General features: G+C 46.1%; 3 protein-coding genes and 1 long non-coding RNA gene across 6 annotated transcripts; 2 read left to right on the top strand and 2 right to left on the bottom strand.

The window, feature by feature from the left end:
- The first annotated feature begins 33,817 nt into the window (after nt 1–33,817).
- On the top strand, nt 33,818–59,389 carry LOC311594830. The gene is made up of 2 exons (XR_014778228.1): nt 33,818–33,960; nt 55,969–59,389. It is a non-coding gene; the product is annotated as an uncharacterized lncRNA (long non-coding RNA).
- Nucleotides 59,122–67,244, bottom strand: TMEM230 (transmembrane protein 230). 3 transcript variants are annotated; one of them, XM_084776890.1, is made up of 5 exons: nt 67,017–67,244; nt 65,917–66,015; nt 65,265–65,383; nt 63,719–63,841; nt 59,122–59,743 (listed from the first exon to the last, which is right to left on the bottom strand). In XM_084776890.1, the coding sequence occupies exons 3-5, from the start codon at nt 65,361–65,363 to the stop codon at nt 59,600–59,602; spliced, it is 366 nt and encodes a 121-aa protein (XP_084633016.1). In that variant the 5' UTR covers nt 65,364–65,383; nt 65,917–66,015; nt 67,017–67,244; the 3' UTR covers nt 59,122–59,599. The 3 variants fall into 3 exon arrangements, with proteins under 3 accessions (XP_084633016.1, XP_084633018.1, XP_084633017.1); XM_084776892.1 differs by having other exon boundaries at nt 59,122–59,740; nt 67,017–67,242; XM_084776891.1 differs by lacking the exon at nt 65,917–66,015.
- Nucleotides 67,245–69,258: 2,014 nt separating this feature from the next.
- Nucleotides 69,259–74,382, bottom strand: PCNA (proliferating cell nuclear antigen). Its single transcript, XM_084776885.1, has 6 exons — nt 73,974–74,382; nt 72,627–72,724; nt 72,407–72,474; nt 72,010–72,204; nt 69,618–69,741; nt 69,259–69,539 (listed from the first exon to the last, which is right to left on the bottom strand). Exons 1-6 carry the CDS (start codon nt 74,192–74,194, stop codon nt 69,460–69,462), a joined length of 786 nt encoding a protein of 261 aa, XP_084633011.1. The 5' UTR covers nt 74,195–74,382; the 3' UTR covers nt 69,259–69,459.
- Nucleotides 74,383–77,027: 2,645 nt separating this feature from the next.
- Nucleotides 77,028–122,707, top strand: CDS2 (CDP-diacylglycerol synthase 2). The gene is made up of 13 exons (XM_084776874.1): nt 77,028–77,322; nt 107,017–107,153; nt 108,175–108,271; nt 109,353–109,450; nt 111,096–111,235; nt 111,512–111,570; nt 112,150–112,232; nt 114,752–114,839; nt 115,886–115,954; nt 116,450–116,602; nt 119,627–119,746; nt 120,127–120,230; nt 120,434–122,707. Exons 1-13 carry the CDS (start codon nt 77,269–77,271, stop codon nt 120,564–120,566), a joined length of 1,335 nt encoding a protein of 444 aa, XP_084633000.1. The 5' UTR covers nt 77,028–77,268; the 3' UTR covers nt 120,567–122,707.
- The last annotated feature ends 19,797 nt before the right edge of the window (nt 122,708–142,504 follow it).

Here is a 142,504-nt window from a genome sequence, read left to right as displayed (position 1 = left end):
AGTAGTAGTAGGAGGAGGAGGAGGAGGAGGAGGAGGAGGAGGCAATTTTGTTAAAAAGAAAGCGGCTGCATGATGTGGAATTACTGCTGGGTCCTCTATTCTATTCCATTGATCTACATGCCTGTTTTTGTGGCGTCACCATGTTTCTGTTTGTGATTTCACCATGTGAAATCAGGTCTGGTAATACTTCCAGCATTGCTCTTTTTACTCAGGAATAATTTGGCTTCCTGAGTTTTTTGTTGTTGTTGTTTTGTTTGTTTGTTTTTGAGACAGGGATTCACTGTGTAGCCTTGGCTGTCCTGGACTCACTTTGTAGACCAGACTGGCTTTGAACTCACAGAGATCCATCTGCCTCTGCCTCTGAGTGCTGGGATTACAGATGTGTGCCACCGCACCTGACTAGATTAGTTATTTACTTTTTTTCCCTCAGCGTGTCTGTTTTTGGCATACAGAAAGACTACTGACCTTTATGAGTTAATTGTGAACTTTGCTTAGAGTGTTCATCAGCGCTGGGAGTTTTCTTGGGGCCTTTTATGTATAGACTCATATTGAGAGGCCCCAGATATATAGACATGGCAGACTCCAGGACATGCTTCAGTCTCTTGCTTGGTCTGACACCTTCCTCAGGAGTGAAAAGAACCTCAGAAAAGGAGGTAGCAAACCCGGCCTGGGGGCACATGCCTTTAATCCCAGCATTTGGGAGGCAGAGGCAGAGCTGTGAGTTCGAGGCCATCCTGGTCTACAAAGGGAGTCCAGGACAGCTAAGGCTACACAGAGAAACCCTGTCTTGGTGGCTGGGAGTGGCTTGGGGAAGAGAAGGTGGCTCAACAGCCAGCCCCTCATCCTGACTCACCCTAACCTATCCCAACTGAGGTAACTTAGCCGCCACAGACTCTACCAGTCCTGACCAGAGTCACATAGCCTCCATGGGCACAAGCCACAGTGGAAACTCCCCTTTCTGGCTTTAAGTGGCCTACAAGCTCCCCTCCAGGTGTTTATCATGAAAGATGCTGGATTTTGCCAACGTGCGCTTTTCTGCATCTATTGTTATTGAGACAATCATGTGATTTCTGTTCATCAAACCACCACAGAGGGGTGGAGCTATGTGGAGAACCCCAAGGACGCTGAGGACTGAACTCTCAGATTCTGGTGGGTTTCTTTTGCCTGAGGAAATTTGCGTTGTATGTTTTCCCGACCCTTCCCTTCAGTGTGGTCCCTCTCTGCCCTTGCCTGAGGGAAGGAATCCTGCATGGGCTGGCACTGGCAGTGGCTTTACTTCCCTGAAGAAGAGACCAAGCTAAACAATGCTGGTGTCCCTCAGTGTCTAATCATTTGCCTACAGACCCATAACCAGACTCAAGGCTAAGCAGGCCCTACAGTCAATTTAGAAATTGTGATCTACGAGGAGGCACACTACAGCTCACTCTCCATGTAAATTGCTTTCTTCTTTCAAGATTTGTTTTACTTTTTTGTTTTGTTTTGCATTTTGAGATAGGGTTTCACTGTGTAGCCCTGGCTGGCCTGGAACTCACTCTGTAGACCAAACTGGCCTTGAATTTATGGAATCCCGACTGCTTCTGCCTCCTGAGTGCTGGGATTAAAGGCTCGCATGCACCACCACTGCCACCACCCATCTTATTTTACTTTTTTATTGTTTGTTTGTTTGTTTGTTTGTTTTTCAAGACAGGATTTCTCTGTGTAGCCTTGGCTGGCCTGGACTCGCTTTGTAGGCCAGGCTGGCCTTGAACTCACAGCGATCCACTTGCCTCTGACTCCCAGGGCTCACATGAGCAACAGTGTGTGTTTGTGGGTTGGAGGATCTTTTACAGGAGTCAGTTCTCTCCTCCTACAATTTGAGTCTTTGAGATCAAACTCAGGTCACCAGGCTTGGACAGAGCCACCTTTATACACTAAGCCATCTTTTTTTCTTCTTTGTTTTGTTGTTTGGTTTTTGTTGTTGTTGTTTGTTTGTTTGTTTGTTTGAGACAGAGTTTCTCTGTGTGGCCTTGGCTGTCCTGGACTCACTTTATAGACCAGGCTGGCCTCAAACTCACAGCGATCCGCCTACCTCTGCCTCCCTAAGTGCTGAGATTGCAAGCATGTGCCACAGCACGGGGCTCTGGACTCCTTTGTCAACTAGGCTGTCCTGGAACTCACAGCACTACCCCTGCCTCTGTCTCCCGAGTGCTGAGATTGCAAGCATGTGCCACAGCGCAGGGCTCTGGACTCCTTTGTCGACTAGGCTGTCCTGGAACTCACAGCACTACCCCTGCCTCTGTCTCCTGAGTGCTGGGATTAAAGACATGCACTACCATGCCCAGCTGGTTGTTTGTTTGTTTGTTTGTTTGAGGTAGGGTTTCTCTGTGTAGAGTATTTTTGCCTATGTAGTTAGTCTGTGCAGTATGTGCATGCTAGATGCCTCCAAGGACCAGAAAAGGACATTAGATTCCCTGGAGCTGGAGTTACAGATTTTGTTAGCCACCGTGTAGGTGCTGGGAATCAAACTGAAGTCTTCAAGAGCAGCAAGTACTACCGTTCCACCTCTCTAGTCCCCTTAATTTATTTTCTTTACCAATTATTGCATGATAAACTATGTCATTCTTAGGCCTTTGAAACGATTTTGCAAATAGAAGAGTGGGGTGGTTTGAATAGGTATGGCCCCCATAGACTCATGTGTCTGAATGTTTGGTTCATAGGGAGCGGCAATATTAGAGAGTGTGGCCTTGTTGGAGTAGGTGTGGCTTTGTTGAGGGAAGTGTGTCATTTTGAGGGTGGGCTCAAGCTACACCCAGTGTGGTACACAGTCTCCTTCTGCTGCCTTTGAGTCAAGATATAGAACTCTGAGCTCCTTCATCACCATGTCTGCCTGCACGCTGCCATGCTTCCCACCATAATGATAAGGAACTAAACCTCTAAAACCATAAGCCAGCTCCGATTAAATGTTTCCCTTTATAAAAGTTGCTGTGGTCGTGGTGTCTCTTCACAGCAATAAAAATGCAAACTAAGGGCTGGAGAGATGGCTCAGAGGTTAAGAGCACTGACTGCCATCCCAGAGGTCCTGAGTTCAATTCCCAGCAACCACATGGTGGCTCACAAACGGCTATAATGTGATGAGACATCCTCTTCTGGCCTGCAAGTGTACATAAGGGCAGAGCACTCTATACATAATAAATAAATAAATAAATATTTTAAAACGCAAACTAAGACAGCAAGTTTGGTGGTTGGGGCTAGAAAATTCAAAGCATGGAAGCAGAGCTTAATGGGTCAATGGAGGCTCAGCTTCAGAGACTTCAGTCGGAAGCCGGGACTCTTATTAGGAACTAGGCTCAGGCCTTTTATGTGCTTCGTTGGCCAAGAATATGGCTTCGTTCTCCACATGTCCTAAGAACTTGAGTGACACTCAAAGATAATGGGTTCATTTGGCAGGGGAAATTTCAGGACAAGCAGCTGCGATTGTTTTGTTGTTGTTGTTGTTGTTGTTGTTGTTGTTGTTGTTGTTGTTTTCAAGACAGGGTCTCTCTGTGTATCCTTGGCTGTCCTGGAGTTGCTTTGTAGACCAAGCTGGCCTCAAACTCACAGCGATCGAGACCAGTGTCACCAAAGAACGCTCTGTGTTGCACTGGGACAACAGCTTGGGGGATGCTGAGGGCAATCCATATCCACCAAGGGCTATTGCCCTTGTAAAGATCCAAATTCATTTAAAGGAAGGGCACCTACTTTAAAGTTCTGATTCCTTTGCCTTTTATCTCATTCAAAACATAGCATCAGCAGCACCAGCCGTTTCATTCACCATTCAAAGGGAAGGAAGAAGAAAGATGTTACCAAGACGGAGGGATGGCACCTATGTGAGGAGGCAAAAGTCACCCTAAGGCAGCAGTTTTTATCTCACTGGGCAGATCCATCTTTGGTTACACATAAGATAGGACAACATCCCGTTTAATGCAGTCTCCAATAAGACTACATTACCGTCATCAAGGGAAAGGCTTCAGTGCATCTGTGTATCTCTGGTCTCTGTGGTCCTCTGTTCTTCCACCTCTAATGTTTTTGTTGCTGCCTTCAAAGCAAACTTTTAAGTGTCTCTCTCCAAAATGGATTCAAATCTATTGTTTTGAGAAGTCCTAAGTCCTAGGACTTCAAAGAGCAATCAGGAAGGAAGAGGCCTAGTACAATATGATTGCTGAACTCACGTCAAGGATGCACACAGTGGAGATGGAATGAAGGACACAGAGAGAACAAGACGTCATCTATGTGCCAAAGAGAGCAACGTTGGGAAAAAAGGAACCTTGTAAAGGCCTTGTGCTCAGACTCCTAAGCCCCAGCAGGGTCGGGGAGTAAGGGGCTGTCAGTTTAGACACTCTGTCTCTGTGCTTGCTATGGCAGCCCTAGCGAGCTAGTACACTCATCACCAATTCAGAAAATAAACCACATTTCATTGCCAAACCTACACAAGAGATTTAACAGATTTGGTGTCCATTGCTTGGAGACTCATTCCAGGAAAAAGGAAGGTTACAGAATTTCCATTGCTACAGGGAAACTGGATCAACAGAGTTAGTTTTGCAAGATAAATTGGAAGGAAACTTGGCCATCAATAAATATTAACCTTAATGATTGTCACGTAAGTTAAAATCTCATCTCAGAAGGTCTACCCAGTTCTGCCTCCCTCCCTCCCTCCCTTTCTTATTGAGCTGCATCTCATGGAAACAATTCCTAAGCTCTTTATAGACTTAGGCAAGACTGCACAAATCACCCAGGTCATTAGGCCTGGGTATAGATGTTAAAGCTAATGGCTGAACTATAGCAACACAGGCAATTACCTGCTGTTTATTGCTGGAGGATCATAAATCTCTAAGTTATCTCCCTGTTTCCATCAAGATGTCAAAGCTGTGAAGAGAAGTTGGGAAAGCCAGTTGGCTTCTGTCCGTGGAAGGCAGCTGGTATTCCATCAAGAACAGTTCTTGGAGCTGGCAACAAAGAGAGGGCAAGCAAACTCAGATGAGCTAAGATGGAAGTGGGGAGAGAAAAAAAAAAGAGAAGATCTTACTGAAAAGGCTCCATTGACATGAAGGGACACTGATCTGGTACCTGCTAAGTTTGCTGTGCCTGCCACAACGATGCCACAGGCTAGACAGCTTCATGAACAATCGTGAGCTTTCCTCAGCATTCTGGAAACTGGAAGTTCGAAGGTTTCCGTGTCAGCAGGATTGGATTCTTGCGAGGTGGCTCACTTTCAGTTTGCAGATGGCCATGGTCTTGCTATGTCCTCACATGATCTTTCTCTGTGTGTCTGCATCACTGATGCCTCTGCGTGCCTGCAATCATGATGTCTGTGTTTCCTGATTACCTTTTCTTATAAGGGCCCCATTCAGACTAGCGTAAGGGAGGCATCTTAAGGAATTCATTTTAATGTACTTTCCTCGAAGTCCCCATACAATCATATTAGGTGTTAGGGCTCCCAGGGAAAATTTTGAAGGATAAGAGCTCAAGCCATAGGGCTGTCTAGTGCATTCCTCCCTCCGCTGCCAGAAAGATGGACTGCTGGTGACTCTGCTCTCTTCGTTGTTCTTGGCCAGCCAGAGCTATCTTGCTTGGGAAGTCATCCACCCTCCAGTAGCTCTGAAACAGTGATGCCAGGTACAGTGATCTTGTCTCTATGTGAACCAGACACTCTGATGTTCTCCAAGCTCCTGAGCTCACTGTGGGACTGGGCACCTAGATAGAAGGCACATCTTTGCTTAGCTTCTTCCTCTGCCTCATCTGGCTTCCCTCTCTTTGCTTCTCCTCTCCTTTATTGAGGCACTAGCTCAATAAATCAATACCTGTGCACCCACCCACATCTTATCTCAGGCTCTGTGTCTTTGCCTCGCCTGGTGCTGTGTAGCCCTGTAATCCCAGTACTGGGAAGCCTAAAACAGAAGGACCACGAGTTAAAGGCTGGCCTGGAATGCAAGGAGATTTCATACCAGACCAGGCAACTTTCTTAGAATGAAAGACTTATTTAAAAAAATTTTTTTAAATTAAGTTATTTATGTGTAAAAGTGGCTTTCTTGCATGTATATCTGTGTATCCTGTATGTCCCTGGTGTCCCTGGAAGCACTGAGGCCTCTGGAATTGGAATTATGGACAGCTGTCTACCAGTGTGGGGGCTGGGAATCAAACCTGGGTCTTCTGCAAGAACAGCAAGCACTCTAACCACTGAACCATCCCTCCAGCTCCAGGAATTTTTTTAAAAATTAAGAAATGGGTGGTAGTGGTGCACGCCTTTAATCCCAGCTACACAGAGAAACCCTGTCTTGAAAACCAAAAATAAAAAAATCCAAACAAACAAACAAGCAAAACATTAGCCTTTCTGTACAGAAACAACAAACACACTGAGAAAGTGATTATGGACACAGACCCATTTATAATAACACCAAAGAAAATAAGATAGTTTGGAATAAACCTAAAAAAGATATCTACAACGAAAAATTCAAATTTCTGAAGAAAGAAATTGAGAAAGACACTAGGAGATGCAAAGGCATACCATGTCCATGGATTGGTAGAATTAATATTATAAAAATGGGTGTCGCCAGGTGGTGGTGATGCATGTCATTAATCCCAGCACTCGGGAGGCAGAGACAGGAGGGTTCCTGTGAGTTCAAGGCCAGCCTGGTCTACAAAGTGAGTCCAGGACAGCCAAGACTACACAGAGAAACCTGTCTGGTGGGGGGGGAGGTGTCATGCCAAAAGCAATCTACATACTCAGTGTAATATCAATCAAAATAGTCACAGTATTCTGTCAGGCTTGGTGGTGCAGGCCTTTAATCCCAGCACGGGAGAGGCAAAGGCAGGCAGATCTCTGTGAATTGGAGGCCAGCCTGGTCTATGAAGAGAGTTCAGAACAGCCAGGGCTCTGTGTAACAGAGAAACCCTGTCTTGAAACAAACAAAAGCCTAATACTTCCATTCCCTAGTGACTAAGCATTCAAACATATGAGCCTAGGGGAAGCATTCTCTTTCAAATCACCACAGAAGTTATGCCACATGGCCTGACCATGCTCTCCACAAAAAACCACAGACAAAAAAGCATAGTGCCGGGCATAAGCAACCTCTTTTTGAGTCATTAGTCATGTGAGGCCAGGTAACTCCCAAGACAATATACAGACCCCGGCTGTTGCTCTTGGCTGCCTCTCAGAGGCTGAAGGGAAGCATCTATTGCGGAATACACTGGACACTTTGGGCACAAGATTCTGATTATAGGACCTGGAGCTACCCTGAAAGACTCATTGCAGGGTCTGGCTTCCAGCTGTGTTCCTACTCTTTTGGGCTTTTGTGGGGGTTTTTTGTTTTTGTTTTGCTTTTTTGTTTTGTTTTGTTTAATATATTTTATTAATTTATTCATATTACATCTAAATTGTTATCCCATCGCTTGTATCCTCCCATTCCTCCCTCCCTCCCATTTTCCCCTTACTCCCTTCCCCTATGACTGTGACTGAGAGGGACCTCCTCCCCCTGTATATGCTCATAGGGTATCAAGTCTCTTCTTGGTAGCCTGCTATCCTTCCTCTGAGTGCCACCAGGCCTCCCCATCCAGGGGACGTGGTCAAATATGGGGCACCAGAATTCATGTGAAAGTCAGACCCCACTCTCCACTCAACTGTGAAGAATGTCCTGTCCATTGGGTAGATCTGGGTAGGGGTTTGAAGTTTATTGCATGTATTGTCCTTGGCTGGTGTCATAGTTTGAGCAGGATTTTTTGTTTTGTTTTGTTTTGTTTTTTTGAGACAACGTTTCTCTGTGTAGCCTTGGCTGTCCTGGACTCACTTTATAGACCAGGATGGCCTCCGACTCACAGCGATCCACCTGCCTCTGTCTCCCAAGTGCTGGGATTAAAGGCGTGCACCACCATGCCCGGCATTTTATTTTTTTTAAAGATCTGTGAAATATGACACTGGAATGTTGATGCTTGTTTCCTTTAATCTGTATTTTAACATAGCCATTTCCAAATGTTGAATTCCGCAAATTTAGAAACATGGGTAGTGTTTCCATTTCTGGTACCTTCTATAACTTCCCTTTCAGTATCTTCAAGTTGTCACTGTTGAGGTGGTGCTACTCAGGGTTTTCCACTGTCACACAACTGGAATGTATTGTAATGACTTATGCTACAGTGCAGTCTGGTGCTTTGTATTTGATTGTTAATTATTTTGCTCCCCGAGGTCTGCTTGCTGTCTTTTATGAGCAGACTATCATGTATCCCCAAGTACTGCTGTTGCATTTCCCTGCCTCAAAATTATCCCTGATTGGCTAAATGAAAGGCCTACACCTGGGCAGGGCAAAGTGCAGTGGGCGTGGCCAACGTTTTCAAGCTTGGCGGAAAGAAGGATCCCAGGAGCGGAAGAGACAGGTGCTAAAGGAGCGGACTGGACCACCAGAGTTAGTGGAGAGAAACCGTGCCGGGAGGAATTTACTCTGAGGATCCACAGTGTTGGAGAGAAGCAGCCTAGATGAAAAGAATAAGCAAGTATTTATGGACTTATGGTTGGAAAGTAGCCCTGATAGAAATGATTAAAGCAAATGGCATGGGATGTGGGGCTGGGAGGTAACAAGGTAGCTTAGGGGCTTTATATATATTATATATGATATATATACATATATATACACATACATATATATAGGTACAGTAGTGGGCTAACAACAACTGTCACAATAATTATAGACTATTAACAGTAAGCATTAATAGCCTTTCATTTTCTTCAACAGACATATAGACTGCAGTCCAGCTAAGCCAACAATGGCTGGCTGTAAACAGAAAGTCCAAGAATCTAGTAGTCGCTCAGACCCACAAGGCTGGGTGTCTCAGCTGGTCTTCTATGTATTCTTAAATCCTGAAGAAGTAGGCTCCAATGCCAGTAAAGGAATAGATGTGTTAACAAGGCGAGGGCAAGAAGCTTCCTTCTTCCATGTCCTTTTTGTTTTGTGTTGTGTTGTGTTGTTTGTTTGTTTGTTTTTGTTTTTTTGAGGCAGGCTTTCTCTGTGTAGCCTTGGCTGTCCTGGACTCAATTTGTAGACCAGGCTGGCCTCAAACTCACAGCGATCCACCTGCCTCTGTCTCCCAAGTGCTGGGATTAAAGGTGTGCACCACCATGCCCAGCAGAATTTATAATTGCCCCTCACTACCCAAGAGACAGGGTTTCTCTGTGTAACAGCTCTGGCTGTCCTGGAACTCACTCTGTAGACCAGGCTGTCCTCGAACTCATGGAGATCCACCTGCCTCTGGCTCCCAAGTGCTGGCATTAAAGGCATGCGCCACCACATCCTTATATAGGCTTCCAACAGAAGATGTGGCCCAGATTAAAGGTGTATCTTCACTCCTCAAGATTTGAATTAAAGGTGTGTGTCTTTCTGCTTCAAGATCCAAATCAGTATCGGGCAGTGATGGCACCCACCTTTAATCCCAGCACTCGGGAGGCAGAGGCAAGTGGATCTCTGTGAGTTCAAGGCCAGCCTGGACTACAAAACGAGTCCAGGACAGCCAAGGCTACCCAGAGAAACCTTGTCTAAAAAAAACAAACAACAAAAAACAAAAAGCCTGCCTTAGAAACGGAACCCAAGCCTTTAATCCCAGCACTCAGGAGACAGAGGCAGGTGGATCACTGTGAGTTCGAGGCCAGCCTGGTCTACAAAGTGAGTCCAGGACAGCCAAGGCTACACAGAGAAATCTTGCCTCAAAAAAACAAAACAAAACAATAAACAAACAAAAAGAAAGAAACGGAACCTAAATCCAGACTGTGGCCCTGACCGGTCAGTTTTTTGTTCAGTGTTCAATAAACTTTCATTAATCTGAGTCTGGTGTTTGAGTGGTCAGTGTGTGGCTAGCCCTGAACCCATATCTGATCAAAGGCATGTCTTTCTACCTCAAAGATCTGGACCAGAAGTGGATTCACCCACTTCGAACCAAGCAGAGACTCTGTCACAAGTGCGCCTCCATTCTGGATTGTAGCTCATTTCAGTTATAGTCACGTTGACAGCCGAGAACAGCCAGCCCGGAGGCCTATCTCTCTTTCAGTTTGGTTTATTCCTAGGTACTTCCCTGGGAACTATTATGAACGAGATCATTCCATTTTAAACCCTACAATCTGGAGATGGAAAGTGACAAGGTACACTATGATCACATCTTTCTCACTATGGTCTGTATGCTCCAGAGAATGGCTATGGTAGCCGTACTTTTGCTTTTGAATGAGTGAGCTTATTACATATATAGCAAGCCAAAGTTGGGTAATAAATAGCAAGTTATGGATGATAAGTCTACAGATAAGTAACCAAACATCACCAAATTGATTGCGCAAACATCCAGCAGGAGTAGCCTGGGCAAGCCCTGTTTAGGCCACCAGCTAAAGTTCCTCATCAAGAGAGTCCTGGTAAGCCGGGCGTGGTGGCGCACGCCTTTAATCCCAGCACTCGGGAGGCAGAGGCAGACGGATCGCTGTGAGTTCGAGGCCAGCCTGGTCTACAAAGTGAGTCCAGGACAGTCAAGGCTACACAGAGAGACCTTGTCTTGAAAAAAAAAAAGAGTCCTGGTAGAACAGTGTCCCAGAAGGATTGTGTCCCCTCAGCTGAGGCTTCCAAGTTAAGGTATAAGTAGCAAGAGATAGAGATGACATCATCAAATTGGGTACCATCTAGTGAAAACCTACTGGGAAAGTTGAGGCAGTCAGCTCCCTGTCAAACTTCCTCTTCAAAGCTGAGATTCTCATTCACACTGCGGGCTCTTTCCTATCAGAGGATACAGTAGTGATGTCTGCTGGAAACAGGTCAGCTTCCAGCTATTCTCAAGGACAGGATGGTTTTAATCTTAGGCTGTTTTGCTGTTCTCTTCCCTTTGTCACAGTCGGTGGGGCCATCCTACCTGGAGCTGAGACCATTAGGGGCACACAAAACAATAAACAAGCTTGCTTGGGTCTGAAATGAGAGAGAGGACAGTCTTGCTTCCAGACCAGTCTTCTCAGTGGACTCAAGTAGCATGTGGCAGTTTATTAAGGTAGTGCACATTACACTGTTTGAAATGGTCCTTGAATTTGTTCCTTCTTATCTGTTCCTCAGGGCATCAACAACTTTCTCCTAGGCAAAAGTTCATCACAGAACTTTTTTTTTTTGCCTCAGTTTCTCTCTCTCTCTCTCTCTCTCTCTCTCTCTCTCTCTCTCTCTCTCTTGTTTTCTGTTTTTTTGAGACAGGGTTTTTCTGTGTAGCCTTGGCTATTCTGGACTCACTTTGTAGACCAGGCTCAAACTCACAATGATCTGCTTGCTTCTTCCTCCCAAGTACTGGGATTAAAGGCATGCGCCACCACGCCCGGCAAGATTGCCTTTCTGTAATGCTGTCAAGTATATATATATATATATATAGTTTTTGTTTTTGTTTTTTTGAGACAGGGTCTCTCTATGTAGCCTTGGCTGTCCTGGACTCACTTTGTAAACCAGGCTGGCCTCAAACTCACAGTGATCCGCCTGCCTCTGCCTCCCAAGTGCTGGGATTAAAGGCGTGCGCCACCACGCCAGGTCAAGAATATAATTTGATCTGGCTTAAAACATTTACTGTATTGATCTATTTCTGGTTTCTATAACAAAAGGCTTATGTGATGTTTAACACTGACTGTTAACCTGACAGGACCTAGACCAGTGGTTTTCAACCTTCCTAATGCTGCGGCCCTTTAATACAGTCCCTCATGTTGTGGTGACCGCCCCCAACCATAAAATTATTTTTGTTGCTACTTCTTAATTGTAATTTTGCTATATGATATTATGAGTTGTAATGTAATCATAATGTATCTGATGTGCAGGATGGTCTTGGGCAACCCCTATGAAAGGGTTGTTCATCCCCCAAGGAGGTTGCATCACCACAAGTTGAGAACCATTAACCTGGGAGACAAGCCTTTGAGCATGTTGATGAGGGATTTGTCTAGATTACGTTATTTGAGGTGGGAAGACGCACCCTAAATATGGGTGAGATCATTCTATGGGCTCGGATCCTAGACTAAATAAAAAGGAAAAAGTGAGCTGATCATCTGAATTGGTCACTCCGCCTCTTGCCTGTGGGTGTGATATAGCCCACTGCCTCAAGTAACGGCTGCTATGAGCCCTCTGTCCTGATGGACTGTGTTCTCGAAAGATGAACCAAAATAAGCCATCCTTTCTTTGGTTACTTTTGTCAGGGTGTTTAATCGGAACAACAGAAAAGTAACTAAGACAGTTTGGGACCTTCATAAAGAAAAGAGTATTACTGAGTTTCCAGTTCTAAAGGTTGAAAGTTCAAGATTGGTCCTCCCTAGCAGTGAGGGCCTTCTGGTAGCGCGGGCATTACAGGAGAGCAAGAGAGATCACATGACAGTATAAGAAGCCGAAGAGATTTAGGGGTCAGGCTCGTGTGTGTGTGTGTGTGTGTGTGTGTGTGTGTGTGTGTGTGTGTGTGTGTGTTGTCTTTGTTGTTACTGTTGTTTGAGACACAGTCTGGCCTCAGACTCACTATGTAGCAGAGACTGGACTTGACTCCTGATTCTTCAGCCTCTCCACTCAAGAGCTGGGATAACACTTGTGACCAACCTGATGCTTCCTTACTTAAGTGAACATCAGTCTTGGCCCCAGAAGATGACGCTGACCCCTTCTGAAGGCAATGTCCCTTTTTTTTTTTTTTTTGCTTGTTTGTTTTGGTTTTGATTTTCAAGACAGGATTTCTCTGTGTAGTTTTGGCTGCCCCGGACTCACTTTGTAGACCAGGCTGGCCTTGAACTCCCAGCGATCCTCCTGCCTCTGCCTCTCAAGTGCTGGGATTAAAGGCATGTGTGCGCCACCACCGCCCGGCTCTGAAGGCAGTGTTCTCATGATCTCATTTCCCACCAGCAGGCCCCACCTCTTTTTTGCTGTCAGTGTCATTCAGGCCTCACTTTGCAGAGATTCTGCCATCTTCCAATAGCACCATACCGTGGGCAGAGCTGCCAGCATGTGAACCAGAGGACACCTATCCAGACTATAATACTCACCGATCTTGTTCCCAGTGCCACCCCGGTCACTTTGCTACTCAGCCTACAGGAGACAGTCCAAATGCCTAAAGATGGCCTCCAAAGGCCTGCCCAAGATGGCTCACCCCGTCTTCCCAGTCTCCATCCTGATCAGACTGAGAACTGCCTGTGCTTGCTCTCTAGAATGAATACCCTTTTCTTACCTGCGTTGCCACTGTACCAGAATATCTATGTTCCCGAATCCCAGCACCACTGCGCCCACCCTATCCTCCTCATCTGCCTCCTCGGCCCTGCAGCTGTCACAACACAGCAAGCGTGTCTGCCTCCTGGCCCTGTTCTGCCTTCTTTGCGGAAGCGTGGACTGTTGGATCGTGTCCTCCCTCACGACTCGACAGTCCACGTGGCTCTGACACACAGTAGTTCTCACTAATATCCAGATAAATTGACCTGTGTGTGCTAAGAAACAAAAAGAACCTGTTCTTCTCCTTCATGTGGTAAAGCCCTGAGATTTTTACATCATTTAGGGAACGTTTCTTGGGCACACAAAGGGTTGAGAGCATTTCTTTTATGTGCAGCTAAGCAAGGCGTGTTCCAACCTATCTTCCCATTTACTTCAATAAATCTTATCAAAGGTTCGGTTTTAGCTCTGCTGACTAATGCCACGGGCTCAAGGGCTTGCGTGTTAGCTGCTCTTGTCACAGAAGAAGTTGCTTAGAACGATCATAAACATTTGTCATCCCTCAGAGCTTCTATGGCCTACCAACCCGGGAGTAGTTTGCTTAAGAGTTTATGGGTCAGGCTTTTGTTTAATGTCATCATTAGACGTCACCCAGGGCTCCAATTATCCAGCTTTCTAGAGGTTAACTGCCAGGTCGCTTCCTCCCCCATCTGGACTTTTCATCTCCAGAGACTGCTTGGGTGGCTGCATAGCACAGAAGCTGGCTTTGCCCACAGTGGGGACATCAAGAAGACCAGAGCGGAGCATTGATGTCTTTATCACCCAGCTTTGAAAGATAAAACATTGCCTCTGCCATATTCTCCTGATCACAGATCACACAGAGCAAGCAGGCTTGCTTCACACAGAGGCTGGCTACACGGAGAGTGAATACCATGACATGGCAACAATGGGCTATCACGTCATCTATCTATTGAGATGGGAGTCACCCTATGCTTCGCAAGCTGGTGTTGAACTCCTAGCAATCCTCTTGGTCTCTGCCCCTAAGTAGCTGTTACAACACGTGTGCACTTGCATATAATGTATAGCTTTTTATATAAGCATACCATGAAGAGAAAAGGAGCCAGGCTTGGGGGGGGTGGGGGGATGCATGCCTGTAAGCATAACATTTAAGAGTGAGGCACAAACCTTTAATCCCAGCCCTCAGGAAGGCAGAGGCAGATGGATCAATGGGAGTTTGAGGCCAGTCTTGTCTACAAAGTGAGTCCATGACAGCCAAGGCTACACAGAGAAACTCTGTCTCAAAACAAAACAAAACAAAAAAAGCCTGAGGCAAAAGATTATTTGAATCCAAGACTTTGAGACCAGCTTGGACAATACAGAGAGACTCCTGTTTCTATAAACTTTTTATTTATTTATTTATTTTGGTTTTTAGAGACAGGGTTTCTCCGTGTTATCTTAGCTGTCCTAGACTCGCTTTGTAGACCAGGCTGGCCTTGACCTCACAGCGATCTGCCTGCCTCTGCCTCCCAAGTGCTGGGATTAAAGGTGTGCGCCACCATGCCGGGCCTCTGTTTCTATAAACTTAAAGGAAAGAAGAAAGAAGAAGAAGAAGAAGAAGAAGAAGAAGAAGAAGAAGAAGAAGAAGAAGAGGTAGCCCATGCCTTTAATCCCAGCACTCAGGAGGCAAAGGCAGGTGGATCTTTGAAAATTCAGGCTAGCCTGGTTTACAGAGTGAGTTCCAGGACATCCAGGGCTAAACAGACAAACCCAATCTCAAAACCCCTTTCCCCAAAAGTATTTTAAAGGAAAAGAAACACAAAAACATGAATATTATGGCTTAAATATGAATTGCCCCCGCCAACATTCTTGTTGAGGTTAGTTCTTCAATGAGGAGGCACCAGGACAGAGCCATCGTGGGTGGACTAAGACCAGCCTCAGCTTAGTTCTCTCCCACCAAAGATTAGTTACCCACACTTTGACTGTTTTTAAAGTATGGCTGCTTCTTTGGTTTTGCCTCTTTGCTTGTGTCTTCTTTTCTGTCTTCTACCATGAAGTTGTCACTAGACACCAACCAGGTATGAATACAGATCTAGGGCTTTCCAGCTTCCAGAACAATGAGCCAGGAGATATCTATTTTCTTTATTTTTCTTTATTTTTTATTTATTTATTTATTTTGGTTTTTCCGAGACAGGGTTTTCTGTATAGAGTGCTGGGATTAAAGGTGTGTGCCACCACGCCCAGCCAATTTATTTGTTTATTACATATACATTGTTCTACCTGCATGGATAGCCGCACACCAGAACTCATTATAGATGGTTATGAACCACCACGTGGTTGCTGGGAATTGAACTCAGGATATCTGGAAAAGCAAACAGTGTTCTTAACCGCTGAGCAGACTCTCCCGCCCCCTATTCATGAAAATTAAAAAATATTCACTGGCATGTTTCTTTTTAGAGACAAGACAGAGCAGATTGCTGGGTGTGGTAGCACATGCCTGAAATCCCAGCACTCCGGAGGCAGAGGCAGGTGGAACTCTGTGAGTTCAAGGTCAGCCTAGTGTACAGCCAAGGCTACATGGAGAAACCTTGTCCTGAAAAAAAAAAAACCCAAGGGCTGGAGAGATGGCTCAACAGTTAAGAGCACTGTCTGTTCTTCCAGAGGTCCTGAGTTCAATTCCCAGCAACCACATGGTGGCTCATGACCATCTGTAATGGGATTTGATGCCTTTGTCTGTTATACATGCAAATAGAACACTCATATAAATTAAAACAAGCAAACAAAATAAAACAAAACAGAAAGCTGGGATTAAAGGCATGTGCACGCCTGGCCCAGGAGATATCTCTTTATCAATTTTAATTATCCAATCTGAAGTATTCTTTTATAGTAACAGGAAGTGGCCAAATTAATACTCAGATTAGTAGATCTTATGCTATGTGTGTATGTGCATATGTATGTATATGTGTTTGTGTGTATGTGTGTGTGTGTGTGTGTGTGTGTGTGTGTGTGTGTGTGTGTGTGTGTTTGAGACAGGGTTTCTATATATAGCCTTAGCCATCCTGGATTCATTTTGTAGTCCAAGCTGGCCTTGAACTCACAGAGATACACCTGCCTCTGCCTCCTGAGTGCTGGCATTAAAGGCTTTCAACACCATGCCCAACCATGTGTGTGTGTGTGTGTGTGTGTGTGTGTACATACACACACTATGGATGGACTCTAGGGGCATTGTGCATCCCAGATACATGCTCTAGTACTGAGCTACATCCTCAGCTCTGTGATAGTTTTTTTTCATCTTGCTTATTTTTATTTTTTGTTTTTTAGACAAGGTTTCTTTGTTACACAGAGTCTTAGCTGTCCCGGACTGTCTTTGTAGACCAAGCTGGCCTCAAAGTCAAACCTGCTGGGATTAAAAGCATTAGCCACCACGCCCACTGTGATACTTATTTTGAGCCAGGATTTCACAGTTTTGTCAAACTCCTACCTCAGCTTCCCCAGTGCTAGGATTGTGCGCATATGCTCAGTGATGCTTTTGAACAATTTCCTCTAAAACCCTAAAATTTGGAAATTATTAATTCTTACCAAAAAGGATGAGAAGAAATTTCAGACTCAGGAGCAGCAGTGATTATTCTGGAATATAAAATGGTGCTGTGAACGGGTACCATGGCAGGCCCATGCCAGGACATGCTCCGGAGGAACGATGTCACGCAACAGATATGGTATATGGAGGTTTATTGGGGGAAGAGGGTGGAGGGCTGGAGAAGGGGTAGAGGCAACAAGTGAGCCATGAAGGAGGGAGAGAGAGAGGGAGGGAGGGAGAGGGGGAGGGAGAGGGAGAGAGGGAGGGAGGGGAGAGAGAGAGAGAGAGAGAGAGAGAGAGAGAGAGAGAGAGAGAGAGAGAGAGGGAGGGAGGGAGGGAGAGAGAAATAGTGAGAACACAGAGAGAGGTGGCGTCCTTTTATCTGCAGCCCGCCCAGCACACCTGTCAGTAGCAGATAATGATGTAAGCAGTTGCTAGGTCCATGAGGTCTGCTGAGTACAGAACTGCCTGCACACCAACAGTGATATAGCTCAACCAATAATAGGACTTATTCAAAACCATTTCACAGTTGGGAGAATAGTTCAACAGTAGAACATCTGTCTAGTATACACAGTACCCTGGCTCCAATCTCCGGCACTACAGTACCATAAAGTAAAATAGACTACCCAAGACAATTCAATGGATTCCCAGGCTAAAAGCCCCACAGCCTTACACAGTATCTCCTGGGTCCATGCCAAATCCCAACATCCTTGTGCTATTAATAATAAATATGTCTGGCTTTGAAGACACATCCATAATTAATTAAGACAGTGTGTATATATGTGTGTGTTGTTAATGTACCCTTATTAATTATATTTATCTTTCTGAGACATGGTCTCACTGCAATTCTGGCTGTCCTACTAATTGCTTTGTAGTACAGGCTAGACTTGAACTCACAATAATCCTCCTGCCTCAGCTGGGATCACAGGCATATACTACTGAGCCTAGCTTAAATACTCTTTAAAAAGTGTCCCATGAGAGCCTGTCTTTCCTTCTGTCTTATTCAATATATCTATTAGTGATTAAGAAATAGAAAGAAAATTTATCAAACTATAAAAGACTCAAAGTGTAGAGGAATAATTAATATGTTAGATTATCTCACCATGGTTTAGGGATTTCTGGGATGGAATAAATCAAATCAAACATGGAGTAGCTTACTGTGGTGTCCAGTACTTGGGCCTGGAAACCTGGCTGGGGAGACTTGCGAATGGAGACGCTACAATACAGCCTGGAAACGCAGCAGTCACTATGTTCATCACAAGGAGGTGAGCTAGCTAGCCCTCAGCAGGAGGACTCTGTAGGGACCGTCTCAGGCTGTCAACATCGGGGAGGAAGAGGCTGAGGTCCACGTTTTGTGCGCACACACACACAGTTAACATCTACATGGTCCAACAGTTGACATCCAAACAGACCAGAAGGCTTTGCCATTCTCGTGGGTCTGGGGCATGGGGTTCCTGGCATGGCTGTGCTCATGTCGACAACACAATCTACCCAGGACTCCCTCTGTTCCTCACAGCTTATACTCAGATCCATTTGATGAATTATTTGTCGTCTGAGTCCAACCCACTTATCCCTTGTACTAGAAGGCTGACCTGGCTGCTCTCTTCTGTGCTGCTAATGACACATTCTGAGGTTTCTTCCAGATCTCCCATTGTACCCCGGGGCAAGACGAGGATGGTCTTTAGGAACTGGGAAAGGAAGAGGAGTGAGGGAATATAAGTTCCTTCTGAGTAAAAAAGAAAGAAAGAAAGAGGGGAGAAGAAAAGGAAAGGACAGGACATGACTGCTCCTCCATTTGGTGGAGGAGAAAGTTCTGAGTAGATAACAGGGAGAACATAGGCAGAGACATCGGGGAGAGTCCAGGGTGGACATGACCAGACCAAGCTGGGCCATGTGAGGGGAGTGGCTGGGATGATGGGGTGAGGGTGGGGGTTGGGGGGGGTGAGGAAACCAGGTGCAGCAGCCAAGAGGGCAAAGGTACAAAAGGGGTGGGTAACCCAAAGGGCTGGATTTTATAGGGCAGAGCCTCTGGGGGATGGGTAGCCCAATCTCTGGGCCGGAGAGTTCAGGTGTATGGCAGCGTATGACAGCCAAACCATGTAACAGGTAGGGACTGAGGGATGCTGGGAAAACCTGGTGGCCAGGTCCACTTTGATATGTTAAAAAGGCCCCTCAGCCATTTGTCCCAGGGTTTGAGACTTAACACCTTCTTGTCCAAGAAAGCTTCTTGGGTATCTTGGTCCCTCTCCTAATGGTCTCTCCACACACACAGAGAGTCAGATTACATGTAAGGGTGCACATGTGTGGACGTGTGCAAGGCAAAGACAATGTAATAAACAACCACAAGTTTGGACTTCCTTTTAAGCTTTAGAAAAATCAGCTTTTATATTTTCATTTTTTAAAACTTTATTTTTGTATTGATTGATTTTCTGATTTATTTATTTTACATAAATGAATGTTTTGCCTGCCTTATGTGTATGTGCACAACTTGTATACCTAGTGTCTAAGGAAGGCTGAAGAAAGTATTAGGTCAGGGCCAGAGAGATGGCTCAGTGGTTAAGAGCACTGGCTACTCTTCCTAAGGTTTTGAGTTCAATTCCCAGTAACCACATGGTGGCTCACAACCATCTGTAATGTGATCTGATGCCCTCTTCTGGTATGCAGGTATCCTTGTATACAATTAAAAAAAAAAAAAAAAGCATGTCAGGAGTGATGGCCCATTTCTTTAATCCCAGCATTCTGAAGGAAGAGACAGGCAGATCTTTGTGAACTCTTTGTGAGTTCAAGGCCAACCTGGTCTACAAAGAGAGTCCAGAACAGCCAAGGCTGTTACACAGAGAAATCCTGTCTTGAAAAACCAACCAAACAAAAAAGCATTGGGTCCCCTGGACCTGGAGTTACAGAGGTGGTAGTTGTGAGCTACCGCTTCCATGTGGGTGTTGGCAATCCATCCTGGGTCTCTAGCGATAACAATGAGTGATCTTAAGCACTAAGTCAACTTTCCATGCCTGCTTTAATCTTTTTTAAAAATTATATTTAGTTACTCTGGGAGACGTGGAGGTTAGAAGCAAACCTGCAGGAGCTGGTTCTCTCCACTATGTGGTGCCTGGGGATTCAATTCAGGTCCGGATTGACGACAAGTGCCTTTGCCCACAGAGGCCTGGGACACATGTGCCCAAGTTTATCTCCTGTGTGTTCCCAGAAGCAAAGTTACTTGGCTGTAGAGTGGAAATGTCTTAGATATTAATGTCATTACCAGACAGTTCTCTGACGTCATTGCACCAGCTTATTTTCCTACCAGCAGCGTGAAGTGTCCCGACGCCCCGGAGCTGTGTCAGCACTGGGCTTGTCTCAGCACATCATTCTTTTCACTGATGAGAAGAGTGAAGCATCTTCCTCTTCTCTCGTCTTCTTTTTGATGGTGGAGGTCGGACCCAGGCCTTGTCATGTGCTAAGCACACACTGTGCTACTGGCCTGCATCCCCAGACACTCCAATCTTGCCTTGTGTTTGACACTGACCTCTCTGTATCATCTGTACTGGGCCAGCCAGATCTTGCTATGTAGCCCGAACTGGCCTCTAACTCATAAGCTTCCTGCCTCAGGCTCCCTAGCACGAGACAATAAACCTTGCCCCTCCCCTTACGGTAAGTTGTTTCTTGCAGGGTTTTTGATGAAGAGGATGCTACAGTAACTGATACAGAAAACTGGCACTAATGGTGGCGCTCAGGAGGCAGAGGCAGGTGTGGGCTGTTGCTGTGAGAAGGCTAGACTAGCTGGCTTTTAAGTCTTTGGAATTTTTTCAGGAGGAATGTGGAAGAGTTTGCAGATATGAACAACACACACACACACACACACACACACACACACCAAGGATGCTGTAACTACACATCACATGGGCAATTCAGTGGGATCTTAAAAATTCAGGATGTCAGGACTGGAGAGATGGATCGGTGGTTAAGAGCACTTGCTGCTCCCCTAGGGGACTGAGGTTCAATTCCCAGCACCCACAAGGCAGCTCACAACTGTCTCTTAACTCCAGCTCCAAGCGATCCAGATATACATGCAGGCAAAATATCAATACACATAAAATAATAAGAAAAATTCAGGATGTCATGCCAAGCATGCTGGCTCATGCCTTTAGTCCCAGCACTCGGGAGGCAGAGGCAGGTGGCTTAATGTGAGTTCGAGGCCAGCCTGGTCTACAAAGTGAGTCCAGGAGAGCCAAGGCTACACGGAGAAACCCTGTCTGGAAAAAAAAAATTCAGGATGTCAATAGAAATGTTCCAAAAGTTCTTTGACTTTCATATGTATACTACAAAGTATGCTATGTGTGCACATACAGACACAAACTCTAATTAAATTAAATTAAAGAAAACAAAGATGTGAAGGGCTGGAGAGATGGCTCAGCTCTAAGAGTAGTTTCTCCGGAGGACCTGGGTCAGTTTCCAGTACTCACAGCGCGTATCCCACAACTGCTTGTGACTCTACTTCCAGGGCATCTCAGACTCTCTTCTGGCTCTCACAGGCATCTACACCCTTTGGGCCACATAAATTCATGCAGGCAGATACACATACACAAAAATTAAAAATAAATATTTTTTAAAAGATTTATTTATTTATTATTCATACATAATGCCTGCAGGCCAGAAGAGAGCACCAGATCTCATTATAGATGGTTGTGAGCCACCATGTGGTTGCTGGAAACCATATTCAGGACCTTAGGAAGAATAGACGGTGCTGTTAACCTCCGAACCATCTCTCCATCCCCTGAAATAAAATATTTTCTTAAGAAAAGCAAAAAAAATAAGAGCCTGAGGCCAGAGAGAAGGCTTGGTGGATTAAGGCACTTGCCATGTTGCAAGTCTAAAGACCGAGGGTTAATCCCCAGAACCTATAAAAAGGTAGTTGGAGAGAATTGGCTCTACCAAATTATCCTCTGAGTTCCGCATGTTTGCTCTGTAGCACCATCAGGCACACACATGGCAGCAGCAGCATCGGCATCATCATCATAATATGTAGGAGAGATAACCATGTTTTTGTGTTGATCCCAAGTGTGGGACTGGAAACAGACTAGTGAGAGAGCAGGATGTTTATCCCCTTAGAAGTTGAACCACTTCGTGGTGGAGCTTGGATGTTGCCAGCTGAAAACATCCTAGTAGAGACTCTAAGAGGGTACATATATATATATATGAGCCCAAAACAAGAAGCTTGAGAGAGAAGACTTGAGATTGTTTTGACCATTCATCAACATTTCAAAAGATGCTCCCAGAGAGCCGGCTGTGGTGGCGCACGCCTTTAATCCCAGCACTCAGGAGGCAGAGGCAGGCGGATCATTGTGAGTTCTAGGCCAGCCTGGTCTACAAAGGGAGTCCAGGACAGCCAAGGCTACACAAAGAAACCCTGTCTCAAAAATCCAAAAAAAAAAAAAAAAGAACTGGTCCAGAGAAGGCTTCAAGGCTTTGGACTCCGGCTGAGGCTTCAGGTTCTGGTTGTTCCAGGTTCCAGCAGCAACCTTGGTGGGATTGCTGGTTTGATGAGGTCCTGCTGACTACGCCAGGAGAATTGTTCCTTGGAACTAATATCCTTAAGGTTTCATTATTGTGTTCAATTTCCTTTACCTATTGTTTAGGTTAGTCGGGTTTTAAGAGAGGTAGGCTCGTTTAATAAGTTCATAATAAAATATAGTTGTTAAGAAAATTGAGCTAATAATAATAACAACAACAAATAAAATTATTATTATTATTATTATTATTATTATTATTATTATTATTATTATTATTATTATTATACTACATAGACAAGAAGACCAAATTCACCAAGTTTCAGATGGGGAAAAGGACCACTAGGACTTGAACTAGAGACCACTGCTGTTATATTCTGGAAAAGAATTTGTCTCTGTCCTGAACATTTTGAAATGAAGCTTCATTAAGAAAGAATGTACTAAGCCAGGCACAGTGGCATATGCCTGTAGTCCCAGCATTCTTGGAAGCAGAGGCAGGTAGATCTTCGTGAGTTTGAGGGCAGCCTGGTCTATAAAGTGAGTCCAGGATAGCCAAGGCAACACAGAGAAACCCTGTCTTTAAAACAAAACAAAATAAAAGAGAAAAACCAAAAAGAAAGAAAGTACTAATTACTTTGACAGAGTAAATTTTAAGACACCATAGGTTTCAGACTGTTGAATGGTTTTTATTGGCTGGTTTTAGCCAGAATTACAGTGAGGCCAGGTATGGTGGCCCAGGCCTTTAATCCCAGCACTCTGGAGGCAGAGGTAGGCGGATCTTTGTGAGTTTGAGGCCAGCCTGGTCTACAAAGTGAGTCCAGGACAGCCAAGGCTACACAGAGAAACCCTGTCTTGAAAAACAAAACAAAACAAAACAGAACTACAGTGAGAATTTGGAGCAGAAAGTAGAACAAAAATATTTGAAAAATGTTCAGTTTGGGCCTTGGAAGGTGAGCGGAAGGTCATAGACAAATCAGTGCAGATGCCACTGCTATGGTGCTGAGGCAGTGCTGCTAAAATCCTGTAAACTTTGCCCCGAGGCAAGACCACACCTACTGGTGGCTGCAGGGTGTGTAAAATTAAACAGGCACTTAGGAGCCATTCCTTTAAAATAAGTCTCCATTTAAAAAACATTCCTTTAAAATGCTGGTGGAACTGGCCATCTGCGGAGTATTTTCCTGGGTTCAGCTATATACCCCAGAAGCCTCTCTGGCTGTAGTTCAAAGCGACCCAGCTAATACTATCAGCAAAACTTTGTGTTTACCACTTCTGTTGGTTTTAAGGGAGTACAGTTCACAGAGATAAAAGGTTTATGAAGAACTCAACCCAGACTTATAAGGACATGGTAGAAACACCAGGGAAATGCAAATTAAAACTGCTTTGAAGCCTGGCATGGCAGCACACATATTTTATCTGAGCCCTGAGGAGGCAGATAGAGGCTGGCAGATCTCTTGAGTTTTAGGCCAGCCTGGTCTACACTGTGAGTTCCAAGACAGCTAGGAATATATGGAGGGACTTTGTCTCAAACAAAACAAAACAACCCCCTCCAAACAGTCTTACTTTGGGATTTCATATTCCCACAGTCAGTCAGAATGACCAGGATGACAAAACCAAGGACAACTCAAGCTGGTAAGGATAGGGGTGGGGGAGGGGAGTGCTCTGGGCTTGCTAAGCCAGTGCCAACACATGTCTCAGTTGCCAGACTGGCACTCTAGGGTTTAATGCCTGCTTTGCCAGGTTTGTGTCAGCCATCTCTCTAGTCCTTAACTTGAAACTTTTTCATATGCATTGTATGTATGCATGTATGCAGTGGAGGTTGGTTTATGTATATATGTCGTGGTGCTTGAGTATAGGTCAAAGGACAGTTTGGGAGAGTCTGTTCTCTCCTTCCACCATGTGGGTCCCTTGGACCAAACTCGGGTCATCAGGCATGGTAGAATGTCCTTTACGCACTGAACCATCTCATTATTCCTCAACTGAGGACTTTTGAGTAATGTTGGGACTGGTAAAACTTCAGAAAGGTTTAAATTAGATTAAACGCATATGCATCGTTGTGGGAAGAAGCCATGCCAAATTCTGCCATGTCAGAAATCCTGTGCTTAGGCTGTATGCTGTGACCTTCAAGTGGCTGACCTTTACCTCACCACGAGGTCTTGCGTTCTAGGCTATCCTTGGATTACTTACCTCTGAAAGAAGTAGGGAAGTCCCAACTTGGAACCACCCAGAGGATCTAGGAAGTTCTTACAAGGAACTACTCAGAGAACTAGGAAGTTCTACAGGGAGCGATTTAGGCTATTGCATTCTTGCCCAGGGGTGAGGGTGAATGGAATTAGAAGAGATCCTATTGACCTTTCCCTATAAATGTTCCTGCTAGTCGGCAATAAAGTGAATCTTGATCAGAAATCTCCTGATTTGATTCGTTATTTCTCGCGTCTCTGTATCTTACTTTCAACCCCCACTCCCTCTTTCTGGTGAACCCTGATTCAATTTTTCCCACGGGCTGGGACCTGACACATCATGAAGTGGCCATAACTCTTTGGGAGCCAGGGCACAATATTAGGCTTTGAACTTGAAATGTCCCTTACAAATTCATCTTGGAATATTTATTATCCAGCTTGTGGCCCTATGTTGGGAGACTGTAGACCATTTAGGGGGTGGGTCTGAGCTGCCAGAAGTAGGTCACTAGGACAAAAATAACATGACCAAGTAAACAGAAGAATTATTATTGAGAAAGAGAAACCTAAACACAGCGGTGGTCCTCAGGAGTCTTGTGAGGTGGGTTTTTGTTTTCCAGCAAAGCCACCGTTTCCCATGTCTGCCTCCAATGGGCATCTGGTCCCAGGTTAATCCAAACAGCCAGCATCAGCTCAAAGGTCCCCACCTTGCTGACTATCGTACAGAATCCGCTTGCTTTCCCACCAAGCTGATATCCTCCATTCTCAGAGGCAGCCCAGAAGTCTGTTCTTCCAATAAACTTTTCTCTCTACCCATGGAGTAGTCTAATTTGTTGGTTTAACTGCCCTCACTTATGCAGGGTAGAGAAGGCAGGCAGAGGTCATTTCTATGGTGGCAGTGTCACATCACAGCGGACCAGAAAGAAGAGAACAGAGAGCAAGGGTAAATCTAGAGGTGCTCCCAGCCTTAAGAGGCCCATCCCGAGTGTCCCACTGCTGCCAGTCATGTCCTCCCTCCTTAAGATTCCATAGATTCCCAAGATCCCACAGTTCCACCAGCAGGATGCAGACATTCTGAGCATGAGGCTAAGAATGATATTCCAGATTCAAACCATAACAAAGAACATTGATTTCCATGACTGTATAACAGTTTATGCTATGAATAACCCACCGTAGAATATGGCATATTTAAGAAAGAGACACTACTAAAGGCAAAGATAAAGACAGTAGCTGTTCACAGCCCAACTCATCACAGACAGCACTAATTAATGGTGGCACTCCTTCCTGCAGTGAAAAGAGGTAGCCTCTGCCCCTTGTCAACACGGTGCTCTCCTACCTTGCTATCTGAGAAGTTCCAAGGCGCGTTGTAACGGCGGGAGCACCGGAGAAGTGCTGCTGTGGCATCCCCACCCAAGCCACTCTGTGGGATGAGATGCATGCCCTCCCTCTGTCAGTGGTGCACTGTGGGAAGAAGGTAACCTTGCCTTAGACTGGGCCCAAGGTGAAAGCAGTCTAGGGTGGCTTGACCTCACTAAGCCCCCACTGAGATAAAGATCTTAGAAAGACTCAGAGAGAGAGAGAGGGAGAGGGAGAGGGAGAGGGAGAGGGAGAGAGGGAGAGGGAGAGGAGAGAGAGAGAGAGAGAGAGAGAGAGAGAGAGAGAGAGAGAGAGAGAGGAAGTTTCAGCCCAAGACAAAAGACAGACTCTGTCCAGGGTATTGGACTGCAGAAAGGCCTGTGGATTAGGAGGAGAAAGGCACTGAGGAACTGGAGGGGGTTCTGGCCTGACAGTGTGGGGTTGGAAGCTTCACCAGTGAGCTGTGAGCTCGGTACAGCGCTCCAGGTTCCGTCCACGGGTGGTGCGGCTTCTTCTGTCGGATAGGGGTCTGCTACACTCCTGAGAATTACGCCAGAGGATTTGCCCCACGGAACTGATACCCAGAAGGTTTCATACTTGTTCTCCTTAATCTCCTTTCCCTCCTATTTAGGGTAGTCGGGTTGTAAGGGAGCTACATCCCTTTAATAAATTCATAATAAGGTAGACTTGTTAAGGAATCAGAGCCAACAGTACAGTACAAAGGACCTCCCTGGCCCTGCTTTTCTTTCTTTTTTCTTTTTCAAGCACTTGTCTATGCATCACATGAGGACACAGGCTGATTTGATTTGCAGACAAAAATAAATACCAGAGGCGCTCTTTGTTTGTTTGTTTTTCGAAACATGGTCTCTCTGTGTAGCCCTGGCTGTCCTGAACTCACTTTGTAGACCAGGCTGGCCTCGAACTCACGGTGATCCATCTGCCTCTGCCTCCTGAGTGCTGGGATTAAAGGCGTGCGCTACCACACCCAGCTAGAGGCACTCTTGATGGTGCTGTACTACACAACTAGGATGCAAACACACTGAGAGGTTGAGAGGAGAGAGAGACTATCAACTGCATGAAATAAAATCTGATTGAGACAAACAAAGTCCTTTTGCAAATAGGGTCCTGGGCAGCATGGCAGAGGGTATGTTCTGGGACACGTACTAGTGTTCTACAAGATACTATTCCAGACTTGTTTGAGAAACTCTCCATGCTTTTTCTCCTCCTCTTCTTCTTTTTTGGTTTTTCGAGACAAGGTTTCTCTGTGTAATAGTCGTGGCTGTCCTGGAACTGGCTTGGTAGTCCAGGCTGGCCTCGAACTCATGGAGTTCCACCTGCCTCTGCCTCCCAAGTGCTGTCATTAAAGGCATGTGCCACCACTGCCTGGTACTTTTTCTTTTCCTAGTAACTGAGTTTACACACAAGAAACTGTAGTTCCCTAAGTATTCACTAAAGAAACAAGTTTCTTGCCATGTGGTTGTGGTCCCCACATTTAATGCCAGCACTCAGGAGACAGAGGCAGGCAGATCTGAGTTCAAGGCCAGCCTGGTCTACAGAATGAGTTTCAGGACGGCCAGGGCTACAATGGAGAAACCTTGTCTCAAGAAAAGAAGGAAAAAGAGAAAGAAAGAAAGAAAGAAAAAAAAGAAAGAAAGAAAAAAGAAAAGAAAGGGAAGGAAGGGAGGAAGAAACCATTTTCTCTTTGTTTATGCTCCCAGTTCAAACAAAATACTGTCTGCTTATTACCTATTAATACCTAAAGAGCTGGTGTTCTATGAAACACAGCATGCTGGCCTGGGACTTTTACTTATGGTTTGAGTATGAAAAGGGCGACTTGGAAGCACAGTGTCCAGGGCCTGGGGGAAGGTCCACCACCCCTACCATGTTGGCTTCATAAACACGGCTAAGGGGTGTGGAGACTCAGGCTTTCCCTGGGATGTTGAATGCTCACAGAAGCTGGCCCGGTGTGAAAGCTCACTTGGACTAGGCTCTTCCCTGCCTGTCTCAATGTATGAAGCTTATAAGCGGAGGTGAGAGGGAGGTAAGCAGAGGAGGGGGGGAGGTAAACGGAGGTGGGGGGAGGTAAGAGGCGGTGTGGGGGAGGTAAGCAGAGGTGGGGAGAGGTAAGCAGAGGTGAGGGGGAGGTAAGCAGAGGTGGGGAGAGGTAAGCAGAAGTGGGGAGACATAAGCAGAGGTGGGGAGAGGTAAGAAGAGAGGTGAGGAGGAGGTAAACAAACAGAGGTGGGGGGAGGCGGTAAGCGGAGGTGAGGGGCAGAGGTGAGTGGCGGTGAAGGGAGGCAGGACATATGAATAAAGAAGAAGCTCCCAGAGGTCGAAAAGCTCTCTAAGTGAGGACTGTTCATGCTACTTCTACAGGGGTCCCTGGGAAATGGCTGAGAAGCATTTAATGGGACATCGTGGAATAAGGACCTAAAATGTCTTGGGCTGTGGTAAGACCACAGAACAGACTTGAGATGGGCAGATTAAAACTACAGAGGAATTAGAACATTTTCTGAGCATGCACAAAGCCCTGGGGGCAGGGGCTTGGTCCCCAGAACCACAAATATATATGTGTGTGTGTGTGTGTGTGTGTGTGTGTGTGTGTGTGTGTGTGTGCGTGTGTGTGTGTATTCTTTTTCCAGACAGGATTTCTCTGTGTAGCCTTGGCTGCCCTGGACTTGCTTTATAGACTAGGCTGCCTCTAACTCATAGAGATCCACCTGCCTCTGCCTCCCGAGTGCTGGGATTAAAGGTGTGTACCACCATGCCAGGCTTACATTGCGATTTTATTAGAAGGTATACCTTACACCTCGGTCCTTTCCTAAAATATTATATAAGCTTTTAGATTAGCAAATGTTTTTGTATATTTGCTTGTTTTTGGGTTTTGGTTTTTGATTTTTGGTTTTTCGAGACAGGGTTTCTCTGTCTAGGCTTGGCTGTCCTGGATTTGCTCTGTAGACCAGGCTGGCCTCGAACTCACACAGATATCTGCTTGCTTTTGCTTCCTGAGTGCTGGAATTAAAGGTGTGCACTACCACTGCCCAGCATTTTTGGCAATTAAAAAAAATTAAAATATAATTACATTTCCCTCTCCTTGCCCTCCCTCCAACCTCTCCCCTCCCTCCCCTCCCTCCCTTCACATTCATTGTGTATATATATATATATACACACACACACACACACACACACACACACACACACACACACACACACATCCTGCTGAGCCCCTTTAGTGCTGCTTGTGTGTACATGACTTCAGCGCTGAGCACTTGGTATTGGATAAACAATTAGAGGCTCCTCCCAGGGGAGACAGATGCTTCTTCTCAGCACTTTCAGGGAAATTGCACAAAGTATGAACTATTCTGGAGAGCTTTGTGTCAGAAACCTGGGCCATATACTCAAAGTGGCATTCAGGAGAATGCACATCCGCAGGGACACTGAGCACTGTGGCCCTTTGGTGAGTGCAGGGCTCAGTCCACGGAACTAGGAAGTGAATAGCAAGAAAACAAACAAACAACAAAAAAGTACAACCAGGCGCCACTGAAATAGCAGATGTCGCTAGGTTGAAATCTCCAGAATAAATGTTATCAATCAAGCCAAGTACTAACTTACTTAAGGAAATACAGAGTAAATACTTGTGAACGTGTGAGGCAGGGACTAGCGATGCTGCTCAGTTGCAGCAATGCTCACCTAGCATGCACAATGCCCTGGGTTCCATCTCCAGCACTCCACGAAGCTGGACATCATGGCACGTGTCTATAATGCTGGCACTTAAGGGTTAAAGATAAGATGCTCAAGGTCATCCTTAGCTACATAGTGAATTTTAGATCGGCCTGGGATATATGATACACTATCACAAGAAAAAGAAAGAAGAAAAGAGAGAAAGATTGAGAGGAGAAAGAGAAAGCAAGCAACTGTGGATGACACAGCAAAATCAGCCTTGACTGCCCAGGAAACTCCCTTCCGGCTGATCAGCTTATGTCACGCCAGCAGGTGCTGTGCGTGCTGCCTGAGGAGAAAAGAGAGCAGTGATCTCATCCAGCACTTGTCCTTGCACACTTCCAATACCAACGTATCTGACTAGATGTGCCCACTGGTACAATCGCGGCATTACAATTATGGGGTAGCGAACTGTTTTCTCATCAGATAAGAGGCCTCCTTTACAGGAGGGATTTTCATGTAAGGTACTTAAATGTGAGCAAAAGTCTCAAGACTGAGGAGATTATAGGCCTTGGGGGTCAGGGAAGTGGGGACCTTACTGTTGTTCTGTTAAAGAGACAAGCTGTCAAATTGCCCTCTAACTATCCATAGATTGATCTCCACTTTGGTCAGAGAAACTTGTTTTTTCACTAGGTAGCAGTTAATGCAGAAATGTATAACTTGCCAAAGAGTTGGGTATAAGCACCTGGGCATGTTCAACTGTAGCAGCAGCATCTGTATTAACATCTCCACATCTAAAGCTTGGCTCTAGCCTGGGGCACATCAAGGAGAGGAAGTAACCAGTCCACACACAGACTCTTGACTCACTGGCTGTTTAGGGTACTGACCACACCCTGCCATATTAGAGACCACAGTGTGGGACAGACCAGGGCTTCTCTGGAGACCACCAATGTCATAATGGAGTGAGGGGCTGAGGAAATCAGAGAAGCAGGGGCTGATAGGCCCGAGGCTGCCTCAGAAGCTGCCATCTAAGGGGAGTTGCCCAAAGCTCTAGGTTCTGGAGTTTTTTGCTCATGCATTACCACTATATGGTCCCCATTTCCACATTGGCACACACTGGGAAATCTCACAGCCTTGCTTAGTCATGCTCAGGTCAGCCAAGTCCAATAAACCAAGTAGGCGACACAGCATTGCCACACTGTCTTGCTTCCTGGATGGGGCTGGGACTGCCCAGCCAAGTCCCAGGCTCTGGCCTCAGACCACTCAGCCAGCCAAGCAAGGTGAGTCATTCCTTGGAAAATACTCACTGTCTTCTCCTGATGGAAGTGAAGTACTTCTTTCTCCTCCTAGAGTTCTTGAGCATTCTGGAGGAGAAGATGTGCAGGAGCAAAGAGCTTTTCTTTTCCTTTCTTTTTTTTTGGGGGGTGGGGTGGAGGTGGGGTGGGGGTGTTTAAGACAGGGTTTCTCTGTATAGCCTTGGCTGCCCTAGACTCGCTTTGTACACTAGGCTGGCCTTGAGCTCACAGCAATCTGCCTGCCTCTACTTTCCAAGTGCTGGTGTGTGCCACCACTCCCTGGCCAAAGTGCACTTCCTTAAAATGAGAAGTATTGTTAGGTATGGTGGCGAGTTTGAAGGCTAGCCTGGACTACATAGTTAGTTCAGGGCCAACCTAGGCTGTATAGTGAAAGCCTGTCTTTAAAAAAAAAAAAATCAAAGCAAGGCCAGGCGTGGTTGGCGCACGCCTTTAATTGCAGAGGCAGGGAGATCACTGTGAGTTCGAGGCTAGCCTAGTCTACAAAGCAAGTCCAGGACAGCCAAGGCTACACAGAGAAACCCTGTCTGGAAAAAGAAAAGAAAAGAAAAAAAAAGTGTGCGCCACCATACCCGTCTGTATCCTAGGAGGGTAAAAAGGCAAAAGCATTAACAGCATATTCACATTCTCGCCCCCCGACCCCCTCACACCTCTTTCTCCCCCCCCTCTCTCCCAACCATGACCACCCTGACCAAAACCCATGGAGGAGCCCCGCTTACTGCTTTGCTCCCTAGCTTCGGCACAGCGAGGTTTCTTATACAATCTGGTACCCACCACCTAGAGATGATACTGCCCACCATGGGCTGGCCTCCTATATCAATTAGCAATCAAGAAAACGGCCCCTCAGACATGCCCACAGTCCAGTCTGATCAAGGCAATCCCTCAGTTAAGATGGCTTAGTGGTCGGTTGGTGATGAGAACTTGCTGCTGTTGCAGAGGACCCAGGTTCGATTCTTAACAACCACAAGCATCCTTAATTCCAGATCTAGGGTATCTGGTGTCCTTTTCTGACCTTTTTGGACACCAGTCACTCATATGTGCCACCACACCTGGGCCCCTTCTGCTACTTTTTTTTTTTCAAGACAGGGTCTCTCTGTGTAGCCTTGGCTGTCCTAGACTCACTTTGTAGAGCAGGCTGGCCTCGAACTCACAGCAATCCACCTGCCTCTGCCTCCCAGGTGCTGGGATTAAAGGTGGGCACCACCACCGCCTGGCCCTGCTGCATCTTATAACCATTCATTTTGTGTGTTCAAATACTCATGCCCAGGACATTAGCACATTCATCCTTAACACTCATCCCAAACTGAAGGCACCCTATCAGCCCTCTTCCTTTTAGAAGCCTTGAGCTGAGTCATTTTCTGGGACTTCCTCCTTTGCTGCATGTATGCAATGTGGCCACTGTTCTGGTCTGCATTCTCCTGAGGTGTGTGACCCTGACACTCTTAAGAGATACCGTCTCTCAAACTCAGGAATCCCATCCAGAAAGCTTCCTCCTGTCACTAATCGCTGGAATCCACAAGGAATCATGGTCCTCAGGAAGCTTGGCCTTAGACATTACCTCCCAAGGGCCTGTATGAGTCAGGAGTTTGAGACCTGCTTCTCCAGGGCTGGCTTCTCAACTGTCATTCGATGAATGACAAGAATAAGTTCTCCCTGAAGAGGGTCACTACTCCAGTCACTTCTCTGTCTATGTGTCAATGCGGCAAACCACCTAAAGCGGTCTTCTAATTCTTTCCTTGCCTTGGGCGTGGCCTTTGTGAGTGGTAGGGGCCTTGGGGGAGCTCAGGACTCAGTACTAAGAAGCCACGGAGCTCTTATCTGCCTTTCTTCATACATTTGCTTTTGAGCCTCCAACCAGTTTTGCCTGAGGAATCTCAAGCAACCTTGGAAGGCCATGCTGGGCCTTTCCGTTGATTGCTCCAGCTGAGTTCTTAGGAATTAGCATCAACTACCAGCCATATTAACGAGCCACCCTTAATTTGGAGCCAGTCAGGTCTTCAGATAACTACTACCCTACCTAACCCACGTCCAAACCCAACCCTGTAGCAATCCAAGTGAGAACTCAGCTGAACCCCATCGGCTCCTCCAAAGGTAAAACACAAACCAGCGGGGGTTGGAGAGATGGCTCAGTGGTTAAGAGCACTGACTGCTCTTCCAGAGGTCCTGAGTTCAATTCCCAGCAACCACATGGTGGTTCACAACCATCTATAAAGTGATCTAATGTGCAATGTATACATAATAAATAAATGCTTTGGGCCGGGCATGGTGGCGCACGCCTTTAATCCCAGCACTCGAGAGGCAGAGGCAGGCGGATCGCTGTGAGTTCGAGGCCAGCCTGGACTACAAAGCGAGTCTAGGACAGCCAAGACTACACAGAGAAACCTTGTCTCGAAAAACCAAAATAAATAAATAAATAAATAAATAAATAAATGCTTTAAAACACACACACACACACATACACACACACACACACACACACACACACACGGGGCTGGAGAGATGGCTCAGTGGTTAAGAGCATTGACTCCTCGCACTGACACCTCGCTCTGACTCCTCGCTCTTCCAGAGGTCATGAGTTCAATTCCCAACAACCACATGGTGGCTCACAACCATCTATAATGTGATCTGATACCCGTGTACATGCAGGTAAACACACACACACACACACACACACACACACACACACACACACACACAACCAGCAACTGTTAGTGCTTGCACTATAGGAGTAGACAAGCAGAAGAGCGACTAAGCTCTTAATCACCTGGGAATGCCAGCCGCGCCCCGCCCCCCTCTCCCCCCATTAGCCCCCCTCCTGCTCCAGGTGCACCAACGGCTGGCAGACAGCCGCTGGGGGTTCCACTCATGCAGATGTAAGCGAAAAGCAGGGTTTAATTATGGAGTGGGTGAAGACTCAAGAGATATTTGCATAAAAAGAATTTTGTTCGTTCCCTGTGAATAGCCACACATGTTCCGCTCCCACCTCACTCCTGCCCCGTGCCTCTCTGTTGTGTTTTGTTTCTGTTTGTGCCGTTGCTTTGGAGCGAACGCGGCAGAAGAACACCGCCTTTTCAGAAGGTGCCTGGGCGGTCCTGTTGACTGTTTTTGTCTTCCAGGAGCTGTTGAGGCCCCATTTCTAGGTGGAAAGCAGGGGAATGACTGTGAGGAGGTGCCAAAACACAGATGACCGACCTTCTAGACGCCTCAGAGATAACGGTGAGACTTGACAGTGGGAATACATTTTTCCTCGTCGTGAGTGAATGTCTTACCTCAGGAATTGTGCACCACTGAGCTGTACACCGTCTAATGAAAGGCAGGGACAGTCCACGGCACAAAACACACGGAACAGATACAGCAAGGGATGTGGTTCTACGGACCTGGAGAAAGATGGGATTTGAGTATGGATTTATAAGTACAGTGATAGGGGGCTGGAGAGATGGCTCAGAGGTTAAGAGCACTGTTTGCCCTTCCAAAGGTCCTGAGTTCAATTCCCAGCAACCACATGGTGGCTCATGACCATCTGTAATGAGATCTGGCGGGCAGGCACACATGCGGGCAGAATATTGTATAAATAATAAGTGCATTGTAATAATACTTAATAAATAAATATTATAAAAATAAGTACAGTGACAGATACATAGCAGAATGAATGTAGACAACAATATTTGCATTTAGAGAAATATGTAGACATATAGATGTCTTGGGTAACTTATCTATGCTTGATAAATATAAGTATTTAGATAGGGAGAAAGTTATGAGAGGCCTAGTAATTTCAAAATATTTTAAAAGTTTATTCGTTCAATTTAATAATAATAATAATAACAATATACTACTACTAATAATTATTATTTATTTTGGTTTCTTGAGACAGGGTTTCTCTGTGTAGCCTTTGCTATCCTGGACTCACTTTGTAGACCAGGCTGACCTTGAATTCACAGAGACCCACCTGCCTCTGTCTCCTGAGTGCTGGGATCACAGGTGTGAGCCACCATGCCCGGCTTCTTTCAAAATAATTTATGACTATAGAAACTTCCAAACAGCCTAAAAACACTCTTCTTTCCTTCCTTCCTTCCTTCCTTCATTCCTTTCTTTTTTAAAAAATTTGTTTGTTTTTTTGGGACAGGGCTTCTCTGTGTATCCCTAGCTGTTCTGGAACCCACTCTATAGACCAGGCTGGTCTCAAACTCAGAGATTTGCCTGCCTCTGCCTCTGCTTCTGCCTCCCAAGTGATGGGACTAAAGGCATGTGCCACCACTGTCCGGCTTAGAAATACTTTTTAAATTTTTCATGGAAATACTTAAAAATGTTTTTTGTATGAAGGCCAGGCCTGGTGGCGCATGCCTGTAATCCCAGCACTCGGGAGGCAGAGGCAGGTGGATCATTGTAAGTTTCAGGCCAGCCTGGTCTACAAAGTGAGTTCAGGACAGCCAAGGCTACATAGAGATACTCTGTCTCGAAAAACAAACAAAGAAAAAAGGTAAGAAGAATAGCATGTAAACTATAAGTGTGATTCTAAAAACGTTCAAGAATAAGTCCCATAGTTACTCTGCAGTTAAGTGCACTTGTTACTCTTGCAAAGGACCTGGGTGCAATTCCCAGCACCCACAAGGTAGCTCCCAAACACTCTTAGCGCCAGTTCTAGGGGATCGATCCAACACCTCCTTGTGACCTTTGGGGGCACCAGGCATGCCTATGCTCCACATATATACACTTAGGCAAAACATTTACACACGTAGACAAAAGTCTCACTGACAAAGACTGGAGCATAATACAAAAACACTGTTAGGGGAGTGGAGTATGTGATCGCTTAGCACTGTAAATGGTTTTATAGCATTTGACAATAAACACAATGAAAAAGCAAAAATTGAACAGTTGGCTGTCGTGGTGAGACCCTGTAGTCCTAGTTACTGGGGTGGGGAGGGTTCTCTAAGGCAGGAAGGGTACTTGACCCAGGAGGTCAGAGCCAGCTAGGGCAGTATTAACCACAGTAAAGAAAACAAAACTCGGCGCTGGAGAGGCGGCTCAGAGGTTAAGAGCACCGTTTGCTCTTCCAAAGGTCCTGAGTTCAATTCCTAGCAACCACATGGTGGCTCACAATCGTCTACAATGAGATCTGGTGCCCTCTTCTGGTGTGCAGTGTACATGCAGGCAGAACATTGTATAAATAATAAATAAATAAATCTTTAAAAAAAATAATTAAATTGAAAGAAAGAAAGAAAACAAAACTCTTGTAGGGAAAAAGAGAGAAAATAGGTGTGCAGGTTCAGTTTCCTTCTCTGCAGCATTATAAAACATTAACCATAACCAGTTTAGGGAGGAGGAGTTTACTTCATCTCACTACTCCCAGTCACACACACGTTACCAGTTATCACTGAGGGAAGTCAGGGCTGGAAGCTGGAGGCAGGAAATCAAGCAGAAACCGTTTGGGAGCACTGCTTACTGGCTTCCTCCTTGTGGCTTACTTGGCTTCTTTCTTTCTTTCTTTCTCTCTCTCTCTCTCTCTCTCTCTTGTTTTTCTTTGTTGTTGTTGTTGTTGTTGTTTTTCGAGACAGGATCTCTCTGCATTAGCCTTGGCTGTCCTAGACTCTCTTTGTAGACTAGGCTGGCCTCGAACTCACAACAATTCACCTGCCCCTGCCTCCCGAGTGCTGGGATTAAAGGCGTGCGCCACCACGCCATGCTCTCTCTCTTGTTTTTTCTTTTCTTTTCTTTCTTTCTTTTTTTTAAAGATTTATTTATTTGTGTATATAAGCACTGGATTTGCATGTATGGCAGACGAGAATATTAGACAGAAGAGGGCACCAGTTTTCAATATAGATGGTTGTGAGCCACCGTGTGGTTGCTGGGAATTGAACTCAGGGCCTCCAGGATGAGCAGCCAGTGCTCTTAACCACTGAGCCATCTCTCCAGTCCCTCTTTCTTGTTTTTCAAAACAAAGTTTCTGGCTTGTTCCATGGCTCACTTTTCTTTCTTACCCCCACCCCCTCAACACACATACATACAGGGTTTCTCTGTGTAGCCTTGGCTGTCCTAGATTCACTTTGTAGACCAGGCTGGCCCAGAACCCACAGTGATGGACTGCCTGCCTCTGCCTCCTGAGTGCTGGGTTACAGTCATGAGCCATGACACCTGGCTTTGCTTGCTTTCTCATACCGGCCCGGACTACCTACTCAGGGCTGGCACTGCCTCACCCTGGCCTATACCCTCTACACCAATCTTTTGTCAAGAAAATGCCCCCACAGATGTGGCTACAGGCACATCTTCCCAAATGACTCTAGCTTTGTATCAACTTGACAGAAAACTAACCACAGCACAAGTACCATTTTAATTCTGGAGCTGGACCTGGTGAACGCCTGCAATCCCAGCTCTCAGGAAGCTGAGGCAGGAAAGATCGACCTAATCAAAGACAGCACAGGCTACATAATAAAACCCTGACTCAGAAAATAACAATTAAAATCTGGATCACTCAAAGAGGAACAGTGGTTGCTCTGGAAGCAATGATTGTTCGAAACTCTTGGGGGAACTCCACGTCACAGCAGCATGGTGGGCATCACAGCAGCATGGCTCCGATACAGATGTGTTCTGAGTCTTCTGTAAGAATTCAGGCCAGGAGACTGGAGAGATGGCTGAGGCTAAGAGCGCCCCCTCCTCTTCCAGAGGTCCTGAGTTCAATTCCCAGCAACCACAAGGTGGTTCACAACCTTCTAGAATGTGACCTGATGCCTTCCTTCCTCTGGTCTGAAGGTGTACGTGCAGATAGAGCATGCGTATACATAAAATAAATAAATAAATATTTAAAGAAAGAAAGAAATCAGGCCAGAAAATCAAACAAGAAATCACTAATTGGTCAGAAAGTAAAACAAGAAAGTGCTGACTCACTTTGCCCTTGTTTCCTCTCGTGTCTGGGCTGAAGGAAAACCACAAGACCTAGGTCCTCTACTGTCTGTGTTAGGATCTTCTTCATGGCAGGACACTCCCTACACCCAACCCCCTCGCGTTTTGTTTTTGTTTTTTGTTTTTCAAGACAGTGTGGGTCTTCTCTTCCCTGGGGGGCTGTTTGTCACCAGGCCATGAAAGCAGGAGGTGCAGAGCTCAGAGGGCCATGAGCAGAACAAAGAACGACCAAATTAATGTTAAATTAATTTGACTAGTGATTAGGAGAGAATTCCCAACAGTTTCTGAAATGGCCCTAAACATATTTTTTGTCATTTTATGTTACTAACTTATGCAAATGGAACTTCAGCATTATAAAATTAATCCCAGCACTTGGGAGGCAGAGGCAGGTGGAGCTCTGTGAGTTCGAGGTCAGCCTGATCTACAAAAAGGAAGTCCAGAACAGCCAGGGCTGTAACACAGAGAAACCCTGTCTTGAAAAACAAAATAAATAAATAAATACAATAAATAAATAAATAAGTAAATAAATAAAAATGATCAACTCTGAAAAACACTGAGGCCCAGCTCCATCTGAAGTGTTGAACATTCAGCCAACACTTCTTTATATAGACAGTATATAAATATGCAAGTATGTAAGTATATTAGTATGCAAATTTGCTTTTGTGTTTAATAAATGGGAAAATTATGTGCACGAAAGAAATGTTTAAAAATAAATTTATGACATATTATCAGTAGGTGGTATCTAGTGTGTGTGTGTGTGTGTGTGTGAGACTGCACACAAATGGATGTGTGAAGACAAACTGTGGGAGTGAGTCCTGTCCCTCCACCTTGTGTGCCTCAGGGGTCAAACTCAGCTTGTTACATGGCAGGCACATCTACCTGCTTTACCACGGGCTCTTTGTCCTCCCGAGAAATGATCTTTCTACATATGTAAGCTCTCTCATATCCCAGGTCAAAAAACCTTCAAGGAGGGCCTGTTGGACAGTCAGGCCTCTTGTCTTAGTCCAGCGCTGAGTAAAACCAACCAACTTCCACGCTGTCATTGTGTAGTTTCTGAGGAGTTTTCTCTGCCCATGGAGATGGTTGCAGTGAAGCACACACACACACACTCCATGGTGGCCAAGCAGGATAGGCACTGGGTTGTGTCTACTTGGGGCTCTTAGGGCCATGAAGATCAGCTTGAAGCATCCTGAGAATTTGGCTCCAACCTCCAATGTTTGATGATCTGAGAAAGAAGTCAAGCAGCCTGGCAACTGAAGTTCACTCCTCGGAAACAGGTTCCTTCCTCTAGCCATGGTGGCAGCAGACTCAGACAGACCACCAGAGACCTGAGGAGCCCTCTGCTTGAGTTTCCTTCTCTTCTTCCCTTCCTCTGTGTGTGTGTGTGTGTGTGTGTGTGTGTGTGTGTGTGTGTGTGTGTGTTGTGTTTTGTTTTTGTTTTTTCAATTTCAAGACAGGGTTCCTCTGTGCAGGGCTGTCCTGGAACTCGCTGGCTTCTGCCTCCTGAATGCTGAGATTAAAGACATGTGCTACCAGGCCGGGCGTGGTGGTGCATGCCTTTAATCCCAGCACTTGGGAGGCAGAGGTTGGTGGATTGCTGTGAGTTCCAGGCCAGTCTGGTCTACAAAGTGAGTCCAGGACAGCCAAGGCTACACAGAGAGACCCTGTCTCGAAAAACCAAAAAAAAAAAAAAAAAAAAAAAAAAAAAAAAAGACATGTGCTACTGCCACCCAGCCCTCTCTGGTTGGGTTTCTAGGAGGAAACAGGTCAGGCAGTTTGGAAAGTCCAGGAAGAAGACTGGCAAAAGAAGGCTGACACAGAATAATGAGCCGTGGTGCTCCTGGGCTCTCTGAGAAAGGAGATGATGCTGACACAGAAGGAGTGAGATGGAGCTCTGGCCATGTCACTCAAAGCCCTGGTAGAGGAGCATTCGGCACAACGAGTCCCAGATTCCCTCTAAATTTTAGTCAACTTGAGGAGTGTGTTTCAATTTTGCACTCTCATGAGCGCTGAATGACTCACCAGCTCTTTTTGGAAGCCGCTGTATTTTGAGATCATTTTCAGGAGTTCTTTAAATATCCTGAATGTTCCACTTACAAGGGTGACTCAAAAAGAATCCTTTCCCCGGGGAAGACAAGGGGGGAATTGGTGTTGACTGAGGAGAGAGCCTGTTTGGCAAGATGAAAAGGTTCTAGAGGCACAGTGCACAACACTGCATGTTAACACTAGACCGATCTGCAACTTAAAAGGCTGGTGGTGTTGGAGCAGCACCATGCCTCAGGCCTGAGCTACGCTACAGTCTCCTCACCCCATAAGGGAGGAGGAGAGCACAGACTCCTGTGAGCTGCCTTTTGCCACATGCACAGGCCACAGTGTACACCTGCGCTCACATATGCCCGTGCATACATCTGAATTCAGACAGCTGTGAAGTTAGAACTGAGCACATTTTATGGCACAGGAGTACCCTAGTAAAACTGATTTTTGTGTTTTATGTGGTTTTTTGTTTTGTTTTGTTTCGAAACAGGGCTTCACTGTATAGTCCTGGTTGTCCTAGAACTCACTCTGTAGACCAAACTGGCCTTAAACTCAGAGGTCCACCTGACTCTACTTCCTGGGTGCTGGGATTAAAGGTGCATACCATCACTGCCTCTGCTAGTTTTTGTTTTTGTTTTGGTTTTGTTTTGTTCGTTTGCTTCTCTGTGTAGCCTTGGATAGCCTGAAACTCTCTTTCCAGACCAGGTTGGCCTTGAACTCACAGAGATCCACCTGCCTCTGCCTCCCAAATGCTGGGATTAAAGGTGTGTGCCACCATCGCCTGGCACTGGTTTTGTTTTTTTGAGATGAGGTTTCTCTGTGTAACAGCCCTGGCTCACTTTGTAGACCAGACTAGCCTTGAACTCACAGTGATCCACCTGCCTCTGCTTCCCCAGTGTGAGAATTGAAGGTGCATGCCACCTCGCTCAGCTAGTAAAAACTGATTTTAAAAAAGAATACTTTCAGCCGGGCAGTGGTGGCACACGCCTCTAGTCTCAGCGCTTGGGAGGCAGAGGCAGGCAGATCTGTGTGAGTTCAAGGCCAGCCTGGTCTACAGAGTGAGTCCAGGACAGCCAAGACTACACAGAGAAAACCCACAGCACACGGGCTTTATGGTATTCTGTGTCATCATGCTTCAGAACCTCATCATGATGCCAGGCACACCCCAAATACCCCCTCCCTCATGGACAGGGAGTGTTCTGAGGTGGACCCCGTGGCCTTGTTTTACGCTCCAGAGGTGGTAAGATGCAAAGTCTGGACAGACATGATCTGGCTGAGTGTTCAGCCGCATGTTAGATATGCTCCGATTCATTTACTCCTCTCAGCAAACATTTACCAGAGGCCAGCTCGGAAATCAGAAGTGTCGCAAACTAAGGAAAGTGTGTGCTTCTATGCATTGCCCTCTAGCAAGGGGGACACCCAGCAGATAGCTATGTTTATTGTATGGTATGTACTGTGACAGCTGGCGGTAAGGGTTAGAAGAAAAATAGACCAGATTCCGAGATCAGGAGCATAGCGGGTGACATCCAACTGATGACATCACAAATGAACACACTCGACGGCACAGCTGCCCTAGGGAAATGTGATCTCAAGGAGAGTAGTAGGGAAATTTACTCAAGGGAGAAGGGAGGACACCAGTGCCTCAGTTATAGCCAGCATTGCAGGAATGTGGTTTCTGTGGCCATGTAGGGACCTACACACAGAAGGTCTCTATCATGAATTTTTGTTTCTTTATAGATTTTTATTTAATCTGATGTCAGTTCTAGGCATCTGGAATTCTTTGGGTAGCACATACTTAACTGACAGCCCCCACTTTAGCCCTGGGCTTCTTGTCCAGGCTGCTTTTCTATTGTTTCTCCTGTAGCTGCCTATACAGAATCACCAATTTTTGTTTGTTTATCTGTGGTGGGTTTTGTTTGTTTGTTTGTTTGTTTGTTTGTTTTTCGAGACAGGGCTTCTCTGTGTAGCCTTGGCTGTCCTGGACTCACTCTGTAGACCAGGCTGGCTTCAAACTCACAGAGATCTACCTACCTCTGCCTCCTGAGTGCTGGGGTTAAAGGTGTGCACCACTGTGCTTGGCTTTGATTTTTAAAACACTTTTGGTTTGTTTTTTGTTTTTGGGTTTTTTTTTTTTTAGTGTTGTAATGGGCTTACTTACAAATTGTGATTGGGTTTTCACTTTTTCTTTCCTAGGCACACTTCTCATTTCTGTAGCAAGAACGAAACTTGACATGTTAGATGATACAGTTTGCATTTCCACTATTCTGTGGGACCTCATGACCCATTTTTTCTAGCCTGGCAGAACTGAAGTTGTGTTCCCTGCCTGCTGGCTTAGGGAAGAGGTGACACAGCAGAATGTAGGAAAAGGAAGTCAAGTCATCAGGTCTCTATCACATTTGGAACAGCACATGAAGTAGTGACCATATGCCAAGTTCCTCGGTGTTGACCCAAGTCTCTGAGCTGGGTTGTCAGATATGGAGAGCAAGTCTTTATGAGCTTTTCCAGATGGTGCCACAACTAATCAATGGGTACAATTTCCAGACTAACTGACATCACTGAAGAATGGGCCAATGGAAGTGAAACAGTATTGGCTCTTCACCACAGATGGCTTAAGACTAATCCAGGGCGCTGGAGAGATGGCTCAGAGGTTAAGAGCACTGACTGCTTTTCCAGAGGTCCTGAGTTCAATTCCCAGCAACCACATGATGGCTCACAACCATCCATAATGGACGGAACGTGTACATGCAGGCAAAGCACTGTATACATAATAATAAATAAATCTTAAAAAAAAAAAAGCTGGGCATGGTGGTGCTCAATTTTAATCCCAGTACCTGGGAGGCAGAGGCAGACGGATCTCTGTTCAGGCCAGCTTGGTCTACAAAGTGAGTCCAGGTCAAGGCTACACAGAGAAACCCCATCTCAAAAAACAAAAAGCAAAAAACAAAAACAAAAACAAGACAGCCAGGGTGGCTCATACCTCTAATCCCAGCACTCTGGAAGGCAGGCAGATCACAACGAGTTCGAGGCCATCTTGATCTACAAAGTGAGTCAAGACAGCCAAGGCTACATAGAGAAACCCTGTCTCGAAAAGCCAAACCAACCAACCACACAAGGCTACTGAAATGCTTCTAGATTCTGAGAGAGAGAAAAAAAAAAAGAGTTAGAAGTAAATATCCAACACAGAAGATGTTTCTGAGCTCTGTGCTTGTGCCCCGGGAGCCCCAACATTGACATAAACATACAGTGAGGTATGAGGGGTGGGGCATAGCTGTCAGGAGGAAAGCAAGAGACCCCAGACAGACCAGGAAGCCGCAATCTTGAGAGATCCATAGCCTTTTCTCAGAGAGGCTATGGCTCCGAGAGGCAGCAAATCTATCACTTCTCTAAGAATTTAAAAACTATGGGTGCAGTTGGGCAGCAGAAATAGCTCTGAGAGCGCAGAATGATTTGACGGCAGTCTAGAAGGACGTCCAGGAGCTGTGAAATTATCGGATACTCCCACTTTGTAGATAGAAATGCTCCTGTATGTCCAACTGAGGGGCAAAAAGCAGCTGAGGGGCAGATTCTCAGCGGAGAATAGGGAGCCGCACAGAAGTTAAACTGTGTACACTCTACACAAGTTACATGTTAGCAAATAGTAGCTAGCCTCTGACATGTGTGGATCCTAGCACGTGGAAGGTAGGGCAAAGTTCAAGGGTAGCCTGGGCTACAGAGCCTGCCTCAAAAATCAAAGGAATAAAACCACAAAAAACTCAGGGTTAAGGAAGTGGCCTCAACAAACGAAGGGGAAAGCAAGGACCAACAAAGTGTCTTCTGAGTCCACACACACAGTATGGTATCTGTAGTCAGGCTGATACGTATGCCCGCACTCACACACAAAAATAAATCACTTTTAAAAAATTAGAATCCACAGACCGAATCAACCAAACACTAGTGTGGACACTCAGGGGTTAGAGCTTCTCCTCCCTGCAGCTGATGACACTATGTGACATCCTTGCTCCTAAATGAGAAGGCGAAGCTACCAGGAAGGGGAATGCTCCCATAATGAGCGAGAGTAAATTTCCATCACCTGGAAGAATGGTGACTCATGGTGGAAAGTAGAAACTCAGTGGAATTTTTAAGATGAGAGAGAGAGAGAGAGAGAGAGAGAGAGAGAGAGAGAGAGAGAGAGAGAGAGACACAGAGACAGAGAGAGACAGAGAGAGACCTTATTTCTTTAGAACTTGAGTCTATGCCTGCTTCCGTCTTACTAGGCAGAATGGCAGGCGTCTGTAGGCTCGCCTAGTCTATGACTGAAATAGGACAAGCCTGACTCTTGACTACTGTGATGTCTGCTGGTTCATCCTTTTTGAAGCTAGACACCACCGTCTGTCTGAAGCTGGGTGGGGTTGATTTTTTAAATTGTAAGTCAGGATAGGTATTAAAACGTTTTATCTGCTGCAGTTTCTGGTATCTATCAAAATGGTCATCTGATTTCTCCTTCACCTATTAAGGCAGGGAAATATCCTTGCCTTGGCCTACTTGTTTTAATCAAGTAGGCTTTAATCAACTAGGCTTTATCCTTTCATAATGTATTTACAATCTTAGAATCAATATTTGGAAATTAATTTGGGCAAGACTGTAAATGAGGGTTATACTGTTTGTAAAGCAAACAGTGAGATACGGAAATATTCCCCATGATCTGGACTCTAAAACGACCCACAGTCCTCCTCAAGGTTTACTAGACATTTTACACAATATTAGCAACTAGGCCTGAAAACTCAGGGAAGACTTTAAAATCATTTGTGTGTGTGTGTGTGTGTGTGTGTGTGTGTGTGTGTGTGTATGTGAAGGTGTGTATGTATGTGTGTGTACGTGTGTATGTGTGTATGTGGGTATGTGTGTATATGTGTACGTGTGTGTGTATATGTGTGTATATGTGTACGTGTGTGTATATGTGTGTATATGTGTACGTGTGTATGTATGTGTGTGTGTGTGTGTGTGTGTGTGTGTGTGTGTAAGGGTGAAGGATAAGATGTGGAGGTCAGAGGACAACCTCGGTGTCATTTCTTGCCCTCTACCTTGTTTGAGATGTGTGCTATCCAGTCTGGGGTCACTTGGATTCCGCAGAGTTCAAACTCAGGTCCTCGTACCGTTTTTAAATAGCACGCACTTTACACACCAAGCCATCTTGTCAGCCAGGAGTAAGACTTTTGTTTTGGTTTGGTTTTTTGGTTTTTCGAGACAGGGTTTCTCTTTGTAGTCCTGGCTGTCCTGGACTTGCTTAGTAGATTAGGCTGGCCTCGAACTCACAGAGATCCACTTGCCTCTACTTCCCATGTGCTGATATTACAGGTGTGTGCCACCACCCGGCGTAGCCTTGGTTGTCCTATAACCCATAGGTAGACCAGGATGGCCTTGAATTCAGAGATTACTTGTTCTGCCTCCTGAGGGCTTAGAGTAAGTTTTCCCCCCATATTTTATCATGAACATTTTATTATTTTATGGTGTGAATCTTTGGATTGTATGTCTGTACACCACATGCAAGCCGAATTTATAGAGGCCAGACAAAACACTGGGTTTCCTGAAATCGAGATTTCAGATGGTTGTGGAGCCACCATGAGGGTGATGGGAATTGAACCTCAGTCCTCTGGAAGAGCAGACAGTGTTCTTAACCAATGAGACATTCTCCAGCCCCTGGAATAAGATTTTTGATCATCTTTTCCAGTCCACTAGAATTTATTTTCCTCAATAGCTGGTCCATTCAGACTTTCATTTCTTTCTTAGTCAATTCTTAAATATTTATGTGTATGAATGCTTTGCTTGCATGTATGTCTGTGCACCATGTATGTGCCTGGTACCTACATTGGTTAGAAAAGGAAAACAGATCCCCTGCAAGTGGGGTGAAAGATTGTTGTGAGCCAACATGGATGCTAGGAACAGAGTTGGGTCCTTTGCAAGAGGAAGTGTTCATTGTTTTTGTTTTTCTAGACAAGGTTTCTCTATGTAGCCTTGGCTGTTCTGGTCTCATCTTGTAGACTAGGCTGGCCTGGAACTCACAGAGATCCTCCTGCCTCTGCCTCCCTGAGTGCTGGGATTACAGGCGTGCGCCACTACACCCAACAGAGCAAGTCCTCTTAATTAGTGAGGCAACTCCAGCTCTTCTGAGTCTATTTTAATAATTTATATTGTTTTATAAATCCCTGGGCTTAATCTCTAACATTGCAAAACAAATTAATTTCAATGTCTAAACTTTAATGCATTGTTTTTGAGTCATTTGTGTTTTATCTGACAGCAGTATGCCTGGATCCCAGATGGCCCCTGCCAATGGCGTCTCTCATTTCCTGCCAATGCTATCTTCATCGTGAGATCTTAATGTTTTGGGTGGCAGCCCTCCACTAATTCCCAACTTCTGTTTGTGCTCACTCTGGGATCTTCTGAGTACTTCCCCTCTTCTTTACCCAAAGGAGCCTGTTTTGTTTTTTGTTTTGTTTTGTTTTTTTACCTAATGTCAAGAGCTGAGATAGGGGCTTCTATCTTCATTCATAGTGCCAAGAGGAAAAGCTGTGCTTTCTCTGGTCTTATGTGTTAGATTTAGAAGTGAACCAAAGGAGAAGGGATGATTTGCCGTCAGGGCGGAGGCTAGGACCCTTCTGTGACACAGAGGGTTCCCACCTGCCTCTCCCATGTGACGACCAGCCAGGCATGATGAAGGCAGGTAGTGCTCAGGCCTTGGTGTTGCTCTGTCTGCTCCAGTCCCTACAGCATGTCCTTCATCTGGGCAGTATATCCGTGCATTTCATACTTGACGATTGCTTAGACTATGCACTTAACATTTTGGATGCTTTTCTTTGTGTATTACATTTTACAGGGAAAGGAGTTATCAAAGTACCTTTATGTATTTTTGAGACTGGCCTGGCATACTGGCGCACACCTTTAATCCCAGCACTGGGGAGGCAGAGGCAGGCAGATCTCTGTGAGTTCAAGGCCAGCCTGGTCTACAAAGCAATTCCAGGACAGCCAAGGCTATGCAGAGAAACCTTGTCTTGAAAAACAAAACAAACAAAAAAATGAGACTGTTCATAAGAGACCTTTAGCAGCCTTTAATCCCAGCACTTGGGAGGCAGAGGCAGTCGGATTACTGTGAGTTCAAGGTCAGCCTGGACTACAAAGCAGGTCCAGGACAGCCAAGGCTACACAGAGAGACCCTGTCTCGAAAAACCAAAACAAACAAACAAACAAACAAACACAAGAGACCTTTAGCATTTTGCCAATATAATTTCATACATAAATTAGTTATCTGTTAAAGATTGGAATTATACAAGTAGCAGAAAAGCCAGTGACTCTAGATGACCAGAGAAGCCCAGAGATTTCATAACACAGCCACGTTTTCCCTAGACAAAAGACAACCCTATCTTCTATCCTTATGGGAGACTGTCAACTACTCACAAGGTTTTGAACCTCAAAACCTATTTCTTGCCAGGTCCATCTTTGCACATTCCAGGAACTAAGGATCTCAAGGATTGAGGATATTCCTCTAAAATATATCTTCATGGCTGGAGAGATGGCTTAGCACTGTCTGCTCTTCCAAAGGTCCTGAGTTCAATTCCCAAAACCACATGGTGGCTCACAACCATCTATGCTGAGATCTGGTGCCCTCTTCTGGTATACAGGTGTACATGCAGACAGAACACTGTATACTTAAGTAAAAAACAAACAGCGGGCTGGAGAGATGGCTCAGGGGTTAAGAGCACTGACTGTTCTTCCAAAGATCATGAGTTTAATTCCCAGCAACCACATGATGGCTTACAACCATCTGTAATGAGATCTGGTGCCCTCTTCTGGCATACAGACACAGATGTGGGCACAATACTGTATAAATAATAAGTAAATAAATCTTAAACAAACAAAAATATATACCTTCAAACTCTGTCTTGTGTAATGATGCACGTCCTTAATCACAGTACTCAAGAGGCAGAGACAGGTGGATTTCTGTGAGTTTGAGGCTAGCCTAGTCTGGATAGGGATGCCCAGGACATCCAGGGCTATGTAGAGTGACTTCAAACATGCACACTAACCAACCAAACAAACAAACAAAATAACAAGCAACAAAATTAAACAAACAAACAAACAAAACCCTCAAAACTCCGACCCAATTATTTTTAACACATTTTTTTAAGAGGCGGAAAGGAGGGGCTGGAGAGATGGCTTAGTGGTTAAGAGCACTGTCTGCCCTTCCAGAGGTCCTGAGTTGAATTCCCAGCTACCACATGGTGGCTCACAGCCATCTATAATGGGATCTTTTCCCTTCTTCTGGCATGTAGGTACACATACAAATAGAGTACTCATATACACATTAAGTAAATACATTTTTAAAAAAAGAGAAAAGGAAAAACATCATCCTCTTCAGAGGATGAGGAGAGGGGTTGGAAAATTCTATTTTTCAGATATACTGATGATATATTGACAAAGGTCTAATACATATAGGTGTGGCATTGGCACCGTGACAGAAGGTCTAAGCAGCAAGAGAAGTGACAAAGCAGTGGTTACCAAACTCATCCGATGTGAGTGGTTGGTGGTAACCAGACGGAACTGAAGGATCATGGGAGAAGGGAACCTGCCACCAACAGTGAGATTGTGCTGGGAACTCAGACAGGAGGGTAGGAAAGCAGAGGAAGAAACTAGCCAAACCACGAGAACAGAGAAGGAAGTAGGACCAGGCTCAGGGCTCAGCTACTTCAGCCATAAGTCATTTCTCTTCCCATTTGTGGCACAGAAAACAGGAAACAGGTTGGTGCACATTTTGATGTGACATTGACAGCTGTAATGTAATCAGGGTCCAGGCAAGATGGTGGGCAGTCCAAGAAGAGGCTTCATCTGCTTGGTGTCTAGCAGCCTGGGCAGACGTAGCTTACTCGGACTGACCTTCCCCATCACAAGAACATGACTCCCAAGAGCAAGAGGAAGCAAAGAACATGCTTTTTAGAACAGATTCTCCCAGCACTTGGGAGGTAGAGGCAGGCGGATTGCTGTGAGTTCAAGGCCAGCCTGGTCCACAAAGTGAGTCCAGAACGGCCAAGATAACATAGAGAAACCCTGTCTCAAAAAACAACAAACAAACAACAACAACAAAAGAACTGATTCTCCCCAAACTCCTTTTTGTCTTGATTTGTTTTTTGAGATAAGGTTTCTCTATGTAGCCTTGGCTGTCCTGGACTCACTCTGTAGACCAGGGTGGCCTCGAACTCACAGTGATCTGCCTGCTTCTACCTCCCTGAGCGCTGGGATTACAGCATGCCCGCCTCTCCCCAAATTCTTGAGAATTGGTGGTGCCAGTTGCCTCTAACGGTGGGACTGAGGTGAACTGTGTATGTGTGGCAAAGGGCGAGGGGGCCAGATCCTTTATGGAGAGTTCTATGGGTGAGCTGGGCGTGGTGTCTCACGCCAAGAACGCCAGCACTCAGGCTGAGATAGTTTTACAAGTTCAAGGCCAGGCTGGGATATAGAGAGTCTGTCCAAAAAATAAAGCAATACTGGGTTACATATACAAGTGGGAGTTATTTGGGGGCTTAATTATTGGTCAATGATAGGGAAAAAGAATTGTTAGCTCCCTGGGAAAGTAAAAGCTGTATGAGAAGAAAGTAGGGGGTCTGGAATGGTCTCTGAGACAGCCTTGAGCAAGACTATGGGCAAGTGAAGAACCAGCTCCACAAAGCTGCCCTTTGACCTCCATGCATGTGCTGAGGCAGGTGCATGGCCAAATGTGTCTTATAGCTTATTTTTTGTGTATTTGTTTTGATTTTTGAGACAGGTTTCTCTGTGTAGCCCTGGCTGTCCTGGAACTTGCTGGCCTTCAGCTCTTGTAGATCCACCTGCCTCTGCTTCCTGAGTACTGGGACCAAAGGTATGTACCACCGTGCCCAGCTAGTTAATATGATTTTTATTTGCCCAGAGAGCTAAACCATGGGTCTTCTCAGGTTGTGAACCATTGGAAGTGGATTAATAAATGATCTTTATTATTTTGTTGTCATTTGAGACAGGGTTTCATGTAGTCCAGGATGGCCTTGAACTTGCTATGTAGATGTGATTGGTCTTAATTTTTTGGCCCTTCTGCTTCAGCCTCCCAAGTGTCAAGATGACAGGGGTGAACTGCCACACTTGACTGCAGATGACTCCTTTTTTTTTTTTTTAAAGATTTATTTATTATTTATTCAGACAGTATTCTGCTGGAATGTGAGCCTAAATACCAGAAGAGGGCATCAGATCTCATTATAGATGGTTGTGAGCCACCATGTGGTTGCTGGGAATTGAACTCAGAACCTTTGGAAGAACAGACAGTGCTCTTAACCTCTGAGCCATCTCTCCAGCCCAGGTGAATTCTTTTTTTTTTTTTTTTTTTTTTTTTTTTTTGGTTTTTCGAGACAGGGTTTCTCTGTGTAGCCTTGGCCATCCTGGACTCACTTATAGACCAAGCTGGCCTCGAACTCACAGCGATCCGCCTGCCTCTGCCTCCTGAGTGCTGGGATTAAAGGCGTGCGCCACCACGCCCGGCTTGTGAATTCTTTTTTGATGTTTGATTAAAATATTATGTCTATAGTAGGTGATCAAATTATATATTATATGTATATATATGAATATTATCAAAGTATATATATGAATATATATTCATGAAAAAGGTAGGATTCAAGGTGAATTCCTATGCAATTTTAAATCAAAGTCTGGAGATAACCCAAGGTTAGATTAACACTGTGACTGATTATAGTTAAAATATGTAAAGGATCTAATTGTATCATAGAGTGGACTTCAAAGTTCCTGCTCTGCCTTGTGGGTTAATATTTAAGTTGAATTGTTTTACCAAAGAGATATTTTGCTTGGAAAGTACCCTCTAGGGCCTAGTTTGTGATCTGGGGCTTGGTAGGCAAATGCACGGCCACCTGCCAATCCTCGATAGCCTTTGTAGACTCCTCATCCCTGCCTCCGTCGGTTTTCTAGATTGCAAAACTGCACTCTCTGAACAGTGAGAGGTTAACTTCTTTTCTGCCAATCTGATAAGACTGTGGGAGAGAGAAGACTTTCTTGCCCTTTGCTGGAGGAGTGATACAGAAACACCAGCACAACGCAGTGGGAGACCTCATGGATCAATGTTGAGAACAAACAGGAGTCCTGGCCTCAGACCAGCACCATTCCATGGCTCTTTGTGTGAATTTAGCACAGGCCAATCAACAATACGACACACCAATATAATAAAGAACAAAAAGCATCTATGGCTTTAAAAGATTATAGAGAAAGGGCTGAAGAGATGGCTCAGAGGTTAAGCACACTGCCTGCTCTTCCAAAGGTCCTGAGTTCAATTCCCAGCAACCATATGATGGCTCACAACCATCTGTAATGTGACCCGGTACCCTCTTCTGGCATGCAGGTGTACATGCAGACAGAGTATTGTATACACTATAATAAATAAATAAATCTTTTAAAAAAGATTATAGAGAAGCAGCTAATAAAACTCAGCATCCTGGGCTAGAGAGATGGCTCAGAGGTTAAGAGTACTGACTGCTCTTCCAGAGGTCCTGAGTTCAGTTCCCAGCAACCACATGGTGGCTCACAACCATCTACGATGTGATCTAATACCCTCTTCTGCCATGCAGGCAGAGCACTGTATACATAACAAATAAATAAACCTTAAAAAATAAAAAAGAAACCCTCAATATCCTTTTATGGTCAAAGTAGATACAGAAGGAATGTATCTTTGAATAATAAAGACTATCTGTGCATCAATACCAAAACAATATTTGTCTCAAAGGGTATATGAGATAGTTTGTACATTTTAAATGTTTTATTTTCCCTGCCGGGCATGGTGGCGCACGCCTTTAATCCCAGCACTCGGGAGGCAGAGGCAGGCGGATCGCTGTGAGTTCGAGGCCAGCCTGGTCTACAAAGTGAGTCCAGGATGGCCAAGGCTACACAGAGAAACCCTGTCTCGAAAAACAAAAAACAAAAAACAAAAAATAAAATAAAATAAAATAAATGTTTTATTTTCATGTGTATGGGTGTTTTGCCTGCATATCTGTGTGCCATACCTGGTGCCCAGAAGCCAGAAAAGGATGTCACATTTCTTTCTTTTTTTCTTTCCTTCCTTTCTTTTTTCCTGGAGACAGCATTTCTCTCTGTGGTCTTGGCTGTCATGGACTTGCTTTGTAGACCAGGATGGCCTTGAACTCAGAGAGATCCACCTGCCTCTGCCTCCTGAGTGCTGGGATTACAGGCGTGTGCCACCACACATGGCCAGGATGTCACATTTCTTGAGACTGGAGTTAGACTGTGTGAGTCAGCATGTAGGTACTGGGAATCGAACACAGGTTCTCTGGATGAGCAGCCAGTGCTCCTCACTGGGGATCACTGTGGAGCCATGTCTCCAGCCTCAAAAGGACTGATTCTTGCGCCAAATATGAGTGACCACAGCTCAGGAATACAGATGAAGGTAACCCCAAATTTCATGTTCCAGTGTGGAGGCAGTTTTAGGAAGTACCATTCCTCCACCCCAGGGTTTCTCTGTGTAGTTCTGGCTGTCCTGGAACTCACTCTATAGTCCAAGCTGGCCTGCCTCTGCCTCCGGAGGCCTGCCAGCACCACTTGGCTTGGAAGTTTTGTTTTGGTTTTTGGTTTTTCAAGACAGGAAGTTTTATGGTTATCAGAGTCATCAGTCAAAACACTACTCACAAACACAGGGTGGGAACATTAGGAAGGTGGGTGATGGCGAAACACGGAGCCTTGCTATAGGTTTCAGGTGCTCTCTAATGACAGTCTTAGCTTTTTTGGTTAGTGGAAACTAGAGTTTTGTTAATAGGTTCCAAGGGTTTTATCTGTTAATCACAGGATATTAGGTCAGACACAGAAGTGGGCAAGGAATGCTAATTTAGATAAATCATAATTAGGCTCTGAACCTGCAACATTCCAAACTCTCCACAATGGTTGAAGCTCTAATTAGTTAACCAGCCTTTCAGCAGGTTCAGTGGAAGGTCAGCTTTCTTCTAGAACCTTCATTCGCACACAGTTAACATCATACTCACTGAGGAGAAGTTGGAAGGCTTCCTCTATGATTGAGAAGAACAAGTGTGCCCATTTCTCCACTTCTATACAGCATTGTACTGAGTGTCTTAGAGAGTCAGGCAAGAAAAACAAACGGAAAGGTGTCCATAGCAGAACGGAGGCAAAGCAGTCTGTTTGCAGATGTTATGACCTTAACATAGAAATCAATACAAAATCCACTCCTGGAAACTACCAGAATCCAACAAAGTTTCAGGATACAAGACCAACACTCAAGGCCCAGACTAGTGGTGGAGCAATTGCCTAACAGATGTGAGACCCTGCACTACATAAATAAAAGCCACAGACACAAGAGAAAGTGGCCTGACTTGCCCTCTGGCTGCTCACGGCCACACCCAACACCTGCGAGTGTAAGGCATGCCAGCTTCAGCTGTGCCTGGCGACAAATCCTCCTGCTGTCTTTTTCAGCTTAAAGAGACACCAGCCTCAGCTGGGTGTGTGGGTGTGGTGGCACAAGCCTTTAATCCCAGCCCCTGGGAGGCAGAGGCAGGTGGATCACTGTAAGTTCAAAGCCAGCCTGTTGTACAAAGTGAGTCCTGGACAGCCAAGGCTACACAGAGAAACCCTGTCTCAAAACAAACAAACAAACAAACAAAAAACAAACCAAGCCGAGAGAAGAGAGGAAGAGAGGAAGAGAGAGAGAGAGAGAGAGAGAGAGAGAGAGAGAGAGAGAGAGAGAGAGACGGCGCGAGAGAGCATGCGCAAGCGCAGCCCCAGGGAAGCCAATTCAGGGAAAGCTGGTTTCTAGTAATACTAGAGAAAACCTTAAAGGATTACCTCAGACTAGAGCATTTTCTAGATGGCTTTCTCAAATTACTGTAAAGGGAGGGAAGGATGGGGTTGTCCAAATTAGAGAGGTGGAAGGCCACCCGCTCTGATAATCAGGACTAACTTCTTCAACCATGCTGAGAGTGAAAAATTGCACAGCCTGCTCCGTGCTTCTTGAGGCTGTCTTGGTCTCTCATGGCTCACAAAGGGCTTCCCAGAGTCTCTCTCCATTGCTTCCCCGACCTGCCTGTGAAGCTTCCTCAGCATGCCCGGCCCATTAGTTAGAGTCATGGTAGCTCAGAGGGCTCCATCTGCTCAATCTTCTCTTACCCACTAGCATTGCTGGAAGTTTCTAGCCCCAAAGTGAGGAAATGGAACGGGGCGTACAGAGTGCTCGGGGACAATGAAGTCCCCAGGTCCTGGTACAATGCTGCGTTTCTGGTTTTTTTTGTTTTGTTTTTTTGAGACAGGGTCTCTCTGTGTAGCCTTGGCTGTCCTGGACTTGCTTTGTAGACCAGGCTGGCCTCGAACTCACAGAGATCCTCCTGCCTCTGCCTCCCGAGTGCTGGGATTAAAGGTGTGTGCCACCACGCCTGGCAATGCTGCGTTTCTGACAAGCTCCTGTGCTGTTGGTCCAGCCCACGGCTTCTGTGGGGGTCTGAACGAGAACAGCCCCCATGAGCTCATATGTCTGACTGGTCCAGCCGGTGGGAACTGTTTAGGAAGGGCTGGGAGGCCTCCCACTAGGTCATAGCATTCCAGATAGCTGTGCTTCTCTGCCTTGTGCTGTGATGATCATAGGGAGGCTTTCAGCTGCCGCTCCAGCGCCCTGCCATGCTTGCCTGCTGCCATGACGGTCATGGACTCCAGCCTTCTTACTAAGCAAGCCCCAGTAAACTCTTCTATAAGCGGCCTTAGATTTGGTGTCTCTACAGCCACAGAAAAGTAGCTATGACTGCTTCCAAGTAGTAAGGGGACATAAAGGACAAAGCTTCAGGAGAGGTCAGAGGTGCTGCTGAGGCCCACAGCATCGCCAAGGTCCTGCCTCAGCCTTCAAGGGCGGGGTCACACAAAGGCTGAGTCCAGCCACATACAGGCAAAGGACTACCTCACACCCTCCTATTTGTTCCACCTAGAAAAGAAGCCCCGCCTCTGGGGGCAGCTTTGTCATAGAATGGTTCCTCGGGAGGGCAAAGATGGCAGATGAATGCTCCAGCATCCTTGGCCTTACTCCAGGGCCTGTCCCTAAAGGAACGCCTTCCTTTTTCCCAGCAGCAGATTTACTTACTGAATGCTGATGAACTAGGCACGTGCAGTACAGCACCACTACGGGCTCACTGCACCCTGCCAATTTCCCCCAACGGAAGTAGTTTAGCCCACTTTATAAAGCAAGTCAAGAAGCTCTGGTAATGTGTCTGACAGCTCATAACTAAGTCTGCCCTTTCCTCTAGTGCATTAAACCATAAAGCACACGCCTTTGGAACAAGCCTCAGGATAAGATTAAGTGACAGGTCAAAAAGCTAAAGGGTAAAGATTGGCAAGTGACACTTCAAAGGCCAGAAGCCAGACTGTGGTGTCCTAGCACCCGGTTCCTTTGCGCTACACCAACAGCCCCTCTGGGACAGCTGCCGGGTGCGCGTCTGGAGCTACAGGGTAAAGCTAAGGTTCCGGCAGAGGCCTGCTGACTCACCAGACAACGCTAATGGTTTGAAGGGCAGCTGGCCAGCACAGCAGTGGACAGAGGATGGAACAGGGAAACCCTCAACTCAGCAGAAACAGCCCACCTGTCCATACTGCAAAGGAAAATGTTTTGTTTTTTGAGACAGAGTTTCTCTGTGTAGCCCTGGCTGTGTTGGAACTGTCTGTGTAGACCAGGCTGGCTTTGAACTCACAGAGATCCACCTGCCTCTGTCTCCCGAGTGCTGGGAGTAAAGGCACGTGCCGCCACCACCTGGCCTGCAAAGGAAAATGTACTGCCCCATATCTCAGCTCTTCATCTGACAGTTCTGGGGGGGGGGGGGGATTTGTAGGCTGGGTAAAGAAATAACCAGGTGGTGAACTGAACTGGGAAGAGTCTACAGTGAACTGGGAAATTCTGCAGTTAAAGTACCTTACAACCCACTCCCCAGGCTCAACAATCTCACTTTTAAAGAGAAATCAAACATCAGCACCACATAACTCTTTTTTTAAAAATGCAAGTCAGGTGGGCATGGTGGTTACAGAGCTTTAATTCTAGCACTAGAGAGGAGGAGGCAGAGGCAGGAGTTCGAGGCCAGCCTGGTCTACAAAGTGAATCCAGGACAGCCAAGGCTACACAGAGAGACCCTGTTTGAAAAAACAAAATAAACAACAAAACAAAACCAACAACAAATGCAAGTCAACACGTGACCATTAGTTTGCAACCTGTCCTCAGTGAGCATGCCATCTTTCTTCTTGTACCTTCAGAAAGAACGGAAGCTGTCAATTCATGCGTGATATACCAGCCACATGTGGCACTTCCCACTATAACGGCAATGAATGAACCTGGATTCTTCGTCATGTGCATACCAGAAGCCACTGAGGTCCTTTCTGCTTTGTATTTCCAGGTAAGTGTAATAGTTGTCATGATCAGTTCTGTCATGTAGTTTAGCCAATAGTATATAAGATAGCAGGCTGCAGCCAGGCACATAATCCCAGCACTCGGGAGGCAGAGACAAGTGGATTGCTATGAGTTCGAGGCTAGCCTGACCTACAAAGACAGCCAGGACTATTACAAAGAGAAACCCTGTCTCGAAAAAAAAAAAACAAAAACAGAAACAAAATAATAAAATAAAATAAAATAAAAATTAAGATAGCAGGCTGCTTTTAGCCAAATACTCATTTGACAATGGGCTTGCTCTCTACTGCTTCTACTACACACACACACACACACACACACACACACACACACACACACACACACACACACACACCGTTCTCATTTCTTTACTTATTCAATCCCCAAAGGCATTAATTTAAGCATGAGAATTTGTTCCTAACACAGGACTTTTGCAGAGGTTAAAATCATACAGAATTCATGAGTACTGTGCACAAGGTCTCAGAAAAAGCAATGTTTACCAGGGGCTGGAAAGACGGCTCCGTGGATAAGCGCATGTACTATCCCTCAGGGGACCTGAGTTTGGTTCCCAGGATCCGCATGAGCAGCTTAGTGACAGTCGTACTTCCAGCTCTAGGGATCTGGCACCCATACCCACGGGCCATATACCCACACATATGCACATACTTTAAATCTTAAAAATAGAAAGGTTCTCATCATTATGGAGATTTAGACCTTTTCTAAAAGCACCAACGAATACAATTATAGTCAATGCATAGTCTGACTTTAGCTTAATATTTGTGTATCTCTAAATGAGGCCACCTAGATGAGATTACTCGTGTGATTAGTGTCACTCCTCATGGGACATTACAGAGGGATTCTAGCCTCGGGCAGAAGTCTTAGGATGCTCTGATTATGCACTTACACTCGATAGAAGAGTCATCTATGGTGTGACAAAAGAGGCAGGAGGGGTTGAGGGTGTGGCTGATGCAGAGTGCTAGAAAGAATGAGTTCTCCAGATTGGGCACTGTGGAAAAATGTGACTGGCTTCCTTGGATATGTAAAGCTACATACAATAAAGCAGAAAAAAAAAAAGGGGGGGGGGATCACAGAACAACACAACTGGGACTGGTTTTTTGAGACAGGGTCTCTCTGTGTAGCCTTGGATATACGAGAACTCACTACGTAGATCAGACTGACCATGCCTCCAGAGTGCGGGCATTAAAGGCACGTGTTTCCATGCTCACAACTGTCTGTAGAGTAAAACAAGGAACAGCACGGAGATGAACAGGAACAGATGTTACCCTGCATCCTGTGCCCAGTACACTGCCATTGCCTTTCCTTTGTAGCATCAATCTTTCTATAATATAAACACCACCAAGCCCTTTGGTTTGGCTGAACCAGTCTAGCCTTGGCTTTGCCAGGAGTGCCCAACAGGAAGATACTTCACACCTTCACCAGGAAGTTTCTAGAGCTGCTCAACACCGGAGACCCTTTGGGACCCCTCCATTTTTTTGGGGGGGGGTGGTTGGTTTTTCTTTTTTTTCTAATTATTTATTTATTATTATGTATACAGAGCTCTGCCTGCATGTACACTTGCAGGCCAGAAGAGTATCAGATCACATCATAGATGGTTGTGAGCCACCATGTGGTTGCTGGGAATTGAACTCATGACCTCTGGAGGACCAGTCAGTGCTCTTAACCGCTGAGCCATCTCTCCAGCCCCCGGTTGGTTTTTCAAGACAAGGTTTCTCTGTGTAGCCCTGGCTGTCCTGGAATTCTCCTTGTAGATCAGGCTGGCCTGAAACTCACAGAAATCTGCCTGCCTCTGCCTCTTGAGGGCTGGGATTAAAGGCCAGTTTCCCCTCCAATTTTAAAATACAGCCAAACCTGGCAGCTGCTGGGAGTCCCTGCCTCCCCGCCTAAGTTGTTTCCTTCTATGTGTGTGCTAGCTCCTCTGGTGAGCTCAGCCGCCCCATGGGCCTGAAGCTACCATCCCAACACGGACTCTAGCACTTCCATCTCCACATGAGAGCCAGTCCAGTTCCCAGACATAGGGCACTGCAGCTGTCGCCCTCTCCAGAGCTCTCCTTGGGTGGTAAACAGACATCTAGTTCCAACACAACCAAGCTATCTTCCTCCCAAAACTTCCCTACTCACAGCCTTCCAAGCCTTAGCTGATGACACAGCTAGACTTTTGGCTGCCCAAGTCCAAAACCTCAGAGGAAAAAACTGAATAAAAAGCAGAGTACGACTCATAAAGCCAGCTAATCTAAAAACAGGGTACCGGGATTAAACACACCAAATCAGTATGATGCTTTTGTAAAACATGCCTAAAGTTAAACTGTTTTTAAGCCGAATCTGAATTACGATTCTTTAATGTCATTTTTTGCAAGGTGAAAACCAGATTTGACTTAACACATTTGCAGGGCTCTTGGCCAAGTCTCGTAAACTTTAGCAGAATGATATCATAGTACCAGGTGCCAGTAGAGGGGTATAGACTCTTAAATACACTATCTACAGTTTCACTAAGCCAAAGTCTAGTCCTTAAGGTATGATTCACATAATCTTTTGATCTATGAAGGATAAACTCACTTGAATTTTGTGGTGGGCAAGCTATGGAAAACCAGAGGAAGCTCAGTTTTTTCTTTTCCTTTTTTTTTTTTTTTTTTGAGACAGGGCCCCACTAGGTAGCCCTGCATGCCCTAAAACTCCATATGTTGACCAGGCTGGCCTTGAACTCAGAGACCCACCTGCCTCTGCCTCCCAAGTGCTGGGATCAAGGCATGTGCCACTACACCTAGTTTGTGGTTTCCAAATTAAAGTTGCCCCAGCACTTGGGAGGCAGAGGCAGGTGAGTCACTGCGAGTTCGAGACCAGCCTGGTCTACAAAGTGAATCCAGTACAGCCAGGGCTACACAGAAAAACCCTGTCTCGAAAAACCAAAAAGAAAAAAGGAGAAAAAAAAGTCTATTACAGATGCACTCACAGATATTTGGTTTGACCAGGAAGTGAAGGCAGTGTGAGAGATAAGAGAAACATTTTAATTTTATCAGGAAGTGAAGGTAGAGGAGAATGTGAGAGATAAGATAGATAATTTTTAAAATAAATTACTTACTAATAAGAAACTAGACATAATACATTTTCCATTATGTTACAAAGACAAGGAGACAATGAAGGCAAAAGAAAGGTTCACCTCTAAAGAGGGTAACGCTTTCCACTATAGAATAATCTGCCTTCCCAGACAATTAGCTTCACCATTCTTACATGATGCATACTCATGTGGAAAAACTTGTCAAGCTTTGCCAGGGCCAGGAGATGAAAACATAACATGTCCTAATTAGCTACTTATAAAGCATGAGCATTCTGGAAAAGGACCATACAATCTGGCCATTGTTTTGCTAAACATCTGCAAAGTGTAGACTTCCTCAGCCTTTAGCCATAGTTTCCGCTTGCTGTCTTAAAGTGGATGCACTGTACTGTTCAAGGCTGAGGTGAACGCTAGTCATCAAAGTCTGGAATGTCATCATAGGAGTAACCCCGGTAGCCTTTGGATGCGTAGTAGGCGATGCGCAAATGGTAAAATCCTGGCAGGAACACCAAAATGCCAATGATGAGGACAGGAACAGCTCGGTCTGCCCCCTGCTGGCAGAAGGAAAACATTAGTATCATACAAGTTAGACCATAATCTCTTCTTTCTGATCACAAATTGTCCCCTGCTCTTTTTTCTTTTGTTTTGCTTTTTGTTTTTTTCAAGACAGGGTTTCTCTGTGTAGCCTTGGCTGTCCTTGGCTTACTTTATAGACCAGGATGACCTCAAACTCACAGCAATCCACCTGCCTCTGCCTCCTGAGTGCTGGGATTAAAGGTGTGCGCCACCACTGCCCCGATTTGTTTTTTGTTTTTGTTTTTGTTTGTTTTTCTGAGACAGGTTTCTCTGTGTAGCCTTGGCTGTCCTGGACTCCCTCTGTAAGCCAGGCTGGCCTTGAACTCACTGAGATGCATCGGCTTCTGCCTCCCTGAGTGCTAGGATTTCTTTTTTCCTTTATCTTTCAGTGTTGGGGACCAAATTAAGAGACCTTGGGCATGTTAGGCAAGCAGTATGCTTCCAAGTTCTTCCTGATTACAAATTAAGCAATAAATTCAAATAACAAAAAAGTATTTTTATCCAGACATTAGGATTATTTTCTTCTCTCTTTCAAGCTTTGTGTGTGTGTGTGTATGTGTGCCTGTGTGTTTGGTGGGTAGGTACCATTTGTGTCTATAGTACACATGCAGATGTGTGTATGTGTGCCAGAGGTTGACTTCAAACACCTTTCCTTTTCTTTTTTTTTCAAGACAGGGTTTCTCTGTGTAGCCTTGAACCTTGGTTGTCCTAGAGTGGCTTTGTAGACCAGGCTGGCTTCAAACTCACAGCTTGCCTCTGCCTCCCAAGTGCTGGGATTAAAGACATGTGCCCCCATACCCAGCCTTCCACCTTATTTATTTAAACAATTATTTTATTTTTTTTTTTTGTTTTTGTTTTTGTTTTTTTTTTTTTTGAGACAGGGTTTCTCTGTGTAGCCTTGGCTGTCCTGGACTCGCTCTGTAGACCACGCTGGCCTCGAACTCACAGCGATCCGCCTGCCTCTGCCTCCCGAGTGCTGGGATTAAAGGCGCGCGCCACCACGCCCGGCTAAACAATTATTTTAAATATATATGTGTGGTTATGTCTTGGTCATTTTTCTATTGTGAAGAGAAATCAAGACCAAGGCAATTTATAGAAGAAAGAGTTTACTGGAAGCTGGGCGTGGTGGCGCACGCCTGTAATCCCAGTACTGGAGAGGCAGAGGCAGGTGGATCAATGTGAGTTCAAGGCCAGCCTGATCTACAAAGTGAGTCCAGGACAGCCAAAGCTACACAGAGAAACCCTGTCTCAAAAACCAAAATAAGAAGAGCTTATTACCCTGTCTCGAAAAACCAACCAACCAAACAAACAAAACAAAACAAAAAAAAAATAAGAAGAGCTTATTGGAGTCTTGCTTACAGAGTGCGAGGGCCAGAGTTCCTGAGCATCACGGTGGGGAAAACGGCAGGGCACTGGAGCAGCAACTGAGAGCTTGTATCTGACCCACAAGCATAACGCAGAGACAAATAGAGCCGACCCTTCTAATCCATCCTAAACAGTCCACCGATTGTAGACCCGCCCTAAATACATGAGCCTATGGAGGCTGCTCTCACACAAAGCACACTGCACTCCTTGGTTCCTACAGTGTTATAGCAAAAATGTATTAGTACAACTTCAAAAGTCCCTACAGCCTTTCACAGTCTCAACAGTTTCAAAGTCTGAAGACTCCCCTGAGACCAACAGTCATAGACTTTACTACCTCCTGGGACTGTGAGCCTCAAATTAATAACTGAAAAGACATATGCTTTGTCTATATGTCTGTTCACCACAAGTGTGCCCACAGATGGATGCCCTGGAACTGGAGTTATAGACAGTTCTGAGCAGTCACATGGCTGCTGGGAATTGAACCCAATCCCCTAAGAGAGTAGCCAGTGCTTTTAACCACACAGCTATCCTTTCAGCCCCATTATTTACCTTTAGTTATGTTGTGCATGTGTCCCTAAGTAAAGGTGCTGAAAGAGGTCAGAAGCTTCAAATCCCCCTAGAGCTGGAGTTACAGGCAGTTGTGAACCACCCAACTTAAATTTTAGTAAGAACTTAACAAGTCCTCTGCAAGAGCAGTACAGGCTCTTAATGGTGAAGCCATCTTTCTAGCTCTTCAACCTTAGTTTTTGAGAGAGTCATCTCTCACTGAACCTGGAGCACAGCAGTTTGCCTCGAATGGCTTGGCCAGCCACCTTTCGGGATCTGTCTGTCTCTACCCTGCAGTGCTGGGGCTGGAGATGCATGCCAACACATCTGGCCTGTTTTTTTGGTTTTTCAAGACAGGGTTTCTCTGTGTAGTCTTGGCTGTCCTGGACTCACTTTGTAGACCAGGCTGGCCTCGAACTCACAGCGATCTGCCTGCCTCTGCCTCCCGAGTGCTGGGATTACAGGCGTGCACCACCGCACTAAGTTCACATCTGGCTTTTTATGTGGTTGCCAAGAACCAGAACTCAGGTCCTTAAGGCACTTTTCAAGTTCTGGGTTATAAACATACTATACTCTTTGTCCTGTCTCTCAAAGTACTTGTTAATGTTACTTAAGCTGCAGTGGGGTATGGTGACACACACCTTTAGTCCCAGTACTCTGGAGGCAGAGGCAGGAGGATATCTAAGTTCAAGGCTGGCCTGGTCTATATAGTGAATCTAGAACAGCCAAAGCTATATAGAGAGACCTTGTCTTAAAAAACAAACAAACAGGGCTGGAGAGATGGCTCAGAGGTTATTCTTCCAAAGGTCCTGAGTTCAATTCCCAACAACTGTATGGTAGTTCATAACCATCTATAATGAGATCTGGTGCCCTCTTCAGGACTGTAGGTGTACATGCAGGGAGAATACTGTATAAGTAAATAAATAAATCTTTAAAAAATTATAAAATAAACAAACAAAAACCCAAACATTACTTAAGCTGTAATGGCTTGTAACATTTCTCTGAAAGGTATGTACCACAATTTTATTTAACTCTGGATGCTTAATTTTTTTTTTTTCTTCTTGAGACAGGGTTTCTCTGTGTAATAGCCCCGGCTGTCCTAAACTTACTTTGTAGACTAGGCTGGCTTCAAACTTAAAACGATCGCCTGCCTCTGTCTCTCAAGTGCTGGGATTAAAGGCATGTGCCACCACCATCTGGCTTAATTTTTGTTTTTTGGAACTGGTAAAACACCACAAAGAACTACATTTTTTTCCTAGGGTGTGAGAGAGAAAAATGAACCTGTGTTATAATTAGAGTATCTGTTTAGGATAATTATCTATCTATCTATGTATCTATCTATCTGTCTATCTAGTTTTTCAAGACAGGGCTTCTATATGTAGCCTTGGCTGCCCTGGACTCACTCTGTAGACCAGGCTGGCCTCGAACTCACAGAGATCCGCCTGCCTCTGCCTCCTCCCGAGTGCTGGGATCAAAGGCATGTGCCACTATGCGTGGCCTGTTTAGGATAACTTAAGACACAAAATACATAAACACAACCCAAAGCAAGTACCAAGCACCACTTAGGTTTTGAATACTGAAACTCAATAGAACTCTTAACAAACCAATGGAAAAGAAAAAAAAAAAAAAAAAGGAACTCAATTCTAAGGGGCAGTGGCCACACACTCAAGACTTACTGCTTTTCCCCAAACACTCATCAGCACGTCCACACTGCTCTGAAGCTATGACAATGGCATGTTACTCTAGCTACAGCCGTGCACTAGTGTGGGAACCTAAGGCCAGGCACAGCTGCATTATTCTAAACTACCTCAGAAGCTATGTTTTCCTACTTACAAGCATCCCCTTTGTAAGAATTATGGAGACATTTGCTCAAAGAAGAAAAAAATGAGAAACAAAAACCACGCCTTATTATCAGAGAACAAATTATAAGTGATTATTGTTTTTCTTCTAGTGGCATCCACTGTACTTCTGGAACTTAGAAGCAGCGCTCTGGCTCCCATCTGAAACACCCATGGCACATCTTCACACGCCCGTTAACTTACCCCTTTGCTGATGTAGCCAGATAGCAGGAGAGAGCCTATGATTATGAGGAAGGTTCCAATCAAAAACAGCACGGTGGCAAGTGCAATGGCCTTATATGGGATTTTAGGAGGACTTTTCTTAAACTGGAAGAGAGACAAAAAACAAAAATGATGAAGAACATTATGAAAATACCAACCTCCTCCTACGAAAGAAAGGAAAATTATCAGGCATTAAGTATGTCCAAGCAAGGAGGGCAATTAAGAACCAAAGTTCTTCACTTGCCTTGGTATGTCCACCAATCAGCATAGCTCTGGGACACAAAGCAGGCCTATGAGCAGGTGAAGCTCCTGCTATTCCACAGGCCCCTCATAAGGAACCGCCTCTAAAATGGCTTTGTCACTTAGCTGTTGGACATGTATTTACTAAGAGCATATGCATGAAGCTTGCACTAATCCTGTGGGGATTTCAGAGGGTGCACCATGCTCTACAGATGTGAAAATGAAGGTGACAACATATAGTCAGTCAAGAGTTTAGAAACAGAATTTTGGCTTTTCTTCTTAAAGATTCATTTTATGTTTAACTATGTGTTGTGTGTGGGATGTACATGTGAGGACAGATGCCTATGCAAGCCAGAGGAATTGGATCCTCCAAGAGCCAGAGTCAGGTTGCTGGGAACCAAACTTGTGTCTTCTGCAAGCACAGTGCTTGTAGGCCAGAGAGATGGCTCCAAGGTCAAAGCACTTGCCTTCCAGATGTCCTGAGTTGAATGGTGACTCTGCAACTGCTCTTAACTGCTGAGCCACCCTCAAGCTCAAATTTCAGCTTTCCCAAAGCTCTGCATCATATTTGAGTAAATTCAGCTCAGGGTTAAGATTCAGAGACAGATTAAGACCCGAAATACACCATGAACATGTATGAAAATGCCACAATAAAACCCATTATTATGGGGCTGGAGAGATGGCTCAGAGATTAATTAAGAGCATTGTCTGCTCTTCCAGAGATCCTGAGTTCAATTCCCAGCAAGCATATGGTAGCTCACAACCATCTATAATGTGATCTGATGCCCTCTTTGATGTGCAAGTATACATGCAAATAGGCCACTCATATACATAAAATAAATAAATCTTTTTAAAAAACACATTAAGTACAAATAATATATACTAATAAAAAACATTTTATTCTTGGTCTTTTTGAGACAGGGTTTCTCTGTGTAGCCTTGACTATCCTAGACTCACTTTGTAGACCAGGCTGGCCTTGAACTCACAGAGATCCTCCTGCCTCTGCCTCCCAAGTGCTGGGATTAAAGGCGTGCACCACCAAGCCGGCCATAGAGTATCTGCAACTAACTGCATCTCATGCTGCCAGCAAAGAAGACATTTTCTGTAGTTCCGTGGCTTTGGCACATCAACTGAAACCAGAACTGGATAACCCTGGAACTGTTTGAAACTGCCTTGCCAAGATCCCTTCTCCAAGCTGGGGCTCAAAAGGTCCTGGAAATTGTCTTGCTCCTTGCTGGTCCAGATTTAGAGATACGAAGCTTTTTTTTTTTTTAATTGATTGTGTTACCTGAAGGTCAATGTAGCCATCATCTGTGCTGGAAAGCCTTGAATATTTTACTTTACTACTGGGGATTCCAGTCGCCAAGTTGGTACGAGACGGCATCATTACCCGGTGACACAGCTAGTCTGAAAGGGAAAGACTTATCGTTCATAGCAATAATAGTACATGACAGGAAGGGTCGACATTTAGCCTGTGCTGGAGTTCTGGGCTGCCGTTACACACATGACACATATGACACACATGACAGCTTAGGCCTCACTGCTCTTACAATGACCCGATACTTCTTGGACATACTAAGCATGCTTACGTATCCGGCTTGACTTCACAAAAAGACACCAAAGGCATTTCACAAAGAATCAGAGCCCGTTTACTTTTCCACCAATGTTTCTTCCTTCTTAATTTTCTAGAGTCACACGGGGGTGAGTGAAGGCTTGAATCCAACTTTACATTTTCAAGCCCCTCCCCCGCCATAGTATTGTCTGCCCCTTCACGTTCCTCAGGAACATTTATTCTAGCAGCTTTTTTGTTTGTTTGTTTCTTACAAAAGAGGGAGGATAAGGAACGGTACACACTCACATCAGCACTTTGTCTACTTCTAGATGTGATATCAGCCTAAGGCCAAGTGATCAGCAAAATCTTATCGATGTGGGTAACTTACTGGCTAGCAATACCACACCAGACACTTCAGAGCCACCTGCCTCTCTGCTCCCATCCCAATCATGAGACAAGTGGTTTTACTTTCCACATCATGTAGCGCCTGAAAAAATGGATTTAGAAGTCTGTTTTACTCAAACTATTCAAAGCAGACAGCAGTAAGGAAATCGTAACTACTGTATTACTTGGGAGTCGGTAAAATTTAAAAACAATGACGCTTCAAATTTAAAAACTTGAAATCTGAGCTCAGTACTTCAGAAGGGGACTGCAGTAACGGTTACTTGAGAGGCCAGTCCGGGCAACACAGTGAGACAAGATGCTCTCTCCTACCACAACCGAAAAGTGTAGACTCTTTATGAAGTCATAAAATTATGTAAACAAAATGAACTATTTTAATTGGGAAGGTATTTGAAGTCTAAATGCAAACGCCCACCTTTAAGAAGAAAACTATTTCAACAGCCATTTTAATTGGAAAGGTATTTGGACTCTAAATGCAATGGCCCACACTTAAGAAGAAAACTCCTTCAATAGGCTGGCCTTCACTGGTGTGGTATTTTGCACATCATCTCTATAACGGCAAGTGGTAGTTATTGGATCTCGGTGAGGTGCCAGACCCTACTATTGCAGCGAACTTAAAGTAACTAGCATGGGAAAACTGGTGGCAAATGTCGTTGCCTCTGTTCATTATATCCTAGTTCAGAAGCCAAGTATTAAAAAGGAGCAACGCTAATCTATTTCCATTTCTAAAAGTGTTAGATCAAGTGTTAAGTAACAGGTTTTTGGTGTTGCCATCCCATAACATGTTTAATTCCTCAAACCTGAAAGTTCAAGCTACCAAGAAATGGGAGTTTTTGAGGCATTAAGCCCGATTTGTACCACAGTTACGGTAAAGTGTTTTGCCATTTATAATCTCGCATCAAAACAAAAGTTTTGCGGAATGCGAGCGAAGAGAAAATTTGTGTTTCTCTTGGCAAGGAATTCTAGAGTGTGGAGTTATTAGGTCGTAAACGACAATTAAAAAAAAAAAATGACAGCCCAAGTTTCTACTACGCTTTTTACCGGCCCCCCTGCAGCCTCCTCCCACCCTCCCCGGCCCCCAAGCACCTGCGCGTGGCGCTGTGGACAGCCTCCCGCCGGCGTCACCCACGGTCAGGACCCACGCGAACGCAACCCTGGCGGCTCCCGGGAGTAGCCTCGGTGGCTCGCGGCCGGCTTCCGGGAGCGCGTTCCCGCCCCCTGCCCGCGCTACGCGCCCAGTCCTCCGTTAGGAGCGCTCAACACCAAACGGTCCGAACGCGCCCCACCGGAAGTGGTGTGCCAGAGAGGCACATCGGAAATGACGCCACCAGGAAACACGTCAGCGGACGCCCGCTTTCAGGGCGCATGGCTAGAGCGTTCCATTGCTGTGTTTTATTTTCAGGTAGGGTTTCTTTATGTAGCTGTCTTGGGACTCACTATACTGACCAGGCTGGTCTCGAACTAGAGGGCTGCCTGCTTCTGAGTTCCGGTTGTTGAGACTAAAGGGAAAGCCAGCCGATTGATTTTTGTGTTGGTGACCCGGACCAGCTACCTGGTGAATAGGCATGTAATTACAGCAAGACTTAAAATATGGTTCCAAACCAGTACTCAGGAGGCAGAGGCAGGCGGGAAAAGACTGTCTCGACCAAAAAATAAAATAAATAAATAAATAAAATAAAAATTTAAAAAAGGCCCCAGCCCTGACTCCATGGCCAAGTCTGTGCACAGTGGAGTCCCCAAAACCTGGAGGAGTGGACAAGGGATACCACCCAGGTATCTTCTGCCCTAGGCAGCTCTACACTTACAGTGGTCTGCACCCACTAATTAGCTCTCTTAGCCCCAAGTTCTTTTTTTTTTTTACCCCTTCGAGACAGGCTTGGCTGTCCTGGACTCGCTTTGTAGACCAGGCTAGCCTCAGACTCACATCTATCTGCCTGCCTGTGCTGGGATGAAGGGCGTGCGCCATCATGCCTGGCCCGGGGCCCAAATGCTTGCGTTTGTTTCCCTACCTGGTTACCAGACACTGTTCAGGTAGTCTTACGTACCAGTATCTTTATGGACTAGTGTCCAGTCTTGATAAAGCATCCCTATCACCTGAGTTCTGTAAGTGAGGCATACTTGCAGCCAGTTCCCTCCCCTACTTGTTGGTGCAAAACATTGAATAGTAGTAGCAACTCGGTATGAGCTAACCAACAACCTCCTAGAGCAGTAAAAGCCGTACTCTTTACATATGCCCAAACACAATAATACAGCGGACTAACTAACTCGGGGCCTTTGTAAGTAGTCTAGCCAACCAGTAAATCCTGCCTCGGAAGCAGAGAGCATAGACTTGCTCTACTAGCCCTGGGGAGACACTGCCTTAATAAGCCAACACAAGAAATGGTTCTCCATACCAACTCAGGTCTTCCACCCACCCAGCCATACCTGCAAAATCACACCCATAAAAACTGAAAAGGCAGGATGGGATAATTTGAGTAATGCTTATTGGTTGAAGGTGCTTGTCACCCAAGCCTGAAGAACTTTTATTTCTGGAACATGTTGTAGGGGCATACCAATTCCTATAAACTGTCTTCTGAATTCTACAGGCCTTTAAACCCCAGCACTTGGGAGGCAGAGACAAGATTTGAGTTCAAGGCCAGTCTGGTCTACAAATTGAGTCCAAGCAAAGTCAGCCAGGGCTACCACACAGAGAAACCCTGCCCCAAAACAAAACCCTAGTGCCCTTTTAACACCCCTCCCCCACCCTTTTAAAATGGTTTTTCCAGACAGGATTTCTCTGTTTAACAGCCCTGGCTGTCCTTGGACTCCCTTTGTAGAACAGGCTGACCTTGAACTCACAGCAATCTGCCTCCTGAGTGCTGGCAATAAAGGCGTGCGCCACCATACCCAGCTTTAAAAATCTTTCTTGCTTGGATCAAGTATTCATAAAATATAAGCCTCTTATTTGAGATGGTGGTCTCTGTAGTCCTCGTTGGCTAGGAAGTGCTTCCCCTGCCCCTTGCCCCCGCCCTGGGATTAAAGTTGTATTTTTAAAAAGCTATACTATAAACAAGGCTACTAGAAATTATTTGTACAACCTAATCACACAGACTGAACATCTTTATTACCATCTCTATAATGTTATTAACTTCAGGCTGCCTTAAAATAGAAGAAAACCACATTTACATAAAAGGTAACTTTCGCTGAGTTCAGTAGTCATGGTACCAAGGCACTGCTCTATGGTTTTTCAAATTCAGTTAACTTTATTTAAATTGAAAAATATATCTTAAAACTGCATTTAGAGTAAAGATCCTTTATAAAAATCACCAGTATTTTAAAGGCAGAAATATTTGTTAACAAAACCAGTTTTTACTTTGGAGTTTATTCAAGCAAACTGTGGAGAATGCAGAGGAAAAAAGTAGGTTATTTACATCAGATATCTACATTAGGTACCCAGGTACAAAGTTGGTGACAGAAAAGACTTCAGGCCATGCTGGCATCTCAGAAGCAGTTCTCTCGGAAGCTTAGTTTTCTCAGTTTCTAGCAGTGCCTAAGATCCTTCTTCATCTTCAATCTTGGGGGCCAAATAGTACTTTAAGTGTCCCATGTCAGCAATTTTATACTCTACAACTGAAAGACAGGAAGCTCATTACCGAGTAGTACTATAAATACCACACTACAAAGTAATTGTCAAGCTTATTATCTTACCAAGGGGCACATCTGCAGACATACTGAGTGTTACTGTAGGAGACAGTGGAGTGGCTTTTGTGAAAAAGTTCAGGTACCTCAGCGCAAAAGTCAGCTGAACTGGCTCATTCATCTCTATGGTTATCTGGAGGAGAAAACAGGCTCATTATAGACAACATCAAGAAACTCACACTATTATCAGTTCATGATATATACCAAAAAATAAAAACCGTTAGTTATTACTTTGGAGGGTTTGATGAAAACCTTTACGACTAAGGAAAAGAAACATATTTAGTCAATACTGTAGAACCATATCCCAAGCAACTAAGACAAAGAACTCTTCCAAAGAACGTATGAAGAGAAGGAAAACCATGGAATGGCAGCTAACCAGGTAAGTCCTTGACTTGTCAATGTCCACCCCCTACCCCTGCAAGTACCTAGGGCTGGAGAGCTAGCTCAGCGGTTAAGGGCACTTGATGCTCTCCTAAAGACTCAAGTTTGGGTCCTAGCATCCACATCCAGCAGCTCATAGCCAATTCCACCAACTCCAGTTCCAAGGGATCTGACACCCTTTTCTGACTTCCACAGCCTCACATTGGCACACAACCACTTCTAAAAATAAATTTTAAAAGAACCAACAGGTTGAATGCAAGCTAAGGGGCATGTCGACTAATTTTCATTGTACGAGTGTCAATGTCATTAATGTCTCAATTCAGTTTCAAATAAGGAGCATGTGGATACTAGAAAATGTCTTAGTTTTTTTTTTTGTGGTAAAGCCTATATTTCAGACAAAAGCAAAATACTTATGGATTAAATGTCTTGAGACTCTAATACAGCTGAAATAGACAGGGAAGTAGAAATAATTTAGTAGACAGATAAAGGTTAAGAATCAGCCTTCGGGGGCTGGAGAGGTGGCTCAGTAGTTAAGACTGTTCTTCCAGAGGTCATGAGTTCAATTCCCAGCAACCACAAGGTAGCTCACAACCATCTATAATGTGATCTGATGCCCTTCTCTGACTTGCAGATGCATATGCAGGCAGAGCTCTGTAAACAAAATAAATAAAACTTCAAAACAAAACCAGCCTTGGTGGTACATGCCTTTAATTCCAGCGCTTGGGAGGCAGAGGCAAGTGGATCTGCAGCCTGGTCTACAAAAGGAGTTCCAGAATAGCCAAGACCACAGAGAAACCCTGTCTTGAATTAGCCCCCACCAACCCCCCAAAAAATAGCCCTTGTCTGGGGGTAAGGTAGCACACATCTTTAATACTAGAACTCAGGAGGGAGAGGCAGGCGGATCTCTGCAAGTTTGAGGCCAGCCTGGTCTACAAAGTAAGTTCCAGGACAGCGAATACAGTAATACAGAAACTTGTCTCAAAACAATACCAAAGAACTTTCTGAGTTGTGCGTATCTATGTTCTAATCTTTAGTTGTAATTCATGCAGAGGACAATAAAGTTTAATAACTTATGCTTAGCATAAATACTTGGTGGTAAGCACTCCAAATGTCACTATATTTAACCCTAAAAATCTTACTTAGTTCAGACTTCTGTGTGCAATTTAGGGTTTGGTGTTCAGGCTGTCTGGCAAAACTTTGAGGAGGACTAGTATTTTCTGCTTGAGTAAGGGCTCACCAGGCATTTTTCTTTGCCTTCCCAACTCCTTCCCCACTTTTGAGAGTTCTGCTAAGTAGCCAGGTAGACTTTAGATTTAGAATCCTCCCGCTATAGCAGGATTAGGGTTAAGAACTAGGGTTATGGGATTGAGCCACCATGCCTGGGTTCCTCTGGGCACATAAATGTCAAACTTTTCCCATGCTACATTAAGTCTATTTCCTTTGGTACTGTGGGTACTCTTATTTATAGAGCCCCGTTACCTGTAACCTGGTCTAAATTGCAGGTTAACTTTGCCCAGCCTCCAAGAAGAGACTTGATACCCTATGATCATATAGAGGGGGAGGTAATCCCCCTCAGGAACAGTCATAGGGGAGGGGAATAAGGGGAAATTGGGAGGGAGGGAAGAATGGGAGGATACAAGGGATGGGATAACCATTGAGATGTAACAAGAATAAATTAATAAAGGAGAAAAAAAAAAACTTTGCCCAGCCTGCTTTTGCACACCAAACCAGTTAACCCTGTAGCACATAAAGCAACCAGAAGATCTAAACGACCCCAATACTTTTCTTCTGTTCACTTGCTAATCCTCACTTACTTGTCCAGAGTCACTTCTAAGAGGCAAAAGGCTGGACACCTAGCTTTCCAACCCCATATGTAAAAGCATATATGAGGCAGAGTTCAAAGCACTCGCGCAGGTCTACTCAAGACTCCATCTCAAAGGGGGGGGGGGAGCTATGGCTGGAGGGCTGGCTCATACCCTTTTCAGACACTGTTAAGTGGACAACACCTCTTATTACTTACAGCTTCCTCCTCTTTATCAACATTACTTGTTTGTGACAACTTAATGTTTCCATTTCCAAGTTCTCCACTTGCAGAAAACTTCACCCCATCCTTTGCACAGGATATTACAACAGCATCTCCAATATGGCTAAGGTCTCGGCATATGCGTGCAAATTCACCAGATGGCATCTTTACTACACAGCTGTACTCCTGTTCCTGTAAACCCAAAAATTAAAGTCAGTGTCGAGGTGACATTCTCAAGACTTCTGATTTCCTTAAAACTCAATTAACTCTAGACTGTTGTAGCTTAGTGAAATGGTAATGTGCCATTAATTGCAAATACCATACCCCATTTTAGAACATGCATCAGCTGGTATCCTAGGTTGGTAAAATATTCCATCGAAAACAAGATACTCACTGGGATTCCAAGTTGCTCAACATCTAAGTCCATTAACTTCATTTCATAGTCTGAAACTTTCTCTTGATCTACCAAAAGAAAGCAAATGTTACACTGCAGCACATGCTCATAACTATTGTATAAACTTTACCCCCACAATTCTGTCAGTATTCTTAATTAAAGAAACAGAAACAGTGCACTTTGCTTTCTGTAACAAATGAGTTTTATAGGTGTAACTTACTTGGTGCTTCGAATACTAGCGCTAAGGTATCAGCGTTATCTTCAGCCCTTAACGTAATGATGTCTTCATTACCAGCACATTTTAGTATTTTGGACATGCTAGAAAACAAGACACAGCTTATCAACACCTCGTCCTCAACACTTACATTCTCGCCCCCCCCCCCCCCAAGACAAAGTTTCTCTATGTAACAGCTCTGGCTGTCCTAGACTTGCTTTGTGGACTAGGCTGGCCTTGAACTCAGTTATCTGCCTGTCTCTGCCTCCTCAGTGCTGGGATTAAAGGTGCATGCCACCATGACCAGCTTCATACCTACATTCTTAAAGACAATTACAAGATGTTACCATCCATACTCACACTGTTGGAGAACTGTTAGAGGCCAGGGGTGCCCGAAAGCCCTGGGGCAGGGGATGCTGAAGTAAATTATCCAGTATATGTGATATCTATTTATTTATTTATGTTTTTCCAGACAGGGTCTCTCCATGTAGCCTTGGCTGTCCTTCGTAGACTAGGCTGACCTTGAACTTACAGAGATCCGCTTGCCTCTGCCTCCCAAGTGCTGGGATTAAAGATGTGCGCCACCACACCGGGCCTGTGATCTTTAAAATCGACATTCTAAAGGGCAACATCTTTTTGAGTCGGGTGTCCTTGGCTTCCAGTGTAATGGTATGTGCCCTATCACCTGTATCTTGTTCATAAATCCTTTAAAATGTATACAGGTGACACTAACCCACGTATTTGAAGGAACATCAAGTCACACATAGCCTTTGAAAATAGGTAAACAGGGCCGAGCATGGTGGCACACGCCTTTAATCCCTGCACTCGGGAGGCAAAGGCAGGCGGATCGCTGTGAGTTCGAGCCCAGCCTGGTCTACAAAGCGAGTCCAGGCCAGCCAAGGCTACACAGAGAAACCCTGTCTTGAAAAACCAAAAAAAAAAAGAAAATAAGTAAACAGATGCCACTTTGCTACAGGTAGCTGTAGAAAACTGGTACATTTCCCCACAAATTTATGATGGCGCAGTGAGACCGTCTCTAAGTTGACAGTACCACATCTTCTCTAGAACACGTTTACTAGGCAGCTTAAAGCTGTAGGCATTTAATGAGCAGAGCTCTGAAGCAGACATTTTTCCCGCCGACTACGGCTTTGTGGCTTTGGCGCGGAAACGGAGAGGACGCGCGGCCATCAGCGCGGGCTTTTCGGATCCCCGCGCTTCGATGGGCTCCGCCCCCGGCACCACAGTCCAATCAGAAGGCGCGAATGACCACGTCAGCCAATGAGAAACCGGGGCCGGAGCCCCGCCAAGAGCCGAAGCGGGAGGGCTGGGGCCCAGCTCCCGCCACCCGCTCACCTAGTGAGGTTCACGCCCATGGCCAGGTTGCGGTCGCAGCGGTAAGTGTCGAAGCCTTCGGAGCGAAGAGTGAGCTGCACCAAGGAGACGTGCGACGAGTCCATGCTCTGCAGGTTCACGCCGCCCGAGCTGATGTCCCAGCAGGCCTCGTTGATGAGATCTTTGAGAGCCTCCAGCACCTTCTTCAGGATGGAACCCTGGATCAGGCGTGCCTCGAACATGGTGGCGGAGTTGCGACGACTTGATGATAGAGACTGTCAGGAGCGAGATTTGGCCGCTAAGGTCCCTTGACTCACGGTACAGAAGCGGCAGCGAAGACTCAGAGCGGACGACAACCGGCCCACTGCACTCGCAACCGCCTAATGCCGCCGCGTCCTAGGCGCGCGCTCTTCCTCTGCGCGAGCTTCGTGACGTCATCACGCTGACCCACCCACTTCTCCTCCCGGACCAATCGTATCCGTGGTCCGCGCAAGTCCCGCCCCACGCGTACACAGAGGCGGGGCTGCGGCGTCCTAGCGTGGGAGGCGTGGAGGATCGTGGGGTCGGCCTAGGCTGTGGGGACGAAATAGCTCAAGTTTGTGGCGGAGCCTAGGCTTCCGTTTTCATCCGAGGATATTTCCGCACCAGAGAAATGGAAGTCACATGCAGACTAAGATGTGTGCGGCGCCCGCTTGAAGCCGAGGAATATAGCTGCTTCAAGTATTACTGAGCGCTTTCCTTTTATTCCTGCGTAAGCGAAATTTGCCGCAAAATATCATGTAATAAAGAGGCCACCATAAATTAACAGTCCCAGTTTTCCTATCACTTCACTGTGTGCGTCGCTCTGAACGTCCCTCCCTAAAGATTTTAAAAAACCTTCTTATCGTGGCCGCTTCTGCAAAAGTGCCACCTAATTTATTAGTTTGATGTTATGCCTGGTACCCTTTATTTTCCTAACTGTAAATACTAGTAAAATTAATTTTCATCTTAATTGTAGGCTGGGGATAAACCCAGGGCCTAGACAAAACGCTTATTGAGCTACATCCATCCTAAGCACCACCAACCTCATTTTAAAATCGGTACCTGCAGGGCGTTGGTGGTTCACGCCTTCAATCCCAGCACTTGGGAGGCAGAGGCAGGCGGATCACTGGGAGTTCGAGGCCAGCCTGGTCTACAAAGTGAGTCCAGAACGGCCAAGGCTACACAGAGAGACCCTGTCTCGAAGAACCAAAAATAAATAAATACATAAATAAATAAATAAATAAATAAAAAATAATCACGGGTGTGTTTCTTTTTGGAGACAAGACAGAGCAGCTTGCCGGGTGTGGTGGCGCATGCCTCAAATCCCAGCACTCTGGAGGCAGAGGCAGGTGGATCTCTGTGAGTTCAAGGCCAGCCTAGTGTACAGCCAAGGCTACATGGAGAAACCTTGTCCTGAAAAAAAAAAAACAAGGGCTGGAGAGATGGCTCAACAGTTAAGAGCACTGTCTGTTCTTCCAGAGGTCCTGAGTTCAATTCCCAGCAACCACATGGTGGCTCATGACCATCTGTAATGGGATTTGACTCCTTCTGTTATACGTGCAAATAGAACGCTCACATAAATAAATAAAAATAAGAAAAACAAAATAAAACAAAACAAAAAGCCGTGCAGCAGTAGTACTTGCTTCTAACAGAACAAAGCAAAAAACCAAACCCAACAAAAACATCAACAACCAACAAAAACATCAACAACCAGCAGAGCAAAAAATACTGTGCAAAGTTGTTAAACAGGATACAAAATTCAGAGTTGGGAGGTCTCAAGTTTATCTCAATGTTTTACTGTCACTTTGAAACATCATAACAAGAACTTGAATACACTCAGGGACACTGCATGTCTCCAAGAACTATCCCTATTTTCTGAAAACTCACAGCTCAGGTCAGAATCACCACGGAAAACTGAACCTCCCCTCTGCGGGAGACTTCTTACGGTTAGATTATAATATGGCTAGGACCTGGGAGCTCCTGTTTTGCTCCAGGGCAACGCTGGGGGGGGGCGGGGAACACTGGTGTTACCGAATTTAGTGGTTACATAGTGATTTTGAAAACAGAATCTGGATCCTAATTCTTACTAGTTCTTCGTAGCTGCCAGTTAAATAATTTTCCTTTAGAAGTGTAAAGTTCGTTCAACAACTGCTTAGGCTATGTCAGGAATACAAGGGCTCCATAGAACACATTCCTGTCTGCCAAAAAGACCTTCCAATAATCAGTTTCCGGTGTTAGCTTCCTTGCAGATCTTGTGGTTAACATAAGCGAGGCCACGAGTTCTATTTTCACAAAGCAAAGACAAAAACTTTTTTTTTTTTTGAGACAGGGTTTCTCTGTGTACCTTGTTCTGGACTTGCTTTGTAGATCAAGCTGGCCTCGAACTTAGAGATCCACCTGCCACTGCCTTCCCAGTGCTGGGATTACAGGTGTGCCCCACCATGCCCGGCTACAATAAAAAAACTTAAGACAAGAAACTTGAAATAATTTGGATGATCTTTTTTTCTTTCTATTTTCTTTCTTTTTTTTTTTCGAGACTTTTTGGATGGATCTTACTTGCAAAAATAATAATATCCGTTTCCAAGTGCTTTTTTTTTTGCAACAGGATCTCACTGTGTAGTCTTGGCGCGTGCTACATAGATCAGATCCACTTTCCTCTGTCTCTCAAGTGCTGTGAAGAAAAAAGGCGTGTGATTTAAACAAGACAAACCAAAAGTGCGCTGAAGTTCGGGTTTCTCCTGCTATGATATTCAGAGGTTTACTTGATCTTCCCACTTGGACTCCTGAGAGCAGCAAGCGATGGCGAGTTTAGACCGCCGGGAGGCGCTGTCTTCGCCCAGTAACCTCTTGGATCCAGCACCCGCACGGGCACAAGCGCCCATTTGTTCATAGTGCTCTTTTTTCCCCGCCCCCTCCCATTTTTGTCCAATGAACACCACTAACTCCGCCCACCTCCGCCCGGCTGCCCCGCCCACCTCCGCCCGGCTGCCCCGCCCTCGGTGTCTGGGCTCCGGGGCCGAGATGGCGGCGGTGCGCGTGCGCGCTGGCTTGCAGCTTCCCGGGAGGAGGAGCGAGCGGCCGCCGGGGAAACAAGCAGCTCCGCTCTCCCGGCAAGGGCGGAGGCAGCGGTGCTGGGCGGGGCCGGGCTCCGGTCTAGCGGCGCGGCTGCCAGGGCTTTGCAAGGCTCTGCGGAGCTGCGAGGTGCTCGGGTCCGCCGAGAGGCCGTGCGTGCTGAGCTGACCTCCGTGGCCACTGTGCTGCTCGCCCTGGGTGACGTCGCGCCCGGGTCCCCAGCATGACCGAGCTACGGCAGAGGGCTCTCCGGGAGGACGCACCTCCGGAGGACAAGGTAGAGGCGTCGTTTAGTGTGGAGGGGCGCGCCTGTAGCCTCGCCGCCCTCTGACCTTTGTCGCGGCCCTCAGCACCAGGCCTGGGCTGCGCAAGAGGGTCAGCGGGCGTCCTCCTCTTACCGGGACAGTCGCCTGCGGGCGCGAGGAGTAGCGCGTGAGCTGTGGTGTGCGTGTGTGCGTGTGTGTGTGTATGTGTGTGTATGTGGTGATGGTGGAGATCCACGTGAGCTCTGGTGTGTGTGTGTGTGTGTATGTATGTATGTATGTATGCATGTATGTGTATGTGGGGGTGGTCCACGCCTTCCCTAGGCCTTCCTGATGTGGAGACTGAAAACTCCACAGACCTTGCTTGGGCCCCGTGAGTGTGATTTAGGTTCACCGTCGGCTTTAAAAACGCTGGTGTTAATCGGGGAGTGGGGACATTAAGGCCATAGCATTTCGCCTCCTGGGAGATTAAAACACTTTCTTGAATTTGATTAAAACATCAAATCCGTTGGTTCTCTATTAGAGAGGCATCTTGATTCACGCCGGTGAGCTGGCCGGTTAGTGAGCAGGTGTGTGCTCCCAATGGTGGGTCTGTTTACTGCGCCAAGTGTGGGCATTGATGAGGGTAGAGGAGGGAGGGATGGAGGAGGCCATTTTGGCAGGGACACAGCCAATGGGAGGGGCGCTCCTTTGGTTGAAAGTGCAAGGTTTGTGTGGAGAAGTTGAGAAAGGTGGAGAGTGATTGTTTTACTGTGGACGTTGATTGACAGCGTTTGGGCTTCTTGACTTAGCAGTGGTCAGGATCAGTCATGTGCAGAACCGACTGAGGCAGCCTGGACCAGAGTGATGATGGAAACCGGTTAATTCAGGGATTGCCAGCAGCTGACCTGAAGACGACTCCTTAGGCCTGCAAGCTGATAACAGAAATAACGATTGTGCTGACGGTCCGTTTCCAGCTTGTCTTCCATAAAGGAGACTCTGCCGCGTGTCCCCTGATTAATAGTTGACAGAGTTTAAAATCTTTTTGTTTGTTTGTTCGAGACAAGGTTTCTCCCTGCGTAGCCCTAGCTGCCCTGGAATTTGCTCTGTAGATCAGGCTGGCCTCGATCACAGAGATCTGAGTGCTGGGAAGGTGCATCACCATGCCTGGCTTAGTTATCACCGCCTCCCCCGCCCCCTAACCGTGCTGTTTTCGGAGACATCACCAAACCTACAGAGCCCACTTTTGTCGTCTGAACTTTTACTTGGTTTTAGACAGAATCTGTCTGTGAAGCCCTGCTAGCTGGCTTGGGCCGCACGCGCCTCTGCCTACTCTGTGCTTTATAGTTAAAGGCCTGAGGCACCCAGCCACCTTGTACCCTTTGCCTGTGTTTAAATTGGTTAGAGAGACAATCAGGAAGGAAGCAAGCATAAGCTTGGGTGACAGGATGCCAATGGTAATGTTACTAGGAAGGATGTTTCAGATGAAAGATAAAGGGCTTAAACAACTTTGTTACTACTGCAGACTGATCAGCAGAGAGCTCTGTATTGCTTTGGAGGAAGCTTAGAGCTGAGGTCCAGACTTAGGAGTACCTTGCAAAGACAGTACTTACATATCTCTGATCTTCCCCTTGCCTATAGTGGATTGGTCCTGAACAACACTGTGTTCGCTCTGAGTGCTCTTTGGTGAGTTTGAAGGCTACTCTGGCAGCTTGTCTAATTAAGGATGACCATCTTCCTTAAAGTTAGTGGGGACTCTGGACCAAGAAGATGTGAGAAGAAAGAAGGCCTCGCAGGGTGCAGCCGTGCATGCCTCTGGGCCCAGCAGAGGCAGGTTGATCTCTGAAGCCTTTGAGCGAGGCCAGCCAGCTTACAGAGTAAGTTCCAGGACAGCCAGGGCTACATAGAGAAACCTTATCTTGAAAGTAAACAAACAGAAAGGTCTGATAGCTGTTGGGATGCAGCTGTGTCCACACACACATACATAGATATGCATATGTATTTACTTAAAAAGTTAACTATATAACTAGATGAGACAAAACGACTGTGGTGTTAGTAGTGGCGAAGCAGTTCTTACCCTCCCCACCCTTTGGCTCCATTCCCCAAATGTAAAGTGTCAGTTGATTCTTAACATTTACATCCACATTTTAAGTGGAGAAGATAGGAGGAGCTGTCCAGCCTTAGTAATTACAAGTGCATTGGAGCCACATGTGCAGTGAAAGAGGCTTGTGGTTGGTTTTGAGGTCTATTAGGCATATGCTCCCTAAGAGATAGCCGTTATACATTCTGCTTAAAAGACTGGTGTAGGCAGTTAGCCCATGCACGGTAGTGATTATTTATTATTTCTGAATTGTCATATATGGGATTTTTAGTAAAAAAAATAAATATGAAAACTATAAAATTGATTTAAATAAAATAAAATTAAAAGGGATTAAAATAAATTTAAATGATTTTACTTACTGTTCAGTTTACATCCTGGTCATAGCCCACTTCCTCCTCCACTCCCAGTCCCACCCTCCCTTCCCCACCTGTCTTTCCCTGTTCCTCAGAAAAGGGGAGCCCCCTACCCACACCCCCCATTCCTCGGAAAAGGGGAGCCCCCCTACCCACACACTGTAGCTCATCAAGTCATATCAGGACTGACTTCTTCCCCTGTGGCAGTCCCATCATGGGGAAGTGATCAAAAAGCAGCAAAGTCCACGTCAGAGGCAGCTCCCACTGCCCTTCTTAATGAGCCCACCTGAAGCCTGAGCTGCCCATCAGCTACGTCTGTGTAGGGGCCCTAGACCCAGTCGGTGCGTGGTCCTTGGTTGGTGCCTCAGACTTCACAAGCCCCTCTGGGTTCTGGTTAGTTGGCTCTGTTGGTCTTCTTGTAGAGTTCCTGTCACCTCTAGGTCCTTTTATCCTTCCTCCCACTTTTCCACAAGACTCCATACGCTTTGCCCAGTGTTTGGTTATGAGTTTCAGCATAACTTGTTTCAAATGGCCAGTGGGTGGAGCCTCTCAGAGGACAACAATAGCATAGTATTGTTAATAATGTCTGGGGTTGACCCTCTCCCATGAGGTGGGTCTCAAGTTGGGCCAGTCATTGATTGGCCATTAAAAATATAATTTACTGTATTTAATATTTATTTAATTTAATATATTTAATAATATAATTTAAAATATTTTAATTTAATTTAATATTTAAAATATTTACTGTATAGCATTTGGAATATACTCGCCGTATAAGACTACCCCTCTTCTTCCTACGCACACCCTGTGCAGCAGACTTGGGCTGCAAACTCTGTATTTTAACTGGAAAAATTAAAGTTGGGGTTGTCTCATATGCTGGAAAATATGGTATATGTGTATGTATGTATGTTTGTATGTATGTATGTATGTATGTATGTATGTATGTATAGTTTTTTGAGACAGGGTTTCTCTGTGTCAACTTGGCAGTTCTAGGCGTGCTCTGTAGAACAGGCTGCCCTCAAACTCACATCGATCTGCCTGTCTCTGCTTTCCAAGTGCTGGGATTAAAGGCCCGTGCCACCATGCCTGGAGGGGGAAAATACAAATATTTTCTAATAAAAACAAATGCTTTAGGAAACAATGAAATGGCTTTTTAAAATGAATATATGTAGTAAAATTGATTTATATTTATGTGTGTATGTGTACGTGCGTATGGGTGCTATGGAGGACAGAAGAAGGTATTGGATCCTCTGGGACCACTCTTGGGTGCTTGTGAGCTGCCCATGTGGGTGCTGGCAATTGAACTCTGCTTAAATGCAAGAGCAGCAAACACTCTTAACCAAGGAACCATCTCAACACCCCAAATCTTTTTTTTCTTTTTCTGAGACAGGATTTCTCTGTGTTAGCTGTGGCTGTCCTGGACTCGCCTTGTAGACCAGGCTGGCCTCAAACTCACAGCATTCGCTTGCCTCTGCCTCCCAAGTGCTGGGATTAAAGGTGTGCGCCACCACACCCGGCCCTTTTATTTACTGTTTCATAGTCTGGAGAAAGACCTACTTCCACAGTTCGGCTTTTGCTAATACTGTTGTATCACAATCTAAGGGCTTAGGTATAGCAAAACATTAATGCCTTTTTAGGGAAACGAATTGTGAAGTTTGATCTCTGTTACTTCACAGTACAAGAATCCGAAGAACACTCTCCAAAGCGATTCTTTTTTTCTTTTTTCTTTTTCTTTTTCTTTTCTTTTTTTTTGTGACAGGGTTTCTCTGTGTAGCCTGGGCTGTCCTGGACTCAATTTGTAGGTGGGTGGCTTCGAACTCAGTGATTTGGATATGCCTGCCTCTGCCTCCCAAGTGCTGGGATTACAGGCATGGGACACCACCGCCCAGCTCCAAGGCAGCTCTTAAAAGAACAACTTTGAGGGGCTGGAGAGATGGCTCAGCGGTTAAGAGCACCGCCTGCTCTTCCAAAGGACCTGGGTTCAATTCCCAGCACCCACATGGCAGCTCACAACTGTCTGTAACTCCAATATCTGACACCCTCACACCAATGCATGTAAATTAAAATTAAAAATAAATTAAACAAACAAACAAAAAGAACAACTTTGAAAGAATCCTCAGAATGTCACTGTTGCTAAACTACGTTGCAAATCTGTCTTGTTACTAGACAATCTCCATTATCAAAACAATCTGGAGAATGTGTTTATAAGGTCGGGAGAGATTGTGTTATATTTAGCATCCTAGGATGGAATTCTCAAAGCCAGTTGCTAAGAAAGGAAATGTTCCCTGGGATCTAGAGTCCCCAAGCAGTTGCCAAATTAAGACCCTTGAAGTTAAGCTGGAGGACTGTTCTCTGCTGCCTGGCTGTTTTTTCCCAGCACAGTTTAGGAAGAAAAAGAATGAAACCTGGACCAAAAATACTAGAAACAATTGGATTGGCATTTCAGGAGACTTTTGTTCAGGACTTAAATGGAAGGTTCTGGGTTTCCTGCTTTACTTAGATGCTGACATGGTGTGAAAATACAGCTTTAGTTGTTTCAAGGGCTTCTATTCTAGATGGATGAAGCTACAGCTAGGCAGCAAGTCATCCATCCATCCATCCATCCATCCATCCACATATTTATTTATTTATCTTTAAAGATTTATTTATTACTATGTACACATTGTTCTGCCTGTACACCTGCAGGCCAGAAGAGGGCACCAGGTCTCATTATAGATGGTTGTGAGCCACCATGTGGTTGCTGGGAACTGAACTCAGGACCTCTGGAAGAGCAGTCAGTGCTCTTAACCTCTGAGCCATCTCTCCAGCCCCTATTTATTTATTTAGAAACAGGGTTTTGTTGTGTAACTTAGGCTGGTCTCAGGCTTGCTATGTAGCTTCGACTGGTCTTGATTGGAAATCCTCCTTGTCTCTGTGTTCCCAGGGCTGGTATTACAGGTGTTTGCCAGTCTGGCTAGAAAAGAAAATACAAGTTTTAACTGCAGATAATTCAAAGTGTCAGCGAGATCAGCCTTGCACCTGGGCTCTTCTGTAAGTCAGTTTGTCAAGCCCTAAATTATAAGCGGTAAAATTGCTTGCCCTTCATAGGTCACTTGAGTGGATTCACTGTATATACAGGGTATACACTAAGGCAGAGCGTGGTGCATTGTAAGAACACATTAGCTACTGTTGCTGTTGGTTAAAATAGATTTTCATGTAATTTAAATGAGTTTTTTTTTTTATATGTTGAAATGTGTTTAAACTTGCAAGTTATTTTTAGAATAATGCTTGGCCTTCTGTGACTTGTATTGAGTTCATTTTCTTGATGAATTTTTCAGTACTCAGATGACACACTTTATTTGTAGAAGGAATGCTAGGCATTTGTGTGTGCAGTCTCTGCTTTGCTACTAGGGGAAGTTGACCCTAGGGTTTCAAGCGTATTAGACACCCCATGGAGCCACATCTCCAGCCCATCTTTACTTTTTCTTTGGCTTTGAAGTTGGGTTCCTCCTGCTTCAGCGTCCTGAGAGTGGGTGGCTTGTGCCAGCAGGTCTGGCTCCTGGTTATCTTCTTCTGTAGCATTAGCCAAGGTACTTAAGACTCTCCTGAATAATCAAAATGCTTTTCTGATAGATTTTGAGGGTAAACTACTGAAATATCATTTTAAGAGCTATAACTGGGTTATGCTGGGCATGGTGGTACACGCCTTGAATCCCAGCACTCAGGAGGCAAAGACAGGTGGATCTCTGTGAGTTCGAGGCCAGCCTGGTCTACAAAGAGACTCGAGGACAGCCAGGGAGCTATGTAACAAAGAATCTCTGTCTCGAAAAACCAAAAAAAAAAAAAAAAAAGAAAAGAAAAGAAAAGAAAGAAAAATTGCCGGTATTAGCTGGCAGTGGGCACTAGGCTGCTCTACAAGCCCACAACAATACTAAAAGTGTTATAGCTCTTTGTTTATCTGTCATGATGGCAGGGAAAGCTGGCGGACACCCAAAACCAGCGCACCTAAAACCAGCCAGAAGGTAAGCCTGGTGAGATGCAGGCCCAGTGGGTGCTTTACTAGAGGTCAGGACCTATCTTGCTGCCATGGGGTGGCCTTCACTGGCTGCCATGGCAGCTCTGCTGTCTCTGCCTACTCAAGCCCCAGACTCTAATAAATGGAATCTCAGATGGTCATGGTGGAGAAATGGCACAAGCACCTTAGAGCAACCCAGCCAACCTTTATTTATAAAACTTAGGCAGTGGAGAGGGGTTTGAGGGTGAACGTGTCCGATTAGCCAGGATGCTTATTTTACATACAGTGGTTCAGGACTTCATTTACATGCAGTAACTCAGGATGCTATCACAAGAAGGAAAACACAGTATCTATGTATCTTGGGGAGCGGGCCGAGAACTTCTAGGTGATTAAAGTTCATTTCCGGGAGACTAGGATCTCCTTAGTCTAGGATGGAGTAATCCCCAGGTGCTTGCTGAACTAGTTTCTTACCAGGACAGGGGCTGTAATGTGCCCTGAGGGCTATGTGACTCTCCTTAGAGTTTCTAGGGTCCAGAAAGGGGACCCAGCTGGGAAAGGGGACCGAGCTCAGTTAGATATGCCTCTTCAGCATACCGCTACAGTGTCTTGCTTGCGTGTGTGTGTGTGTGTGTGTGTGCACGCGTGCCTCGTAGCATGGAGTCAGAAGAAGGCACTGGATTTCCTGGATCTAGAGTTATGGTTGTGAGCAGCCATGTGGGTGCTAGGAACTGACCCCAGGTCCTCTGCAAGGAAACGTGCTGGTAGCCCCTGGGGTTGGCTCTCAGTTTGGTGGGTTGGCAGTAAGTATCGTAACACATTGAGCCATCTTGCTGGTATTTATATTGGAAAAATAATATTATTTTAAAAACTCAGTTATGTCCCAATTTATCACTGCTTGAAATCCATTTTTCCCACAAAGCTAGTTTTATTCGAAATGTATTTGCATGCATTAGTATATTTCTTTAAGATGATTCAATATCCTCTGAAATGTTAACTTGCTGTCTTTGACCCCTTTGATAAGGAGTCTTAGAGATTGTCACTTCAACTCTGCCACCACCATCTGCAGAGTTAGGTTTCTTGCCTGAGGTCACATAGCTAGTTCAGTGTAGGGGTTGGTAGTGTTAAGTCATTTAACTTTTTTTTCTCATATTCCATAATGCTGCCTTTAAGAGTCTCACCATATATTCCTGGCTGTCCTGGAACTCAATGTGTAGACCAGGATGACCTTGAACTCACAGAGATCCTCCTGGCTTTGTCTCCTTAGTGCTGCGATTAAAGACATGGGCCATTACTTGAGGCCTAATTTATTCTTTCTTTCTTTCTTTCTTTCTTTCTTTCTTTCTTTCTTTCTTTCTTTTAGATTTATTATGTATACAGTGCTCTGCTTGCATGTACACCTGCAGGCCAGTAGAGGGCATCAGATCACGTTATATGTAGGGTTGTGAGTTACCATGTGTTTGCTGGGAATTGAACTGGAGACCTCTGGAGGAGCAGGCAGTTCTCTTAACTTCTGAGCCATCTCTCCAGCCCTGATTTTCATATATAGTTATACATCAAAAGTTATAAAAACCATCTTTTAATGTGCAAGCAAGTGTGGTGAGTGTGGGGAGAGAATTTTTTTTTGTTGTTGTTGTTTTTTAAAAAGAGAAAGTAGAGCCGGGCGTGGTGGCGCACACCTTTAGTTCCAGCACTCGGGAGGCAGAGGCAGGCGGATCACTGTGAGTTCGAGGCTAGCCTGGTTTACAAAGTGAGTCCAGGATAGCCAAGGCTACACAGAAAAACCCTGTCTTGAGAAACAAACAAACAAACAAAAGAGAGAGAGAGAGAGAGAGAGAGAGAGAGAGAGAGAGAGAGAGAGAAAGAGAAAAAGTAGACTAGACAATTCTCATCACTGGTTCTCTGATTTATATATAATTTTGAAGTCCATCCCTGAGAGTAGCCACTGGGACATCCTTGAATGGAACTCCCTCTTTGAGCTTGGCCACCACACAACTCCACTCAGGGCAGTGTGAGTATGTGAGGCTGTAAGAGGAAGTGCTGGCCAGGCATGACTAAGCAGCAGAGCTGCCCTAGAAACATCGGTCATCAGTGATCAGCACTTCCCAGAACAGTCTCTCTCTCAGTCTTGTGTGTACATGGCCTGTGGCTCTAATACACATTGTGCCTCAAGTTGAGGTTGATGTCAGTACATATGGGTCATATCTATAATTTAATTCCCGTTGTGTGTGCTCATGTTCACATGTGCGGGCGTGGAACCCTGGGCCTTGCACATCATAGCCTATACCAACTTGATTCTCAGTGATCTACTCTTCCCCCTGCTCCTTGATTTAAATTGCTTTTGTTTTTGGCCATAATGGTTACTACGTCAAGTATTCTACACCCCTAGCCCTTAAACAACATTAAATCTAGTGCATGTGTGTGTGCATGTGTATGTATGTGTTTGTGTGTGTGTTCTCGCGTGCGTAGGTAAGGTGGGGAAACATGTTGCAGTGAGTGTGTGAAGATTGGAGGACAGCTTTGTGGAGTCAGTTCTCTCCTTCTACTTTTATTTATGTTCCTGGCTTTGAGGTCAGGTCACCGTGTCTCAGAAGCCCTTGGGGTGTGGAGACTAGGTCTCATGTGAGTAATTCAAGCTAGCCCTGAACTCTCGATCATTCGGTCTCTGCTTCCTACGTGCTGAGATTATAGGCGCGTGTCGCTGTTCTTGGCTGAGAAATCATTGAAAGTCAATCTTTTTTTTTCCTGCTAATGTTCTTTTTTTAAAAAGCAAATTTTTTTTACATATACAATTGTATTATTACACACACACACATATAATAAACTACACACAGCAAGAAGAACTACGAAACAATCAGGAATTATATAAATGTTACATTCATATTTGGCAACCTTGAAAAAAACATCTTTCCTATCTTGGTGACTCTAAAATTCTAAATGTAAATCAATATCTATCATATCTCATCATTATCAACTTAGAACATCTATCTAGACCTAAAAACCTCTTAACCCCTCAGCAACTAAGCTTAACTGTAAAACTAAACTATCTGGTCCAACCCCACCAGAGCCTTGAGAAGGAGTAAGATTAATGAAAGTGAATCTTGTATTTGCGTTTCACAGTGCAAATAGTCGTTCTTTATATTGTTTGGCAGCACCAGTGTTCACAACTGCCTGTCATTCTGAGGTGGGATGGGCCGAGCAGATTGTGCTGTGGCAGTTTCTAGTCCTTGATACTACAAGAGGCTGTGGGGTTAAAAAAGTCCAGCCACTCCTCCAGTTTAGAGACGAGACTTGGGCTTTTGACTATTAAGTTTGCCAGAGCCTTGTTGAATGAATGCTGATTTGTTCCTGGCAGTAAGCAGAGTTTCTGCTTTCCAAGGCTTGAGTAGCTACTTGACTGGGGAGTCGTGAGGCACACCCCTCCACCCACCCACCCATGAGCCACCTTCCCTGTGCCAGGCACTGACCTTTGGCCTCATGTTTACCCAACAGTAAGGATGGCATTGGGCCCACAAGGCTGCGTGACCTCGCAAAGAAAGTTAAATTTTATCATGTTATATTTTAACTGGCAGTGCTTGCTGGGTCATGATTTGAAGGGAAGAGTGCACTGTGAGGTTCCTTCCTCCTGCCTGCCTTTCCCCAGACACACCCCTTCCGTCTAGAGCTGAGGAGCCCCTTCTTGTTATCAAGAAAGGCTTGACCTGTTTTGCCGAGATCAGATGTCCTTTCATTTGGTGCATGTGGCATCAGCCTCTTTGCAATAGAGTCCCCACAGAGCCATCTTGAGCATTCCTGAAGACTTGGTGCACGCGCTCACGTATGTATGTGTGTATGTATGTACATCCATCCAGACAGGGTTTTTCTTGTAACCCTGGCTATCCTGGAACTCTATAGCCCAGGCTGTCCTTAATGCAAACATTTGCCTGTTTGTCTCCCAAGTGCTGGGATTAAAAGCATGTGCCACCACCTTCCAGCTCCAAATTTGTTTTTAAAATTTATTTATGTATGGGGTTGAGTATGCCATGTATGAGGCCATGGGATCACTTTCTCTGCCTCCTGACTGCTAGGATTTTTTTATTTTTTGAAATTCGAGAGCAGTGTTTTATTTTTGCCTTTTTTTCTAGTCCCCAACAGTTTGCTTCTACCCTCCAAACTATGGCCAAGAAAGGAGATCTATTCTCTTCAGTGTCATTCTCTTCCTCTTCAATAATCAGAAAGACTGCTAAAAACAAGAAAAAAAATCACAAGAGCAACTGCTGACTGCTAGGATTAAAGACCAATGCCCAGTCCTTCCCCCACCCACTTAAAAATTTTTTTAAAGATTTTGCTTTTTTTGTGGGGGCTGGAGTGGTGGCTCAGCAGCTGAGTGTATACTGCTCTTGCCGAGGACCCAGGTTCAGTTTCCAGCACCCATAGGAGGTAGCTCACAACTTTGTTGTTCTAACTCTGATGGCTCTGAGGTCTTTGGCGTACATCTACAGATAGATACACACATGTAAGCAAAATAAAAAATGATAAAAAGAAATAGTAAAAAATTAAAAAAATTTTGTGTGCAGGGGTATTTTGCCTGCCTACGACTGTGTACTATGTGTGTGCAATGCCCCCGGGGGGCCAGAAGGGGGCATCATTACCCGGAGCTAGAACGACAGACAGTTGTTAGCGGCCATGTGGGTGCTGGGAACCTAACCCAGGTCCTCCGCAAGAGCAACAAGTGCTCCTAACCACCGAGTCATCTCTCAGATGTCAAATTGCTGGAATAAATTTGAAGCCAAAATCCATTTAATGACTTTTTTTGTGATACTTTGTTATTATTTATTTATTATGTTTACAGTGTTCTGCCTGCATTTATGCCTACAGGTCAGAAGAGGGCACCAGACCTCATTATAGATGGTTGGGAGCCACCATGTGTGTGCTGGGAATTGAACTCCGGACCTCTGAGCCATCTTTCCAGCCCTAAACTATTACACTTCTATCATAGCAGAAGACTGTGTGTAAACTAATGACGTTACAAATCCATAACACAGTTGTCTGGAATTTGAGCCAAGGAGTTTTTGATCGTTGGTACTGTGTGCTTTGATATTGTACACATGCAAAATGCCCTTTCTGTGTGCTCAGAACCAGGGCCCCAGGCAGGAACCTGCAGGCAGGAACTCACACAGAGGCCTCTGGCTTGCTTCTCACAGCTTGCTCAACCTGCTTTTGCCTAGCACCCGGGACTGCCAGCCCAGGTGTGGCATTGTTTACAGTGCACTGGGTTCAGTCATCAACCAAGAAAATGCACCACAGGCTTGCCCATAGGCCAGTCTGATGGAGGGTTTTGTTTGATTGTTTGTTCTTTGAGACAGGGTTTCTCTGTGTATCCTTGGCTGTCCTGGACTTGCTTTGTAGACCAGGCTCATCTTGAACTCACAGAGATCCAACTGCCTCTGCCTCTGCCTCTTGAGTGCTGGGACTAAAGCAGTGTGCCACCATGCCCAGCAAATGGAGGCATTTTTATTTTTTTAATTGAGACTCCCTCTTCAAAAATGGTCCTAACATGTGTCAAGTTGACATAAAACTAGTCACCATGCTGACCTTTAGAGTAATAACCAAATAGTTGATTAGGTAAAGTGCTCTTTATAGAAAGTGGCAAAGGAGTGGTGGAGTATTAAAGGACTGGGGACTGTTGATCAGTGGTCAGGCCCTGGATTCACTCTCCATTACTGCAAAAACAGTGATGGAGCTGTTTCAGTCTGCATTGAGTTAATAGAGTGATACAGTAATTGTGCTATCATAGAGGTAGCCAGATACATTTCGTAGCTTCTGATGGTGGAGTCTTCTAGAAAAACCACACTTTCAGTTGTAAAGACTAATTGACAGAAGATTGAGGGGACAAAAGAATGAGCTGAAAAGCGTCACTGGACTAATGGCCTGGCTGCTTCTGTAAACAAAAGGCTCAGAGGTGTTCTACTTCGCCCACGAGACAGGGAGTGTGAAGTAGAGATAGGTAAGGAGGGAGAACCACTATGTTAGAGGACTTAAGGAGTATTAATGACTTCTGAGCCAATCAAACTTATGAAGAAAAATAATTATGAATATAGGGTAGATTTAATATTTCTATTTCTAATTAATTAATTTTTTGGTAAGAGACGTGGTCTTAGCCAGGTGTGGTAAAAGCCAGCCTGCCTTTTAATCACAGCACGTAGAAGGCAGATCTCTATGAGTTTGAGGCTCATGCCTGGCTCTGATCACAATTTTATTTTATTATTTCATTTTACTTTGTTTTTTCAAGACAAGGCTTCTCTGTGTAGCCCTGGCTGTCCTGGACTCGCCTTGTAACAGCTAGCAGCTGTGGAATCAGGCTCTGCTACAGTTCTTTTAGGTGTATAGCTAGGAGTGGAATTGTTGGGTCTTAGTCCTCTAACTTTATTTTCTTTTCCTTGCTCCTCTTTCTGTTTTCCCCTCCTGAGGTGCCGGCCATCAAACCCTGGGCTATAGGGATGCTATGCGGGCACTCGGCCACCTCCAGCTTGTTAGTTTTTTGAGGAACCACAATACTTGGGTATTCTTGTATTTCAGAGATTTCTCAGTTTTAGTTTATAACATGGCAAATGTTGATGGCTCTACATAAAGAAGTAATAAAGTCCTTAGTGGCTGAGAACAGCCACTGTAATGAGTGAAGTGTGCCGCTCACCATGAAGCAGAGGACTGAGGCTGCCGCTGTCCTTGGGTGTAGAGGTGATGCTGGGAAACTGGATCTTGAGCACAGTGACACACCTTATCCTCCCCAGTGTTCCGGTTTGGGTGAAATCACAATCTTTCCAGTCTATCTTTTTTTTAAGGAAAGTATCTCACCAGCCTATTGTTGCAAAGAACATGCTACTAATACAAGCTTCAAAAAAAAAAAAAAAGATGTCGTAGCTTTGGGGGCTTCATATTTGACATTTCATGTACATTGCAGAATGGGTGGTTTTTCTGTTACGCGAATTAAAAAAAAAAAAGATTTATTTATTGCAATGTTCTGCCTGCATGTGTGCCTGCACGCCAGAAGAGGTCATCAGATCACATTATAGGTGGTTGTGAGCTACCATGTGGTCGCTGGGAATTGAACTCAGGACCTTGGGAAGAGCAGCCTTAACCTCTGAGCCATCTTTTCAGCCCTGCTATGTGAGATTTATTGTGAGGATTTTCTTATACATGGATTTAAACTGTTGACTGGATTTTGAGTTAAAGGACTTTTTGTTTTTATTTTTCGAGACAGGGTTTCTCTGTTACACAGAGCCCTAGCTGTCCAGGACTCACTTTGTAGACCCAGGCTGGTCTCGAACTCCCAGATCTGCCTGCCTCTGCCTCCCAAGTGCTGGGATTAAAGGGGTGTGGGCCACCATGCCGGGCAAAAGACTTGTTTTCCTGTATAGACTTTGACTGAAACCATGTTAAGGACTAGCTGTAGAGACATAGATACATAGGGTTGGAGAATATACATTGTCTACACATGTTGTCCCAGGAAAACATTAGCTGGGAAGGCTCTGTAGAGCGTGTGGGCTTGATCCACTTTCTCTCCATTGGTCTTGCAGAACACGTCACTTTTTCTTCTTGGGTTTGGTGAAAAAGCCACCCAAAGAAGGAAGCCTTGTGACTGTCTCAGGGAGAGCTCCTCCTTTCTCTGCATCCAGTTTTGTAGAGGGGAGGCGGTGACAGTGCCTCCAGTTCCGCGAGGCTTACATACTGGAAGCAGGGGCATCCTGGAGCTCACAGGGCCTCAGATTTCTGAGACCCAGATCAACCCCAGCTCCTTCTGTGAGACTCTGTGGACGCCTCCCCCACCCCCCCCATTTCCATGTCTCCTTTCTTCCCCCTTGCTTCTGTGGAAATCACTGTCCACACCTCTGTGAGGTGCCATCTCCTGCTGTCTCCCCAACAGATGGTCTCTGGGGTTGGCTCTCGCCTGGGATTTCTGCAGCTGCCGTGTGTGTTGGACTCACAGGTTTGGCCTTCTGTCTGGTGCCTGGGCCCAGTGTCTATCGTGTGTGACTTGTCAGGGGGTTGAGGTTGAGTTGGTGCTAAATCAGCTGTGAAGATAAACAACGGCTTGCGCAGCAAGAACCAGGTCTGTGATCTAGGGCAAGTCTATGTGCTTAGTGACTAAGCCGAGCAGAGCGCAAACAACAGTGGATGGTCAGCGTTTTCATCTAGTGCTGAAGGACCAGGTAAATAGGTGTTAGTGCTACCTTACTGGAACCCCAGTGTTATTTTTGGATTTTCGAGACTGGGTTTCTCTGCGTAGCCTTGGCTGTCCTGGATTCGCTTTGTAGATCAGGATGACCTCTTTGAAGACCAAGCTATCTTTGAACTCACAGAGATCCGCCTGTCTGCCTCCCAAGGGCTGGGATTAATGACACAGCCCCTGTGTTTTATTTAAAAGAGTTTAGGATTTAAGAAGTGAAGAAAATCAAGTGGTTCAAATATTCAGTGTTTGGACATACCACAGAATAGTAATTAAATCCCAAGTGAGTAAAACTAATTTTGAACATTGATTACTCTTCCTGAGTAGGTTAGGTAGACAAAATTTAAATATGATTTCCACTTGAAATTTACCAAAATGTCCCACATTAATTGAATTTGGTAAATACAAAATCAAAATGTAGATTGAAAGAGAAATGCTCTTTTAGGATACCCATCAATGGTGCCATTGACTAGGTATTGTTTGAGGTGTTTTCCCTGTGCGGACTAGAGAGGAGGAATGCTGGGAACACTGAAGTGCCACTCTTCCTCTTTTCTGACATTGCTGAAGACTCCCCTGTGATGTGGTAACTTTGAAGACATTGCAGTCAGTGGGCTGACTGTATGTAGCCTTTTAGTTATTAGTAATGTTTGGTTCTTTCTCCAAGACAGAGTTTCCCATTTGTCTTGATGCCCTCCAGTTCCATCTCTTGTTTAGAAACTCTTTGATCCTAACTGAGGCAGCAGCTTTGTCTTGTTGGTTTTTTTTTTTCCTCCTGAGGACCATGCAGGGAAGGCCAGGCTTCTAAAAGAGGACACTTGGTACAGGGGACATGTCGGTGTCTACAGGCAATGGGGAAAAGGTTGTCTTTTTTTTTTCCCCTGAGACAGGGCTTCTTTGTGTAGCCTTGGCTGTCCTGGATTTACTTTGTAGACTAGACTGGCCTGGAACTCACAGCAATCCGCCTGCCTCCGCCTTCCCAGTGCTGGGATTAAAGGTGTGTGCCACCACCGCCCAGCAAGCTTGTCTTTTAGAGTGTATTGTATCAAGCTGGGGTGGGGGTGCTCTACCGCTGAGCTATCCCCTCATCTTAAGAAGGGTGTCTCCTCTCTGCCTTGACAACTTTGTTGGATCCAACACTAAGATTTGCATACGTGTATGTCAACTTGTATGTATGTGGATCTGGGAATAAAAGCATCACAAAATAGTACTCTTACTGTCTGTAAACACGCCAAAGATCGCTGCTCATTGATTTTTATCGTATATACCCTTTCTGTAAATCTTTTGTTGAACTATAACAGACACGCAGAAATGTGCACATATACTGGAATTTCACAGTGACTTTTCATAAATGAAGCACACCCCAGCAGCAGTGTCAGATCAAACAGCCATTCCCAGCCCCAGGGAGGCTCCCACGGAGAGGCTTCTGTTCACTGGCCTCTCTCATGGGAGCCACCAACCTGCCTTCTGGCACTGTGTGTGTGTGTGTGTGTGTCTGTCTGTGTGTCTGTGTCTAGTTGTGACCCACTAAATTAATTTCAAGATCCAGTGGCTCTCAATTTGCTACTTGGATAACAATGTAGCCATGTTTTATTTAATTATTCTTTTTTTAAAAATTTAAAATATTTTATTTAATTTTTAATTTATGTGTATTGGTGTGAGGGTGTCAGATCTTGGAGTTACAGACAGTTGTGAGCTGCCATGTGGGTGCTGGGAATTGAACCCGGGTCCTTTGGAAGAGCAGGTAGTGCTCTTAACCACTGAGCCCTCTCTCTAGCCCTCATCTAATTATTCTTGAAGTAAGAATTTTCTTTCCTGTAAATGAAAAAGATGAAGTCCAAGAAGACTTGTTCTCTCCTAGGACCACATGGCTTGTGCTGTTTGTCTCTTTCCCTGAGATGAGGAGTGTCTTGTTTTAGAAGGTCAACTGTAGCTGATGTTGTTTTATGCTCAGCTTATCCCTCCTAATGTGCGTACAGAGTGGATGCTCATGAGGACGACAGCGCCAGTGGATTGCTGGTATTAGCACTGTGAGCCTGAGTCAGATCCATTTGCTTGTTTCTTTGGGGTTGTCTTGGAAGCTTTCTTGGCATTTGTCCTCTGGCCTCAGGATAGAAAGAACCTGCAAGGGCATAGACAGCATGGGCTGTCACCATGTAGGAAAAGCTTCGTGCTTCCCTGCCTCTCTCGGATGGCTTGTTGGAGAGATTTCTGTCTCAGGGGCTTAGTGTTCCTATTGAAAGCCAGTAAGGATGTCCTGCCATCCTTATGCTCTGATTAAGGGGCCACTACTTGTAGCCAGCATCTCACAGGCTGGAAATGTTTGTTGCTAACTTTGTTAATGCTTTACTGAGACTTAGTTCCAAGAGCCTTGAGTTTCAGGTTCTTCACCCATGGTAGAGTTATCTGGGAAGCAGGGGTATCAGGTGTGGGCTATAGCAGGGAGTAAACCGAGTCCCTCCCAACATGGAGTTCCTGTCGATTGAAGGACACAGAGTTAATGAAGTTACATGGGATAAAGCGGGTCATTCTTTTGAGGCTGGGTCTCTATGTTGCCCGGGCTGTTGGAAAACCTGAGCTCAAACGATCCTCCCACATCTGACTCCTTCCAAGCAGCTGGGACCACAGGTAACAGGCTGCCAGGCCTGCCTTGGTCTGTTTCATCTTTGCTTCCTTTCCTATTCTGTTCTTGACAGTTTCACTGTTGAGTCAAGGCTGCCCTCAAAGTCATACTCTTCCTACCTCAGCCTCTTTAGAGATTTATAGGTTTGTGGCGGCCATGCCTGGACTAACCAGTTGTTGCTTACAATGAGGGTAGCAATTTCAAGTGTTAGCTTCCCAGGGGCCTTCCAACGTGTAGTCCAGTAGGCTGAGATGTCGATTGATGTTTCTGAACCTCGTCTGAGAAACAAGTGGGAATGTACCAAGACCTATACATTCTGTAGGGAAAGATGGAGCCACTGAGAACTCTAAAAGGCTCTGTCTGTTCATTCATTGCTACGTGCAGTACATTAACGGATGTGGGGAAGTACAGCTAACTGCTACCCAACATTTTGTGGCTTCCCCTAGATGGAGCCTCTTACCTGTGTGAGAGCTGAAACAGAGCTGTGCCATCCTTCTCCAGTTGTCTCTTCCACGCAGGTGTTGGCAAGACAATCTTCTAGGTTCATTAATTTATTCCAAATTCTGGAGGCTGGAGGCTGGAGAGATGCCTCAGTGGTTAAGAGTGCTTGCTGTTCTTACAGAGGACTGGAGTTAGTTCCCAGCACTCACATCAGGCACTCACCTATAGCTCTGGCTCCTGGGGATTTCATGTTTTTGCTGGCCTCTGGGCACCTGTATACCCATGCACATACATGCACATGCATATAAATAGACAAATCTTTAAGAACAGTTACTCGAGGGCCCGTGAGATGTCACAGTGGGTAGAGGTACTCAACACTAAGCCTCACAACTTGCATTTGGTTCCGAGAATCCACACGATGGAAGAATGACTCCTACAGATTTCCCTCTGAACTACACACACAGGCATGCTACAATGGAAGTATTGAGCTTGCAAGATAAATAAAAATGAGTAGAGCAGTTCCTATTTGTGATGATCTTAATAATAGAATACAAGCTATGGAAAATATCCTCTTAATGTAAAAATACATTTCATGTGTAAGATAACTATTGTATTTTTATTGTTGCTGTTGTTGTTATTATTATTATTACTATTATTTTTTGAGACAGGGTCTCACAGTTTAGCCCTGGCTAGTCTAGAACACTATGTAGACCAAGCTACCCTTGAACTCACAGAGATCCTCCTGCTTCTCCCTCCAAATGCTGGGATTAAAGATTTGTGTCACCAAGGCAGGCACATATTATTCTATGGAAACTTATCAGAAGAGAAAATTGACGAGGATGGTGTAGTGAGTGTGATCATTGTGACACAATACTGTCTTGTACAGAGTTTGTGCCCAAGAACTGCACAGTCCAGCTTACCAAACAAACAGCCAGCCCAATACCGTTTGAAGTAAGTTTATGGATTTTATATTGAGCCTGTTCATAGCTATCTTTGTCTTATAGCCCTGGGGCTGCCCTAACAGGTGACTACAATTGGATGGTTTAAAACAACAACTCAACAGGTGTGTTGGTGCACAACTTTAGTCTTAATGCCCAGGAGGCAGAAGCAGGTGGTGGATCTCTGTGACTTCAAGGCCAGCCTGGTCTACAAATGGACTTCCAGGCCAGCTGTGGCCACACAATTAAACCTTGTCTCAAAAACCAAAAACAGATGAAAGAAATTGTTTCTTGTAGTTCTAGATCCTGGAAATGCAAGATTGTGATGCCAACTGGTGAACACTTGGTTGTGAGGTGGCTTCTCATTCTTTTCACACGGTGAAGAGGGGACTCTCTGTGACCTCTGTTCTGAAGAACTTGCTTTCCCTCGTGGCTCTTGTCTCCTAACAGCATCTCGTTGGGTAGGTGGGCTAGGGTCTCAGCATATGGAATGTAGGTGCACCATTGACTAGGACTTCAAATGGGCTGGGGTACAGCCCAAATACTTGTATTGAACTAATAGTTTTGCTTTACGAAGGAACATGTTCCTGGAGCCTTTTGGTAATTTTAAAAGGAAGCCTAAAATATCTCACCAGACTTCTTTAGCTATTTCCATGTTATAATGGAAATGGAATGATAATTTGAGTTGTGGGCACTAAACCATCAGGAGAAATATTTTCAGGTTATAAGCTGTTGGTATATGTTTCTGTTAACAACTAACCTTGTGAAAGTGGAATTCCAAATGGAATCATCAGTTTCTCAATTCTTGTTTTCATAATTGAATAAGTTTATGTGCAGCCACCTGTTTGGGGCTGAACAGGATTTACTGTCTTGATGGCTGTCCTCTCTCATAAGACACTTCCGAGTGGTACTGATTAGTGTGTCAGAGATGGTAGTGTTGCGTAATGATTTCCTTTCTGCCATCTCTCCCTTCTGTCTCTGGCCTCAGTCTCCAGAGCAGCTGGTTTTATAGGGTGGCCAGCTCTGCCAGTTTTGTGCAGTGGTTTCTAAAGATTTGTTATTACATATACAGTGTCCTGCCTGCATGTGTGCCTGCCCCCAGAAGAGGGCTCCAGATCTCATTGTAGATGGTTGTGAGCCACCATATGTGGTTGCTGGGAATTGAACTCAGGACCTTTGGAAGAACAGAAAGTGCTCTTAAATGCTCTCCATCATGCAGGGCTTCTAAACTGTGCTCTCTGCAGTTGTGTTGGGGTTCTCCTTACAAGCACAATCTAAATCTAATAGGGAGGATGGCCTAAGAAGAACTTTGATTTGCAGTTACCTCTGTACAACAACAGAGACATCTGATGCAAGGAAGCTGCTCTAACATGTGTTGCTGCGGTGGACCAGTGCGATAAGCATGATAAATCGGCTGCTTTGAAAACCATACAGAAGTTTGTGCCACATAACCTAGAATAAGGACCAAAGAAACATTTACCATTCTCCGTAAATTTATTTAAGGAAAATTTTATGTTGAAACTCTACAGTTTATTTGGACTGCAGCATTTGGGCGATATCAAATGACATCATATTCTACAACAGAAATCCTTGCCTTTCTATGCATTGCTGCCTCATTTATAATACTAGGAAATGGCCGGGCATGATGGCACACGCCTGTAATCCCAGCACTTGGGAGGCAGAGGCAGGCGGATCGCTGTGAGTTTGAGGCCAGCCTGGTCTACAAAGTGACTCCAGGACAGCCAAGGCTAACACAGAGAGACCTTGTCTCAAAAAACCAAAAACAAACAAACAAACAAAACCAAAAAAAAAAAACCTAGGAAATGGAGTCAACTAGATGCCCATTAATTAACTGATGAATGGATAATGAAAATGAGTTACATATACACAGTGGTGTTTTATTCAGCTGTAAAGAGAAGCTGAATTATGAGATTTGCAAGAGAATGGATGGATCTGGAAAATGTCATACTAAGTGAGGCAACTCAGATGCAGAAAGACACACATACACACACACACACTTACAAAGTAGACTCCTGTCAGGCTTTTTCATGCCCCCTTCAGTTTTGGCTAACCTACTCCTCATGCCTTGCTCTTCACTAGCACCACTTAAACCTGTGGCCCCGTACTCAGCCCCATACTTTGCTATCATGTGTTCTGCTAGCCCCTCTCCCATATTGTAGGCCCTTCCCAGCTTATGCTCATGTAGACAGCGCTAGTTGTACTCATAGGTAAAAGTGAACGCTTAATGACTTACTGTTATACCCACAGATCAGCACATTACTCAGTCCTTATCAGGGAAGCTGCTGTTTAACTTATTATTTATTTATTTTCTGTAGATGATGATTAACACAGACCAATAACTGATCAAGAGGCAGAGAAAAGGAGACTTTGGAATGCTCAGCCCTAAGCAGGATGATCTGTATCTTACCCACTCTACCCAGGGCTAAGGGATCGTGGTAGAAGATGGCATGGAAAGATTTTAAGAGCTGTAGAGGTGGAGGATGACTACCAGGAACCATTCTGAACACAGCAGGGCATTTGCACATATGAGCTCACAGCAGTTGAGACACCATGCATAAAGCTGGGCAAGCTCTGACCAGGCAAAACTCCAACACAGGGAGGGAAGGTGGATCTGGACGTCTACCCCAAACTAAGAAGCTTTTGGCAGTTGATAGCCACTGGGGAACTGAGTTGGGTTTCCCTAAGGTGTGACTCTGCTCCTAAAGAGTTCAGTTGCCAGCACTGTGGGATGGGTCATCACGGTGCAGCAATTCCACACCAGGGCGATCCTTGCCTTCTATGACCTCTACGGGAGCTGCACTCACATGGTGCCTACTGCTCCCTTCATCTACTCGTAGTTCAAATAAGATCTCCATAAAAAAGAGGCATAGTGATTTAATGGTGGACAACAAAGAATTTTAAACGCCCTTCTTTTGTCTTTGAACAAAAGATTTATTTTTAACTATGCGTGTGTGGGTGTGTGTACATGTGAATGCAGGTGATCTCAGAGCCAGAGGCATAGGTCTCCAGCAGCTGGAGTTACAGATGCTTGTGACCCACCCACCTGACGTAGTTGCTGGGAACTGAATTCAGGTCCTTTAGAAGAGCCATCTCTTCAGAGTCAGCTTCTTGTTTTCCTAAAGCCTTGAGGTACATCATTAGGTTGTTTATTGAGAAGTCTAGTTTTTAAATATGAGCTCTCATTTAGAATGGCTGCAAGAGACTAGGCTTGAAGCATAGCCTGATCTGATCCTGAGGGAATGTGCAAGGTTTAGACATGGTATCTGAACACTGGGCTGCACTGCAAGAGGTGTAGGAGGAGTATGTTAGGTAATCTTTTATTCCTGTGATAAAACACCATGGTCAAGGTGACTTATAGTAGAAACAGTTTATATGGGCTTACAGTTTCAGAGGGCTGGAGTTCAGGATGGTTATAGAGTCAAGGCATGGCTGCTGGAGCAGCAGCTGAGAGCTTGCATCTTGAATTGAAAAGAAAGAAACAAAAACCAGGAAGAGTTCACTGGGGATGGAGAGCGTCTTTTAAACTCTCAAAGCCTACCCCTAGTAACTTACTTCCTCTGAAAGAACCAACCTCCTCATCCTATCCAAGCAATATAACTTGGGACCTAGGCTACGGGGACATCCCATTCAGACCACCTCAGGGAGTAATGAGACTAGACGTTCTTTCTTTGCTGTGGTGTCAACAGTGGGAAAGAGTAGAATCAAGGCTAGAGGAGGGTAGCGGTTGTGCTTTTGCAGTTATCACAGATGGGACGATGATACCAGCTCGAACTAAGAGGTCAGAGAGGTAAAAAGGTGAAGTGGAGCTGAAGGCAGTTTGAGAGGTAGCATTTACAAATTTAGTAGCAGGCATAAGGATTGTGGGAGGGTTCAAGGAGAAACAGAATTGCCAGACAGGTTACCCAGTTGGAGGCAGCGGCTGGGAGAGGAGCTGCTGGTGGATTTGGTTTTGGACATATGGAAAGTTTTGGGTGCATGTGGAGACCTCTGAGAGGTATTTGAACATAGAGGCCTGCCGGCAAGAGGAGAGAATTGATGGCTGGAATGAAGTGTGGAAGTGTAGAAAGCTTGCCTAACATGTGCAAAGCCCTAGGTTTGGTCCCCAGAATTCCCTGCCATAACCCCCCACCACCAAAAAAAGGAGGACAGTTTGAGGCCTGATTTGAATAAGATATTACTCAGAGCATGTCCAGTGGTAGAACAAACGCCTGAGGAACCCCCAAATTAAGGGACAGGCTGAGAAAGAGGATTTGCTAAAGAGAAGGCTGGCTAAGATGCTCCAGCGAGAGAAGCAGATGAGAGACCAGGGTGTGTGCTGCTCAAAGGCCAAAGGAAGCAGGTTTTGTTGTTGTTTTGATTGTTTAAAATAATAGTATCAGAAGCTGCTCAAGTGAGGAGAGAGAGTTAGTTCAGAGGGGTGTAATAGCGAGATTATTTTGATGAGAGAGATGTTTAGTGGACCGGGCTGAGATGAATGAAGTTGGCTTGCTGTGGTTTGAGGAATGGCGCAGCCAGGGATGGCTCTTCCTAAGGTTTCCTGTGCACTAATCGGATGGACTTTTAGAAGTTGTTTATCATTGAGCCTGCTTAGATAGCTGGGAGGAAGTGGTGAGAAGAGGAAGGAAGAGGCAGGCAGTGAGGTGACCAAATCAAGGGCCAGGCGAGCACAAGCCACCTCAGTGTAGCTTTCCAGGAGCCCTGGTGGGGTTCATGGCCAGCAGTGCTGCTGTTCTCTGCAGTGCCCCTGGCCTCTTTTAAGTAGTTTGGTCTGGCTTGGTGAAATTGTTTACAGCCAATTAGGTTTTTAAAAGCTAAGTCTATCCCCCCCTCAGCTCTTGATCTCTCTGAGTGCTGTTATTGGTAAGAACCTGTAATGAGTTTCATCTTGGGAATCTGCGTGCGCTTTCTGTCGATCTCAGTATTGATTCGAGACTTTCTGAGAGCAGGGTATGCTACAGTGGGTGTGGCTTTGTTAGGGCTCAGAAATGATACACCAGTGTGTGGCATTCTGGCATGCAGAACATTTTTATTTAACTAAGTCTCTCCCACGGTCACTCTGACCGCCTAACTCTCCTGACCCTCAGAAGGACTTTCTTTAATGTTCTAAAACGGCCAGCCGTATCCTCCAGCAGAGTTGCAGTTATAACTATCTTCCCAGATTCCTTGGCAGCTAGCTCTGCTGAGCCCTGTCACAGGAAGAAGGACTTTGTTGCATGCAGGATAGGCTTGCTGGCTTGCTCATGAGGAGTGCAGTAAGCTTCTGTTTCGTGGGCTCACGATGGTCATTCTCCTGTGAGTGCGCTTCCTTCTGTGGATGAAGCCTGTGCGGCCTTCTTGTTGATCTGTTGGGCTGGGAGGAAGTTCACTTGGCTTCTACAGTTCCCAGCTCACAGTAGGCTCATCTTTGACCTTTTCTTTAGACACAGGAACTTGTCAAATGCGATTAGTATTGAAAACAGATAGAATTACTTCTTTGTTCTTCCTAACAGTACCCACCCCCCCCCCCCACACGCAGTACACTTGCAGGCATTTATCTTTCTGTCCTGTAAGAACTCAGATGGAAACCTACCTACCAGGCGTTGCCATCAAGAAGGACGCAGGGATCCTGACATTTCTTAAGCACCCGCTGTCTAGCAGTGTCTGTGCCCAGGGCTCGCCTCCGCAAGTGGGGGAGTCGATTACCCTGGCAGCTGGCCAGAAGGCTTGCTAAGATGACAAACAGGCTTGGTATTCAACTAAGGTTAAGCTTAGGCTATGTCTTTGCTCCATGAGGAGGCTTGCAATTTGCATATAAAGCAGTGCAAAAGATAGTTTGTAAGTTGTGGAGTCTCTTCAGTAGGTGGAACTTACCGATTGGACCGCTGGATCCTCAGAGAGGAGATTGCATGGGGAGTGTAAGGAACCAGTGAGCCAAATGCTGCCACTTGGAAATGAATGAAAGCCTAGCGGGTGGCACTGCTTGTTCCCTTGGCCCAGTTTTTAGCTTTTCTTGGACAAACTGGGATAAAATATGAAACATTTAGCAGGATACAAAAGAGAATCAGTGTCTGGTAAAGAAATAGGGTAGAGCAGGCCGAGTCCCACCTGCCTGGCCCAGTGCACGGGGGCTCCTGTCCAGCCCTGGCCCAGCCACGCTTCTTCTAAAAGGTCAGACTTTGTCACATGGGGGAGCGTCAAAAGGTTGCTGCTTCTGTGAGCCACAGGCAGCCCTTCAGGAAATGTGGAGAATTAAGTGGAAATGGGAGAAAAACAGGATGCGCACTGGCTGGTTTTGAGTGTCAACTTGACACAAGCTAGAATCCTGAGAGAGGAAGGAGCCTCAAGTCAAGAAATGCCTCCATGCGATCCAGCTGTGGGGCATTTTCTCAGTTAGTGATCAGTGGGCAAGGGCCCAGCTCATGGTGGGTGGTGCCATCCCTGGGCTGGTGGTCCTGGCTTCTAGAAGAAAGCAGCCTGAGGAAGCCAGTAAGCAGCATCCGCCATGGCCTCTGCATCAGCTCTTGCCTTTCCAGGCTCCAGCCCTGCTTGAGCTCCAGTCCTGACTTTCTTCAGTAATAAGGACGTGTAAGCTGAATAAATTTTATCCTCTCCAGCTTGCTTTTTGGTCATGCTGTTGCAACAGTAGATAGAAAACCTAACTGAGGCAGAGTGCATCAAACATCAGGGCTCCCGCCTAGAAAGCAGTAGCAGGAGGACTTAGCTTAGGCTGGTGTGGGCTGAGTGTAAAATCCAGACCATGACACAAGGGCTTCCTTGCCCACCCACTGTCTCTCTGCTTTCTTCCACATTTATTTCTGTTGGAGACAAAGACTTCTGCACTGTTCTGAGGCTCCTGGGGGGTGAAGAATCTGGAAGGCTGGTCAGGTGCACTTTTTGAGCAACAGTTTCTCTAGAAATGCCAGTGTCCTTTGCTTGGCTCTGCATGTGCCTTCACACTAAGTACTGTGGCCTCTCCCTGAAGGGTCTATGTGACCCCACAGGAAAGGCTTCCAGAGGGGAGGCTTTCCCGTAGTGCAGACCTGCTGTTTCCTGTTTACATCAGCATCACCGTCCCTCTGGGACTGGCTGAGGAACTGGGAGGATGGGTGGAGGCTGAGGGGCTTATTCTGCCTATCCTCTGCTCTGGGCCCTGGGGACTGGAAAGGAAGGAAGGCTTTTGGGAAGGAGGAGGGGCCCTGGGAGGGAGGAGGGGCCCTGGGAAGGAGGAGGGGCCCTGGGAAGGAGGCGGGGCCCTGGGAAGGAGGCGGGGCCCTGGGAAGGAGGAGGGGCCCAGGGAAGGAGGCGGGGCCCTGGGAAGGAGGAGGGGCCCAGGGAAGGAGGAGGGGCCCTGGGAGGGAGGAGGGGCCCAGGGAGGGAGGAGGGGCCCAGGGAGGGAGGAGGGGCCCAGGGAGGGAGGAGGGGCCCAGGGAGGGAGGAGGGGCCCTGGGAGGGAGGAGGGGCCCTGGGAGGGAGGAGGGGCCCTGGGAGCAGCCTAGTCTGCATCCAGTGACCTATGACCACCAAAGAGGGAGGCACGAGTGGATTCAGGAGCACTGAGTAGCAATGGAGGCAGCTGGGAGCTGGTGTGGGTACTGTATGTTCAGTAGTGTGCATAAGGTCTTGGAAGTGGGTTTGGGAGGAAAACTGAGATGGATTACTGGGGGCATGGAGTTTATTTGAAGTTATTAGTGCGTTGACAGACAGAAAACAACATTGTCCCTGAGGAGAGATGAGACCACAGCACCAGAGAAAAACAACACGGCAGGCCCGAAGAGAGAAAACCACAGTACCTTCAGCAGTGCTCGCCCAGATCCCGGCAAGCACTCTACTGCTTCCTGTCCTTACACCCTTCCCCCCTATTCCCTGCCTGCTGCACGGAGTCAGACAGCCTGGCTGCAAGCTTGTGCTGTGAAACCACCCTGTTCTCAGAAGCGCACAGAGACCCAGGGGCTGAAAACATGGCCCAGTGGTTAAGAGTACTTACTGCCCTTCCAGAAGAACTGTGTTCAGTTCCTAGCACCCACATGGTGGCTCATCTGCAACTCCATTTCAGGGGGACCCAGCACCCTCCTCTAGTCTTCCAGGTCATATGCATGCATATGATGCACATAATACACACTGGCAACAAAACATGCATATAAAATAAAAACAAATCAATCTGTAGAGGAGGAGGCCCTCACTTCCGACACACAGATTGGCAGATTGTGTTCTGTGCATCCCAGTGGAGAGTGAGCACATCCCTACATGCACTGTTGCTTTAAGAGGTAGCCTGCATGTCTTAGACATCACACGTTGGCTCAGGGGGTCTTTAGTTTTGGTTGGGCTGCCTGTGTGAAATGAGGAGGCCACACAGGCAAATGCTACATTCAGGTAATTTGTTAGCTGCCTAGTCCACTGTTTTCCCCAGTACCCCACCATCCTTGGGAGTGATGGCCAGGTTGCCTGGCTGTTTAAGGCTCTCTTGCTTCTGACCTATGTGTTTTCGGTATGCTACTGAGAGGTGGGAGCAGGAGAGGCAGATGGGCTAGCTACCGCAAACTTCCCTCAACAGTGCATGAGGTAGGGGAGTCTTTTCCCTATGGAAGACCAGAGGAGACTCATGCTGTGTGTGGTGAGCATGAGCCTGCTAGCTTCCCAGGCTGAAGCTGCCGCCTCCTGTAGAAGGTTTTCCTGGAGGTCTGTCTGTCTGTCTGTCTGTCTGTCTCTGAAGCTCAGCATTTCTGAATTTTTATTTTTTTAAATTTATATTTATTTACTTATTATGGGGTGGAGGCATGTGTAGAAGCCAGAGGACAGCTTTTTATTTTTTAAAGTCAGTTCTCTCTTTCCACCCTGTGGGTCCCAGAAGTTGAACTCTGGTCATCAGGCTTGACAGCAGCTGTCTTTTCCCACTGAGCCGGCTTCCTGGCTCTACTTCTGACTTCAACAAAATCAAACAACTTAAAATGTTTATGTGTTTATGTACAATTGTTATGCTTAAGCCAAAATCTTTAAAATAAAATGTTTTAGGAGATGGAAAAAAAAGTATATGTGTGCTACATGTGTGTTAGTCGCAGGTGAGCAGCCGGACAGGGCATCAGGCTCTTAGAGCTGGAGCCCAGGTCCGCTGGGAGCAGAGCAAGCCCTCCTTCCTACACAGCAGCCTCTCCAGTCGCTCATCCTCTTTCTGTCCAGAAGGTGCTGCTTTTGTTCTGGGCCAGAATTTGGGCTCCAGGTCCCCCCCTGCTGCCCAGCAGGGAAGCTGCTGTGGGCACTCTGCTTCCCTCACACCTACGTGAGCAGCCGCTTCTCTCAGTGGGAGGTCCTTGCCTGTGGGCTGAGGAGAGGCCAGAAGTGCAGTTCCCGTGGGGACCTTGGTCCTGACCTTGCCTGGGTGTAAGGGGCGCAGCGCAGAGGAGGCTAGCTTCTCTTTTCCCAGCTGCTGGGTAGGCACCTGGTATTACAAGTGGGTGTTGGCCTCTTGCCTAGTGGGTACTCCTAAGGAGGGCTCCCAGGTGTTCATGTCAGAGACATCCTGAGGTTGCTAGTTGGAGGCAGGTAAGACCTAGGGAGTTCGTTCCTTCAGGCTCGCTCCTTCCAATCGTATTCCATTTCTTAGTTGCTCATCCTCGTCACCCTGCAGTCCTGGTGTGTAGGGCTTTGTGGAAGCTCTTTATCTCTGTCTACTGACCTGTGCCTCAGGACGCCTCTTTTTCCTCTTTGAAGAGGAAGTAGAATCAGGCTTGGAAAGATATAGGTCACGCTTGGGGTCCATAAAAAGCCCCTGGAAGCTTTCTTTTTTATTTAATTTGTGTTTTTGGATTTTCAAAATAGGATTTCTCTGCTCTGGCTGTCCCAGAACTTGCTGTGTATACCAGACTGGCCTTGAACTCAGAGATCTGCCTGCCTCTGCTTCCCAAGTGCTGGGGATTCAAGGTTACTGTATAACCTTGACTGACATGAAATTCCCTGTAGACCCAAGCAGGCTTCAGACTCAAAGCCCTCTTGCCTCATCCTTCTGGGTGCTGAGATCACAGGATTGCAGGTACATGCCACCATGTAAATACACACACACACACACACACACATAATTAGCATTCTCTCCTTAACTTCCCCAGCACTAGCCTTTGTTTTTGCCCTTTCCTGCCTAGGGACCCAGCAGTCTCTGTGAGTCTCCTTGACAACGGGATAGATAAGTTAAAAATAACCGTGTGCCGGGCCTTCTCTGGTGCTTGGCTCAGTTCCTGGGGCATGCAAACAGCTCCTAGAGTGTGTCTGTGCTCCTGAGGCTCAGGGGTCAGAACTGATAACCACCACAGGGCATTAATCTAGTCTTAGAGGAGGTTGGTTGTCAGTAGGGTGTGAGTGTAAATGTCAAAGAATGGAAAACTGACGTTGGTGCCAGGACTTTACTTCCTCTACCCGAGAAAAGCAGTCATGGAGGTGTTAGTGTCTCAGAGCCTCTGTGACAGGGGAGTGGGGCACAGCTCTGGTGGCGTTTACTTATCTCTCTTCGGGAATCCTTGCACTGACTGGAGGATATAGAGCAGTGGTAGGTGCTGTGCTGGCCCAGCATGCACTAGGGTTAATCCCCAGTACTGTAAAACAAAACAACATGCAAAAAGGAGCCCCCCACGATGAGGAGTGTATTCAGGGCGCCTGGGTCAGTGGTGACAGGCTGTGGCTCCTCCCCACTGGGTAGGTTCAAGTGCTGCAGGAGAGGGGTTTTCAGACATGGATAGCTATTATTGGGTGCTTCAGCCTGACATAGGCGTGGGTCTGGGATTCTAAAACAATGACAGGCTCAGGAAATCAGTCACAGCCTCCTCCGCTTTGTGTTCTTTGGATACAAGTGAGCCGTTTCTGTCTTCTCATACCACCCCCAGTCCCCATGGTGTGGGGCTGTTCACAGGTTGTGCACAGCACAGATGTCTCTACTCATGTCAGAACACTGTCAGGATTACGGTGTTCTGTCTGTCCTACCGCCTCACTGTGCCAGGTGCTCTGAGTTCAATTCCTGTGGATCTCCCGTGATAGCTATGCACTTCTCAGTAGTTGCCCAGCAGTAGTGACCTCTGCTCTTCTGTTTTTTCCCTGTAGGAATCAGAGTCAGAAGCAAAGATAGATGGAGAGACCGCATCAGACAGCGAGAGCCGAGCGGAACCAGCTCCCCCGCCAACCTCCATAGATGACACTCCCGAGGTCCTTAACAGGGCCCTTTCCAACTTGTCCTCAAGGTAACCTGGCTTAGTGGTGTACCACGTCCATTGGTAAGACTGAGGCGCTTAGGGTTTCAGGCTCAGGTTGTTTTCTCTTCTTCATGTACATTCTCTGAACATTTCCTTCAGCCCAGGAAGAGCTAAGAACTGTCTCAGCTTAAGTGAGTCAGGGGTAAAACTCCTGACCCTCAAGAGCATCGGCTGTGTGCATCTCTGAGAATCACAAGTCATGAGGCTCCAGAGCACTCTGAAAGGGTTGCTGTGTGGATCTTTATCACGGTGTGAGCTTAGCCTTACCATTAGCTTGCTGCAGGCTCTGTTTCCGTTTCTCAGCATTCTAGGTACAGATATTAATGTGCTGATTTAAAGATGCATTTGAAATAAAACCTACTCAGACTGTTGTGTTGGGGTTGGGAGGGTTGACCCCTAAAGTTCTTGCAGTTCAGCCTGGTGCATGTCTGTGATAGTCGGTACTCTTTGTCTGAGACAGCTGTTAGCATTGTAATTCCAGGGCTGCACTGTGTAGAAGTTGCAGGAAGAACGCTTTTGGGGGCCGGAGAGATGGCTCAGAGGATAAGAGCACTAACTGCTCTTCCAGAGGTCCTGAGTTCAATTCCCAGCAACCACATGGTAGCTCACAACCATCTATAATGAGATCTGATGCCCTCTTCTGGCAGGCAGGCATATATGCAGACACAGCACTGTATACATAATAATAAATAAATACATCTTAAAAAAAAAAAGAATGGTTTAGCCTTTCTTTTCAGATAGAAATGGCTATGGAAGCCATCCATGTAGACACAGAAGCAAAGGACACTCTCTTGTCCTCTGGCTCTCCCAACACTACCCCATGCTTTGTTTAAGGTGTGTGCCAGTGGCTTCTGCAGCTGCTGAGTCCTGCCTTCCCCAGAGCTGTGCCTTTGCTGAGGTGAAGGCGGTGCTTTGGAGAGGGTTACATTCAGGGCCCTCCGGTCTCACTTCCTTAGGCTTGTGGCTTGTCTCTCTCTGGGCTCCTGATGGGTCTTCCTTTCTCACCTAGATGGAAGAACTGGTGGGTGAGAGGCATCCTGACTTTGGCCATGATTGCGTTTTTCTTCATTATCATTTACCTGGGACCAATGGTGTTGATGATGATTGTAAGTACCGCTGACGAGCCATTTTAGTGCTGTAGCCAGCTTTTCCTGGGGCTGTCAGCTCCAGTGCCTGCTGCCGACAGTACCTGGTATTGGGTTGGTTCTGGGAAACCTTGGAGTGCCAGGTGTCTCAGAACCTTCTGTCTTAGAGCACCTGTAACTGCCATTTTTCACGTGCCAGCTGTAGGGTCACCAGCATGAAGGGTGACCCTGGCTGTTGGCTCATGTGAGACTCTGGGTTTGTTTCTTGTGTTCCTGGGGCTTTACTCACAAACTTAGAACTTTCTTTAAGAAGTTGCAATCCACAGGAGTTCAGTCTTCCCACCTCTTTTACTTTGGCTTTCTGTTGCGATGATAAACACCATGACCAAAAGCAGCTTGGGGAGGGAAGGGTTTGTTCGGTTCACATGTCCTGATCACATCCATCATGAGGGGAAGTCAGGGCAGGAAATTGGAGGCAAGGACTGAAGCAGAGAGCATAGAGGAACGCTATTTGCTGGCTTGCTCTCCATAACTTGCTCAGTCTGCTTTCTTACATGTCCAGGATCACCTGCCCAGGGATGGCACCACCTAGGGTGGACTGGGCTCTCCCACGTCAATCACCAATCAAGAAAATGCTCCACGGGCTTGCCTACAGGCCAGTCTAGGAGAGGCATTTTCTCATTTGAGGTTTGCTCTTCTCAGATGTCTCTAGCTTGTGTCAGGTAGACAAAAACATCACCAACACTTACCACCATTAAAGAACAGGTCTGAAGATGACAGCTGGGTGCTGAGGAAAGCAGTTGAGGCCTCAACTTGTATATATTCATGGTCAATGGGGGAAGAGGATTGGCTGAGACCAGGAAGGTTCTAGAATAAGGGGTTAATCAGGATAGCAGGACTGTGTATTTTATTATGAGAAATTGTGACGTAAAGGGTTGCATTACCCTGTGGGGTAGTGTGAGAGGACGTGAGGAAAGGAGAATCAGTGCAAGACTGAAGCATTTCTTAAATGCCGTAGCTTTGTTGAAGGCCTGGGACCTGTTGGTTTCTCTTTCTGAAGAAGACCCTAAGAAGAGCTCTCTAATTCCTCTGTGTTTTTCAGGTTATGTGTGTTCAGATTAAGTGTTTCCATGAGATAATTACTATTGGCTACAATGTTTACCACTCTTATGACCTGCCCTGGTTCAGGACCCTCAGCTGGTAAGTTCTCTGGTCCGTGGGGCACCTTGCCTGATTGGATGATGGGATTTGTGGCAGGTACTTGGAGTGCCGGTGGAGACAGTCACTGCCACAGACTTGCACAGCATCTTTGGGCCTGTGCCTTTCACAGGCTGGATTGTGTGGCTTGCCTTTAAGGAGTTTTGAGAGTCTAGGGACTTCTCTAGAAGAAACAGATGTGTCTGTGGCTGGCTTTACCTCAGCAGTAGGAATCTTGGTCTCCTGCAGCCAGGCATGGTATTTTGCATCCCCACCTGAGGTCAGTGTAGTCTTTATGCTGCAAGCCAACCCATCACTGGAGTCACCTGGGAGCTGGCAGGTTCTGGTGGTGGTGCTGCTGTCTCTGGAACTTGACTTCCTCATCACTACAACAGATTGTTGAGGCTACTTCCTGTAAGGCACTCAAGGCCAGCGTAGTTAGGATCTGAACTCTTTCAGAGAGAAGTTTTTTTCTTCTAAGAAGGCTTGGCTGCCTAACAGCAAAAGCTAAATAAAGAACCATAGGACATACGGTTTCTGAGCCCCATCCTGACCCAAAGCTCTGCTGTTGGCCCTGCTGTTGTCAGGAGGCGTTATTCTCGCAAAGCTGGGAAGACTGTGCTAATTGCTTTGTGACTTAGTGGGCTGGACAGTGATGATTTGTGCATAAACTTGGTTATGGCCAAGGAAGGGGACACGCTCAGGCTCGGCCACACTCTGCTGTGTTTATCCATTATTCAGCAGCGCAAGCGGACGCTCAGCTCCACCTGCTCTCATGATTGCCCTCTGGACTCATGCTCTCTCTGTGGCTGTCCTGTAGCTCGACAGCTGTGTTTTGAATTTTGTAAACATACTCAGGAGGCCTGACCCTTCACTATGACCACTTCACAAAGGAAAAACAAAACAAAACAAACAAACCCAGTGTGGGAGTTTTGTACTTCATAATGAAAAGACGGAAAGAGAAACTCTGAAGCTTCTTCTCGTTGAGGGCTTGCTCAGGGTGATGCAGCGTGAGCCCGTACCAGAAGCCCAGTGGAGGATGCACACGGGTGTGGACTGTGACTCCCCACCACGTTCCTCCAGTTGAAGAGAGCATGTAAACAAATGCACAGCTGATGCTAGTTGAAGGATCTGGGTCACAGCCAGGCTTCCGAAGGGGGCTGTGTCCTGAGATGGAGCCTGATTGCCTCATGAGGTCATCAGTTACTACTTGCTGTAGCAAGAAATGGCATGCAGTTGCTAGGATGTCGGGTCATGCAGCTTTTAAAAACATCTTACTTTTATAAAATAGTGTTAGAGCAACAAATGAAATGAGTGAGTAGGTAAAGGGGTGTTCCATTCAAGGACGGGGTACAGCAGGACAGACAGTGACAAAGCAAGCGGACCACTCTGAGTGGAGGCTCCTGTGGGAATAGCAGGAGTGAGCCTAGGGAGGTGAGGCACACTTGGAGGGTCCTGAGAGTGGGTGTGGGAACACCCCAAAATCAGAGAAACTGACCTTCAGGTTTGCCCTAGAGCAAGAGTGGATAAAAGGTGCCATAGGTTCTAGGTCAGCTCTCAAGGTGGAGTTTGCTGTTCTCTCCTTGGGGCTGTCCACAGCTTCGTGGAGGAGAGCTGTGTGCATTCTCTGTCTTGTCGTCGTGTGCAGGTACTTCCTCCTGTGTGTAAACTACTTCTTCTATGGTGAGACAGTGACGGACTACTTCTTCACCCTGGTCCAGAGGGAGGAGCCTCTGAGGATTCTCAGTAAATACCACCGGTTCATTTCCTTTACCCTCTATCTGACAGGTGTGTGTCCCGTGTTCCTCATTCTCCTCTGGGCACCGTGTTCCTCAGTTTCATTTGTAGGAGTTGCTTAAAGTTTTGTAACGTTAGCTCTGACCACACTGGGAAGCAAGCTGACAGCTGTCTTACATTGACTCTAGATTAATTTTCCCCTCTGGGCTTTGAAATGAATGTACTGTTTACTTGTTACAAGTAAATTAGTTAATGGACTACTTAAGTCAGCTAAAGTGAGAGGAATGCAGTGTGACTCACTTTGTCTTCCCCTCTGTCTCCAACTAGGATTCTGCATGTTTGTACTGAGTCTAGTTAAGAAGCATTATCGACTGCAGTTCTACATGGTAAGGAGTATGTGTGTGTGCGCGTGTGTGCCTGCGTGCTGTGTCTGTGAGTCCTGCAGTCCTTCATCTAACTCCCCGAGGGGCCTCTCCTCTGGGCCTCTAGAGGGGGATTCCAGGAAGGAGCCGGGGCCATTGCTGCAGAGGCTGCATCTAATTCATTGTTTGGTGCTGGTCATTCCTTGCCTGAGGAAATCAGTGAGTGAGCCGGTGTTCCTAGGCATGAAAGGACTCACTCACTGGAGAGTACAGGTCTCACTGCAGTGTTCCTGTTGTTGTATGCTTGGATGTTACTGTGTAGCTGAGACTGGTGTCACATTTACAGTTCTCCTGCCTCTGGGTGCTGGGATCTCAGGCATGTGACACCCATGTCTGACTTAGTCTGTGCTTTTGGTGGAACTGTCACTGGGAAAGACTGTGTTACGTCCAGAAGTTTGTCCCACACTTTCACTGCCAATAAATCAGCCATTAAAGCACATGTCTGCCCTATTTCTCAGTAGTTTCCCACTTATTCCTTATTATTCTTATGGAGCTATTTTGGCAATAAACTTGGTGGGTAGAGTTCATTTCCTTCTCTTGCAGTTTGGCTGGACCCATGTGACCTTGCTTATTGTCGTCACCCAGTCACATCTTGTTATCCATAATTTGTTTGAAGGAATGATATGGTAAGTATGGACACTGGGAGGAATTTTGTTTCTTCTCCCCCAGGGGTGGGCGGTTGTTTCTCATACACAAGTAGGCTAAGGACTTCTGCCTCTGATTCTAGGCTTCCCACGTATCAGAACTTCCTGTGGGCTGGGTTTCAATGCGTAGCTGATTCACTAGGTCTGGGGTGGCACCTGATTTGAATTTCTAGTGCATTTCCAGGGGGTGTAGATGCCATTGGTAAGAGCCAGACTCTGAGAAGCCGTATTCTAGGCTGACAGGCGTGTTGAAGCTAAAGAGCCAAAGGTGGCAAAGTGGCAACAGACTTGATAACATAGGTGAGATGATCATGACTTCTTAGCAGCTGTAGACAAGGAAAGTAATGAAAATGCACGCTTGAATAAATCTGTAATTACAGGGCAGCTTTGACATCTGTTAACCCCACACTTGGCAAATGAAGCAGACCAGATGGGTCAAGAGCTGGTAGTCAGCTGACCCTACTGAACATCATACAGATGGAGAAGTAGATGGGAGAGTGATTTCCTTTATGATTAAAATAAATAAAGTGCCCGAGAATTCAACTGGTCAGTGGGTCAGAAGAACAGTATGCTGCTTCTGAGCAATTTGATTTAAGTGTGTGGGTTCACAGGAAACTTTGCTATTGTCAGTCACAGGCTGAGTGGAGAAGCTGGATGCCCTCAGTGGATGGTCAAGACACACCTGGTGTAATGAGAGAGATGCTAAGTGTTGTCTCAGAATTAGAATGTGTTCATCTGTAAAGAGCTCCTGTAAATGTTAGTCTTGTATATATTTAAAACACGTGTAATGGTCCAGGAAGGCACCAAGCAGTCCTTTCCCTGTCTGTATTTTTTATCTTATTTAATTTTTTTAATTTTTTATTTAAGAGTGCTAAGTTCAGCCTTAAGCCAAGCATGCCACTAGGATCATTAGTGACTAACACTAAGGTTTCTGATGAAGGCGTCATCATAGCTGTAGAGAGCAGAGACTGCTAGAGCCTTGATGAGGGGAATGCTGTGGGAGTTGGAGGTGAATAAAGTGAGGGGGTTCAAACTCCCTCAGAGTAAGACAGGAAATGCCACCTGTTATTGTTGGGCCAGGAAATCCGGTTTACACAAAGTGTGTTAAACTGTAGCAGAGGAGCTTAGAACAGTGTCAGAGACTGCGGAGAGGGCAGACTGAGCCAGCTCTGTTGGGAAGGACAGGGCAGCTGCCGAGGGACAAGGAGGAAGTGTATCTGTGAGCACTGGATGCGGTTATTTTTGTATTGCTGTGAAGAGGTATGACCAAGGAAACTTATAAAAGATTTATTGACGCTCATGGTTCCAGAGGCTTGATCATCGTGTCGGGGAACATGCAGTAGGCAGGCAGGTGCGGCACCTGGAACAGCCGCCGACATCGTGAGATCTTAGATCTTGAGATACAACCAGGGAGAGAGAGGGAGGGAGAGGGAGAGGGAGGGAGAGGGAGAGGAGAGAGAAATGGCTTGGGCTTTTGAAACCTCAAACCCTGCTGTAGTGAGTGACATACCCTCTTCCATCAAGGCCACACCTAATCCTTCTCAAATCCTTAGTCAATAATGACTAGGTTTTCACATAATGGGCCTGTGAGGGCCATTCTCATTCAAGCACCTTAGGGAATACTAGTGCTAGTAATAAACAGTGAGCAATTTAGCTGACATCAATGCTGTATATTATTTTTAAATAATAAAGGCTATTACTAGACAAAAAGAAAAAAAAAGCTGAGCATAGTGGCACACACCACCTTTAGCAGAGGCAGGCGGGTCCTTGTGAGTTCGAGGCCACTGTGGTCTACAGAGTGAGTTCAGGACAGCCAAGGCTATACAGAGAAACTGTCTTGAAAAACAAACAAACAAACAAACAAAAAAGATCAAAATGATTTTAAATGGCTACTTCAGGGAGTGGCAGTGGGGATTGGGAAAAGAAGCAATATTTCTCCTATCTTTAGCAGTTTATTGTCTTGCTCATGTGCTAGCTTGTAATGTAAAAGGAACGAGTGACATTTATAGACTTCATTTGTCCAGTCATTCAGTGAACGTCTGAACACCAGTCATGCGCCAGGCACTGGGTGTAGCGTTTTTTTGGTATGTGCTCCCCGCTGTGACTTTTGGAGATGGTCTCAGTGTGTAGCCGGAGCCAGCCTGAGCTTACAGCAACCCCTTCCCACCCTCCCTCGCTGGGCTTAGAGGCTTCTGCAACCATTACTGACTTACTTAATACATTATTTACAAACAAAAACAAAAAACATTATTTACAGATATCAATTAAACACAGCAATGTACTTAATTATGCTTTCCTATGCGTATACAATGCATTTTTATCATTCACCCATTTGTTGCCTTCTCTTCTTTCACTTGTCCCTTTTCTCTCCCCATGTTCATTTTCTTTCTTCCCTCCTTAAACCTTAATGAATTATAAATGCACCATGAGTTACTTTGGTACTGGCCAACTGCTTTGGAGATCATCTTGGTAGAGTTATTCCTCTTTTGGGTCTTTCCTAGGTTTATTGTCCCCATCTCATGCGTCATCTGTAATGATATCATGGCCTATATGTTTGGCTTCTTCTTTGGTCGGACCCCACTCATTAAGGTAAGTGCATCTCCCTGACATGGGTTGTCACAGCAGGTGGCGTGTCAGTGGCTAGAGAGGAAGTCCAGCTGTGCACCCACTGTGCACCCACCATGGTCCACTCTTCATGTCACTCTGGGGGTATGTTAGAGAAGGAACAGAGCCCAAAGGCACACAGGCAAACACTTATTTAAAAAAAAAATCTGCCAAAGAAAATACTTTTATGTCAACATTGTTTTATGTCTTTGTTCTTTATTTGACTATTGTTATTAAAATTAATTATAATTTTTATAATATAATAAGTGTGCTGGTCACTAATGGGATAGAAGGAAAACTAAGCTGAAGAACATAGGATAAAAACAAGAAAAAACAGTTTTGGGAGAATTTTGAAAGTGACACAATTAATGAAGTTTGATTTTATGTAGAAATACTTGTTTATAGTATTTCTTGCAGGGTCTCACTGCATTGACCTAGAACTCACTGTGTAATCCAGTCTGGCCTCAGACAGAGATCCTCCTGAGCTTCTGCCTCCCTAAAACTGGGTGTGCCATTAACCAGGCGTGGTGGCACATGCCTGTAATCCCAGCACTCAGGGAGGCGGAGACAGCCTAATTTCTGTGAGTTCGAGGCCAGCTTGGTCTACAAAGTGAGTACAGGACAGCCAAGACTACACAGAGAAACCCTGTCTGGAAAACCCAAAAAATAGAAAAAGTGTGTGTACCATCATGCCTGGCTAGAACTACCCTTCTCTCTCTCTCTCTCTCTCTCTCTCTCTCTCTCTCTCTCTCTCTCTCTCTCTCTCACTCACTCACTTTTTTATGTGCATTGGTGTATAACATATATTGCCAATGTGTATGTTGGTGTGAGAGTGTCAGATCTTTGAGTTACAGACAGTTGTGAGCTGCTGTGTGGGTGCTGGGAATTGAACCCAGGTCCTCTGGAAGAGAGATCAGTGCTCTTAACCACTGAGCCATCTCTCCAGCCCTAGAAATACTTTCCATAAGTAATAAACTACCAAACCTGAGGTACAGAGTATCCTTTGCTGAAAGTGTGTTTTCTGTCTGCAGCTCTCGCCAAAGAAGACCTGGGAAGGCTTCATTGGGGGCTTCTTTGCTACTGTGGTGTTTGGCCTTCTGGTAGGTGGTAGCTCGGGGGCCATCGGGAGGGGGAGGGGATGGGGTCTCACACTATCTTCAAAGGCAAGTGCAGGAGTAGATAATGTCTCCCCAGATCAGGGACTCTTTCCTGCCTGCTGCTGACTCTTGCTCAGAAGAACACATCCTGTCCCCCCTTTTCTGGCATTGGCTGACTGTCGCTGTACCCCACCATGGCTTCCATGTAGCACGAGTCAATGGGGCAAGGGTCCCCAAGTGGGAAGAATTGTCCTACAGCTCTTTGTTCAGATCTTTCCTGGATTTTTCAAGGTCTCTGTGTTTGGACATATATATGTGAGTCCTCAGTGAGACACACAAACCTTTTCGTTTAACAATTCAGGTCAAATACGAATGTGGTGAAACACAAACTCTGTGAGCCCATGGCTTCCGCTGGGCAATGTGGGAGGCACTCTGTGAATCGAGGCCCAGTCAGGTCACAACTGATGTCCTGCCTGCCCCTCTGTTCCTCATCCTTAGCTCTCCTACGTGATGTCAGGGTACAGATGCTTCGTCTGTCCTGTGGAATACAACAATGACACCAACAGCTTCACTGTGGACTGTGAGCCATCTGACCTGTTCCGCCTGCAGGAGTACAACATTCCTGGCGTGGTCCAGTCGATCGTAGGCTGGGTACGTACCACTTCCATGGTGTCCGCCCAGAGGGGTTCCCTCCAGAGATGGTAGCTTCCTGGCTCTGAGCGCTGAGCCCTGCGCCAGATGAGGATAGAGGAGGCCTTCCCCCGCCTTCCCCCACCTTCCCCTACCTTCCTCTACCTTCCCCCACCTTCCTCTACCTTCCCCCACCTTCCCCCACCTTGTGTCACTTGGAGGATCGGTTCTCATACTGTGTGGTTCCTGGAGGATCCTGGAGTTTCTTCACAGAGGTCTGTGAAGTCCTGGCTGCTCTCTGAATAACATGCGCCTTTCCACTAGGCTGACATTTTCTTGGTGGTACAGAGTTAGTGGTGGGTAAAACGTGTGGCAGTGCATGTGCGTTCAACTGCAGCACTGGCTGGACCAGCAGGGCAGTACTTGCTTCACGCTATTCCTTCCTATTGAGTACAGACAAGCTGCTTGCTCTTGCAAATGGCCTTGATAGGATTCTAAAATTAGTAACTTAATTAAAATATTCCTGATTCTCGACACTGTTTAATATTCTCTGTACAGAAATGGAAAATACACAGAAAGTATTTCTGCCAAATACCGAGGCACAGTATATACCAAGGAGAAAATGTGAACCGTTGTTTAAGCTTTGGCTCAGCTGGCTGCTCAATTCTTGGGATAGGTTTTTATTTGAAAAGGCTTGGGTATGGCACAGATGTTTTTCTTGAGAAGAATGAAGTAACTCTGTCACTTCAAAGAAAGTGACTGATAGCAGTTGTTACCAATGATAAAAATCTGCATTTCAGGTGAAAATGAGAAGTTTGAAAGCATGCACCAATCACTGTGAGCATGGTGGCTTTCTGACATCATATAACAGATGTACCCACATGGGAAGAGTTGCATAACAGTGAGCCAGCATTTCTTTTTTGTTTTTCTTTTTTTGGAGACAAGGTTTCTCTGTGTACCCTTGGCTGTCCTGAACTCATTTTGTAGACCATGCTGGCCTCAAACTCATAGAGAGATCCACCTGCCTCTGCCTCCCGAGTTCTGGGATTATAGGCGAGTGCCACTGTGCCCGTCTCTGTTTTCTTTTTCTTTCTTTTTTTTGGGGGTGGGTGGGTAGAGGTTGTGTTTCGAAATAGGATGGGCTCATTTTGTAGACCAGGCTGGCCTACCTCTACTTCCCTGAGTACTTGGATTAAAGGTGTATGACACCATGCCTGCCATCAGCTATTATTATTATTATTATTATTATTATTATTATTATTATTATTATTATTATTATTTTCTTCTCCTCCTCCTCCTCCTTCTCCTTCTTCTTTTTTTTGTTTTTCAAGACAGTGTTTCTCTGTGTAGCTTTGGCTATCTTAGACTCACTTTGTAGACCAGGCTGGTCTGGAAATCACAGTGATCCCCCTTCCTCTGCCTCCCTGAGTGCTGGGATTAAAGGTGTGCGCCACCATGCCCAGCTTGAGCCAGTATTTCTTAAATGATCAGTGTATGGTGTTTGTCCCACAGCCATGTCTGGATGAAAGACCCATCCACAGTGCATTGCAGACCAATGGATTTCTGTGCAGAAGCACAAAACATTCATTAGGAGGATTTCAGGCTCCACATTACACCTAATTTTTTGCTGGGTGTGGGTGGGGGGGGGGAGAGACACAGGTTACAACAGATCTCTCTATGAACTGAGAATCCTTCTGCCTCCTGAGTGCTGGGATTGTAGGTGTGTGCCACCACCTGGTCTTGCAGCTGTTTTTCTTTGTGTTTGTGTTTGGGTGCGTGAATGTATGTGTATTTGCAGGTGTATGTAAACATACATATGGATGTGTGGAGTCCCCAGGTTGATGGTAGAAATCTTTCTCAGTTGGTCTTCTACCTTGTTCTTCTGAGGCAGAGTTTCTTGAGTCAATGCTGAGTTTGCCATCATGGTAAATCTTGCCAGCCGGCTGCTCTGAGATGCCCTGCAGTCTGGAATTACAGGTGGCTGCCTGCACACCAGCATTTACGTGGGTTCTGGGGAGCTGAGCTCAGTCCCCTTGCTGGTAGGGCAAATACTTTGCTTGCTGAGTATCTCCCCAGCCTGCACCTAACCTTTTAGGAACTGTGCCTGTCAAGTTGCAGTGTAAAGAAAAAGAATACCCACAGTTCTGCAGGAAGACCACTGAAATACTCACCCTTTCAAAACTACATTCTCTGTAAGGCTAAGGCTGGATTTTCTTCATAAAGTGCCTGCAAAACAGCATAAGAAGTTGATTGCAGAATTTCTCTCTTTGTTTGAGACAGGTTCTTATGTCAGTTAGGCTGGCCTTGCACTCTCTGTATAACTGAGGCTGCCCTTGAGTTCCTGATCCTTCCAAGTGCTGGGATATCTCCAACCAGAATATTTTTTTACCCCCTCTGAGATAGGGTTTCTCTGTGTAGCCTTGGCTGTCCTGGACTCCTTTGTAGATCAGGCTGCCCTTGAACTCACAGAGGTCTGCCTGCTTCTGCCTTTCTGGGTGCTGGGATTGCAGTCATGTGCTACCATGCCCACCCAGGCCAGACTATCTTAGTTTCTACCATTGGGCCAAATGTTGGAGACTTAAAAACATGGACCAGTTTTCTTTTCTTTTCTTTTCTTTTCTTTTCTTTTCTTTTCCTTCCCTCTCCCTCCCCCTCCCTCTCCTCCTCTTCTTCTTCTTCTTCTTCTCTCTCTCTCTCTCTCTCTCTCTCTCTCTCTCTCTCTCTCTCTCTCTCTCTGACTCATTCCTTTTATGAGTGTTTTGCTTGTATATATGTATGTGTGTACAGTGCCAGCAGAGGCCAGAAGAGGGAGTCAGATATCCTTGAACTGGTGTTACGGATATTTGTAAGTCACCATGTGTGCTGGAAACTGAGCCTAGGTTCTGTGCAGGAACAGCAAGTCCTCCTAACCACCAGACCATCTTTCCAGCCCTTCAGTCTTATGCCTGATTTAAAAAAATAGAGGACTAGTTTTATTAAGTTCTTCCATTAACTAAAAAGTCGGACCTGCACACTTCTTGACTTTGATTTCGCTTTTCTCCTCAGAAAACGGTGAGGATGTATCCTTTCCAGATCCACAGCATCGCTCTCTCCACCTTTGCCTCCCTCATCGGGCCATTTGGAGGCTTCTTCGCAAGTGGATTCAAACGAGCCTTTAAAATCAAGGTCGGGAAACGCTGCACCCTGCCCTCAGCCTTCGCTCCCTGCTGCCCATCCAGCGGCCTCTTTCCTGCCCTGATGCGTCAACACTCCACACCAGCTTACGCACCCTGGCACTTAGTACATGCTTTTCCTGACCCATGTGCTGAATGTAGGGGGCAGTAAACAAGAGGAACAGTCAGTTTTCAGTTTGTTAGTGTTTCTTTCAAAAGGATATTTTGTAATTTGCAGCTGTGCCCTGTGGTCACCTGAGCATTTGATGCCCTGCCTCATTCCATCACCTTCTTTCTCTGCTAAGCAAGGCTTCGCTCATGGGGTGGGTCTGTTAGTCAGGAATTTGGTTGTTGGAGAGCTCAGGCTCATCCTTTTTCCTTGGCCTCTGACAGGACTTTGCCAATACCATTCCTGGCCACGGAGGCATCATGGACCGCTTTGACTGCCAGTACCTGATGGCCACTTTTGTCAACGTGTACATCGCCAGCTTTATCAGGTGCGTGTTCGCTCCACTGGAACCAGATGCGTTTGTTCTAAGTTCAGGAAAGACCAGCCCAGGCATGAGTGTGGCTTTCAGTTGTTAGCTGTTTGTGGATGCTCTGAGGTCTCTCTCCCTGCGCTGATGGTGAATTCAGGGATCAGAGTGCCATGTGGGTAAGAGGCCCCTGCTCAGCCATGCTTCTTCCTGTTCTGTCGTAGGGGCCCAAACCCCAGCAAGCTGATTCAGCAGTTCCTGACGCTGCGGCCAGATCAGCAGCTCCACATCTTCAACACGCTCAAGTCTCACCTGATGGACAAGGGGGTTCTGACCTCTGCCTTGGAAGATGAGTAGAGGTCACCCAGGGCCAGGAGAGCCGGAGCAAGACTGAGTGAGGGGCAGGTCGTCAAGGCGCGCCCCACTGCTGTGACGTGGATGATGACAAGCTTCAGCTCACTGTCTTTCCCCCCTTTTTTAATTTGTGTTTTGTTTTTTAATCTGTATATATGGTCTGTTTATAATGTAGGCTGTGAGTAAGCTATAGCTTTGGGTTGCAGAGAAGTCACAGGGACGATCCATTTGGGTTTCTTAAATGCAAGTATTGAACACCATGAAGGACAGTGTCGCCCGGCTCAGGGTGTCTGCTTGGCGGTTCTAACCCCCACCCACCCAGTTGTTTCTGGGCTGTCTGAAGATCACGCATCCATCCGTGTGTGACTCGCTGAGGGACTGTCCTACCTGGCCAGGCCTTCAGAGCCTCCACGCTTTGCTCTACTCGACACCTTTTGTTGGGGCTTCTGCAGGCTTCTCTGCCTGGGAGCAGTGCAGGGCTGCCCTCTGAGGAGCCGAGGGGCGGGGCTTACTGATCAAGATAAGCGTCCTGTCGAAGCTGGTATCCTGCAGAGGGCTCATGAGCTTTGCTTGTAGTCTGCTTTCACAGTACAGAGTGAAAGAAGATTTCAGACGTTTTCTCTCTCAGAAAGCATGAGGAATTTATGAAGTCTGAGAAAAGAGATCCATACTGTACGATTTCAAGTGCTTGCAGTAGAATGTGCTGTCGCAGCCCATTCCCTGCACTCAGGTGCCAGTGGCTTCTGGAGGGTGGTCCTGCAGGGCTGAGGCCGTCACGTCTGGGCTGTGGGCTTGCTGCTGCTGCTGCTGCCTTCTGAGGAGTCTGGAGATGTGGGGAACAGAGGGCTTTTGTTCATGCACCCTTTGCCTGGAAACCCACTTGTGCTGCTGCTGTGTTGTGTATATAGGACTCTTGAGGTGGGTGTGTCTCTGTTTAAGAATCACTTGTTTCCTACATGATTTCAGTCCTACCCTGACTTCCTTCCTGTGTCCTGCTCAGAACCGTGGCACACCTGATCTGTCAAGAGCCTTAGCTCTTCTCAAGACCTAGTGTACACATTTTATGAAATGTGACCAATGTAGATATACTTTGTACTTCACTGGGGGACCTTTTGCTGTTGTTTGGGTAAACTGTGATTATTCTTTTCCTTCCTAATCATAAGTTGAAATTTACGTGGAAAGGAGCGGCTGGCAGGGAAAGAACTTGTCCCTAAGCGTTAATATCAAGGCCCTGCTGGAGAGAGCGCAGTGACACCTGCCCAGGAGGGCGCAGTGACTTGTCTAAGCACCTTGGTCCATGCGCATTTGTTTTCAGATTAGCCTTTCTGTCTCCTCCAGAGCTCAGACAGCCCTCAGAGTGTCTGTCCTGCGCCACCATGTGCTCGCATGGGGCAGGGTGGGACAGTTTCTTGCCTCTCAGTTTTGACTTTGTATCAGCCTTGAGGCTTTTTGTTCAGCTCCCAGGGCTGCACTGAACAGAGCATGCTGTCGCCTTGGTTTGGGGTCATGCTGTGTGGCCCTGGGGCAGGGGCGCTCTGCTCTCAGGGTTCTTTTCTGGCTTACCCTAGAAGTTCACCAGTTCCGTAACTCTGCAGGGAACTTCTTGTCACTATTGGCCCCTGTTGCTATTGAATCATGTCATGGGCACCCAAAAAAGGGAATACCCTGAGGTGTATTTTACAATCGCTCCTTAAGGCGAGTCAGGGTCTTCTTAGGATTGTCAGCAATGGTTAGCAGTGGACTGTACCTTTCTGATTAAAAAATGATCATGGGTCACCAAACCAGTGAGAGAAGGGCGTGCCACTCCGCGCAGCCTGAGACTCAGGTGGCTGCAGCCGAGGCCCGAGGAAGGGCTGATGGTGTCCTAGAAACAAGAAACCCAGGACTCACTGGAGTTGCCAGCCAGAGGGCTTTATTCTTTTCTGAGTTCCCCAGTCTTCTGAAAGAGCAGAATTTCCCAGTAGGTAGCCAGGAGAGCAGTGCCACCGTGTGTCTGTACAGCGTGTTGTTTGTCCCATTGAACAGGCAGGATCTCAGAGACTACTTTAACATGCACCATGCAGATCTCAATGGCCCAAATAACTTGCTTTACACTCATTTTGTTTTGTCAGAAATAAAATTTTTGTGCCTTTCCTTGTCATGAATTAAGTGTTTGTCAGTTTATGCATGGCTTTATATTTCCCACTTTGTGTGCTTGTAAATACTGTGCAGTTTTAATTTAGAGAGTTTTATTTTCCAGTTTGTGTGCCATCTGTTCATGGCCTGAGATACCTGGGGTGTCTCAGGTTAGAGCCCTGGGGTAGAACCAGAAAGTGGCCCAGCTCACAGCATGCCTGAAGGGCAGGGTGAGCTAGTCCCTGAGGCCCCAACACTTGGGATTCTGCAGTGCTTAGACACCTGTTAGCTTATAACTGCTGGAGTAAGGATTTGGGGAACAATGTGGTCCCAGAAGCCAGGCGGACATGGAACAAGCGGGAGGTCTCCCTGGTGAGGTCTGCTCATGATTGTTCTCAGAGCGTGAGCCTTCCCTTCCCTTTGTGTTTGCATTTCTCACCTTCCTAAACACCTCAGTGTCAAAAAAAAGTTCATGTTTGTGTTTTGCTTCTCAAAGTGAAGTCCTGTAAAGAAGTTGGGAGAGTACATGCACGCACATGGTGCACGTGCGCGCGCGCGCGCACACACACGCACGCACACACGCACGCACACACGCACGCACACACACCAGAGTCTAACTCACATTTTTAGCCTTTTAGATTCTGCCTTATAACCACACTTAAAATGTGTTTATCCTTAATGTGCTATAGTGCGTGTGAGCCAGCCTTCAGAGGGGTGGCATCTAACATGTCCTCTCTCTTAAGTTCTTAAGATATTTCACTCCTGCTGGCTTTTGTCTTGGAACCTGGCCTATGTTATTCAAGAGAATTTGAGCAGCGTATTTCAAGAGAGCCAACAAAGACCTTAGGTTGGGCTAATTGCTAGCTTCCCTGAGTGCACCGAGGCCCTGACAGGGTGAGGTCAATCCCCGCTCTTGATGGAGCTGGGAAGAGGAGTGACTTTGGATGGAGTGTGTCACACACAACTCTATGTGGCAACCACCTCGTTCCTTACGGAGTCAGGCTGAGGTAGATTTCCAGGGGAGCCTTTTCCTCACTCCCCGTGTGGGATGGCACAGCTAAACCTTCTTGTGTTGGTCACATCTGAAGCCATGCTGTCTTGTCTTTTAGAGTACTTCCTGTCCGTGCCCGCCATTCCTGTGTACTGTGCTTATGTGGGGAGGAGGGCAGTTTCACATGCATCCAGGGCTCTTGTTCTTTCCAGATCAGGATGAGAAGGAAGGCCTAAGAGGATGGCCAGGTGACTGCTGTAGACACAACACGAGGTAGTCAACTCTAGGTGGACTCTGTCTGGACCCAGAAGGGACTGTCAGCTGCTAGCCAGGAAGCTGATGCTTGGGCAGAGCGTCAGGAAAGAGATTATTAGCTTCCACTTCCTGACTTGGTTTCCCTTGTTGACGAGCGTGCTGGGTGGGGTTTCAACCGAGTGCTAGAGGAGGGCTCTTATTTAAGGGCTTTGCCAGGCTCATCTGCGCTGTCCTGGGTAGTCCCCGCTCACATTCCAGCAGGGCGAGCCTATGCTCGGGAGCACCCATAGCTGCTGACCCGTTCTGTTAGGGTGTGGTCCACCTTCCTCCCCGTCTACCCTTCCCTGTCTTCAATGACTGGCAGTGACCTTACCTGGCTTCTGTGCTCTCCTGTGGGTGGCGGCTGGCACCGCTGGGCTGCTGCTTCAGGGGACAGGCCGTTCTCTGTTTGTTTCTAGAGATCAGAAGACCCTGGTGTAGGGGCAGCTTAGATGGTGTGCTCTGGATGTGGGGTTAGGGCTTTAGGACATAAGGATGAGTTTGAGACTAGAAGGGCAAACAGAGTAAGCAAAAGCTAGAGTTTCACGGCCAGTGCTCCTCAAATCCCTGTCCCCACCATTCCCCCTTCTCAGGTGCCTATCTGCCCGGCTCTTTATCTTATTCTTCAGCCGATGAAATAGCAACATTGTGTTATTAATACCTGCAATCACATAGTGCTTAATACGTGCCAGACACAGTGCTGAGGGTTTGCATACGTTACCCCCTTTAATCCAGAAGATGCTCTGTGCTAGAGGTTGAGAACAGTATGGAGACAGAAGAGGCCTGGGTAGCGCTACCTCTGGCCAGGTTATAGGCTGCAGGCAGCCCTCACTTGCAGCCAGCTGGCTGTGAGGAGTAATGAGCCTAATGCATGTAAGCATTTAGCAAGGTGCCTGGCACATAGTAAGCACTCAATAAATGGTGGTAGTTTTTATTTTTATTTTTAAACTGAGCTCAGCAAGTAGCTCGGTCCCCACTGATGGGCTGCCGGGAATTCAGTCACCACACTCTCACTGCCTGCACATAGTGAGGGGTTTGTGTCCTGTAAAGTGATCACACTGTCCTTCCAAGAGAAGCACTTGGCCCGTCTAGTGGTGAGAGCCTGTGCAGCTGCTTGGTGTTTCCCAGAGCACCGAGGCCAGCCTGACTGAGGAGTGATGGGGGGCTGTTGGGCACCTTTGCTCTTCTTTTTCCTGTGGTCAAGGCAGCTCACAGTTTGCTCTGACCTGGTAGAGCCTCCACTCCGGCGCAAGGACCTGCCCTGTGCTGATGGGCCTTGGTGCTTTGCCCAGCCAAGGCCTGTACTCTTTGTACAGCTCCAGAACCCTGGGTTCCCTCTACAAATGGATATTTTCAGGAATAGAGCAGAGTAGAAAAAACAAGCCTGGAGCTGAGTGCACCAGCCAGAAGCCTAAAAGCCCTGTCTGCTAACACCATAACCATTCCACCTCGTCTGTCCATCCATCCGTCTGTCTGTCTTTATGCCTTCTTCTCTCTCCTTTTTTTTTTTTTTTTTTTTAAAGATAGAGTTTCTCTGTGTAGCCCTGGCTGTTCTGGAACTTGCTCTGTAGACCAGGCTGGCCTTGACCTCAAAGATCCACCTGTCTCTGCCTCCTCAGTGCTGGGATTAAAGGTGTGCAACACCACCGCATGACTTTTCTTTCTTAAAAGAACAGGTTAGAGCAGGTAGCCACTGAGGATAAGTGATGTGTTTCTCTCTGTTCTAGATTAGCAAAGAATAGCATCACACAGATTACTAATCATGAATGGAGGAATGCTTAATTCAGTTTTTTGAATGGACATGGGGAGCTTGGTGTGTGTGTGCGCGCGCGTGCGTGCGTGCGTGTGTGTGTGTGTGTGTGTGTGTAGCTCTGTAGCACCTGGAGGACTTTTCATGAGTACGGCATTCAGGCCTCCACACACAGCCCTAAGCGAAATTGTGCTTTTTTAGGTGCCACCCTCTCGGCCCTCTCTGCCATCCTCACCCACTAGGTTTGTGTGGTGGTTTTACTGGCTTTTCTCAAAGGAACACTGATGTAGAAAGAGGGTAAGGGTGTTCCTGCAGTGAGCTGAGTGTGCCCACATGTGTATGGCAGTCCTCTGTGTGAGGTTTCTTCTCATTTGTGTCTCGGCTCATAGCGGGCAGGCAGGTGTCTAAAGAGCGGAGGTGAGGGAGGCAGTCAGGCACTGGGAGGCAGCATTTCTTTGTCCAGCTTAAGGACTCCCGAGACACCACAGGGACAGCAGTAGGACCCAGAGCAGGGGAAGGGATGGGAGTCAACACAACCAAGGTAGACAGACCAGTTCAGTGCTCCTCCTTGGTGGATGGATGTAGGGACCAGAAAACACCTTAGAAAATCTATCCCGGGAGTCTTGGGACTCACTGGTCCCTTCTAGAGTCTGTGTGGACCCAGATCTCTACTGAAGTCCAAACACCTTCCAGACAGTAGCAGACAGGGAGAGCACCCCGGGCAGTTTCTCAGCCTCTTCTGTTGTGTGGAGGGACCTGCTGAGCTCAGTTCTCTCGCACTGCCTGGCTGCTTTCCTGCCCTCAGAGCAGGGGCACTGGGACAAAGCACTTGGTGGCGTGGAATCCGTGTTACAAGCCTTGAGTCTCCCCCAGATAGACATGTGCTTCTGTGTTCTTGGGTCACTTCTCCAACCCGGGTTTCCCCGAGTCCGTGTCTTCACCACGTCCGACCTTTCTCTCTGCACTTAGGATTGGTGTTGAACACACGTGTAGATTCCTTTCAACACAGTATAAGAATGTGATATATTGTATATTGGAAAGTATTTACCTTATTTATATACCTGAATGTTCCTATTAAACAAATAAACATATATTAAATTCTAGATTGTGTGTGATTTTTAATGGGAGAAGCCTTTTTTAAAAAGTTATTTTATATGTATGAATGTTTTGCCTGCATGTATGTGTGTGTGTACCACACATGTGCCTGTTGCTCAGAGAAGACAAAAGAGGGCATCAGATGCAGCCCCAGCCCCCTGCAACTGGAATTTACATATGGCTGTGAACTACCATCTGGGCGTTGGGAATTGAACCCAGGTCTTCTAGAAGAACAACCAGTGCTTTTACACACTGAACCCTTTCTCTGTTCCCGAGGGCGGTGGCTTCTGTGTTTGCTTTTTGGCAGAGCCTTACTCTGTGGCCTGGGCTGGCATTGAACTTAAGGTCCTTTTACCTCTGCCTCTGAACGCTGAGGTCACACATATGTCACTATGCCAGTCGGGAAGTGTATGGTGCTTTTTGTCTTTACTGCATGTCTGTGTGAGTGTGATGTGCTTGCGTGTGTGGGCACGTGTGTGGAGGCCCCAGGTCGACGTTCTGTCTCCCGCTCCTCATCTGTTCACCACCTTATATATACTGAGGCAGGGTCTCACGCTGAGCCGTTGCTCAACTTAGGGCTAGTCTGGTGCTCCCTACAGTATGATTGCAGGCAGGCTGTCAGGCCCACCTAACTTTTTTTGTATGAGTGAGTTCTGGGGATCTGAACTGAGGTTTGTACAGCAAGCATTTTACCTTTGGAGCCACCTCCCCAGCACTGGGGGAGTGTTTTTTTGTTTTTTAATGTGTTTTGAAATTAGATTCATTAAAAAAAACTTTTTTATGTGTAGATGTTTCCCCTACATGTACATATGTGCAGCACTTGCATGCCTGGTCCCCAGGGAGGTCAGAAGATGACATTGGATCCCCTGGAACTGGAGATAACAGATGGTTGTAAAACACCACGTGGGTGCTGGGAATCAGCCGCTGAGCCATTTCCCCAATACCCAGGAGGTGTGTTTTGAAGGCCAGAGGTGGGACAGGAAAGTGATGACCTGATGTTTTTACTTCCTGTGGCCGGGGGTAGGCGGGGGGGTGGGGGGGGTGGGGGTGGTCACTGTCCAGCCAGTGTGACCTTCCAAGGTACTGCTGAGCACCCTGCCCTCAGAGACACGGCTGCTGCCCTGGTCTTTGTGCCAGCCTTCCTGGCACACTCCTCACCTCTGTGGTTGCCCCTCCTCAGCCTTCCTTCTCTCTGAGTGGCTCTTCATGTGTCCATCTCAGACATGGGCACTCTGCCCAAGCCTCTCTGTCCCCTCTAGTTTCCTACGTGTTCCTGTCACTCTGAGGGCTTCAGCCACCACATGTCCATGTTGCTTTAGCTCACAGGGCCTGTGTTTGCAATTCCTTCTTTATATGACCAAACCCACAAACCCAACCTCGTGGCCTTTTCTAACCTGCTTCTTCACCCACCATCTTTGTTCTTCAGGCCAGCAATGTGAATGACCTTATCAGCAGATGGCATTGCTACCCTGCTTCTGGCCCTCTGGGTTAGGCTCCATGTTCCTGACAGAAATCCTGTGGCAGCCTCTGGCTGTCTGCAGAGCGGTCACCTCTGCTGGCCATTCCTTTCACCACAGCTGGGGTTTTCTTGGGACCCTTTGCTGCCTTAGGCTACAGCCCAGACTTGTTCGCATGGTTTCTGGAGGGTAAGCTCAGACCCTGCTCTTGGCGGCCACTCAATGTATTCACCTCTTCTATGTCCAGACACTCTAATTTCCTGCCCTTAGCACAAGCCATTAAAAAAAAAAAGTTTTGTAACTTTTTAAAATGCATTTCTTTTTTATTTTATGTGCATTGCATGTCTGCAGATGTCAGATTTTGGAGTTACAGTTGTGAGCTGCCATGTGGGTGCTGGGTCTTGAACCCGGGTCCTCTGGAAGAGCAGTCAATGCTCCTAACCACTGAACCATCTGTCCAGCGCCAAGCCATTTTTAAAATTTTTTAAATTTTTGTTCTGATTTTTTTTCTTTCTCCCAGCTCACCTAGCTCAGCTGTACAACAGTGCACATTTAAGGAAGGTGTTGAGTGCCCCTTTGATCCCTGTTTCCTGCTCCAGGACTCTTGTTACCCTGGCAGGTTGTAGATTCTAGAAGGAGAGTTGAGGATAGGGCCAAATCCATATTCTGGGAAGAGAGGGCTAGCCTCACCAGGCCTGGGGACAGTGGGACTTGCAGCCACAGCCTTTGGATGGAGGCCTCTATGCCTTTACTTGGTGACATTCTAGCCCAGGGGCTAGCCAAGTGATCGCTTGCCAGTATTTGAGGTGCAAAAGCCATTGCATTTATTTTCTTGAAATGTGTTAGTGCTCTATTGCCGTGACAAAATGCCTGACAGTTATAATCTTGTGGCAAGGTTTATTTTGGAGCTGGGCAAGGTGGCACACACCTTTAATTCTAGCACTTGGAGAAGCAGGCAGATCTCTGTGAGTCTGAGGCCAGCCTGGTCTACAAAGTGACTTAGGGACAGCCAAAGCTACACAGTGAAACTTTATCTCAAAGACAAAATAAAACAAACCAAACCAAAACCAAACCAAAACAAAACAAAAAAACAAAAGAAGAAAAGATTTGTTTTGGTTCACAATTCCAGGGGTTTGATTCCATAGTGGATTGGCTTCGTGGCATTTAGGCTCGTAGCACAGCAAGCAGATTATGGTGGAGGCGCTTGTCAGAAGAAAGTTACTCACTTCATGGCAACCAGAAAGCAGAGAGGCAGGCACAGGGACAAGAAATAGAGAGAGGCTGGTGTCATAGTTTGAGCAGGACCTCTGGGCCCAGATCCGCCCATTATAATGTTCTTGTAGGTTTCTAGGACCCTCTGGATCCTTCTGTTTCCCCATTCTCCCTTGCTTCTCTCACCTAAAGTCCCAATAGGATGTCCTCCCCTCTGACCCACTTTCCTGGTAAGTGAAGACATTCATGGGACATGCCCTTTGGCTAGTGTCCAGATGTAAGTGAGTATACACCATTTGACTCTTTCTGCTTCTGGGTGAACTCACTCATTATGATCATTTCTAGCTCAATCCATTTGTCCACAAATTTCGGGAATTCCTTGTTTTTAATAGCTGAGTAGTATCCCATAGTGTAAATGTACCACAGTTTCTTTATCCATTCTTCTACTGAGGGACACTTAGGCTGTTTCCATGTTCTGGCTATTATGAATAAGGCCGCTATGAACATGGTTGAGCATATGTCCTTGTTGTGTGGTGGAGCATTTTCTGGGTATATTCCAAGGAGTGGAATAGCTGGGTCTTGAGGAAGCCCTATTCCCATTTTTCTGTTAAAGTGCCAGACAGATTTCCAAAGTGGTTGTACCAGTTTGCATTCCCACCAGCAATGAAAGAGTGTTCCTCTTTCTCCACATCCTCACCAGTATGTGCAGTAAACTTCGAACCCCTACCCAGATCTAACCAATGGACAGGACATTCTCCACAGATGAGTGGAGAGTGGGGACTGACTTTCACACGAACTCTGGTGCCCCATATTTGACCACATCCCCTTGATGGGGAGGCCTGGTGGCACTCAGAGGAAGGATAGCAGGTTACCAAGAAGAGACTTGATACCTTATGAACATATACAGGGGGAAGAGGTCCCCCTCAATCACAGTCATAGGGGAGGGGAGTAAGGGGAAAGCTAGAGAGAGGGAGGAATGGGAAGATACAAAGGATGGGATAACAATTGAGATGTAATATGAATAAATTAATAAAATATTTTAAAAAAAGAAAAAATAATCAATGGGGACATTTCAACTACGTTGACTACTAAACAACATGAAAATTTTTGTTGGCCAAAAATAAACTCTCAAATTAAAAAAGAAAGAAATAAAGAAATACAGAGAGGTACGTCCCCAAGGACTTTCCTTCAGCCAGGTCCCACTTGCTAACAGCCCATTCAGGGATGAACTTGCCAGTGTATTAATGTGCCGATGATACCAGCCCCCTCTAATCCTACTTGTCATCTTGTTTCTTTTGGTATGTGGCCCAGGCTGGCTCCCAACTCTCCATCCTCCTCTCACAGGTCTATAGGTCTACAACTCGCTTCCTCCCTATGTTCTAAAGATCTCAGTAGTGTCACAACATGGGGACCCAGCCTTCAACATGAGCCTTTGGGGACACTTTATAGCTAAGTCATTGCACCAACAAAACCTGATTACAATTCACCAGTTTCTGAGGGTTATGAGAAACCTAGTAGCCATCTTCCTGGCTCTCCTGTTTTTGTACTCATGCACGGCTAACGTGGGGACCACATGGTCAGCAGTCCACCTGGGAAGTGCATGTATTCACTCCGAGGAGTTCCTTGCAGTGGCATCAGTTCCGTGGTGTAGGTGCCTGCATCTGGTGTCCTTGGCAACCAGTATCATCCAGTGAGTGTTTAGGAAGTGTTGCTCTGTGCTAGGCTCTGTCTTCATACTGGGCACACTGTCACATAGAGTCCCCAGTCTCATGGGGCTCAGGTAGAGACAAATGGAGCCAGGAGAAAGGAACATGGAGTGCTGGTGGGAGAAAGACGGAAACTTGGTGCAAATGGACACTTGGAGGGGGTGGAAAGGTGGTCCAGACCAATGCACAGCAAGGTGGAAGACATTTTATCATGGAAGCATTGCAGGAGCAGGTTGAGTTGGGAGCCCCAGAGGCAACTTTACTCTGAGCCAAATGAGATGCTGACAGAGAGTTTTGACCTGAGTTATTTAATCTGATGTTTCCAAATTGTTAACTTGGTAGCTGCTAGATGAAAAAGGGACTCCAGAGGGACAAGAGCGGGAGCAGGGACACCAGAGAGGAGGGAGTGACAACAGTCCTAGGAAGAAGATAGTGCCTCAGAGCGGCAGAAGCAGCTGGGAGGTTAGATACGGCATGGGAGAGAAAAGGGAGAGGAAGGGATACGGTTGGGAGGTTGTCCTTGGCCACCAGAAGAAACGTCCTGTCAGTTCTGAGCTGTAGAAGCTGTGGGACACAGCAGAGTGAAGACGAAGGGCTTTCAACTGGGGCAACACGTAGGAACGCGGACAATCCACATGGGACTTTCCGGTCCCGAGGTGTGGTCTGGTGACAACCAAGAGCGAGGACACTGGATAAAATCACCCCCAGGGAAGAGTTGGGGTTTGTCTTAAGTTACTTCTCTATTACTGTGAAGAGACACCATGACCGAGGCAACTCATAAAAGAAAGCATTTGCTGGGCGGTGGTGACACATGCCTTTAATGCCAGCACTCAGGAGGCAGAGGCAGGTGGATCCCTGTGAGTTCGAGGCCAGCCTGGTCAACAAAGTGAGTCTAGGACAGCCAAGGCTACACAGAGAAACCCTGTCTTGAAAAACCAAAAAAACCCAAAACCAAACCAACCAAACAAAAAACCCCGAAACAACAACAAAACAAACAAACAAAACAAAATAAAAGAAAGCATTTAATTGAGGCTTATGGTTTCAGAGGGTGAGTCCATGATCATGTTGGTGCAGCAGCTGAGAGCTTACACTTGATCCAAAAGCACCAGGAGGAAAAAGCTTAGCTGGTAATGTATGGGCTTTTGAAACCTCAAAGCCAACCGTCCAGTGTGACACATCTCCGCCGACAAGGCCACATCTCCTACCTCTCCATAAACAGTTCTACCAACTGGGAACCACCGCGATGTCCAAAGCCAAGCCCTCAGGTCTAATTTGAGGACAAACTTTCTTTTCATGTAGTACTAGTTCCTTCCCTTTGGTGCTGTTGGCCTTCCTGCTCGGATGGAAGGATATCCTGAGACATGTGAGCCCAGGAACCCCACACCTCTAAGAGGAAGCCACCTCAGCAGAGTCATAGCAGCTCCCAGGGGAAGGGTACCCCAGCTAAGCTGAGGTGCTCCTGAGCCTCAGCCCCACTGCACTTCTTCCCTTTTTCTTCTCTTCATTGCTTCTTGGCTTCTTCCGATGAGAGGGTCACACCAAGCATCAAATTTCATAAAAGAGATTTATTAGTGGGTTCAGGGTGTGGAGAGACAAATCTACGATTGGCTGCCCCTTCTCCCTACAGATGTTGGCTGGGTATCGAACAAAGGGCAGGGTTTATATAGGATTTCTTAGGGGGTGGAGCTTTTCAGGGCAGAGATTTCCAGAGTGAGGATTGGTGGAATTTCAAGTCATAAGCTTGGAGAGCTCAGGGATTGGTGGCTTTCTGCTTCAGGGATTGGTAGACTTCTCTGCTCAGGGATTGGTGGCTTTTCTGTCCAGGGATTGGTGGCTTTCTGCTTCAGGGATTGGTAGACTTCTCTGCTCAGGGATTGGTGGCTTTTCTGTTCAGGGATTGGTGGCTTTCTGCTTCAGGGATTGGTGGCTTTTTCTGTTCAGGGATTGATGACATTTTTTTCACTCCCTTTCCCCTGCATTGGGCCCATGAGTTAGGATGGGAAGACCTTCCTGGCCACAAGCGGTTTTGACTGAGGTGCCATAGCTGTGGAGCTGCTTTGGGAGGTTGGAGAAAAGGTGCCTCCACTGTGGACAGCTCTTGTGGCAATACCTCATGAAAGCTGCGGCCTGAAGACTTGCTGTTTTGATAGGCACCACCATTTTGACAGCTTCTGTGGTGGTACACTCAGGGCCTACAGGTGCACCATTTCCTCTGCCTCAGCCAATCCTGCATTGATTCTCCCCAGCCAATCCTGGCCCTGAGTAGCTTGTTTTCAGGTGGTCCGCTCCTTCTTGACACAGTAGCAGCTGTTAATTTCCACCCAGGGGAGAAGCAGCATTCTAGATGCTTGGGTGGTTTCTCCTTTTTGTTTTGTTGTTGTTGTTTTGTTTTGTTTCTCCTTACAGGAAGAAGAGTAACTCAACTTTTGCTTTTCTCAGAGGGAAAGTGAAGCAAAACAAGAGTCTGCCATGTTTGATGATTCAGAGCAGCTGGGGTGAGGGGGCTCCTTAGAGAAAGGACCCAACCACGTTCATCCTAAGTCACAAACCACTGCCTTCTCACAGTTACCAAAAGACATTGGTGGCCAGTTTCTGAATGAACCCAAACTTGGAGTTCTCAGGTAGGGGGGAAAAAAACCCAAGCCGCCACCACCACCACCACCACCACCACCACCACCTTTCTGAATTGTAGCAAGAGATGTGGCCGTCTGGGGTGGTGGTGAAAGCATATGATCAGAGAGAGGAGTTTCAGGGTAAATTCCATCTTCATATGACCAGGGATAGGAATTCTTTCTGCTGCAGGGGTGGACTCTGTCCTAACCACACAGTCCCCACTGCTCTTAGATTCTCTATACCTTCAAGGCTCCTCGTGTCTGAAGCTGGGGATGCGCAAACCCCGATGCATGTGAAAAACATCAAGGAGTTTCAGAAAGTCCTAGTACCCAGGCAGAAGAGACCAGTCAAATCAGAAACGCTGAGGATCAGATCTGAACATCATTATCTTTAAAAAGCTTGCTCGGTGGTTCCAGTGTGCAGCAGTGGATAAGTAAAAGTGGTTGACTCTCCCGGCAGTGAGTGCAGTCTTCTGACCTCCCCCAAGATGGCTGGCCCCCTCTCTCTGCTGGACCATCCCCAGGACGCTCTGAAGTGACCCTTCTGGTGTAGCCGTGTTATTCAAGCCCAATGGCGGCTCATGGTGTAGAGTGATATGTCTCCCTGGCACCTGTGCCCCGTCCTTCCTGCAGCTCAGACTTGATTTCTCCTGGAGAGCAAATGCCTATCATGTTTCCCACCTCTCTCCCGTCTCTGCTTCAGCTTCCCTGTCTTCGTGTCCCAAGTTTCTCATCGTTATTTTTCATGGGACGGACTGCTCCCCAAATTCCCCTACTGCTGTGCCGGCCGGTGTCTAGATATACATTTATCCTTTTGGGTTCCCAATCATTGCCTGGAGTTTTGTGTATGTGAGTACATTAAAGGGGCCATGCATGGGATCCTGTGTGTCCTGATGAGCCCCAGAGCCACTTGCTAAGAGGCAGGTTTTCCTCCTGTACCTTCAAGGGTTCTTTCATCCCCTGCCTACCATGGTGGTAGCTGTCTGTCTGTCTGTCTGTCTGTCTATCATCTACCTACCTATCTGCTGCCTATCATCAGTCTATGTATCATCTATCTATGTACCTATATAAAAAGGTATCTGATTATTACAAAGGAAGAAGAAATACAGAAACCCAAATAAGAGAATCAGAGTAATCCTGCTGTCTTATCCAGGGGTTCTCAGTGAATGAAAAGGCGGTGTTACACTATCGTACTTGGTTAATGATGTAGTTGAGTGTTTTTATAGCAATATATGAAGTGTTTTATTTTGTACGGGGTCCTTGTTACACGGAAGAGTTCCTGAGAAGTGACAGACTTAAATCTTTATTGTTTGTAAGGGAGAAGGGCATGAGGACGCTTGGCAGGCACTCTGTCTCTGAGCTATATTCTCATTTCTTATAATATGTGTATTCTTGTCTGGTGCAATTTTGAGGGGCCCTGTACAGGGTTGGAGAACAAGAAATGTGCTCCTCTCTCCCTCTCTACCTGCTCTACCTCCCATTTGATAGAATGCTGCTCCTGGCCTGCAGTTTGAGAGGCCTGAGTAAAATGCAGTACATGTATGAATGTAACAGCAATTAATGAAGAGAGGCCATGAATTTGAAAGAGAGCAAGAGAGGGTGGATTGGAGGGTTTGGAGTGAGGAAAGGGGAAAATGATCATAAGTAACTAAAAAAAAAATTTTTTTTCAACAACAAAAACAAAATCTAACTAACCAACTCAAAAACAGTACTCATTGTAGCCAGGCAGTGCTGCTAAAGGCCCAGCAGAGGGCAGTAGTGACTCAGGATCCAGACTCAAAGGGCTCCAGCTCAGCATACAATTGAGTAGGATCCTGGTCCAGCCTTCACTGGCTTTTCTTCATCCGCGATGAAACTGCCCAACCACTTCAGCCTCCTCTGTATGAAGCAGAGAGAGCTGAGAAAATATGCAAAGCCTTTGTCCAGTTCCTAGCACCCAACAGGCATGGGTCAGAAGCTTCGATTTGTAATGTTATCGCTGTGGTCTGCGAAGCGAATTTCTTTCTGTGCAAAAGAACGAACTGGCATCAGTATTCCAGGGGAATCAGGGATGGATGCTGCAGCTACTTGCACCAAGAAGGCAAGTGCCATCTTGGGCACAAAGATGGGGGACAGGTTATAACTACCAGAGTTGCCTTAGCTCCGGCACCCTGTGGCCAAGTAGAACTAAACGTACACTGGAATGTTGGCAGAATATTTCATGGCATTGTGCAGACTCCCGGCCAGTCCTGGGCCTCCCTCCTCCACAGACTTCCTAACATCTGGAGAGGTGGAATGGCTTGCCATTTATTTATTTATTTATTTATTTATTTATTTATTTATTTATTGCTAGAGGACTCCGGACTGTCTGGCTGTGTGGCACTGGGCAGGTTGCTTACCCTGTCTGTGCTACAGTTTCCTCACTGTATGATGAATGACACAGTGTCCACCTCTATTAGCTACGTTTCCTCACTGTATACAGTGGTTCTCAACCTTCCTAATGCTGAGAACCTTTTTTTTTTTTTTTTACAGTTCCCTCCTGTTGTGGTGACCCCTCTGCCCCAACCATAAAGTTATTTTGTTGCTACTTCACCACTGTAATTTTGCTGCTGTTATGAAACGTAACGCAAGTAGTTGATATACAGGGTATCTGATGGGCAACACCCAAGGGGGTCACGACCCACAGGTTGAGAACCACTGGGTAACAAGCACTGCCACGCCCACCTGTAGTAGTTACAGTTCCTGTTGCTGTGACCAACTACTTGACAAAAGAAATGTGAGGGAGGGAAGGGTTATTTGGTTTCATATCTTTAAGCCCTGATGGGGAGACCACGGAAGCTGCACTGTGACCATTTGCTTCCTGATAGGACAAGACAGAAGGCAGCAGGCCCTCGTGTCTCGTCAGACCAGGCGGTGGGCAGAGAATAGGACCAGAAGTAGGCCTGCATGGAAGTACCCTGCTCCAAAAGCCACCTAACACTTCCAAATAGTCCCACCAGCTAGGGACTGGGTACTCAAAATACAAGCCTGTGGGGGACGGTCCACAGTCAAACCGCGGCACCACTCCATGCAGTCATAAGGATAAAATAAACACCTGCGTGAGCAAAGCTTATCTAACTTCGGGTGCACCGTGAGTTTTCATAAATTAATTTCATAAACCTAGCCAGCTTTGGGTTGGGGCTCGCCACAGGACTTAGGAAGCTGAGACAGGAGGAGCACTCTGAGTTCAAGGCCAGCCTGGGGTACAGAGCGAGACTCTGTCTCACATATCCAACAGCCCAAACCACCATCCCCAGCAAAACACTGGCTATTTCTCTCCCGTTCCTTTGGTCTATGTGGAGAACTTGGCCTGGCCTAAGAAGAAGAGGCTTCTAGAATGGGACGCTTTGAGCAACAGTAGGGATAAGAAATGTGACGGGTTGAAATGTACCCATTATATTTAAGCATGTGCGCCCATCGTGACACTGAAGCACACTTGATCTATACAGGAAGATGTTAGCAACTCGAGCGGATTTCTAAAATCTGGGAGCGATGGGCACGAGGCAGGTAAATAGTGATGGGAAAGAAGCGAGGTCTCTCCTATTTGCTAACAAATAATATCCTGGCCTGCAAACACCTGCTGCATAAACACGAACCACTTAGCAACCTAGAAGGTAACCTTAAAACTCATGAATAAGGTGACAGAAGTGAGGCAGGGGGATGGGGGGACACGCGTGCGGGGTGGGAGTGGGGGGAGGCACCCCTGCTTTAAACTGAAAATGGGTGAAGACTCTGGCCCACAGGGAGTTACAGCCCCATGAGGTTTGTGCTAGGTAAATTAGATATCCATGTGCACAAAGTTACTTCCCACGGGATTAAAAAATCAGAATCAGGTGGATTGTGGATTCAGATGTAAAGAGTACAACAATCACCTTTGTGGGGTTTTCCCCTGCAAGGGCTTGACCGTGGGACAGTTTCAGGTAGCTCAGGCTGACCTTGAACTCACTTTGTATCCAAGGCTGACCTTGAACTACTGATCCTATGGTCTTTACTCCCAGGTTTATACGGCGGTGTTGGGGATGGAAATTCAGGCCTTCCTGATGCTAGGCAAGCACTCTTCCAACTGAGCCACATCCTCAACCAACAATGAGCTTCCAAAAGGAGAGAGAGAGAGAGAGAGAGAGAGAGAGAGAGAGAGAGAGAGAGAGAGAGAGAGAGAGAGAGAGAACCAAACAGAAAAATAAGGATGCCAACTTTATGGCCTTGAAGTATGCACAGATTTCTCAAACATGCTGGAAGTCTATAAAAGAAAACATTGGGTAAACGGAAAAGTTGTTACTTTGAATTCCTTGAAGGATACCATGGTTACAGTCTGGTTCTTTCAGTGGTATTTCTGTAGGCTTTTGGACTTATATTACTTTATTTGGGCAGGATTTTTTTTTTTTTTGGTCTCATTGATCTTCTGCTTGTTTATTTTGATTTCCGTTCTTGTGAAAGGTTCTTTTGTGGATTTCTTGTTTTCTTTTTTCTTTGTTTTTTCAAAGGAGAGAGGAAAAAATAGGGAAGGAGTGTGTGTGTGTGTGTGTGTGTGTGTGTGTGTGTGTGTGTGTAGTTGTGTGGGTGGAGAGGTGGGAGGATCTGAGAGGAGTTAGGGCACGGGAAAAGTGTGTTCAGAATATATTGTGTGAAAGAAAAGTTTTTTCAGTTAAAAAAATAAAAATAAAAAGAAAAGCCTGGCTCTCCCTAGGTTAGGCGGGTGGCTCCCTAGAGCCCATCTAAAAGCCAGCTGGGCTTGGTGGCCTGCTGCTAATCTCAGCACTTGGGAGGCTGACAGGGGACCCGTGAAACAAGCTGTCCAGCCACGCTGGCCAGGTTCTAGTTTCGTCAAGAGGGGGACACCCTACATTCAACCTTGGGCCTCTACATCCCCATGTCCAGTGTCCATGTGCACATAAGCACACACAGAGAAACACACACCGCACACATACATACCCCACCTCTAAACTTGGTTCTTGTCACTGACATCTATGAGAAGACCTTGTTACTTTGCTTTTCCACATTGCTGGAACCCTGCTTTGAAGAGCTGGCTTGATGGTTTGAGGCATGCAAACGTGGTGGCCTAAGACTCACTTAAGCTGGATGTGCGCATCCTTTCCAACAATGCTGCACTTGGGCACCTCGCTCCTTTTCCTGTACACGCTATGCACACATCTTCATCTTGGACCTCCCCCCACCTGAATTGGGCTACATTTCACACCCCTTTTGGAACAATGGGACTGGTCTCAACCCTTCAATGACCATCAAACTCGGATAGTTTCCATTCAAATGTATTCTCAATATATCCTGTACAGGGTAGGGGGAACTGGTCCAGCCTGAAGTGGTTTTGGGTGCATGTGTAACAAGGCAAGTTATGTCCTCAAGAGAACTTTGGCAGCGGTGGGAGTGGGGTGGGGGCACAGGAGAGATGGCTGAGTGGTTAAGAGCACTGGCTGCTCTTTCAGAGGACCCAGGTCAATTTCTAGCATCCACATGGCAGCTCAAAATTGTAGTTCCAGTTCAAGATGATCCAACACCCTCACACAGACATACACCAGGCAAAACAACAAAGAAAAAAATATCATTAAAAAAAAAAAGAATCACTGTTCACCATCTAATGCCTGTGCATACTTGTGCATGTGTATGTGTCTTAGCTAGGGTTTTATTGCTGTGAAGAGACATAATGATCAAGGCAACTCTTTTATTTTCCAAGATTTATTTATTTTAATTTTATGTGCATTGGTGTTTTGCCTGCAAATATGTCTGTGAAGGTGCCAGATCCCCTGGCCCTGGAGCTACAGACAGTTATGAGCTGCTATGTGGGTACAGGGAGGGAATTGAACCCAGGTCCTCTGGTAGAGCAGGCAGTGCTCTTACTGAGCCATCTCTCCAGCCCCAAGGCAATTCTTATAAAGGAAAACATTTATTTGGGCCTGGCTTACAGTGTCAGAGGTTTAGTCCATTATCAGCATGGCAGGAAGCATGGCAGTACGCAGGCAGACATGGTGCTGGAGGAGGAGCTGAGAGCTCTACATCTTGAGCCACAGGCAGCAGGGAGGACACTGTATCACTGGGAATAGCTTGAGCATAGGTAAGACCTCAAAGCCCGCCTCCACAGTGACATACTTCCTCCAAGGCCACGCCTACTCCAGTAAGACCTTGCTTCCTGATAGTCATTCTCTAAGGGCCAAGTATTCAAAAGCATGAGTCTATGGGGCCATACCTACTCAAACCACCACAATATGATTAAAATCAGATGCTTTATGGGGAGAGACACATAGTGGAAAAGTGATTACATGGCCTGACCTGTCAATCAAAACAGGGAACCACCCCCCAGTGTGCTCCTTAGTAATCAAACTCCTCTTTCTCTTGACTCCTATTTAAAAAAAAAAAAAAAGAGGCCTATATAAGAGTTGCCTTGAAAAAAAAAAAAAAAGAGTTGCCTTGGGGCTGGAGAGATGGCTCAGCTGCTCTACCAGAGGACCCGGGTTCAATTTCCCATAACTGGGGCCTTGAGTATCTTCCCTCGTGTGGCCTGCAATCTCTCAATTGCTTTCCTTTAAAAAAAAAAAAGTCTCATGCTGCTTTTGCAAATCTGCATGGACCTTTTCATTTTCAAGGTCAATTTCTTAAGTAAGACACCAAGAAGAAGGAAACACCTGACCTCAACCATCGGCAGCACAGTTGCTATGATAAGATACCCCGACGAAAGCAACCTAAGAGAGAAGAGACTTATTCCGGCTCAGAGGTTGAGGAGACAGCCCACCCTGGTAGGGAGGGAAAGGTGCAGGACCTCGAAGCAGCTGGCCAATCACATTCATGGTGGGGAACGGAGGCGGGGAGTGGGGGGGGGGGGAAGTGAGGGGGATGAGGGTGGGTTAGTGCAACCTTCTGCTCAGACCCTTTTCTGCACTCACACGGTCTGGGGCTCCATCCAGGGTGCCATCCCATGGGCAAATCTTCCCACTCAATAGAATCAAGAAAAGCCCCCAAGGCCTGTTCAGAGGCTGTCTTCCAGGTGATCCTAAGTCCCATCGGGTTGGCAGCACTAGTCAGCGAAGTGACTGAGCAGAGATAACCTGGGTGGGAGGAAGAAGTATAGTCCTATGTGTCATCAGCTAAGTCCTGTCATGAACATCGCGAGGCTGGGAAATTTCAGTCAGTGATGGCTGTGATTGTGAGTCTAAGTCCTGTGGGGGAAGAGGGCAGTAGAGGCTTCTGACAACGCAGTCAGAGGCATTTAGGGCAATGGAGAAGCTGCTGTATAAACTTCAGCCTAAGTGTTTATTGCGTCCAGAGATGGCTTCTCTGGTCCTCTTTCTCCCCTCCTCTCCCTTTCCTTTCTGAATACTGTGGACGAGGTGTAAGGAGTCTTGGTCCTCAGGTAGTGACAGGAGCCAGTGGCCTAGAATTGCTCTTTCGCTTATGGAAATAACAAGCAGAGACAAAAAAGTCATTCCTTGGCTCTTACGAACTAGCAACCACATGGTGGCTCATAACCATCTGTAATGTGATATGGCGCCCTCTTCTGGCTTGCAGGAGTACATGCAAGCAGAACACTGTATACATAATAATAAATAAATAAATCTTTAAAAAAAAAGATAGATGTTTACATAGAGCCTGAATGTAGTTTAGTAGTAACGTTTGCCCAGCATACACAAGGACCTGTACTGATAAGATAATGATGCTCTCACCCCATTGTAATACGATGTGAGGTTTATTAATAGCTTTGGTAATGTTTTGGAAGATCTCCACAATGAAACGCATTTTGTGACTTAGGGTATTTTTTTATTTTTGTTTTGAGACAGGGTTTCTCTGAGTAGCCTTAGCTATCCTAGACTCACTTTGTAGACCAGCTGTCCTCGAACTCACGGCAATCCACCTGCCTCTGCCTCCTGAGTGCTGGGATTAAAGGCATGTGCCACCATGCTGGGCTGTGATTTAGGTTTTATTAGCACCATTTTTTTTTAAATCTCTGGAAGTGAAATGTGACATTGCTTGTATTCTGATGCTAATTACCAGCTCTCAAGATCTAATTGCTGTCCTGATGAACACACTCTCAGGTACCCCACATATTGCTGTGTAAGCTTGCCTCTCTGACCAATAAAAAGCCAATATCTGGGCAGGGCGGGAGGAGCAAAGGTTTGTAGACCTGGGGGAAGAGGAGGATCTTGGGAAGGAGAAGAGGATGGGGCCGGAGGAGGAGGAGGAGGAGGAGGAGGAGGAGGATCGCCATGGGATAGGAAGAGCCCTGTGGGCCAGGAGGAGCAATTCTGAAGTTCCACATGGAAAAAAATGGCCCAGATGAACAACCGTAGTAAGTATGTTGGTTGGGATTATGGGTGGGAGGTAGCCCAGATAGAAATTATTAGAAGCAGATGATTTGGGATGGAGGTGGCTTAGGAGGTAATCTCTGCCTTGCCCCAGGTGAATTAAGGCTATTCTAAAATATACCAGGTGTCTGTGTCTCTACTGATTATGAAAGTGGGTAACATAATACTTATAAGCCTAATAGTAAACGCTCATTGGGTCATACCATTAAACTAACAGCAACAACATTGAGTCAGAGGATTTAGTTGTTCAGGATCCTGAGACAGTCAGTCCTCCTGCCTGGCCCTCCAATGAAATATCACTTGTCAGTTAGGTGTGGTGGCTCAGGCCTGTAATCTCAGTATCTGAGGCCTGAGGAAGAAAGATTACTATAAAATTGAAGCC

Source organism: Acomys minous, assembly GCF_964271855.1.
Source record: "Acomys minous genome assembly, chromosome: 3".
Taxonomy (NCBI): domain Eukaryota; kingdom Metazoa; phylum Chordata; class Mammalia; order Rodentia; family Muridae; genus Acomys; species Acomys minous.
The sequence above is the reverse complement of the archived record's forward strand: the minus strand, read 5'-3'. Positions and strand labels throughout refer to the sequence as shown.

Coding starts and splice junctions, on each gene's coding strand:
- CDS2 (XM_084776874.1), top strand. CDS start 77,269: ATGACCGAGCTACGGCAGAGGGCTCTCCGGGAGGACGCACCTCCGGAG. Junction 109,451..111,095: donor TGGTTCAGGACCCTCAGCTG/GTAAGTTCTCTG, acceptor CGTCGTGTGCAG/GTACTTCCTCCTGTGTGTAA. Junction 111,236..111,511: donor CTTTACCCTCTATCTGACAG/GTGTGTGTCCCG, acceptor GTCTCCAACTAG/GATTCTGCATGTTTGTACTG.
- PCNA (XM_084776885.1), bottom strand. CDS start 74,194: ATGTTCGAGGCACGCCTGATCCAGGGTTCCATCCTGAAGAAGGTGCTG. Junction 72,475..72,626: donor GCTAGTATTCGAAGCACCAA/GTAAGTTACACC, acceptor TTCTTTTGGTAG/ATCAAGAGAAAGTTTCAGAC. Junction 72,205..72,406: donor TTGAGCAACTTGGAATCCCA/GTGAGTATCTTG, acceptor TTGGGTTTACAG/GAACAGGAGTACAGCTGTGT.
- TMEM230 (XM_084776890.1), bottom strand. CDS start 65,363: ATGATGCCGTCTCGTACCAACTTGGCGACTGGAATCCCCAGTAGTAAA. Junction 63,842..65,264: donor ATGGCTACATTGACCTTCAG/GTAACACAATCA, acceptor TCTCTCTTCCAG/TTTAAGAAAAGTCCTCCTAA. Junction 59,744..63,718: donor CTGGCTACATCAGCAAAGGG/GTAAGTTAACGG, acceptor TCCTTCTGCCAG/CAGGGGGCAGACCGAGCTGT.